Source organism: Eleginops maclovinus, chromosome 11, assembly GCF_036324505.1.
Source record: "Eleginops maclovinus isolate JMC-PN-2008 ecotype Puerto Natales chromosome 11, JC_Emac_rtc_rv5, whole genome shotgun sequence".
In the NCBI taxonomy this organism is placed as follows: Eukaryota; Metazoa; Chordata; class Actinopteri; order Perciformes; family Eleginopidae; genus Eleginops; species Eleginops maclovinus.
Window position 1 is genome coordinate 17,410,451 of NC_086359.1, and position 122,688 is coordinate 17,533,138.

At 38.0% G+C, this 122,688-nt stretch overlaps 1 protein-coding gene across 5 annotated transcripts; it reads left to right on the top strand.

Moving 5' to 3' along the window:
• The first annotated feature begins 2,167 nt into the window (after window positions 1–2,167).
• On the top strand, window positions 2,168–94,364 carry LOC134871657 (seizure protein 6 homolog). 5 transcript variants are annotated; one of them, XM_063894460.1, is made up of 18 exons: window positions 2,168–2,471; window positions 50,431–51,108; window positions 51,857–51,978; window positions 65,749–65,941; window positions 75,366–75,551; window positions 76,849–77,017; window positions 77,525–77,691; window positions 78,269–78,463; window positions 79,792–79,930; window positions 87,835–88,031; window positions 88,740–88,934; window positions 89,734–89,925; window positions 90,615–90,809; window positions 91,047–91,085; window positions 91,186–91,294; window positions 91,384–91,480; window positions 92,010–92,079; window positions 93,241–94,364. In XM_063894460.1, the coding sequence occupies exons 1-17, from the start codon at window positions 2,384–2,386 to the stop codon at window positions 92,034–92,036; spliced, it is 2,988 nt and encodes a 995-aa protein (XP_063750530.1). In that variant the 5' UTR covers window positions 2,168–2,383; the 3' UTR covers window positions 92,037–92,079; window positions 93,241–94,364. The 5 variants fall into 5 exon arrangements, 3 of the variants coding, with proteins under 3 accessions (XP_063750530.1, XP_063750527.1, XP_063750529.1); XR_010166722.1 differs by having other exon boundaries at window positions 91,384–92,695; window positions 93,026–94,364; XR_010166723.1 differs by having other exon boundaries at window positions 91,384–92,079.
• Window positions 94,365–122,688: the final 28,324 nt, after the last annotated feature.

Below are 122,688 nucleotides of genomic sequence, written 5' to 3' on the forward strand. Positions count from 1 at the left end.
GGTGTGAGAGAGAGGTGGGAGATTCATCCTTCCTGAAAAATAACACATTGCAGTTATGGCTTACAGTGCAATAATGCATGTGCAGACCTCAGAGAACAGGTGTACATACAGTCACCGCACACCTTTTATTTTTAGCCCGAATGGTCTTGTTTTGAAATAGCATCTGCTTACATGTACTGTTTTAGTGTTGTCTGACTGTGGGTCTCTTATAGCGCTTTTATTTCCCGCACCAAGCCCGCATCTCTATTCTCGCCTTCTAATTGCTTTTATTTTGATGCTGTTTGGCTCTTTCCTCGCACAACAGCCTGCCTGTGAATGCACGTCAACCTAATGTTTCTTCTTTTGTGCAGGTGACACAAAACCATGCTGAAAAATCACATGTTTTGTTGCTTGTTTCTTCCTGTGAACCATTTCTGAAACTCACCCATTAGTGTTCATGCATCACTAACGTAGAAGTGTACAGAATTCAGGCACATGGAAATTATTTTATGGGCTGTATTGAACATGTTTTCATGTAACAGGCTAATTTGACCTAGATAAGTAGACATGACGTAATTATATGCATAGTAGATCCTATCTGTAAATACTTCAGGCAGATTATATTTCAACATACTTATCATACTATTTAATAATAATACCTGTTTTTGTCATATTTAAACTGGATGTACATATTGGGGGATATCTTTTCCGTTTTTCAAGACAACTTTTTCTCCCTACATTTGGACTTAATAAATATTTGACATTATTCTCATTTATTTTTTAAAGTCTATTGTGAATCTTTTTTCAAAAACCAAAGAAAAAAAATAATGTTCTTCCTCCTTTTTTTTCCTAGCCTGCTCCTACAGTGGCCAACAGGGGCAAAGGCGCAAACACGAGAGCATGGTTCCTAACAACTACTGTGCTGTCTGAGATAATCTATAATGACTTACCTTACTCTGATTAAAACAAGAACAATGAGGTAATACTGTATTGATCTTTCACTTGCTCGGACTCTAAAGGGAGGTCAAAGGTCATCCACTGAGCATGCAGCTGGTATGAGTCAGGTGTCTTGCTTGTTAAGTGACACTCTGCCAACATATGAGACTAAACAAGGTATTTTCTCTTGGATTTGTTTCATTATACATTATGTCCTTGTCACAGCTTTAGCTCTGGCTGCTACAGAAAGCAAATACTGTATATTTTTTACCCGCAGAATCCAATTTAGGCTGCCCACTTTATTCATTAAAGTACCATTCTCCTGCAAGCACTGGACAGACACATCACAGGCAAATAGATACAGCCCTGAGACATAAAGTGAACCCAGGAAAGGGTAAAAAAAGAAAGTGACCTAAGAGACTCAGAGCATGGCATGATTATTTCGAGCACCTAAGGACCGTCTCACCTCAGGGTTCGTCATGCAAAGCAGGGTCTGAGCCTTACTGGGAATGGGTCTAACAGCTAAGAATTCTACTCTACTACAGCTGTCCTGACTCATGAGGGCTAACAACATCAGAATGGTAAATGCCAAATGTAGGATAAGAAATTAAAAGTAATGCACATTAATGAGGGTCAAAGGAGGTTACAGGAAAAGTTTACTGTGTTAATACCACTTGTTCAAACAGAGCTTGAAAAAATGAAATGAGTAATTACTAGTAATTATAGTATTCATAATAATAATAGTATTCATAATAATGATAATAAAGATGTATAGAACAACAGAAGGTAAAGTAAAATGTGCAATAAAAAGTATAATGATAAATAACAGATCACACAATAATATAATACAACTGAATCCATAATAAGTATTTATGTGAATGTACTTTAAGAAGTTAAAGTAAAAGTGTGCACATTGTACAATATATTACACAAATAAATATGTCAACATGTGTTTATTACAATATATGCAATGGTGTGGAGGGAGGAGTTAAAGAGGCAGTTGTTGTGACAGCTATGTTGATCGAAATAATAAATGCTTGGTAGAAAAATATTAAAACATTTAAAAATATTTAAAAGATAACTGTTTTTAGATAAAAACCCAAACAATGTGGAGGTAATCAAAGGAAATCCAGAGAGCTCGTTTTTAGGACTGGACGCTGTTCCCTGAGCTGACGCTAGGAGCTGTCCGCGGTGCTGAAGCCTCACCTCTCCTCTCCATGTGCCGCCTGCTCACACACGCTGGAATCTGCTGGCTGAGCGTCCAAATTAAAAAGGACCTCCGCATTTCACTTGATTATTCTCCGCTGTCTCCAATCCGGTTAGTGTAATAGAAGTGCAAAGGCAACCCGCGCGGCTCTCTTTGTGTCTTGCGCATTTCTCGCTTGCTTTTTTTGGTTAGAGCCCTGGAAGTATTGTTTCCCAGCACAAGGACGTAGGGAAGAGAAGAGCGACCTCGACTTTAGTAGACATGTGCGCGAGACAAGGCTGTCAATTGAAGACCTTTGTCGGGGTTTTGGTTCTCGTTTCGGCGGCCATGGTCAATATACATGGACAAGGTAAGAACTTGTGTCTAACCGTACTTTGTGGAGATCGTTCCTCCTGTCAAACTATACGAGGCAAAGCTGAGTGCAGGGCAATGGCACCGGGTTCACTTCTTCACGTCTCTCAGATCTACAAGTGTGCATGTTGCAGCACGCAAAATCTAAAAATCTTTATCAAGCTAACAAAAATACTGGCAACATTGCTGGTTAAAAAGTTGCAGATACTCCCGTTATTTATCTGTGCACATTCCTAACTGCTACTTTTTTATTCTAAGAGACAATCCTCCATCCAGTCATGATCATTTTGCACATTTTATTTGCAGTGAAAAAAATCGGATTTTTCCAAGAGTTTTGCGGTCTGGATCTTGGTGTTGATAAATGAGCTTCAAGTTTTCACAATTGTCACCTCTTTGTGTGTGTATATAAAAAAAGGTTGAACCATGGAATATTGCCTCAGACACCCTCTGGATAAACTTTTAATATTTAAACATTTTATTGTGTTACTTAACCCTTGAATTATGAAAACATGTTGAATCCTTTGGTAATGTATGGGGTCAATTTGTCTTGGGACATTATTGGGGTTTTAATAGTAGTACATACATAAAATGTATATGCACAAATCCTTAACATATATAATGTATCATCTATGTCAATTTTGAACATTATATATAACAGGTATTTTATAATGTTCTGCTACAACACATTTAACAGACAAGTACATGTTTTACATTGCTTCTTTCACTGCAAAATAACTTCAATATGTATATAAGAAGACCTTCAAGTTGCTTTAATATGAGTTAGTTACATAAGGGTTTACTGTCAATCACAAGTAACACAACCCCTTTTGAGATTGCTTTAACTGCACACACACATTTGGCTCCAGATCCAGCATTAAATTGAATAGCCAAAATAAAACTTTATGAGACAAATTAAACACTCTGAACCATATTCAACTGAATTTATATGAAACACGAACGCCGGAGAAAAACAGTCAGGAGGACTTGACTTGTTTTGGGCACGGAGGTCTGTGTGACAGACGGTGCTCGCTAATAAGACTCTAATCCTCAGGAATTGCTGAAGATTATTGACCAAGCTGTTTGACACAGTTGAGTGCTTGTGGGAAGCAGGCTACGGATTCATGCTCAGCAGCCTTGTCCTAATTATTCCTCTATTGTGCGACCGCCCTCTCTTTATCATTCTAACTATGCATTGTGTTGGTCTACCTATGTTTCCGCTTGTGTGCACAGTTTTACTATGACCCCCCCTCCCTTTCTGTAGGGATCTATATTGCTTTTTTTAAGGCAGTTGGACATAGACTGCCTCCAAACATTCAGAAAAAGTCTGTGCAGTTTGCAGAAATGAAATATAATAGATGTAAACTACTGAAGTAGGAACGCACAATATGGAGTTATTTCATGGATGATAACATAACAGATTATTTTAAAAAAATGTATAAAAGAAGTTCATCACCTGTAGTTTTTGCTTACTGGATGTGAGGAAAGGTTAAGGTGTAGGAAGTAAAGATGGAATATTTCATTTATTCCTTAACACAGAACTTGACATCACTTTTGTTAACATACCAAAGCTCTGTCTCTTCCAATGTTCATTATTTTTCATCAAAAACATTTCACCATCATTCTTTGGCTTTCAGCCTTTTAGAATTTTAACAAGATGCTTTAAAACTAATTGTCAAACAGACATCTCCATTCTAATGTATTAAATAGTAGATCATGTAATTATAAAGGCTTTATTAGAACAGGAAGCCTATTTTGCAGATACAACACAAAGATATGAAAAGGGTCGAGAAAGCTTTGGTACTTTAAGTGCATTTGTGTGAAGTAGGTTATTCTATTCTCTGCCTCTCATAGACTAATAAGCCAATCAGAAGTTTTGCATAGTATAACATAAATAAAATGCACCTATTTTAGACATATCAATATATTAGACATAAGCAATTTGGCGTCAAAATATGATCTCTTCAATATCTCTTTTGTATTAACAAAGGTTTTAAGTGTATAAAACCTCTGTTCTCTTTTGGGATTAATGAATGTTTATGCATGGTCCCTAAATAATAACACTTTAATAACATATCATGCGATTTGCAGCAACGGTAGAGTCTAAAGACTAAGATAATATTTACATCTGCACTTTATTATCTGATCAGTATTACATGTTGAACATGTAGTAAGAATAATAATTTTTACAATTTGGAGCTTTTGCTATGAAGGGTAATAATACACTTAACATCATCAGTTAATCCATGAATCATGTACTATTGTCAAACAGCTGTATAGCATTATTTCCTACATTGACTTTTGATGAAGTCTTTTATTCGAGGCTAGCTGTTTTACTGTTCAAATTAACACATTTATAGAGTGAAAAGTGAATGCTAACCAAAGCAATGAATGTGAGAATGAATTCAGATTACTGGGGCTGTTTCAGTCATCACATCTGAGTCCATCCAAAACCAATTCTGGACCAGTGCCTGATATAATGTTTTACACTATTAACAAACCATCTGCTGATCCATATCTAGTGGAGGAAAGCAGGAGCATCCCTGATAATTTAGATGTTCAACTTATCGTGAGGAAATTGCAAATCCAGTTATTTGTCATATACCCCCCCCCAGAAGACGTTATATATTGCTTAAATGTTTGAAGTGAACACAGACTGTACAGCAGAGCTTATAAAGTATATGGTGTGTGCATTTTCGAGTTTTATAAGAGTCACATTTGCGCATTACCCAATAACACACCTGCACAGCTTAAAACCCCAGGGAGAAGAAAAAGCACAGCGCACTATTTTTAGAGCAAAAACACAATTTAACAGCTTCCATTAGTGAATTCTGTGCCGTTGCTTAGCCAGCAAATGTTCCCTTCTTAGCAAATTCTCCAAGGCTGGCCATTTAAATTTTTGATTCTCGTGGTTTTGATGTTTTGCCATTGTCAGAAGTTTTCATTCTGTTGACTAGACATGCACAGAAACCCTTTGGGGTTTTCTTTAGAAGAGGTCTTAATCCCTCATTTGTGGCACAGCCTGTTGTTGTAGACTCACTTCCCAGTCTGTTACCGAGCAGGGAATACAAACACCCATCCGTTTCACTGTCAAGAGCACAGGAACTAGCGGATATTTTGCAAAACTCTTGGAACTGTGACATTATTTTTTCATCTTTAGTGTGCAAAATAAAAGCAATTTCTGAAGACAGTGCCATTTTCAGTGACAAATTCAGCATCACATTTTTTTTTAGGGGTCATTAAAATAACACAACTGATATTTTTCTAATTCTATCCAAGGTGCTTTGCTTCTTACTCTCTGTATTTGCCCTGCACGTTCAGTACACCTATGCGTCATTTGTGGCTTACTCTCATTTCTATTCTTTTAATTATAAACAGTATGTGAAATGTAACTTTAGTGAAGTGTTCAGGCATTGTCAAGGTATTTAAAAAACAATACCCTGTGTATCTTCACTCTATATCATGTAAACATCCAGACCTTAAACATGACATTGTCAGAATGTCAGAATAATATGCTATAAAAATGGTTTAAATACTTTTTACAGATCTTTTTTGGTAAAGCCTGCCCTGGACTTGGACAATTTTACATTCAGCTATTTCTTTCTTATTATGAGCATCAAACAGAGAGCAAACATTCAAATGACAAGAGCATGCAAGAAGTAATTACCCTCTGATTAGAAAATGGAATCACAGGACTGTAGGCATAAAGTTCATGACAGATGATGTTGCTTTTCAAATCAATTGGTGAAGCCCTCTATGCCTTTAATTTGTTTTCCCATTAATGAGAAGGAGAATAATTATAATAATGAGCATAACCTCTTAGTTATTTCTGAGCACCTTTAAAGGGGCCCTGTTCTGCTCATTTTCAGGTTTCATATTTGTATTTTGTGCCTCTAATGTGACATGTTCCATGCTTTAATGTTCAAAAACCTTTTTATTTTTCTCATACTGCCTGTGCTGCAGCATCTCTTTTCACCCTCTGTTTGAAACCAGAGCCCAGTCTGCTCTGATTGGTTAGCTGCCCAGCTCTGTTTTGATTAGTCAATCGCTTTGCTTAGCGATGTAACGCCCCTTAGCCTAGTGTGCAATGTGTGCTAGTAAATTAGGTGTTTAGGAGTGTTACTTCCAGAAGAGGAACTTTAGCCTTTGCAGACCATTTGCATCCACAAAAAACACAACACACTACAGCTCCTAAATCTTTCCCTTGTTTCAATTTGCATTTTTACTTTGCCTGGGCTCCAGCCTTTACGCATGTTATGTGAAAGTGGAAAAGGGACTCAGTAGCTGTGCAGAGTTTGAAGGATTTCTTAACCTTTAAAAAATGGTTTGTCATTCCAGATTCATGCTGTAGGATTCAGTTATGTGTTCCATCATCCTGTGATACAATCGTTCCAGCATCACAAATAAAATATGTGAAAAATAAAAAAAAGAGATGCTTTCTTTAATATTAAATCAAATTAGAATAGAAAGAGCTCTCTCTCCATGAGAATTCAAATGAAATCATAATGATTTTAATGCGTGAACTGGGATAAACGGGGCTGCCAATGCACAGCAACCAGCAAGTGTTTTAGGGATATGATTACCAAATTGTAACAAGTCACACTTAGCGCAAGAATGCTACAGGCCTTTAATTAACTCAATGCGATTCTCCGAGCGACATAGTGACAGAACTCGTTATGAACATTTAGTTGTACAGACAACCTGAAGGCAACAGCTTAAACTTGTCATAAAACGTATCAATCAAATTTACACTCAATAATGTTATCACACTACTGCTTTTACTTTTAGAGCACTGGGCCAAATTAAACATTTGGTCAAAACTGGTAAAGCAACACACTTCTTCCCAGTTCCTGCACAAAATCATTGTCTTAACAACAATGTTTTTTTGAGCAACTCAATAATAATTGAATTTTGCATCTAAATTAATTCATATGATAAAATCCTGACAGATTAAAAGGTAATCACGCATCCATTCAGTGTGGAGAGTTTTTGTTGGCCTCAGTGTGGCACTGGGAAGTTTTGCACAATTTAATGACATTCAGCGGAGCTTATTATCTTTACACTAACACATTATCTCCGCCTGTTAGCAATGATTTGCAGTGATAGGGGAGTTGGAGAAAGGGATGCTTTATGCATCCTAAAGCTCATTAAAATGAGTTATGATCTCCTCATGGTGACAGGGCGCTCCTTGACACGCCACTATTGGTTTCGGGAAGTTGTATTGTGAATCCTGTAACACTTAGATTTACAACATCTGACAAATGTTGTTCATTATTATGACACATTGCCAGTTGGATTGTAGAAAAACAACTATTTTACAATTTTTTTCTGAAACTCTATGATGCTGCTGTGGTATTGACTTGAGGTTATTATAAGAGGTGGTGCATATTTAATCTAACAGTACAGTTTTTGTTTTAACACCTGAGTGAAAACGTTCATGTTTCGAAAAACATTTTGTGTGTGCTCATTCAACTAAATAGTATTTACTCTTAATACTTTCTTATGATGACCATGACTTTCGACCCCTCAAAGTCTTCTACAGACGCGGTGGTGTCATAGAAAGTGTTACCAATCTCCTGGTTTGTCTTGCTTAAAACACTAGTTAGATTTGGTTGCCCAGCATTAGAGGGATTGCACAGTTTTGCCAGGATCATGGAAACAAGACATAATAATCTGGGCTAGGTTGTTGTGTTGAGTGACGTGCTTGAAAAATATGAACATCCTATAGTTCCAGGGGTGGTTACAGAAATCATTCAACACCTGTTTGTTGGATTGCCAGTGATTAACTTCATCAAGGGCTATTGAGCATCTGTGTGCTGTCATAATTAGTTTAACTTTCCCAAGGCCTGTCAATGGTAAATGAGAGTCATTATGCCAAAATGCCCCTCTTCAAGGCTTGGCGCCTGCCTGCCTCAGCCCCTCTCTGTGCCTGTCTCGCTCTCTTTCACTGCCTCCTAGGTGGAGCTCACAGCTTGGCTGAATGCGACTCATTTTCAACTCTTCATGTGCAAATGCCTCTCTCGCTCTGTGGGAAAATGTTCTATGCATCCTAATTTGAGTCATTGCCTCATAAATTTTCTTTTTCAATAGTGTGGAGCTTTATTTGTCGAAGGAAAAGGAGTTGTTTTTGAAAGGATCTTTTTGGATTTCCTCACTGTTTTTCTTGGAGCATTTCTTCATAAGATGGTGTTATCCTATAGAAAACAGAGCCTGGTGTTCTCTCTAAATCAGGCTGTACTTCAGCATAATCTACAGCTCAGTATTAAAATTCAAATTTGCAGAACATAAAGTGGACACATGATTTAGTTTTCTCCTGACTGTGTGGTCAAAATGCAGCATCAGCTTTAAAAAGTAGGGCAACCAGCTATGTTGTATGAATAAAGTAATATATATATATATATATATATATATATATATATATATATATATATATATATATATATATATATATATTTACCAGCTTCTTGGTCAGGTTCTTTTTCCTCCTCGCTGTTTAATGAAACATTTTGCATTTCATCTGAAGGAAGACTCAGACATGAGTCAGGTTGGCATTCATTTGCCCCCAAAGTAATTGAATATATTACTGCCCTTGTTCTGTTGTAACTAACTAATTAGTGAAACTTATTTTTTCCTCCAGCATAGAGAACATGTAAATAGGTTTTCTAATGTTTCACCTCCACAGTGCCCTTTTTTAGCATTATGTATATTTATGCATACTATTATTTATTTGCAAAGGCAGCAGGATTCTCAGATTTAAAAAAAATCCTCATATTCAGTGTTCATAGACAATGTTTTGTACCACATCGTAGGGCAGCAGAATTAAGCAATTATCAATTTTGATGCTGATTTTTAGCTTTCCACAAATAATCGAACACGATAGCTTTGATAATTATGTTTAAAATGTAGGTTACACTCAAAGAAGAAGGAAGTCCTGAAGGATTTGGTTGCAGTCTAGAGTAGAACAGTAATACACAACAGAGAGCCCAACAGAAATGGAAACTTGTTTATTCATTTTGACAGTTTTCGATGGACATGAAATTGGTTATTGTTTTTGGATAATTATGTGAGAGCTGTTCTCCAACAGCCTGTGATTTATTTCCACACAATCATCTCTTCTGAGATTTAAAGAAATACGTTTAAAATGAAATGTCAACATCTAGAGAAATATCCTTTGGGTCGGAGGAAGGCACCCAGAGCCGCTATGATTAGGAGCTCTTTGGGTCCAGCAGGGAGGGCAATGGACTCAAGAACTTGGGTGTGGGGGGGGTTATAAGCTTTGAATGTATTCCAATCACCCCTCTAGCGAAACCCTAACTGAAGCGACGTCTACTACTTTGTCAAGGCAATGCGTTGCTGCCTTTCTTCTACCTGCTTTGCCTTTGGCCTTGCGCCTTATCGATCCCACAGTCGTCTTCTGGAAAAAGAGTCGGCACGCTTTTCCTTCCCCTAGGCCAAGCCTCCTTTCGGCACCTTTCACGCTCCGCCTGGCCGTGTACACACCTCTCTAATCAGGACTGGCGTGTTTTGCGGCTGCAGTGGGGATGGCTCTCTGGAATGATTAGGCCTAGGGACAGCTCCAGCTCTCTTCCCCTCTTCTCCATGCCACATCCCATCTAGAAAGCATTTCATCTGTGGCCGTGGGAAGGCTTGTGTAGGGTCTGAGAGTGCCGGGTGAAAAGCAGCAGGTAATAGGCTGTGTAATGTGTTTGGGGGAGTAGTTTTAGTATTCACAGTTAGTGCTGACCTCTGGCAGGCTGAGCCACCCCCGCAGTAATTTCCTCTGAAAAGATGTAATTGAATTCATCAGGATGAGTAAACATATTATAAGTAGTGGGGAAAGATAACACTGTTGTGGATAGATCGAGGGAGGGGATAGTAACTCCATGAGTAATTGGAAATAGTCAAAGACAAACATAAGCGAAGAAAGTTTAAAGTATGCGGGGGAAAATATGTTTCATTTCTAGTTGTCTACTTTTCACTCAACATATGTTCTGTTTTAAGGACAAATGCTTTTTATGGCAAGCTGATCACAAATTACTTTGAATTCTTGACGTGGAGGTATCATCTAAAATCTTACAGCTGATGACTTCAGTCCAGACAGTACAGACACAATGTTACCCTGAGCTTCTTGCTCTGTAGCAAGATGTATGGAAATGATGTCCTAGAGGACCTTGTGTATAATTTAGAGGTTTTACATCGACCGCCATCTTCAAAATATCGAACATTGTCAGTGCAGGCGCCTGCTTGGGGCCCGGGCAATTGTCTGTCAGTTATAAGGCAGTCCCCTGCTTCGGCTTCTCTCCGGGTGATGGAGAGTCGGCTCATTGTGGCCGTTCTCATCTGTCAAAGCTGCGAGCAGCCTTTAAAAAGAATATTCGCCCTTAAGAATGGATTACTTAGCAGGGAACAGCTGGAGCACTGCTAGTCCACGTCATTGATTGCTGGACTATATCTTTTAGTGTAAAGACCTGGTCCATGCAATTCTGACATTTCTTCATAGTGGGTAAAAGAGATGGGGGTGTGATGTTTAGAAGTTTCCTATTGATGTAGGAAAAGATTGTTAAGCCTTTGACAGGGACATAATGCAACTCATTATTTTCAATCCTCCTAGTTTTAGGTTCCCCTCTAGATAATAAAAACAGCCTGACATCTGTAATATCTCAAAGATATAAAATATATTTACTAGAACAATTGGCAATTGTATTGAAGTCTATACAACAAATGACAATATTATAAGTACTACTCACATCAGCATTTTCTCGACAACTTTATGGACTTGATCAATAGTTTCCTTCAATACAGTAAGATGTTCGTTTTGTAAGGGGCCCATTAGGATTAAAACAATTGAGTATAAAGCAGTATATGTCTTATGGCGTGGCTACCTTGACAGCTTTAACCCTTTCACAATGTGTTTTTTAAGTTGATGTAAGGTAATCTTAAATATTGAACTCCTAAAAATGTCTTTTTCAGTGTTGTTCAAAAAACAATGTGCAAAGGCAAAAACAGTCTGTGCTACCAACATTCATAGCTGACTGAGGATGAAACCTGCATACTTTACTGCTCCCTTCTTTAGCACCATGAGGTTGATGTCTCATTTTTAGTGCAACTGCTTTGAGAAAATACCGCAGGATTTAATTGAACAAATGTGTCAGTGTTGGGATAATAAGCTGAACTTAGATAGTGACTATGGTCAAACTTGCCCACATTCAGCATATTAGAATCATCATTAAGAAGTATTTGAATCTGGGGAGTTACTATCCTAATAGGATTTGTATTATAGGAGATTTACATGAATGATAAGCATTAGCACAGGTTAAGCTGTAAAACTACATTACATTACATGTTCTGCTTTATTTACTAGAACTGTTATTTTCAGAAATAAATACGTATATAACAATACGGAAAGACTGAAGTCTAGTCGGTGCCCCACCGACCACCCCGTGTTTTAGATGCCCAGCTTGTTGGCGATGGTCATGAGCACTTTGATTGTGCTTGGAAATAGATTCTGCTGTGCGTATTTAGACGTGTTAGTGTGTGTGCTTATATTGTCTACTGTCAGCAGCACATCTCGGATTCCTCCTGGTTGTTCTTGGGTGATTTCCCATTGGCCCAAAAGAGGGCATGATATATATGTTAATTATAAAAGACATCTATAATTATTGAAGCCTCTTAAACAAAAACTAAAAAGGGACAGAGAAATATGATTTTAAATTAAGAATCTTAAACGCAATTCACCAGCTTCGGGAGGAGCTTGTATTCAATCCATGAATTGGCTGGGTGTGCTTTCAAGGATTAAATCTGAATTACGAAGGCAAACCGAGAAAGGGATTTCTCACTGAGGTTGATGATCCTCCCCAAACACTGGACCTTTTACTGGCCTTTCACTTATTTGCATGGTAAACGTATACGGTGGAAGTTGAATGTTTTATTCCTATAGAAAATCCCAGTGATTCTCTCAATAATAAAAGATTAAAGATCATTCCTTTGTCAAACATGAACTGTAAAGTTGGAGTAAATTAACCACAAGCCAACAAACTTAATGTGAATATGTTGATAATAAGTTAGTGTTGTTACAGTGACAGTTGCCCTATTATGCTCATTTTCAGGTATGTGTAGATGCTTTAATGCTCAGATAAGTATTTATTTATCTTATACTGCCTGTGTTGCAGCACCTTTTTTTCCCCCTCTGTCTGAAACTGGAGCCCAGTCTGCTCTGATTGGTTAGCTATTGGACTCTGTTGGGATTGGTCAATCACTTTGAGAGGTCCCGCACCTTAGCCTATCTCTTACAATGTGCTGGAGCATTAGCCAATAGAAGCACAGAGGACATTTGGGATTTTAGCCTTTGTAAACCATTTACATGCACAAAAACATAAATACCACACTACAGGTATACGTGAAAACCCCCAAAAGCATAATTCGGCACCTTTGAACATTCGACTACAACATAATTTCCGAGATTACTATGTGACTACACTTTCCCTGTTTATAGAATTTTTTTAGATCTTCAGGGGTGCTTACCAACCTTTTTGCTGTTATTATAGAGTTCATCGAGTTACCAAGTAATGAACCATGTATCTGCAATGTATTAAAAGTCAGATGTTCACTGTGTAGCTTATCCGATTAAACACCTGCACAAACAGAAGCCACTTTAGATTGTGTCAGTGCGTTACCCTTCATACATGATTCGGTACAAATGATGTTAGTACTGTATCCGTGATATGAAGCCTGGAGAGTAAAATCGTTTCATAGCTTTGAGTAATCACAACTGCATCTTGAAACTTCCACATTTATGACCAAGAAAAAAAAAAGAATAATAACTTCTCCACAAAAGCAAAAGCAGACGCAGTTGACACATTTTTGAACCCAATCTTTCCGACAACAAGCCGTAGGACAAAGGTAGAAAGGTTTTTCATATTGGAGAAACTTAACCATAAACCTGCAATAACATAGGAATTCACATGTAATACAAACTGAAATACAGGAAACAAACATGTAGGATGGCAGGAAAAACAGATAAGGGAAGGGGGAAAAGTAAGGCTATCTGACAAACACAGATCGTAATGAGGCGCAGCTGTTGGTTAGATGAGCCACAGGTGTGCGGGACATGGAAACAACAGGTGTTGGACAGGTGACGCCTTAGACCTTTTTCCGCAGTCACTTTGGTATGTCACAGCAGAAAAAGCACATGGAAATACTTGAACATTAATAATGGCTTGATTCCATTTACATTTCTTCAGTTCCAGGATTTGGTGTCATGTATTCTTGCTCTTTGTAAAGGTTTTCTGGGACACTTGAAAAAAACACCATCTTTCATGTAATTAGTAACACATGTATGAATCAGAATCAGAATCCCATTATGGGTCCCACAGAGGGGAAATTTAAATTTGAATCAGCAGCAACAGAGCCATAGACAGCTTTACAAAACAAAATATGCATGTATGTGAATTTGGATTTTCTTTGCCTCGAAACAAACCACAACCACTATTTGCGAGAAGTTTAAATAAAGAGAATGGTTAAAAAATGATGTCAAGGAGCCACTCCTATCAATGAATCATGTGAACAACTTTCCAATCAAAAAATCAGGAAAAGGGAAATGACTACAAGTTCCCTAAGAATGAAGGACTGCCACAGGTTTAATAGCTAGCCTGGAGGTCATTAAATACAACAAAAATACTTTATGTTACCCGCGTTGATGGTTCCCATAAACATCATGCGGTTCAATTGTTGTGTGTAAGTAGTCAGACAACTGTTTCTGAATAGGCCTTCAGTTTGCAAGTAATCCTAACCCTAAATCTGAGAGGCGTTCCATTGTAGTTTTTCTAAAAGGAGGTTGTACATTCCAACCACCAAGTTGTTTAAATGCTAAATACATTTTAATGGTCCACCAAAATGGTAGATGAGTCCCCGTATTGTAACCGTGAACAGACTTTTGTCTTCTAATAAAAGTACACATAAAGAAATAGAAGCAGAGGAAGAATAGAAAAAGAGGAAAGTGATTACAAGCACTGATGTCCCCACGTTATCAGTTTAACCTTTGATGGAAAAGTGTGCCACTAAACCATCAATTATTCTGTTCGCTGATTATGAATCTTAAAATGTATCAACGTACAAAAGGTGATGGATATTTAATGGGTGGATAAATCACTGTTAACATATACGTGAGGTATGCTTGATGATAATACATGCTTCGTCTGAAACCATCATTTCCTATTATGACAACAATCAACTGACCTAGGATTCAGCTGGAGTGGACATGCCATCATTTTTGTGTCCAACATGGGCCAGTCTTTTTACTGAAGCAGGGCAAGAACATCTTGAACTGTAACAGGTCGATTCTACAACAATAAGATCATTATCTTTTTCTATCACAGCATGTACTCTAGAGCAGAATCTAGAAAGGGAAACTCAGATCCAACTCGCTGTGAGGTACTGCTCCTTGCCGTGCTGCCTTAAAATACGCCTGTTTCAAAGAACTGATGATTTTCTCTCTGGCCTTATTTGTAGAAGAAGAGATTCCACGTGTCTCCCCTTAATAGAGTGTATATTTGTTCATTACTGGTTTTAAGAGGCGGCCTGAATAGAACCAAAGAAAAGCGCCAAATACTTATCCTTTATAGGTGATGCGCTCTATGCTGGCTTCCAGTGTTTTCTTCTTTCCCCCTATAACTCATCTCCGGTTGCGTGTTCTGCTTGAAAAAAACCCCAGATGTTTATCAGGAAGCAGCCTCAGGAAAACCAAAGAATCTTTCGCTTGTAACATCACCAAGGGTCATTTTTCTTTAAGCAAGTGGCCGTGCTGCTATAAACCACTCTCCCGCTTCTTCAGTTTTTCTACATTTCTCTTATTGCGCTGTGAATGAAATGTTCTGCTACATCCTGTGTTTTTTCACAGGGACAGAATTGGTGAATTTGCAACGCATGAGGACAGCTGTTGAAACAATGACTCGGTTAGACTCTTCAGTAGAAGCTGACTGTCTGTCATTATCTCGTGTGACGCAGATTTTCTTGGCGTCAGGATGTTTTAAAAAATGAGTTTCTCATTTCTTTCACACTGAATTCATAGTACAACTAAGGGAACATGTATAGCATTAAAATTGCAGATTTCACATCGAGGGGTGTTCAACATCTTCAATAAGATCACAGCTGTGAGGGTATATCCTGTGTTTTCACGGGAAAGATTATGCCTCGGCTAGACCAAGGGAGCAGGTTATAAACATTTTTCATGGCGGGTGCGAAAGTGAGAGCAGAGTTACAGAGATAGGGGGAGAAAATGAAAGCAAAGTAGCGGGGAATCTTCTCCCTTTCTATTTGTATTAGGGAAAACATTAGATACAGCACTTGGTCGATGCTTTTATCTAGAGTGCCTTAACAAAACCACAAGAGCAAAAAGGATCCAGCAGGGCTCAAAAGCCTGCCTCTGAAGATGTTAATATTCATCAGTTTTCTTTTGGAGCATCTTAAAAGATCCTGAGCGGACAGATGTCATGTCTTTTCATGCATAGGTGTACAAAATAAGGATGTCTATGTCGGTGACCTTTTCTGGTTGAAGGTGACTGACTTGTGTTTACTTATCGTACGTCCTTTTCCAAGTAGTCTCATCTGGTGAGTAAACAAATCTAGACTAGGTTCTAGCAAGGCTGGAAAAAAAATTCTCATCAGAGTAGTGCACCACTTGGCTCCAGTGCAATTACCTTCTGTAAATGAAGCTCAGTCTGTCCTGTGAGTCGCTCACACTGTGCAGGCGCTTTGCACATACACTGTGTCAACAAAGCAGCACGGGCCTCTGTTTGGATGGTGCGAGGCTGTTTACCTTTGTTGCTGTGTGGATTGATGAGGTGGCCCAGGCACAGGCAGGGGCATGATGTGAATAGTTGGAGTATTACTGTGAAAAGAGGTGTTTCCTCCTCGGAGGCGGCTAACTGAGTTTGACAAAGCTGTTTCTGCTGAGATGCTATAGGGACGCTCACTGGCCCCGCTCCAGGAGCTCCGGCTCTGTATGTGGATGCACATTTGAGCTAGTGATGAAAGGTAATGCGGAGGTAGGAGGGAGGAGGCAGCTCCCAGTAACATAGTTTAAGTAGTGCGAGTCAGCCTATGGTGTGTTTAATGTTTCAGCAGCGTGGAGAGAATACAAAAAACAAGATAAAGCATGGTCTGACTTCCAGGGAGCGTTATTGGATTTAAAGGTCTGTGTCTGTGATATGTTATTATAATAGAGATATCTGTTTTGTCTCAGATAGAATAATAGTTTTAGAAAAGATATTGATATTGGTTTGATTTTTTTTTAAACTGCGCAAACAAAAAAGGGGGGATTCAAAACTGCAAGAGATTTCTTTATTATTGCTAAGGTATGTTTTTTAACACCAACAAATCTTCCAATTTTTGAAATGTTCAGATTTTTAGGCTGACAAATCCATTAAAGCAAATTGAAGAAAGTACAATGGAAACAGATTATGCAAATAAATGATGGTGTACTTAATTTAAATTACTTCAATGTCCATTGAAGCTTATGCTCTGTTGAAATATTACAAAAAAGGGGCAGATACAATTGTCACGGCAATGCTCCTCACAGATTTAAGTCAAGTGTATTTCTACAGCACATTTAAAACAACCTCAGTTGACCAAAGTGCTTTCCAGATTTAAAATAAGACAATCAGCAATCAAGAAAAGACAAAAGACATAATTGTATAGGCTACAGGTAAAAACAGATAAAAAGAAAACAAATACAATAAAAGCAGCAATAACTTTCTTCAGAACGATACAGGAAAAAACAACGACAATGTCGTGTTACCAATATACATAGTGTGTTGTCTTATGCACCTTTTTCTGTTTTCCGACTGGATATGTGAAGGAACTCTTTCTAATCTCAGTAGTTGATTGCATTCATTTTAATTTTAGTTTTGCCTATCTATTCAAAATGCGGTTAAAATGTAAACTTGGCCTTCATTTAGATTATAGTTTGGCTATTGTTGACCGTGATTTAACTCTAGCAAGTTGATTTCTTCTTCTTTCCTCTGGCTACAATATATTTTCTTTGAATCTATTATTCTCTTGTTAGAGTTTTGCTCAATCCTGCCTTTGGTGTTTTGGGATAGCCCATTTGGATGGCATATAGCCATTCCTATGGCTTTTATAGGGGACAAACCATTATGTGATTTCTACACAGCTCCAAGCAAATTGGATTAAAGGTCTGCTGTGATTTTAGAGTCACTCTATTCTGCAGCCTTCCCTTTCATTGTCTGTATGTGCACGCTCTTTCTCTACATCCCTTTGCCATTAGCAAGCATGCTCTGTCCTTCATTTTCAACTCTGGACAAACTTAACTGCAGACGCTTCATGTTTACTGCACTTAACTGTAAATGAAAGTACAGATAAGAGAAAGGTTTCACGCCAGCTGGATTCAACCTTTAATCCAATGGGATTTGCAAATCCACATATCCTTTCACAGCACAATCCAGCCTGTCCAAACTGATTATGAAAACAAATGAGAGAACATATTTGAAGATCAAACTGATTCCGACGCCGCTCGTCTGCTGTTACAGCAGCTCCTACTCACATCTGAGTAATTTCCTCTATACTTCTTTATAATTTGCATGCCCTTTCTTATAGGGTTTTAGTTTTTTTTGTATCTTCACTTTTGCTCTAACTGTTTGCTTCACGTTTAATGTACATTTTCCCTCTGTGTGACGAATAAAGGTTTTCTGATTCTGAAAGCTTTTACTTCCAGTAATTTGCCCCTCTGTGCTACAGAGCGCTATATCTACAGAGATAAAATGGCCACAGATTATGAAACAAGTCAAAATGATTATTTTTTAACTATTTTTATTATCTGCCTAATAAGAAATAGTTTATTAATAATGCATTTTTATTTGAAAATGAAGTATCATGACCCTATTACAAGAGTATATTTTGTTCTCATTCACTTCAACTCAATGAAAAATGACGATGGCCGGTGGGCAAACGTTTAACAATATCCCAAAACCCTTCCATTAGGAGATACGTGCTGCAGTTTCAAAAAATGTGCAAATAAAAAAAAGACAAATGTGAAAAAACACAACACAACAAGTTATAATCCCCTAATGTCAACAAGCGCTCCAGTCCCAGCTGTGTGCATAACCTTTTATTGTCCCCGTTTCTGTTGTGTGTTTTACCTTCTCACAGCATTTCGTTTGTGCAGTGTTTTCAGTTAACGCTTCACATGTTTCTTCTCGTTGGGGATGTATTCTAAATGCTGCACGTGTTGTCAAGTTGGTGAAGATTTTTCTTCATTTGCATGTGTTTTGGCACATTTGTGTTTTTAAATTTACTTCATTATTGAATGTGCTGTGCGTTTCTGTGAGTGTAAGTGTTTTGGGCCAATGTAAGGTGTTTGAACGGTTTGTCCACCGCAATAAATAGCCTTACATTTTATTTTACTCTATTGCATGGCAAATTATATGAACAGCTGGTTATTCTCTGTCTTATACAAATGCAATATGCAAGGGAGCAGTAAATCCTGTATTGATTAACTTTCTTGAGAAGCTAAACATGGATGCAGTAGTCTAGCCTGTTATTGATAAATGACCTTAATATTTGATTAACATTTTCCACTGTTAATTAAAACTAAAACTAAAGCAGACAAGGCAAATTGACGATAGCAGCTATCAAAAGTCTTCTTTCTTTAAAAATGGTTTTAGACCAAAAACAGTCTGAGACAATTATTGAACAAGACACACACTTACAGGAGAAGCTCAGAGGTGTCATATTCACCCTATTCATTGACTCGTGAATGGATCCTCAGAATAGAAGTGTTTAATAGATCTTCTGGGAAGAAAAATCTTGTTTCTATGGTAATATGGGTGCGGATTGTTCGCTTGCAGTAAGTAATCCCACAAAGAAATTTTACTTGAAATACGGTGAAAACAGACAATTTAAAAACGAGTACAGTCCCTGAATTGAGACATTTCATCAAGGCTGAAAAACAGAGTGGCATAATAATAATAATAGTAATAACAATAATAACAATAACAACAACAATAATAATAACAATAATCATAATCATAATAATCATAATCATAATACACCTCTAAAAGAAGTCTTGAATGATTGTTGGGAATGGAGTGGCACAACGGGATAGAACAGAAAAGGTTCAATGCGGGAACACGACTGCGCACACGAACAGACAGCTCTGCCATTACGCAAATGGATCTTGAAAGGCACTTCATTGTGTTTGCTCTTTGTCTCGGGCCTTCTGAGGATTTTGTGAGCTCGAAGACAAACCGCCCCTTGATCTGAAAGCCTTGAATCTCGTAGAAGATATATCAAAGCCTGTGCCTTCTCCCAGAGATGCTTCCGTTAGAGTCGGGGAGGAGATTGAGCGAAGGAAGGGAAGATAAAGGAGGGCAAAGTTTGTGCCTGTGTGCCTGTGTACTCAGTGTGTGTAATTAGGGTTGTTTTCTGGTAAATTTGTAGGAGGGGAGATAGATTGGCCGAGAAAAACAGCAGAACAAAAAACAACGTTCTAGCTCGGCTTCGGATACAAAAGCACCACAGTCCAATCTGTTCATGAGGCAAAATAGGGCCAGCCAAATGATGTGTGGACTGGAAAACATAATGTTATCAAAAGTGTTTCTAGTAGGGGGGCTTGTCTTAAGCTAAAGTTATTGTGGATTAAAACACAGACACCTTAAGAGATTGCATTTGAATGTATTTAGCTGTATCAGCGGAAGCACAAAAACATTGCAGTGCATTTTTGTACAACTTTTCAGCGATGAAGAAACCCAGTTGGCACGGGTTGAGACTATTTTCAATAAAGCATTCAGACCCTTGCAGGTTCTTGGCTGTGTTCTGTGTTCAGTTAATGATTAAGCAGAAAAAGCTGTCCTTCTGGCCTTTATTTGAAACACTTCCTGTGAGAAAAGCTTCTTAAATTAATTATGTTTGCCTAATGAATAATTAAGTCAGGGGAAAGATAATTTGGTGTTACGCGGCGAGCCAGACCATTGTGCATGCAGAGGAACCGGTGCTCTGTGTGCCTGGATGATTTCACATTGGGAGTGTGAAATGAGAATTAGCAAACAATTTGCCTCCTGTTACATTCTTCACCATGACTAAAACATCACTGCTGATTATGTCTTGACAAGTGTCAATACTGCACGCCTGTTTGTTAACTGTACCAGAGACAGGTTGCTTATGAGGTTCCATTGTTGTGGTTATTAAATGATGCAGTGTTATTGATTCGCAGTTTGAATGAAAGCAGATAACCAAAGCTATTGTGTTCTGGTGTATTGTCTCAAAAGTTAAAACAAAATTGAAGTACGGCTTTAATGACAGGAGACATAAACGGATGTTAATAACATGTTTTTTATTACGCTGTCAGGATAGAGAATGAGCCACAGGAGAAGACATTTTAATTTTCCAAGTCACGCTAGTAGTTTTCTTTCAAAATTGAAAGTGTTGTTCCCCATTTAACAATCCATTCTATTTGTATTGTATAATTATATAAAACCATTTATGTAGAAAATTGTTTTTTTTTCCCTCTCCTTACTCCACCTAAGCATACTCTTTACCTTTTACTGACTTTTTGTTTAATTGGCGATACATAACCCCAAATGTCACATGTATTTTTTATTAAAGGTAATAAATTCTTTATTAATGTAATTGATATCTCAGTGAAGGACGGCTTTCGCCCATTTATATAAGGCATTTTCAACATGCTTTAAATACGTTCTAATCTGCTTATAACACTGTATACCTGTTATACCTATATAATTTATGGTCATTTATTTCTCTGAGGATCATTGTGTATCTTAATTTGTATTTCATATTAATATACGTTTACGCACAAAAACGGTCAAATTATAGGTCAATTTAAATGGCAATGGTTTGCTTTAATTAAAATAAAAAACAACAATTATTTTATTTAAAATGTCAGTGAGTTAATGAACATTATGAATATTTATGATATAACTTATTCAATATTAAAGCTATATGATATGTTATAGCTACTGTTTAAAGCATAACACCAGTCTATGAGTGCTCATAACCCGAGCACTATACGAACATTATATGGCATTTGGTATGTTTATAATGGTTTAAATGCATTGCATAGCGTTGATACATTGCCTTATTGGATCCAACTGTGTTTGTGTGTCTGCTGACAAATAAACACACCTAGCTTAAATACATTGAAACAGGACAAACACCAGAGACAGTTTGAGTTTAGATGCCCCTAGTGATTTATAGGCTCTATGAGTCACTCACGGAGAAAGACAGACAGACAGACAGACAGACAGACAGACAGACAGACACACACACACACACACACACACACACACACACACACACACACACACACACACACACACACACACACACACACACACGCACACACACACAAACGCACACACACAACCCCCCTTTCTATCTCCTTGTCTCTTCCTCTCCCCCTCTTTGTCCCTCCCTGGTTACAAACACTTGCCAAGAAATCATTGGCTCAACAGGGAAAGGGCAAATCCTCTTCAGCCAATTTAAATTCTCCTGAGCACATGGTGCCGACTATTCCAAACTAATTAATAGACATGTCATGAATAAAAAACACTTTGATTATGAAAAGAGGTTGCCCTCTGCCTCCTTTTAGGCTTGTCATTAGTATGAGGACACATGTGGTGAATAGCTGGAGTGCAGGTACCGGCAGCCCGAGACAGCCGCAGATGCCCCCTCTTGATTAAATTTCTTTCTCTGCATGTTTTATTCAGGGCTGGCTGCATGGACCCAATGCCACCGTCTCTGATTAGCTATACCTGTGTACCGACAGGAGAGCCAGGGCCAGTGGGAGCAAGAGGGCAAGGCCTATTCAAAGGGCAGGACACAAGACATGTGACCCTTTAGCCCTCACTCTCACTCCCAGTGCCCTCCATCAGCCAGGACCCTGCTGCTCTCTTTATCAAAGTGACATACAGGACAGATATTCCTATAGCACTTGCTTAGTTTTATTTATGTAGCAGCCCTGCACTGTGAGCATGTGGCACATTCAGTAGTTCTCCTGAGGTTGGACATACAGTCGTTCTTAGGAAGCAGTGGGAGATTGTCAGCCTATCATGACCAAATTATGTATGGTTTTGATTATTGTATAGTATTTGCAAACACACTCACACCAGGTGCTTCTCTCATTTATGAGTAACACATTAATTTAATGGTTTACAAATTAGTTGAATATCAAATTATTTGTAAATGAGACAGGAATAATTGACCAATGCACCACCATATTAGTTTTAAAACAATTGCAACTTGGGATAAAACAAGTACATACTATTATGCGTTAAAATCCTTTTATAGCACTGTTTTAAATCTATTAAAAAAACACTTCCAATATATATAAACCTTTAAAACAGTAAACCAAAGACATTATAAAGTATTTGGAAGTTGTATCTAGTCACAATCGACATTTTAGAATTAGTGATATATTAAATACTGCTTTATTCACTTCACTTAGCAAACATTGACCACTGATAGAGACTTTATAACCTGCTTATAATGTTTTATATCAGACTGTGCCTTAGTCGATAATGCATTATTTGAAAAATGTATCATTTATTACAACTTTGGGAGTTATTATTACATCATAACACACAAAAGATGATGAATCCAGGACTATAAGCAGATTGTAATGTATTATATCTCTAATGATTATGCATTATAGACTTAAACGTCACAGAAAGTAATACCCTTTTGAGTTAAAATGTTAACATCCCAAATAATACATACTTTTTCTTTTTTATTTCATACTGCTGAAATGCTGTAAGAGTACTTTTACTTAAACCTACTTTATAAATATGTATCAGTAATTCTGGCACAGTAGAGAACGTTTGGTTGGGATGATAGTTTCCACCGGGGACCTCACATCATACATGACTATGCTTAGTTAAGATTGACTGACATGTGTTGAGCTGTTAGTGTTACACTCCACTGCTTTATTGATTTTGTGGTACTACAGCAGCATCTTAGAGATGTACATGGTCTCCAGGCAGTTATAGATGGCTCTGTGGTGCCTTATGTTACACTGCAAAGAGGTTCTGGCTGTCAACATGTGGTCCTATCAGCCCAACTGATTCGTCCCAAAGGGGAGCCGGACCTCCTGCAGGAACCATCTGTAGCCCCGACAAGGCTATCCATCATCCTCACTGCAGTGCTCAATTTAGGGTTCTTGCACAGACAGCTTCAGGCAGCAGTGAACAGCTTTACATGTACGCGTCGGTAATGAGAGCCCTAGAAACCTGGCTAGTGGCTCTCAAAGCCAGCCTAAGGGCTGTAGAGAATCAATGAGTCAATCCCTGAGGCTAAACCCACACCCATCTTTCACGGTTGTTCCAAATGTTAGTTTCTTGACTGTGTGTCTCATTGTGGAGGCTGCAACTCGAAATTAAGTGAAGAAAAACACGATTGGTGTGTCTGGTAACATACAGCTGCCACTTCTAGGTCAGTGATTCTCAAACAGGGAGTGCTATAGGGTCTCTTAAAGGGATATATTCCACTGTTCCTCCATACAGTAAATGTTCTCTACTGATGAATCATATAGCAAAAGTGTAAGTGAAAATTCTGGCTTAAAACAACCCTGAATATGAATGTGTGTTTTGCTCTGGGGCCTTGAGTGTATCAAATTTAACAACACTGGTCCAAACATCCATTAGTGCTCTTGAGTATTTTGATCATAGTATACTTCTCCTCCAGACACCCCAGCATCATATTTATTACGCAAATGGTTGATGTTGCTGTAGACTCCAGAGGAAGTTTACATTTTATTTTACCAGGTGTGTTGACTTAAAGCTCATGTTTATTTACACCCTTGGGGCAAAAGTTGTAAGGAAATGGGGGGGTTATGAGCAATTCATGAAAGGAGGTTCACTCATGCTTGAGGGCTTGCCTGCTGCAAATAGAGGAAAGAGCTTTTAATTAATTTCCACTGCTCAGGCTTTCCAATCAACCTCCAGTCGTAAGCCTGCTTTCTTAACCCTACAGGCTTCCACTGCCCCATTGCTAGGAAACATTTAGGTCAAACAACCAGCCCTGCCTTTAATGCCAAATAGAAACAAGAAACCTTCTCTGAGTATTCATGCCATGGTTGAGGGTTGTTATCTTTTACAGTTGCCCCAGTTGTGTTTGGTGTCGCACTGAGAATGTGTTTATCCTAATGGTTGTCTGGGCCACTGCATCCTTATATCCTAGTGAAAGCTTGTATTAGACAGATTCCCGCATTGCCTGGTTTCAAAGCCTTTTGGTGATGCGTTCAGGATCAGTCCGGCAGGTTGTGTAAGTAGAATCCATTTTGTGTCAGTTAATTCCATCAGGCTCAGCTGACTGCTGCATGCTGACGCTGCTCTCAGAGGCCACAGGGCTTTGGAGGGAGAAGATAGAAGAAGGATCCTCTTGGCGAGAGGGGGGGGTTGAAAATGTCATGGCCCGTTACCCTGGCCAGATGAGGCCGTGTCACGCAACAACTTGGCGGCTCAAGACACGACAGTTGTGGCTTATCATATGTAAGCTTGGGGAAGGAGGCCAGTGGGCATTCACAAATGTCTTGCTGTCATTTTGAGTCCTCATCTCTACATTACAAATCTCATATATCATGCTGGTGTGCTGAGCTCTCACGCAGTTTGCAATAATCACATAGCTCGGTTGGCGACATCTAAATACCTCTCCTACAGGTTCCCAATTCCTCATGAAACTTTTTTCTAGACCACATACAAAAAGTGTAAGCAGTACATAACCTACAGTGTACTGTTTGAAGGCCAAGCCAGCAAGGCGAATACCTTATCATCTTTCCATGCCAAACATCATTCCTTCCCTGTTGCACATTACTGCAACAAACTCAAAAACCTTAAGTTGTAAGATGTAGGATTGGGAGAATAAGCCAAACCTAGTATCTTGAAACATTACAGGTAAATAGCATCGGCTTATTCTGCACATATTCTAGCTCCCACTTCATAACTTCGAGGTTGTGTCAGGAGAAGTAAAACAATCCTCTTGAGCCTACAGTTAGTGCATGAACATGGACAAACTTGTACAACTTTGGATAATACATAGGAAGAGTTATCTTCCCTTTGAGTGTGAAAACAAATCATATTAAGTCAGGATTATTTCTATATCTAGTCAATTCTGCAGTAGCTCAAGTCATGTATTAGTGTGTTGTTCTGCTTTTAATTCAACCACATTGATTATATCGCTCCATTACAGTTTGAGGTACATACGCTTTTTTCAAGATAACTCAGAACTATATTATGTGGCAACCTCCTCATAAAAGAATTGGATGTCACCCAAAGTCAAAGTTCCCACAACATCAATTCAATTTATAAAAAATACAGAAACCTATCTCAAAGAAAAACCTGTTCATCAAGCAAATTGATGATGTCACTAATGGAAGTCATCCTCTTTGTACAAAAGTTATAAGTGAAACGTTAAACATGAACACTAACCCTATAATGGTGGAGGCTGTAGTGCTGAGAGATCAGTTGGTTATGGTTTTTGGTTTAAATTTGGCGTCAGGGTTTGGGTTAGTGTCGGGGTTAATGTTGGGGTGTGCAATAAAACACTTGGATGTCTGAGGGTGGGAATTTAAACTGGGAAGATTGCAAACTCGTACATTTCTGGGAGGCAAAATGCAAAGTGGCACAATACAATAACCTGGAGTAACATGAAAGCAATTAAATAGATTTTAGAGAAAATAACCCAAGGGTTTGTTTGTGCAAAACAAGACTTTGCCCTAATATATTCTACTGTTTCAGGTTTTCTGTAGGTACCACAGTGGTAGATATATTAGGATGGTTGTGTATGGAGTGTTTTGAAACCAGTTCTAATCGTTTTCTCTCACCGTGTTTATTTCACAAGAATTACTCTGTTGATGTTTTTGTTTCTATTCTTAGACAGACATGCCTCCAGAGGGGCCCTTGGTTTTATTTTGATCACGCGAGAACGTATCCTGAGTTTTGCAGTAATGATCCCCATCCTCCATATCTGCAAGATTGGCAGCAAGACTCCCTGCAGACAAACGGCTTGTCAAAGTTTTGGAAATTAAAGGGAACACCTCAACAATGCAGATATATGGAAAGCTTTACTCAAAGCAATAATAATACCTTCAGAGTTCTCCTACAACATATCAGTTCAGACAAAGGTGTTATGTGTTCAGCTTGATGAGTTCTGCAGTTACACAATCCCACATATTTGCTCAAAGCAGCCGCAGTATATTTTTGCCATGCAGAGAATCATTTGGAAATTGACTGTCAATCCAAAGTTTTGAGCGCCTCATTTTTGAAAACAGGATTTCATTCACCAGCTAAATAAATACATTCTGAATTTCTCACACTTAAATGTCGTGGGTGTATGTGTTCATTCTGGGTATATCTGAGTCTTGGAATGGTGCGTGGTTGAGCATGTGGCCGAAGGACTGTCACTAATAACAGAAATTATCATTCTGTAGATTAACATATGGAGATGGCGGGCTGTGAAATTGTCTTGAGGCTGTGAAATCAAAGGCTCTGCCCACTGAGGTGATAGCTCCGGTTGTCTGGGGGGTGAGGCATTCAGCACTGTATGTGTGTTTACTGCAATTCAATTAGTGCCCTTGATCATCTTCTTTAGCAAGTCTGATGTGGTGTGACTTTGCCATCCAGGCGATGAGACACCGGCTCAATCTTAGAGAGATGTTTGATTTATTTGTTCATTAGGAACTCTCTCTGCAGACTCAGACCTTTCATCAATCCCTGTTCACCCTCAACAAGCACAATCAACTGACGTTCCATTTCATAGCCGAAGGGAAATAAGATAAACATCGCCATGCATCATAACCATTAATAAGGCTGTCCCCCCGCCAAAATGTTCAACTAACCCGTAGCTTGGTAATCCCATCTAAAGTGGATTAAATATTAAATAGTTTGGCGTGTGTGAGGAAGGAGAGCAGGCTAGTGAATGCCAGGAGGATTAAGTTGGAGCAGATATAGTGCGGCAAGAGTAGCATGCTACCCCAAAGTTGCTGTTTCTTAATAATAGAAATGTCAGGAAGGGGAAAGAGGGATGGAGAAGAGGGGGTGAGGGGGATGTCCTAACCGCAGGCGTAAGAAATCACAGCTTGTGTAGAATTCATCATTACTACATCACACTCACGTCAGCCTTAAAATGGCATTAACCTTGCTGCAGAGGAAAGTCACACTGAAAGTCAAGTTTGTTTGAAACAAAAGAGCTTGATTATTAAATGTCAGTGTAGTGCAGTTTTCCCAATGTAATCAAATGTATTCATTAAGCTCTACAACTACAAACAAACTCACGCTTGTTCTTACTAATGTGAAAATCCATAGCGATTTGTTAATAGGCAATTGAGTTCAATGAGACAAACAGTCAAACAACCTTGTTTGAGGATGAAGTGTTATTCATATCCATTTTCATACTTTATTTTGTAATGTTTTATCTCTCCCTGAGCGATCACTTTGTCAGCATCAGTAATGCCTATAAATCCTACTGTGGAGGAGATTAGTCTGTGAGAAGTGCTGCTGCCTGCAGTAATTAAAATTCTGCTGGATGGCCAGGGTTTCTCTTGCCATCATCTCCTCCAAACATCGCTCACTGTCTGTCTTACTAACTCCCTTTGTCCTTTTGTCCCTCTCAATAGTTTTAATCAATTACAATACACAGGCCTGATAACAGTACTGCTCCGCGCTTAAGTGGATGATAAGTGTGAAGAACAAAAGGGCTTTCTGAGAAAAAACTAAACTACAGATTGCCGATGACATCCATATCTTTCTGTGGCATAACTCAGAGATCATCAATAGATCCAAATAAAAAAAAAATTGTGACAGAATACTGATGCGTTATTAAGGTTGTGTTAAGGATTTGTATACATTCTCAGTCCAGATGCAGAAATTCTACTGGCTCTTTATTTACCACCATTATTAGGCTTTTATACCAATTTTAAGGCATTTAAAAGTTCTGATTGTGGCAAGATGTGTTTATCTAGTTATAAAGAGAATATTTTGTAACCTATTCCAGATTTGTTGTGAATTGCTCTCTTTTGAATGAGTCACATAACCATCTGCTGTTGCTGTCTACATTATAACTGATCCCCCAATCTATACGCCTGTCTGACACTGGCTGCCTGGCTCAATAAACATGTATTTTATGACACTCCAGCTCATAGCCTGACAATTGCACTCAATCACAAACAGAACAAAATGCATTGTGCATCTCTTTGCAGCATCAGCAGTATACAAAGTCAATTCAAATTTCTGTTCTCAATGTCTCACAAACAGTTTAAACATTCATCATTTTCACAACCAAACATGTGACTCCTTCCATTTGGACTTCACCTCACTGGACTAGGATGATCTATGGATGGTCTCCATCAATCCATCATCATTACGGTCATCTCAGGGTAAAACGTGTCCTCATGTGATAAAGACACTTAACACAACGTTCAACACTCATACTTGTAACAAAGACCATGACTTGTATTGTCACTGTAATGTCTATCTCTACAAACACACGGTAAAGTACAACATGGTGTTATCTGCAAACAATTGTACTCATGGGGGACATGGATAAAAGAATTCCATCTGTTGTTTCCTACCTCAATGTTTGCCAAGATAAATCCACACAATGTTGCCCTCCATAACTGAATGGGGAATAAAATCTTTCTGGACCTTCAGTTTTATTTCCATTAGTTACACATTGATATCTAAAGTGAAGATGTGACCCACATTGGTTTCCCCCTTGTCGTCCAAATGACAACATTCACAGAAATAACAGACATAAAAGTACTGTAAAGCAATCAGTTCCTTATCTAAATCTGTCAGATGGCAATGCTGCCAACTCAGTGAAGCTCAGCAGTCTGCACTTTGAAATATCTTTGATGATGCTAATCTACCCTGTTCACAAGCTGTGGCACCGACTGTATTTCAGACGGTATGAAATAGAGCTTTCCTTCCTGTCTTTTTTTTTCTTGCTGTATTTTCGCCACTTGTTGCCGCAAATGTCACCTGTTTATCTGCTTTATCACTTTATTGAACCACCCTGTGTGTCTGAGTTATATGATGACTCGATTGGTCGATGAGTTTTTTTTAAAGGTATCCACGGGAAGTTATGAGCAAAACTTTGGAGTTTTAATCAACAGCCTTGCCTGCTCGCTGGGCACCTGATGTTGTTTATGGCTACAGTGACCTTTTCTGGGCCATAAAACTCTGTCAGTGCCAATCCCTGTGACGTCGTAGGGTCATCGCTCCATCAGTTATCTCTTAACTACAACAGCAACATGACCTAAACTCTCTGTCCTCAGCCATCAGGCACAGAGAGATAAATGGTTTTATCTGTAAATGTAGCTGTTGCGCTACACATGCTGACATAAATTTGAAGCTGATAAACACTAGGAACACTTTTACAGGCCAGGTCTGCAGGTCATGGCTACCGCTGTATACCAACGCAGCATGTAAAAGAGTATAGAAGAGACAACCTAGCTACCCAGTTTTTTTTTAGGGTGGAGAGCAGTATTTAAATGTTTACATTTCTAAATGTTAGGCAAGTGTTGTATTTATTGTATATTAAATATCCCAATCCAAGCTGGTGCTCTGTGGGTGATCTTTCTCACAAGTACTTTATTGCCAGTCTGGCACTTTCCGACACGTCCCTCATCCACAGACCTCGATTTAGGGAGTTGGCCATCAGCACCATTGACGCTAAGCTTGATAGATACGGAATGGCAGAGAGCATCGATTGTGCAGTGCAGTGGCTTTTTCTCTGGTTTAGAAAATCGTACAATGGTCAAGCAGATGCCCTGAAGACAGTAGGTTTAATTAATCCCACTGGGAAAAAAACAACTTTTAATGGGAACGATTTAAGAGAAAATATCTCAAGTGTTTTGGTGCAAATAAATAAATTGTTATTTTATTATTCAACTCAACACGGGATTGATTAATACATGGGAACCCAGTAGACTTTAGGTTTAGTTAACTTTACTGTGGATTCATTATGCTTTAAGTCAATGTGGCAGATTTGCATGCATGTTTTCAAAAACATCTACCTCAAAAATTGCCTGAGGGGCAGAGGAATGTGTGTTTGTGTTTTGAGTCCAGAATACTAAAATAAGGTTGGCAAGGTGCACTAATCTCTGAATTAGTATTTTCCTCAGGAGAAGCAATGAAAGTATGATGATATGTTGGTTCAAAATGAAAATAACAACCCTTTCAGGTTCAGTTAAGATCAGGATTATCATAACCTCTTTGTGAACATCCGCACATAAAGGTTGCCGTCTTTTAACCTTGTGGTTGGCACGGCTCGCAGCACTGACACACTGATGTGTCGGACTGCTTGCTTATTCACCTGCCTCCAGGATAGAGGTAGCTCGAGCAATGTGAGGCTGCTGGCCGACTTTGCAGATATGACAAGTGATGCTGTAACAATCTCTAAATAGTGATTCTCTCTAATTTCTGTATTTAAGCCACAGCTTGCTGGTGCCACTAAACCCTCAGGCGTTATTGAAGACTGGCTGCATTGTATTTTTTCAAAACATGCAATGCAATTTTGCAAATTTCAATTGAAATATGTGAAAATATACACTAAAAATGTTTTCTTATATCCAAAATATTAAATATATGTTATAATTATCTGATAATTAAAGCACAAAGCTGATTTACTGGTTCAATGTTGTATTTGTTGTTTCTATTAGAACATATTTACATGAAAAACACTCTGTTTTTCTTTTTAGTTCTGTCTGAAAATACATGCCATCCCTCTTTGGACATAGTGAGATATATTTTATGTGTCCAGTCGAAATGCTAGCTGCAATTATGTGTCTTTTTTATTTCTTTAAAGAAGGGACAAATATCAGGTGACCGAATGGAAAATCTCTTTTCACAGGTAGCAGAGCTAATCAAACATGTAACAATGGGACAATGTGTATCACATAGTATCTGTTTCCAGTAATGCTGGCTGGAATGTTTTTCCCCTGTGCTGGTAGATCTGCCAGGATTGAAGGGATTAGACTAGGGTTGTATTTTCCATGGTGCTACTACAGACCGCTTAACCTTGCACCACTGTGAGAACCGCTCAGATTTAGCAGCAAATGTACACATTCACCAGATCTACTTTAGTACAGTAAGCATTTACTCCCCAACTCTGTACATGCAGGACTGATACTGGGAAATACATTGTCTTTTGTTCCAGGTTTTGGTATCATAAATTTGAAGCCTCTAAATGACCATATCACACGCATGCAGCCGGTGATCCAGTTCTTAAGAGCATAAAAGTGATTGTCACAAGATTAATATATTTGTCATTTTAAGAGCAATTTATTCTACTGATATACCGATAATAACCCTTTAAAACAGCAATTAACTTCTCTTTGTCAAGAATTGTCAAAACATTTATTTTGGCTCTCAAGACAATCTGACAATGCCCTTAATAAAATGAAAGAACACAACTGAAATAATTCATAAATTGTAATACAGCTAGGTTAAAAAAACATGTCAACAATACATCAATAAGGTAATGACAGGCATGAGAGTCCTACTTTATACATTATGGTATCACTGCTAATTGTCGGGGTTGGTTGCAAAAATGCTTTAGATCTTTAATGAAAAGTGCAGCCACAAGTAATTGGCACCATGCGTACTAATGGGCTTCATTTCATGCCAGAGATCATTTAGATTTTTGTTACATGTACTGTATTTTTTCCCACTTGGCTTTCAGTGCACTCTTTAAGAAAGGCTGCATGTTTTGGACATGGAATATCTCATAACAGAAATATCCAATTTAATCTGTTTATGGATTAACAAAAAACATCTAAATCCAATATGGAAAAAGTGATTTTCTTTGCCCTTTTAAATCTTAAGGTCAGGGAGTAACATATGGCTTGGGTCGGACAGTGAGGGAATGTGCAGGCAGTTAAAGAAAAGTTAAGCTGCTTCTGAAGTTCAAGTAATTGATAGAAAACCACAAGTGTAGTGACGGCGGAAAAGCACTCTTATGCGTCACACATTTGTACTTTTATTGAGCCATAGACACAGCAGCACAGATTCACAAATTGGCCCTTGTTTGAACATTGAAATACAAATAAAAACGTACATGTTGGGGGTGTTTATCTTTTCCTATTGTGTGGTATGGTCTGCAAGTTTGTACGTTTATTTCAAAGGGAGTTTCTCTCCCACACAATCCCCCTCTGCCTCAAACGCGGCTATAGAACCCCTTTTACTTCAGTAACATAGTGACATCAATATGTAACTCTTTTGCTGGGAATGGCTAGCTTTCCAACACATTGAAAGTAGGATGCTAACGGTATGGACATTTTCGACACATCTCTTAGAGGTTAACCAATCACACCAGAGCCGGCTAGTGAACCAATCAGAGCAGACTGGGCTCTGGCTTCAGAAAGGCGTTGAAAAGACAAAAATAAAAGCACTTTTGAACAATAAAGCCTGTAAACATGTCACAGTATAGGCACAAAATATAAATTTGAACCTGAAAAGGAACACAATATGTCCTCTTTAAAACTTTCTTTGACAACATGTGGTAGCTTAATCCCGAACAAATATCCTTTAAATTATACAATGACATTTGTATAATAGGGTTTTGAAGATGATATTTTAGGTTACACGGATTACATAGCAACATTTTTACTACAATAAGAAAAAACTGTTCATATTATAGTACTTGTGTAACTATTATATGTAAAGGCACTTGTTTTCATCACTGGCTGATACAGTACATTGCATTTTGACAAAATAAAATAGTGTCAAAAACGTATACCATCTCACTGGTGCCAGTACTCGTACCTTTTCTATACAATTGCATAATGTGGGATATGTGGTACAACTCAGCAGTGATGAAAGATGACATTTGTGATAAATGCACTGACCATAAACTGTCAAATCAGACCAGAACCTGCCTCTTGGCCGCTCCCTTAGTTACGCTCTGCACCCTTTTCCTCCTGTGTTGTCCGTGTGATTCCCCTTCAGCCCTCTTCAGCATGGCTGTCGTGTTGGACACACTTGGTCAGAGTGCTCTTTGAGGGGAGCTAAAGTCAGTCACATAGTGGCCAAAGGCATAAGCAGCCAATGTTAGTTACCATTAAATAGCTCTTCACCTCTTTCCCAATGCCCCCTTTTGAACTCAGCTTTAGCTTCTATGTGACGTGTAGGAAGTGGAAAAAATCTGTGTGTTCCTTTTTGAAACGAAAAAGTAAAAGGAGAAAAAATAAGGAAGGTAAATGGATAAACACAAATAAAAGGACGCTTTAGGAAAGTAGATAGCAGTGGTTTACCGCTGGCACGCTTTTATTTTCTCCGTCTGTCATCCATCCACCTAGTTTATCTCCCGCTGACAAGTTGTCACTCTCCCCTACTCTTTTTGTCCTTTTAAAAAATACACTGAATTATTCTCCCTGCTTCATGGTTGATACTGCTACTGTCAGTCCACATCTTTTTGAAAACAGATAAGAGAGAAGTTTTTGGGTCATGTTTGCGTTGCCTGCCAGAGGATACAGATCAGGGCTGATAAGCTTTTTCATTGTTAAATGTGGACATGAAGTAATTTCAAGAATTTTTTTATTATTTGCTACTGTCTAAACTTTTCTGTTTAACTTTAAATGGGAACAGAAAGGCTGAAAATGTATTGCATATTCTTGTTATATGGCTGCAAGCTTCTGTGGGATGCATCAGTCAAATCTATCAGAGCTTAAACTCTGTTTAAAATCAATTTAATTACTGTTGATAAACCCTAAGCACAATCACTACCAGCAAAGAATAGAAAAACAGGTAAAACATTAGACATTAGAATATCTTATTATCGTCATTATGTCACTGTTATGCTGATGATATATAATTATATACAGTATTTCGGTTTTACCAGGCAGCCCCAGTTCTTAAAATGCTAATTACAATTGTCTAACATTTGAAACAGTAAAACCTTTAACAATAGCAATTTGAATTGTACTTGTATTATGATAGCAAAAAGGCTGAAACAACACTAAGTGTTTCTATTAAGTGTAAGAAAACTTAACCACATGGTATCAAACTACAAAGCGTTTTCCACTCTGATCATGATAATGTAATAAGCAATTTTAATAGAGTTGCAAGAAGATGATACAATACTGACAAATTGTATTATAGCTGCTTAGATAATTGAGTCCTCTTAGTCCTGCATTCTCTAGCAGGGTCATATAATTCCCTTGAAATTAAACATTATAAAACAATTTAAACAAATCATTTATATTTGGGTTATAATTTAGGATAACTTTACTTGTATCCATGTTTCAGTTGTTTTTTTTAAGTGTTTTTTTCCTGACCCATTGCCAGTTAACACATTTATCTCGAAAATAACCAAACAAGTATGAACTGATGGAGCATATGAAATCCATAAAAGGCTAGCTGACAAAAAGAGATTACATTGGCAAATCCTACCCTCTTGTTACGCACTGCATTGCTGTTTGATTTTGCAGCACAACAAAAAGACAGCACAGATGATCATGGTGCCGGAGTTGAAAGTAGGACTTGTGCGTGTTTATAGCTGCAGTGAACGTCTGCTTCTAGCAAGCTTAAAATCAAGGTCTGTTCAATGCCTGTCTTGCTGCTACAGAATAAACAAACACCTGCAGATTTGAGTATCAGCTTTTGATTGATGTCTGCGACGACACACGGGTTAGTGCTGGTGTGGGTGTTGTGACCACCTGCTGTCTATAAAGACCTTGAGGAGCCACGCTATGATACTCAACAGGGTTGAAAGGGAGCATACAAAGGAGAGATGAAAGAGGAAAAATGAGAGAAGCATTCCCCCACTCTCAGCTCAGTATGTGTCACTGCTCACCTATCAATTAATTCGCCTCCTAGCTTTCTTTCAGATCACGTCAGATTGCATCTGGTCAATAATAGTGCCTCACATGGAAATAAGATACAGCAGATTTATATCAAAAGACAAGTTTCGTATTGAAATAGTTATTGCTATTTTGTAAAAAAGGGGGATTGCACATCCTGCATTAGTCTATACGATACATTAGTAGTACTGGATACACTGCATAAGCAATTAGACAAAGCGATAAAAGTATTAAAGGCTTTAATCATTATATTTTCCTAGTGAATCTGAAATAAATGTTGCTAGAGGTTGTGTACTTGGGTATAGACTATAGTTTTGTAAAGCAAGCTACAGTTTTAAGCTATGGTAAGGAGTTAAATATGAAAAATAGGTCTATGCCATATTTGGTTAGGAAAACACTTATTTTCCGCGGGGCTCGCTGCAGTGCTGATTATGTTAGTGATTTACACTGCTTAAGTTTTGCAGGTATTTTTCAGTAATAACCATTCAATTGAAATGATGTGGATTTGTGAAAGAAAAAAAAAAGCATGATTCATCAGTGTACGCAATATATACTCTATGCCTAATGTTGTTGTTTTTGACAAAGTATAGCACCAACGATCTGTTCTGCGCTCATGAAGGTCAATACCATTTTTTTCCAACAGAACTCCAAGACCACGGACTTGCCATTGCCACTTGTAATCACAGTTCAACCAAATAGATACTGTACGTCTTAAAGGCCTCTAAAAATGCATTATTTAATAGCTCCTGTGTTTTTACATAATATTTCTGTAGTTGTTTTTTGTCTTGGTGCTTTGTTTGCTCAGATACAAAAAGGTGATGTCACGTACCTGTGAGCACCAATCGGGCTGAAGTCAAACTTAAAATGTTGTTAATTTAGTCCTTTACTATTTTATAACATGTAAAAATGTCAGAGTAAATCTCAAGATGTTAAACGTAATAATACAAATGTAAAGAGTTATATACATAGGCTTACTTTCTCTCAGATAATTAATGGATGAATGATTCATATAATTATATAATTGCCTCAGTATTGTCTCTATGGACTGTACTGTTTTAAATAGTTCAGTCATTGCTTGCAAGGATCTATAATTAATAGAAGTGGATGAATGATCCGACAATGTAATGCTACCCACAACACAGATTAGCTGCATATAACTGAATAAAAGTGAAACACTTACTGATGAATACCTCACAATTTCCACTGACTTGAAACAGACAAACCATTAAAAATGAATATTAACAGAATGTGAGAAGTATGAATGACTGGGCACTAACATTTATTTTCCAGGCCCTTAAATCCATTCAGGCTAAACCACTTTAATTTTCACTCTTATATATTTTTTGCACTTCCACACAGATTTGCCCTTGCACCACATGTGTTTGTAGATCCTCTTAGGGTAGCCAGGCTTGAAATCCAATTTTGGTGAAGCTATAAAGCACAAAAATAAATAAATAAATACAAAAGTTTAAAAACTGTGATGATTATTTTCATTACACAGGCGCCAATGAAAAACAACTTTGCAACTTCAGTGTATAGTTAGGGGTTTTGGGGGGATTTTAGGACTCAGCAATGCTAATGTAAAGTTTCTTTTTCAAAGAATAACAGCTGCCTGCCAAGAGACTTGTTCATCATCTGGGTTTTGTTTTTACCATCTGCCAGTGCTTCCACTTTATTGGTTCTACTGATGTTCTCCAATTACCTGCTGTGGTAATTTACAGCCCCTCATAATAACCTGCTCCCACACCACCAGGAAGAAGGCCCTCCTTTTCTGTGAGAAGTTTAAATAAGATCAAGGCAGAATATTTGCAGTCTCTCAATCATGCGCGAGTGCACTGCTCTCAGTGACAGTTTATGAAAGCAATAAGCTGCAAGAGCCTGCGTTTTGCGCTTATTTAAGCACCGACTGGAAGAACTATTCTGAGAAAGAAAATGTGGATGATTGGCAGAATAAAACAGAATATATATCATAAATCCATATGACAAATAAATCTGTTTCTCGTTTCGACCAAGGTTGTCATAAGTTTGCTTTAATGATAGAGCAATTTGCTCATTTAAATTTAAACCAGAATTATTTTCATGAACGTTGCTGTGTCGAATAAGCTCCTTTCTTAAGCAATTGTATATATTACAATTATAAAGGGCCATTCTTTTTTTATTGAACCCCCCAGATTGGACAACATGCGACTTCACAGGGTAGCCATGCCCTAAAGCTTTCCCAGCTTTACCATCTATTTTACTCTGAATGGGACCATCATTTTTTTTAAAATCAACATCATGATGTTTTAAAGATGACTTGAAATAAGAAATAAAGAACATAAACTTGTCAGCAAATATGTTTACTCTCGAGTCGCTCCCTGCAGGATATTTAAAATAATGGCGTTGAATGGTGTACCCAATATTGACTTTTGGAAGACCACTTGTTCCAATTGTTATATGTTTTCTGGCAATCATAAAACATTGCTGTTTCTAGATCACAGCTCAAATGCTGCAAATATCACATGTTTAGGATTTGTTTTGTTTTGTTATGAGTTCTACTGTTTGAAAATGATAAATAATAGAAAAAATAACACAAGCAGATTTGTTTGTTCAAGCGTTTGGTATAATTCAAACATAATCATCAGGAGGAGGTAGGTGTTAGGAAACAGCAGCTCATATATACTGTACCAGATGTGCAAACTGATTGCTTGTGACTAAAGCAATGAGGCTGATTATGGCAACAGTTCTGATCATACTTTTAATACAAACATATAAACTGTTCATATGCTATGCAAGTGGTGCTCTGCGGTAAAAGTATAGCTGGCAAATATACAAAAAAAGACAGCCTGTCTATCTTTATGTACATTTGCATTGTGCACTTTTTCCTTACAAATGCAGGTTTACCTTTTGTATGTGAAACTCATATGGAAAGCACCTTTTACTAGAACATGGTGCTTCGCAGCTCGAAAGGGCCCTGTATCTATCAGACCTCTACAGGAAAGAGCTTCATCCATCACTGTCAGTGTTAATATTGTTTCCCCTCACCTCCCAATAGGCAGCTTGTGTTTTGGTTTACAGCATTTGTGTTTTCAGACTTGTGTACTCACAGGCCCTCACCTGCTTTGCTCTCTGGCATCCCCCTGCCAAAACGAATAAAACTAATTTCAACATTAGATGCAGCCAGCATATTAAATTGCCTCTGCTCCAAGACATATTTCTATCGCTCTCTCTCGTCAATCCCTCCAGGATTTAGCTTATTATGGTGTGTGTTTTATATTATGTTCAGGATTTTTTTTCAAAACGCCTTGTCAATTTTTTTAGATTTTATGCATTTGGAATATGACAAACATGCTGAAATCTATACATGTGATTATAATGCGTGCAAAATTGCTAAAGCTTTTCTTTGAATGACACACCTTAATTTTCAACTCGTACATTTTGAGAGTTTTGAGAGGCTATTTTGCTTCCATAACATGATGTCATTAAGACTAATGGAAAGAAAATATAGACAAAGACATATTTGGGTAGTTAGTTCTTTTTGCATCTGTAAATGTGTCCTTTATTAACCAGGTGTTAGATAAAGCTATATATTTGTCATACTTATAGCCAGAAATATCTCCTTCAGTATAATTTACAGTATATTATCATTCACTGCAGGATTTTTGTAACATTACAATTCATAAAAACGTGTTAATTTTGCTCATTTTCTGTTACATTTTTGTATTTGGTGCCTCTACTGTGACATGTTTACAGGCTGCAGCACCTCTTTTCACCCTCTGTCTGAAACCAGAGCCCAGTCTGCTCTGATTGGTTAGCCGACCAGCTCTGTTCTGATTGGTCAACCGCTTAGAAATGTGTCGAAAAACCTCCCGCTCAGCATATCACATACAATGTGTTACATAGTGATGCCATTATGTTACAGAAGTAAACACAGGAATCCAAAGAAGGCTTTTCAGGCAGGGGGGAGTGTGTGGGAGAGAAACTCCCTCTTGCTGGATTCGAGTCTTTGTAGACCATTTACTGTACATACTGCGTGTCTGTCTGTCCTTACTGGAGATTCAAGCCTAACTTGTCATGTTCATACAGCAGTTTCAAACGCGGGGTCTCTTGGTTCTTCCTGACTTTTCTCTTCTTTTTGAGTCAGAATGCACATAAAATACTTTAGATTCTGGGAGGTGTAAGTGCCGCAGTGATTTTTGTCTGAGAGTGTTCTACACCACCCCCTTTGAACCAATTCTGTAAATACTTAAAGGTCAAAGCTCACACTTGAATATGATCGCTTCTGCTCTGCTGTACAGCGCTATTGCCGTAATCACCTTCTCCCTCCCATCCATAGAAATTAACATCCACGTTTTAGAGCATGTTAAAGTGAAGGAAAAACCTTTTGTAGATGGAATTCAAAAGGTAATTTCCTGCAAACTATTGATTTTTGCTTTTGTCTGATGATCCACATCAGAAATCATTGATGAAATACAATATTTATCTTACGTCTTATACTACTGGCTCTTCTTTGCAGCAAATGACCAGCACTGGCAAGAAGCAAAATCACAATTTGAGGAATTACAGCAAATTTTCAGGCTGATTTTTACAGAGAAGAAGCCAACCATAATCCCAAAACAGACACAGCATGACCATTTTAATGTTTGCTTTGTCCACTTTTTTTCCCCTGACAAAATTATATGCTGTTAAGCAACGTTTAGATGTCTAATGTTAGTACAGGTTTGATGTATAAGGGAACTACAGTGTTAAAACAGGGCTTGATACATGTGCCTGTGTATCAGTGTGCTATCCAGCTGTGTGTGTGAATGCATCAGGCTACAACAAATCAAAGCAGTGCTACTGTACTGTATGTCATACAATAAAGGAGAAAGCAAATGGAACAGCGGGTTAGGTGAGAAAGCACAAAGTAAACGGTACTGAGTCTGGACTTAAATAGACACAGAGACTGTCTTGCTGTGAATGCCAGGAGGCCCGTTTCAAAGGAAGGTGACTCTGCAGGAGAAAACTCCCACAGTGTAAGACTGAGAAAATAGATTTCAGTTGGGATGTTTGTTTGGGAATTGGAAGCTATTTGGATACTTGGCCTAAGGTAAAGTGAACTGCCTTATTACTTGATTTATTTTATCTACCTTGAAGTCATTGTTTAAAAACTATCAAAAACTAGTTTGGCCAAGGTGAATACTGCATTCACATGGCCCTATTTCTCGAGTTGTGAAGTTGTGTTCTTGTGCTTTAAGTCGTTATGTGGAACCAACATGGATGCAAACAAAGAATATGTGTTTCATCATATAGCTCAGAGTTTTAATATTGTGTTTTTACATGAATTGTTCCAGTTTTTGGGTCATTCCAGAATTGAAGGAGAATTAAGACAAGAAAACTATTGAATTTAAATATTATTTTATAACTTTCTGTTATGTTATGTTATTTGAAAAAAAACAAACAAAACAGTATTAAACCACAACAATATACATTTATCTGGCCAGATAAGGAATCGAAGGTACACTTTTCATTAGATGTTTCATTTGTTTCTTTTTAACATGCTTAAGCAATCTGGTTGCAGTAAACAAGGAAAATACAGTATAACATTTAAAACACATATGCAAATATATAAAATAACTTTTAATTGTACTAAAGATAATACATTGTACTGCAGGAAATGCCACCCTGTAACTGCAGTTCAATCATCTTATTCTAATTATAGTAACAGGGTTGTAAATCAATGCTAATGTCAGCTTTGACCTCAGAAATGAATGCTAGCTGCAGAATGTAATGTTACTTTCAAGACAGCTGTGTCAAAGACCAAGTATATTTAGCATAAAAAGTGCATGTTTGAGCATTTTGAGCATGAATTATTGGAAATTCCATTGGAATGACCATGTTACCTAAATTTCCATGCCACATGAAGTGAATTTAGTTTCTGTATCTGCCCTTTGATTTTAGACCATTCCAAAATGTGCTTGAATTGCAAATATTCACTTTCCACCAGGTTTCAAGAAAATAAGGGCAGTCAACACAAACAAACCGTGGCGAAAACATAACCCTTCTTGGCGCAGATAAATAATAAGGGCCTCTTTGTATTCTTATTCAATGAGCTTTTCTTCTGTCTCCTTTTTCTTCCATTCTGCTGCAACAAAAGCAAACTAAAACAGCAGTGAAAATAGCAGGGTGCCAAACAAAGCCCACCTAACCCACTTTAACCTCATCTCTGTGGCCAAATACTGCCATGTTTACACAAACCATTAACAGTACTCATTTCCTTTCAAGTCAGCTTTATCAACAGAAAAAAAAGAGCACCGCACTTGTTGTTTTCAAAACATGAACAAAAGACAAGAGTCCTCGATGCATCTTGTTGGCACTTCAATTTTTGTAGTTTCAGTTTCTCTAGTGATTCTGTCTGTGAAAGAAAATGAGGGGGCTCTTGAGTCTACAATGAATTGTTCTTGCTTCTGCGTTTGGGCTGTGACTGATTCGGTGTTATAACAGGAGCCTCCCTACGAGATAGAGTATTGACAAGTGTAATGGTGCACATAGGCATGTCAGTCTATGACAAGTACACAGATAAGGTTGAAATTCACCTGTGTGGTCCTTTAGTAGTATTTCCCTTGAGCTGATGGTGTTGTTATGGGGCTTGGGAATGATTTGAAGAGGAATGGAAAGTGTGACATCAATCAAGTTGTATTTAAATTCATCACTTATGTCTGTGTTGTCGGGCGGAGAGACCTAACCTACAGCCTCTGAGAACACTCCTTAATATATATAGCATAACTGTGTAGACAAACATATTTTTTCCTCTAGAAGCTGTTGTTAAGGTTCATTGTCTCCCGTGGGAGATGATGTGTGTATATGTATTGGCAAAAACGAAATTGCTTAATTAAAGATCAGACATCACAATAACAATATACAAGTTATTCATATAATTTACCTCAAAATAACATAGCAATAATGGCAATGATTCATGATTCATTTTATTTTCCCAGATTTTCTATGGTAACTGTTCTTTAATTTGCATTCTAGAGATCACAACTTATTCATTTCATTATCATGAAAAAAACATTATATTCTAAGTAACAAGACTATTTTGTTCATTTCATGAGACGTTGATTTGATCTGAAATGTCTCAAATTCTGTATGTCAAAAATATATATTTTTTTATTCAAGATCGGGAGAAATATATGTCTGCAACCTGATTTTTCTGGAGAAAATGGCATAAATGGTGTTTTTGATTTAATTGAAATGTGATTTTGAGGAAACAAATTAAATGAACGTGTTAAAAAGTTTTTTAAAAAAGGGGGATATAAAGTGTGTGAACATTGACAGTTTCAGGCTACCAAATAAATAACTAACTTGTATACACTAGCTGATAATACATTGTGTTATATAACTGCAATGACACAATAACATCCCTGAGATCTGATAATACCAAGTAATACAGGCTGCTGCCATGGTTGACAATTGTATGTTTATCTACTGTAGAACTTCTACTTCCTCACATACTGTTAAATCAAATTTTGCTCACAGTATAGTAATCCACTACAGATTTGAAAGTTGAATGTCTTATTTCACCCACAGCTCTATTCTTAATTGACTACACCATGGAGTAAATGAGAAGAAATGAAAAGATAAATGACTCTAATGGGAGGAAATGAAGTGTGAAAAGAGACATTTCTGCTGGTGTTTCCTAGGATGCAGCACATTGGTAAATTGAAATAAAACAAGGATCCGGCTTCTATGTAAGACAGAGTCTGCCATGATTACAGAATATGATGTGATTTTAATACCAGGCATTCCTACAACAAGACATTCACATTGCACTCATTCATTCCTTAGTTCTCTTGTGGCAAAAACAAACAAAACAACTAAACCCTAAAGAGTGAAAAGCAAAAAATGCAAAGACGAAGGCAGAATAATCAGAACTGTGGCACTGCAAATTGATTCAGCTAACAAAATGATAGATTTTGAAAGAAATGATTGCCAATTATACCGCATTCAACCCTTCACCATGGAGTTCAGATTTGTTTAAGGTTGGCCCATTTACCCCCTGCAGCTTAAGTGCTTTACAGTAGATTTCATGCAAATGGCAGGGCTGGGTATAGCTGTTTTTGTTCTGCTCCAGCTTAAAGGTCAGGTCTTACGAGCTTCCTTGCACCATTAAGACACAGTTTGTTTAAAGTCTGTCTGAAGGACAATGCTCAATGAACCGGAACACAGACAGGGCGTAATAAATGAAAGGGGAAAGTTATGGTTCCGCTCAATGAAGTCAAAGGGCAGATGGAGGATAAGATTGTGTCTCATTTCAATATGCTAGTATCCTCATGACTCGGAAATTGGAAAGCTCGTCACCGTCATGGATGCACCATTCTGGTTTTCTGGTTTTAACCCGTGTGATTTGTGACCTTGTCTTTTCTTGAAAGATGTTTTTTCTTTTTCTCTCAGCCAGCCTCTCTTTATTTAATTTTCTTTATTTTTCTTCCTGCTATCTATTTATTCTATCATTATTCATTTCGCCATCCATGTGCTTGTCCCACCCACAAACTAAATTAAATCATCAATTCATTAAGCTAACTAATGGAATCATTTATCAGTTTCACCTCATTATTTCCCATAGTCTTTCCGTATGGCTTCATGCAAACATGTGTAGAATCTGCACATGCTGCAGAAAACGCAGCAAATGCTCCAAGAGTTAATGTTGCCTTTTAATTCAGAATTAATGTATGATGAGGGATAGGGTAGAAAAAATAAGCTCACTTATGTGTTATAGAGGTGATGGAAAATACCCCCAGAAAATAAAATATTGATATTATCTACGAAACATACAATGTTGTTGTGAAATTGTTCTTATTGCATGTTTTTGTATGGTTAGATACTGTCTGTGTATAGTTATTTGCCAAAAACAAAGTGAAACCACAATAAACAAAGTTATATTTACATTTTTATATAAAGTATTAATCTTTTTGAAGTGTATTATAGACACTGAATAATTACACAATCCTTGTCAATTAATTATGTAGTGAAAATGTTATTAATTAATGTCAAAGCCTTAGTCTGTCATATGTTAAAACATTTTACAAAATCAAATTCAAATTTGCAATAGCGTAACCTCGTTCATGTAGTCAACTGATTATGCATTCACACACACAACCTTAGAAAAAGACATTACCTTTTCTACCATTTAGGGCTAAAACTGTGGCTGCCAATGGTTATGGAAATGTATGCGGATTGACCAGCCCTCCAAGCTAAAGAGCTAGTGGTCGCAACAAAAAATAAATAAATATAAGTTCCACTAAGGACCCTCAAAGGAGTCTTACAGAGTGATCTGAAGGCTTGGTATCCGAGCCCAGCGGAAGCGGCTTATTGATTTGCTTGTCTAGTGGCTCTCGGTAATAATAAGGAAATAAAGCCCCTGGATATAAGGAGATTGATGTCAATCAGCATCCGGCCTCAAGTGTGGCTTGTCCCATCTTATTAGTGCTCTCTCCATGTACTGGGCATTCACTGATGACTCCATTGATATGCAAAGCAAGAGAGAGGCTATGTTGCTCTCTTGAGAAGGATCCCCTTATGATTGCTCACTCTGTCATCTTTGTCCATGTAGGCTGAGCGGTTGATATGGATCATTGGAATATAAGGGTGAATCATGTGTTTGAACCTGCACTTTCACATACTCAGGATGACCGGACACTGTTCATCATATTCTAAACATAGATAAGACATAGGAGTGCAAACATGTCTTCTATAAACCACTTTGCTTGTTGTAATGCTTTTAATCAGACAGAAATCAAATGAGCTGCCCAGTAGAGACTTTCAGTACAGCTCATTTGTATTGGACCACAAGAGGAAAATAATGTCTCCCTCAGAGAGCATAAAAGCACAAGAACATGAAACAAACAAAATGAATCACAAGACATAATAAACAATAAAAGCTGCATGACAGAAACAAGGGAAAAATTGTGTGATGGAAGCATATCTTGTATTAGTAGCCTTACATCCTTCTTATGTTCATACTTTATCCAGCAAAATGTATTTAAAACATTTTGAGTATATCAATCAAGCGGCAACATTTACATCTGAAACGTGAAGTTATTTAAACGAGCCTTCTGTCGATGCACGTGGCAAATCTACTACTTGCAATGCAGTGTTCACTACATCTCAACATGCCTGAGCTCAGGACACTCAGACCAGTTCTACTGAACCACTTGTGCATGTTTTTTTTTTTATACTGCCAGGAATCATTTTTCTGCACCATTAACTAGATGTCTCGTAATAATGGCTCCACATTAAGCCTGCATTTTAAAACAGAGTTGATGCTACAATACATATATTTATTTGATGAGGCATAAGGACAAAATTGGTTTCTTTAGAGCAGCTTAACTTCTCTGAAACATTCAAAAGTCCTACATTTGCTTTATTAAATGTGCACTCAGAAGAAACATTTCACTTAGTACATTTCCCCGAAGACGATAGAAAGTATTTTATTGTATTTGTGACACTGCTCTGAATAAGATAACTGTAATCTCATTCTGTCACGATAATTACCACCTTTAATTTATGAATTTGCTCTCAGTAATTAACACCCTACGGTGTGGAGTGATGTACTGTAATGCACTTAACGCAAAACCTCTTGGCGTGGCATCTTGTTTTAGCTGTTGGATCTACTGCAATAAAGTTTGCTAAATGATAAGCTTATGTATAATTCACCTATGAATGCTGTCATTGCCATAGCAAAACAATTACAAATTGTGACTTATGTAAAATATGACAACATAACACCCATTCTGCCCATCAGGACCAATTGTTGTAGCCTGGTTACAAACATACAGCATGTCTATACTGTACCTGATTGGAGTCCTTCAAGCACAATGGATTTAAATTGGCTGGCAGTAAGTTTTGATTTTCTGACTATGGATGGAAAAAGGTCAGAAACCTGCCTGTGTTTTTATAAAGAGAATCACAGTCTGGTAAAGGCTGTTATAAAAAAGCTTTTTTTTCTTGATACTGCAGTGATCCGCCTGTTTGTCGCCAGTGAAATGTACATAAATTATAGGCTGTCAAACACTTAACACGGGCTGAAATTACTATTTTATTTATTTAGCAAAAACATAATGAGGGCCTGAGTTCACTTTCCTGCAAATTACTTTCTTTTGAATTCACAAAATCTGACGTTACGGCAGTTTTTTAGGCCAGTTTTGCTAATGTATGCAGATCATTGTTGGTGAATATATTCACTAGGTATTTTGCTGATTTGATTTCTCAATTGATAATGACTATTTATGGCCTGCCTCTTGCAAAACTTTGTTTGTTATCTTTTTATTTTTTATTTTAATTTGATATCGCATGCTGTTTACATTCTTACTTGTTGCAGCACTGAACTAACCCTAAGCTCTACAAGTAGGAGCTTTACAAATAATAGTTCCTACAATAATTGATCGTCAAGAAATGAAATTTGTATTTTTTTATTTTCAAAAATTCCCCACTTTCTTCACAAATAATCTTATTTCTCCAATGAGTAACACAACTTTTCCCGAATTCATTGCATTTTAAAGATGCCATGCTTATGTTACTACAAAATGCAATTTCACAATTTAACAACACTTTAATAGATATAATTTACAGAAAGGATAAGTAATCAGTGACTGCCATATGTCTATAAAAATGACACATTTCCTTTTGAATTTGTAACTAATGAATGCATGATTATTTAATTCATTGTACTTGCCAATTTCCATAATCACATTTGAAATTCAAATTTTTGCTCCATTTTGTGAAACCTCAACTGCGAACACCCAATTAAGGATGAGCAATGAGAAAGGGTTTGGTAGAAGCACTAGCTCGTCTTTAATCACCGCAGTGAGGTCTCCAACCTGTACACATTGATCCCGTATTGATCGGTGTATGAGAAACTCTGGTTTAACCCACTTCTCCATTCTCATTCTCTCCACTTCCACTCGATATTCTGACTGAAGGGCAGGAACTGGATAGTCAACAGCTGACCAACACAGATAGAGAAATAGACAGAGACACACAGATAAGAAACAAAAGCAAGCTCCAGTTACCAGCGGTGCAGCAATTCCCCAGCTTTACCATACAGTATGTTTGAACTTCCCGTATACTTTGCAATAATGAGGAGGGGGAGCCAGCCTTATAAACCTCAATCACTCACGAAGACCTCTCTTTACACTCTTTATTCTCGCTGGTTGTGAGAGATGTCAAATATGCGTAGCTTGCCTTTATAGTGCAGCTTTCAGAGATCTTGTTGTGACAGAATAAGGCTACAAGGAAATGTTCCTCCTCCATCTTAGTACATCAAAACGTCTTTGAATTGCTTCTGTCGCCAGGAAAGATAAATGTGGTGATGTCGCGTCTGCCCGGATAATGTAAAACCATGTGTCAATTCTGTCAGCAGGGAAGAGGCTTTGTAATAAAATTGTTTACACTTCCTCTTGAATAGCCTGATCAAACTTTTATTAGTGTGCTGGATGGTGTTCAAACTACTCTGCGTCAGCGAAATGGTACGGAGGCTTACAACTACTTTGGAATTCTTAGGAGCTAAGCATAACTCCTTCTGCGGCACAGTTCATTTTGCACATTAATTCAGACACTGTTTCGCAATTAAATCTTAAATATACGTTTCCTAAACCTTTATAAAATCAATAACAAACTTTCAGGGTCAACGTTTGCCCCGTGGCAAGCAGATCTGTTTCACATGCAAGAAAAACAACTGCCGCTTGTAATCAATACACACAAAATGAGGCAGTCAATTGTAGACAATGCAACCTATATAATTAAATTCTGGAAATACCAATCAAGTCTCAAATGACTCTGAAACTCACCATAAAAAGAATATGGTATATGTGGTTGCACCCAACTATGGGTCAAAAGACTACTTTAGATTTAATCATTCATCTGTTTTGACTAATAGAAAAACCCTCCCTTATGAAGATAGCTCACTCTTTTCCAGCCTGACAACAACATCCTTTCATCTATAAGCAGGCAAAGTGTGCTGGCATCTTTTCTGCCTCATTAACACAAACCGATTCAAGCTAATTACAGTCAGGTGTCAAAGCAGACGTCATTGTTTCATGTAGACATAAGAGGATTATATGAACTCCCTCTGTGTTTTTGATACTTATCTCAGCTACCTTTTTTACGTCACACAAAAGAAAAGGCCATATTTTTCTATGTTTAGATGAAATACATGGTAAAAGAGAAAGATGGAGATTGCATTGAATAAAAGCATCCACAGTCAGATATAGATCATTTTTAGTGAGATTATGTCACCATCATGAAATAGTTGAAATTGCAATAGATGTTTTCTTTTTTTTATATCCTACTTTTATCCTAACAAGCTAGAAACTAATCCGGCCAACACGTTTTAAAACAGCAACTCAGCACTATATTGAAAACCCAGAGAAAAACTCTTCTCTCATATAGGCTTATAAATGAGGGAAAAAGTCTTTGTTGTCATCTGAGTATGTGTATCATCCAGCCGGAAAAACATTTGATCATTTTATGGTAGCTGTCGCGTAAAAGCCACTAAGAACGTACAAAAAGATTCATCTTTGCTAATGTTTATGCTGTCTCGAGGTTTTCAGTGTTGGGAATTAAACATCCATTCATTTTTTCCCCTAAAACAACTATAAGTCAAGAGAATATATAATGGATCATGGGGTAAATATGGCACTTTGGACTCACTGAGTAATTATGTTTGTTTGTGGAAAGACTAAGACTGCATGAAGCTATTGGCCATTTATTTTCTTCTTGAGCTCTCGAGTGTCTCTTTGAACCAAGATGAAAATAGCCTTGTTGACTAGAGACACCCGGGTACAAAAACCATCTGCCTAAAATATATGCTGATGTTTAAACTGACATAGAGGTGAGTGGATAATGAGAATTATATTGGGTTGTACTCTTCCTCTATATCCGGTTTGTCACTTTCTTTTAAAAATACTTTCTCTCATAGAGACATCTGTTAATACACAGATGGTGTATTTTATATTTAAATGAAACTGCAGTTATGATAACTTAAATAGTCCTGATTTAGCCCATTTGCTCTTAAAAATGGTAAAATCCTTGAAAAGCCAAATCCAGAGGTTTTTTTTCATGTGAATGAACATGTGCAACTTTCATTTTTAATTTTTTACTTAACAACCAATTTTGAGTTGATTTATTCCCACTGGTGGTTATACTTTACTTATTTTGGAAATGATTGTTTATCTGATTTTTACTCAGTCGTATTCAAAATGCCAAATTCCCTGCAGAGAATTTATTTTACATGACATTAACAGTGTAATGCCAACACACATTTTGAAACTTTGTAACCACTTTGAAACTTTTGTCAGAATGTCCTTTATGACTTTATAACAATGATGTATGTACATTTTTTTACTTACCTTTCCCTGGTAAAGTGCCTTTCTAACAATGCCTGCACTGTTTGAGTGCTATGAGGTCAGGTAAAAAGAGAGAATACTAGTCTACTGAAGAATGCCTTAGTAAAATATGTGTTCTTAAATCTTTTTTATCTTACAAGTATCAAGACTATTTCTACACAGCATTTCTCTGCTCAGATTTCATTGCCTGCGGGTGTGATTGTGGAATTTGTCTTTGATAACAAACTGGCTTTCTGCAAGCTGCTACTCACCACTGTCAGCATTAATCAGCAGCATCTTAAAATCTTAAAGGAATGTTCTTTATGCTAGTTCAGTGACATGGAGTGTGGCATTGAAATAGAATTAAATGTTAACACTGAAGACTGAAAGTACACCACGTAAAACAATCATACTGACGGTTACTTGAAGTGACCTACATATGTCAAACCACTGGACTACATTTATATTATTTAAGCTTTAGTAATGCATAGAATACAGGATTACACTTACTATGCCAGCGTCCCCTTCCCCCCCTAAAGCTGCACAGACAGACACACACTAGATAATGAACTGATTTAAATAGCAACAAAAATGTATGGAGGAATTAAGAAAAAGAGGACAGCCTCTAACCTCATTAAGCATCATTTTGTTAGATGATAGCCAGGCCTTCTTGATGATTCTATAATGAAACTGTCAAAACGTACTGCTTTGTGTATTGTGTGTTGCTTTTACAGCCTACTGAACTGTAATATTTCTGGCTTAACACATTATATCTCTTTTCTTCCCCTCTCCAGCTCCAATGGAAATCAATGGCATCAGTAAGAGGACATTGGAACTAGACAGGGACTCGCCAACGCAGGACACAGAAAGCGAAGTCCACTCTGTCACCACCGCCTCACCCATGAACATACCCAACCACCAGCCAGTCCTCAAGGGCATGCTGCTTCATGAACAACTCCTTACGAGGGATTTCCAGGGGGACCAGCGCTTTTTTAGGAGTGATGGCTCTGTGGCTGCATATTCCACCATGCCAGGCTCAGATTTAGACCCCGTCACTCATGTGGTGCCGCACGAGGATGCCCCAGCCTTCTCAGACATTGCCACTACTGCCACTGTGGCTGCCACCACCCCACTGACCACTTTTTCTCCCCTGCCTCAAAAGAAGTCCTCTAAGACAACCTGGGCTGAAAAGATGGAGCCAACAACAGACTCCCTCACAACTTACGTGACACCAAATAATAGAGGTTCAGTCACAGACAACCCAGGGGCTTCCTCATCACGGCAGAGGCCTCAAAGTTCTTCCGTAGAGGCCACCATTGCACCCTCTTCGATAAGGATAGAGAAAGGGGAGGCTAGGGTGACAGCCCTGAAAGACAAATTGAGGACTGATCATCCGCCGCCCAATCTAACTACACGAGAACAAGGTCCCGCCACCACCATCATCACAACCATCACCACCATGCAGACAGCAGGTAGTGATTTTTAATACATTATGTCTACCAATACTCAAAATCAACTGTATAGTATGCTTAAATCGTCCATGCAGTAACATAAATGACCACTGTATGTGTCAAATAAAGTGAACTATTTAAAATAATATACTGTATATGCAGCGTCATAAATGCATTTCATGTAAACTGCCACAAACAGATTAATCATTTGTGATGCAGCATAGGTTATTTTAAATGCATGAAAATGCATTACACTTTCATCATCATTTTCATTCACCAAAAAGGAAACATTATGTTGTATTATGTATTATTATAAATGCAAAATAAGCTTCATCATTCAATCAATTTCAATATGATTTTTTTTTCAGTGAAAGACTTGGGAAATTAATATCAGCAGCTGCCAAATAACTTTTGTCATGATGGAAATTAGAATTGCAATTTAACACGTCCTTCCCAGAGGACCGGAAAATTAAGTATCAGGTCCACAACATGGCTGCCGTTCATTTTGCATGCTGCACACCGCTATTCATCTTTCCACCAGGGATAACGGAGTCGCTCAAGTGTCAGAAACAATCAGATTTTCCCTGATGTGTCCTGCCTGTCCTCTCCCCTGGCCACAGAGGGCTGACGGCGCAGATGAGCAGTGTCTGAGAGGAAATCTGCAGAGATAGTTAGAGGGTTACGGGGGCAATGGTGACACAGGTGGGCTGTCAGATGGAGCAGTGGTCCGGGAAAAAGGGAATCACTTGTCTTATACTGTCTCCCACAGAGCCATGCAGCCTGAATTTCACTGACCCAGAGGGTAACATCGAAATCCTGCAGCAACTTGACTCTGGAGTGGAGTGTAACTACCTAGTGACAGTCTACCTTGGATATGGCATCGAGGTTCAGGTGAGTGGTAACTATGAGGTTTTCTCTTGAAACTAAAATATGCAACCTCTGATGAAGTGATTCTGTTGAAACGGCACACTTATACACCACAGTAAAGTATTTGTGGATACTATATTATCATATGATAAGAACACTTTCTAAGTTGACATGACAAGTTAACACTTGCATTTTAAACCCATGCCATTACTCCTCTCATCCACAAGTTGCATTCGGAGATTCTACAGTGACAATACACTAGGTACGGAAGACGATAACAGCCACATTTCTTTTACAAATCTGACAAAAAATAACATTTTTTTAGTTCAGAGATTCAAAATCAATCAGTGCATTAAAAAAAAATCGGGCCCTAACCCGATTCAGTAACTAACAGATGTTGAGGGGATACAATGGAGTCGGGAGATTGTGAGAAGAGCAGATGAAAAATAAAAAGTCACAATACAACAAAGATTAAAATGTAAAGGTTCTGATAATCCTTATGGCCCACATCGAAAACTTACCATAAGGATACTACGGCTCCTATATGTTCACTAGCTGTTTGATGCTGGGCAGGTAGCGTTCAATTTGTTTTAGAGGTTTTTCCCTGAAAATGATGAGAGCCATGAGACGACCAACACTAAAATGCAGGCCATAAAACCAAATGATCTGAAATATTCTGTAAAGCTCCATGTAGCTTTATAGCACAGAACTGCAGAGTCGGTTGACAAATGTCTGAAAGTAAAATAATGTTGCACATATTTTTTCCAATGTATGCCAGTTTGGAGCTGTGACATATTTTGGTTTAGGTCTTACAATATTCACTGGTCTTGTGTGGGCTGATGAAGATAGACAGGCAGCAAATTGCTGTGAGTGGGCGGATGGGGGCAAAAGAGATGGGGTCCGTCTCAAGTTGAAATGTTTGCTCGCTAAGTCTGCTCACAAAAGGTTAGAAAAATGAACTGTCAGTGAGTGAGTGTGTGTGTGTGTGTGTGTGTGTGTGTGTGTGTGTGTGTGTGTGTGTGTGTGTGTGTGTGTGTGTGTGTGTGTGTGTGTGTGTGTGTGTGTGTGTGTGTGTGTGTGTGTTCCTGGGCTTTTGCAATTTCTCAAACACCTCATTTACCACACGAGACTTTAAAATGTGTGAGCTTTGTCTTGCTGCCTCTGGAGGGCTAAGATAAGTCTTGACAGAGTATATGCTTGAGAGTGTGTTTTTCTTTCGAAAGCTTCCTCTGGGTAATGTAAGTGAAGAACATAAACGCAGGCACATTTACCTGCACACACACACACACACGCACACACATTTTACATTTTAACTTTCTCATACATTTCCCTGTACATTTGGACTCAATGAAAAAACCAAGGCTAGCAGGGAACTTATGGAAACGTTATCCTCACACATCTAACACCCATGATAGACAAAAAGGAGGATGTGTTTCAGCACCACCATGTGAACAGATGGGGCCACACTCTCACTCCCTCCTACAGCTAGACTGATAGTGATCTGATGGAAAACAATACAGACAAGCGCTTGGCACGGCTGAAGAGGATGTGGAGCCATGGTGTCTGTTTCTGGAGACTGAAGACGCAAAGATAGAATTTTAAGTCAAGTATGTGTCATACCCTCTCATCAGGATTGTGTGAAGCTCCTCTGCCTGGAGGCTATCCAGGTCCCAAAGGTTATGGTGAAATAAACAAGATAAAAAATTAAATGAAACAGACTTGCATAGGAGCAGTGCGCACTGAACATATAATGCAAGCAGTACAGTATACCTCACATTTCAAACAATTTACCACCTCCTTATTCATTGTCAGGAGGAAATGTACCCTCATTTAGATGTTGTCACATTGGATTCACCTTATCTAAGACATGTGAGCGTACATACACGTGATAAACAGAAAAGGTAGAAATTATAATCTTAAAGTTGCAAGTCTCGACTATTTTTTTTTGACTCGATTACTGCACTCGTGAGTGAAACAGACAAGTTTTCTTTGTGTTTTTCTTTAGTTTTTTTTTGTGACTTCAGTTTCTGTATAAAAAATGTTGCTTACAACAGATTGTTAACTGAAGAATATTCAATGAATTAATTTCTTAACATAAACAGCAGAAAACTTTCGTAAGGTAAAGAATTTAAGGTAAAAAAAACACATTTAAGTGCAATTAGTCATGGTTCAATTTGATATCATTTCATTTACACATTTTTAACTCATTTATTTTTATAAATGTGTGATTCAATTGATTGAAATAGAAGTAAAACATTCCCTCGGATAATAATAAAAAGTTCTCTAGGTGATGCAGGTAATATATTTAACAGATTTTTTTTAGCTTGCTTGTTTGTTTAAAAGGTTTTTTTGTTGTGATGGATAGCTAGTTTATATAAATGTGTTCTGTAAATTATTGCTTCTAATAGCTGCTATTTATTTAAAAAAAAACATAAAACATGGAAAATATTTCAATTATAGCTTTTCACAGTCCTGCTTTTAATCATGTTTCACGCATGTCCCCTAATTGAATATACTAATCCTTAAATTAAAGTATCCAATAAGAAAAGATAGATGAAATTAAGTCACTAGCAATACATTTATTAATTCCACTTTTTGGAGTTTATTTTTGATTGTCACATAACAGTCCTCTGAGGGATTACAGACCGTCCCTTGACAATTCCTAGATCGGATCATCAATTACCACAAAAAATCTATTACCACAAATCAGCACTTTGATCAGTTAGGTTTTGACACCATTTACTGTGCCGACTTTAACACAGGGAAAATGCGCATGCTCCACACTTTGGAGGAGCTGTAAGAGGGACATTATGACTGAAGTGAATGTTCATGTTTTGGCAGCTTGCCTCTTTTATGGAATGTATTCATCATCATAGCAGACAGACCAGCAGTTTGCAAGGGCATAGAACGGGAAATTAAGGGAAAGAAAAAGTCTGAAGGACAGATGAGGTCGGTGCATAAAAAATGTTTATGTTGATTTGGTGTACCTGTTTCAGTCAGACACAGAGCACTCCTTCTTGAGCAAACATTCAAAAACATCAGATATATTGGTGTTGGATAATAAGCAAGATCAGACCTTTACTGTGCTTAGTCAATAGTCCTTTCAGCAGCCTGGCAGTTTGCAGGAGAGGAAGGATAAAACACGTATCAGGAGAATTTACTGCCCTCGGCCTGACTGATCAACCCCTCTGACACAGCTAACAGCAGATAATGCATTGCCCCATCTGCTGATTCTGTCTGCATTGCGATTTATTTGCAAAATAATTGCACAAATATAAGAAGGCCAATGTGACGCCAACCCTAAGCCCATAAACTAATAGTGTGTGCTGAATATGTATTGAAAAAGGTGTTACACTTTAGTGCAGGTTGCAAATAAGTTTAAATCTCTTAAAAAATAATCATGATGGAGTTAATTCATTGAGTTACATAAAATTCATTTATATTGAATTATTATTGTCTTCAATATTATTATCTTAAGATTAAACATTATTAGTTTAACTTTTTCGTCTAAAATGTGTATCTTTTACATTAAGTTGAATAACTTTAAAGCCTGTATTATAAAGTATGGCTTTTCTTTACTCAGTTTTGCCATTTAAATATGGTTTAAGCTGGTTTAAATATGACATATAGAGGACCAAGCATACCCTTTCTTAAGTTATTGTATGTGAGGAACTATTATTAATGCATGTTTACTGTAATTTATTGCAGGTTTGACATGATCTTTAAACAAAGATGTTGTAACAGGGACAAATTATTAAATACATCTTATTTCTGTCCTCTTAATCACTCTCCTCCTCCTCTCTGAAGTCTCTTCTGCAATAAGGTTTTAGTAGAGGACAGATGGAGGTTTTCCAGAACTGGGCTGTGGCATTAAAGTGCTTAAAATCCTTTTTTTATTTCATCAAATAAATCCTTTGGGTTAGCTAGCTATCAGCTCTCTCCAGGCCATCTGTCCTATTCGGAGTTCACCATCTCCTCAGCTCACTGATCTACCTGCCTGGGTCTCAAGTAGTTTCCATGTGAGGCTCAGCACAGGTTGTTCCACTTCTGTTTCATGGTGGCCACATCCCTGCATCAATGCTAAAATAGAATGTATTGTGTGTGGAGGACTGAGAGGGGTTGATACATTTCAGGGGTTGTGAGCGCAGACATGTCCAATTTCTCCCACTGCCACAAAGGCTGATTGGGGGAGAGTTCCATTTTCTGACAGCTTTAAAGCAGCATCATTCAAAAACATGGTTGGAGAGATTTTTGAGGTCAGTATTGTATGTGTCTTTTTTTTCCGCTCTTTTCAATTCATCTCCCAACTCATGCAACCTCATTTTTTCTATTTCTATCTTGCATCCTCATTTTTCTATTTCCATTTGGCTTATTTATCAGTTTTTCTATTTGTCTAGTGTCTCGGTCTAAGTCAGATTCAGTTCTTTGGAGAGAAACTGTGAACAAATGAAAAGGAAAAACACTTCCCAACTGATCAAATACTGACGGCTTTGTCACTGGCCATATACGCTTGAAATATGACGATGAGGTAGCCAGTTTGAGTTGTAACAGTGCTGTGTTAATTTTATCTTGTTACATGCGTAGCGTCTTTTCAAAACAAACGTTAGTATCCACAGGAAAGGTATTTTTTCAATTGATTTCATGCAAAATACTTGTTTTTAAATAATGTTCAGTATTAAGGTGTCGCTTGTTTAAAATATGTGTTAAAATACATTGTATCTTTCTTGTGAATCTGGAAGTTTATTTAAAAAGACATTGTTTCTTCTTATCCATAGTGTCTTTTCAAGGTAAACTTCTAACAGGAATGGTGTGCTTCTGCTTATTAAATCCATGCTGTCTTTTCAAATAACCTTTTGTGTTCATAATAAACAAACAGATAAGTACACAAGTCATGTGAAAAAAACAAAGGTCAAATTTGTAAACGTTGAATTTTGGTTCTTAAGAGACGAGAACAACAGTCTTCTTGATGAAAGCCCTGTTAGTTTGACCTGTCCTCCCTCCCTACCCCCCCTCTCTCCTTCCCTCCATCCTCCTCCGTTTTGGTTTATCTCATACAGATGCTGAAGGGTGTGAGACGGGTTGAAGGGACAGACGAATGTACTTTACCCTCTTGTATCTAAATTATTTTTCTCATTGATGTAAGTGAGGATCAAGTGAAAAGAAAACCATATTTTGCTTTGATATTCATAAACTTTAAATAAATACAGAAACTAATGCCTTGCATCTCATTTGGGGAATTAATGGCCTCCGAGTTCTTTATTCTCAAATGAGTGAATATTGTTTTAAACACACACAAAAAAATAAAACTTAACAACCAAAAACTGTAATGGGCTCAAGGCTGCATGCGCTAATGAGCTGCTTCTAGGCGGGGGGATGAAGTAAAGTCGAGGTGGCTGGCCAGTGGAATGCCCCTTTAAGGATTGAGATGTTACAGAGCATGCCAAGTGTTAATGGCCTGCCCTGACTTGAAGGTTAACGATCGGTATTTGATGCTGCCTCCGTGACCACGCTCCTCTGACTCCAATCAATAGTCATGTTAATAAGCAGCAGAAATACTTGACACTCAGCCTCCTTTCTGTACTGGGTGAATTGCTGTATTGATCCTTGCCCGCTCATTTTAATTCTGGTATTTCTTATAAAAGAAGCAAAATGCACATGGCATTGATCCATGCTGAGTGCAACTGATTGGGGAAGGAATTACATTGCTTTTGTTGGTGTTCCCTGACTGCTAGTGTTCTCATCAAAAGTGTTATGACATTTCTGACCGACACTTTCATGGCCAACATTTCCCAGTTGAAAATACAATGGATCCTTTAATCCTCCATCCGTCTCCTCTGATATACAAAAAGGATTTCTACCAAGGTGATGCATGTTTTGTAGTCGTTTCCTAGCAGCAAAAAATGCGGCACCACGTGACAGATATGTCGCAGAGAAACTGAGCCTGACTGAATAATGGAGGCCAAGACGAGCCTTCTGCCTTTAATCAACTTGAGATGAGGCAGAGGGAAGCCTTCATCACGTTGTGCCTTGGGGGAGTCAGGCAGGACATAAAGAAGGCCAGTTTGATCTTGATGAGCTTTTTAGGGTGTCAGGGCTTTTCGGAGATGAGTTTTCATGGGGCCTAGTCATCCTGGGAGGAATGCTTTCAGGTGACACTAATTGCTCCTCCACCCAGCTAGCTGTCACGAAGAGAGAAAACTCTGTCTGCCAGAAAACTCTCCGACTCTTTCAGTGTCACGATGAGGTTTGGAGAGTTAAGATGCATGCCAGAGGAGTAACATGAAGAATGAAGAGTAATTAGCAATGCATGTATTTAAATCTATGCACACTGCAGCAAATAAACGGGGATGTCAAGGCCCAGGAGGCGCCTCAGAGGCTGATTGATCAGAGAGCAAGAGACTGTTTCAAATGCTAAGGGTGTTAAGGCTACTTTACTAGAGGGTTACACAATGTTCCTGGAGAAGATGGTCACTATATGATGGAGGCTTGAGGATCTCAGGAGCATAAATGTTACATAAAAATGTGACAAATGTGACAAGCGATCAAAGAATAAATGATCTTTTAACGTTGTTCGTAACCACACACTTTTTTTATTTTGTCTGTACTGTAAAATGTTGTAATCACAGATCCTTGTCCATGAATTGTAAACATAAGATTTAAACATAGGGATCTTTAAAAATGTACGATCATTCATGAATTTTTATGGTCTGTCATGATAAGGTAATTTAAATTTGGCCGAACAAAAACCTACAGGTGTTTGTCAACTCTCATATATGTATATACTCAGTGCCGGCGCTAAGGGGGGGCATTCGAGGGCCGTGCCCCCCCTAGCGGTCATTGATGCCCCTCCTACCAGCTGTGAAGCATATTCTCGATCTGTCACAATCGACTATAATTGACGCTGAGTTCGAAGTTGCTAAAGAGTTTTTAATGTCACAAAAGCAAGCAAGCCCCCCCCCCCCCCCCCCCCGCCAATGACCCAATGCCCCTCCAGTAGATCTGCTCTGGCGCCGACTCTGTCTACTATACTGTCTATAAAAAACATTGCATAATATTGCCACTGCAAAATATAAGTTTCATTTTCTCCAGTTTTTCAAAGAGTAACTCAACATAACTACTGCTGATGATCTTCACATTGCTTTCTTTGGTGGCATTTCTCAATTGTTTGCCATGTGCTTTTGCCCTTACAGTACAGGGTGTTAGCTATGCAAAACCTAAATGATCTAAGAGCAGTTATGAATTGTTTATACAGTTTGTTGCAGCTGGAGTTGACTTCTCTTATTTTTTGGTTTAGAAAATCTAAGAGAAAGGTAAGATAACTTACTGTAGCTCCTGGAGGCCCAATGAGTTGAAGCAAGTACCGGTATTGTATTGAGCCACCAGCTTCGGCACATTCTAATTAACATTCTGCTTTTGCTGATTAGTAACGATCCATTGTTTTAGAGCGCAGGGCAAACAAAAATGGCGTTGGCTGTTTTATATAGAGGTGAATGTTCAATTACGATAACATTTTCCATATAATGAGACTGGAGGGATTCTCTTTTTGCATGAATTTATCAGGAGATACACAAAAACACCAACTGTGTGAGGTGTACCAAGATTATTCAAATGTGAGCCTTAGACCCTGCGGTGAATTAAAGTCGGTACTCAACCAGTGTTCTCCTCTGCATCAGCCATAGTAAAGATGACACTGCAGCAGAGGTTGTTGATTTATTGCCCCCAGCAGCAGGGGCATTTAATTTCCATGTATAGTGGAATCATTTTGATTACATACTGCTCATTTCTGCATCAGCAATGACGCCTGTGAGTCAATATAAATGTCTATGGCAGAGCACCACCAGATGTTTCCAACAGTAAATTATCAGCGAGAGCCAGCCTCTATGGACAGTTAACTTGTTCTGTGTGCTTATGGAAAAAAATAATAAGTGAGTGAATAAAGATTACATGCCAAGTATAAAAAGACTAATTAGTTTGACAGATTGTTTACCTCAAAGCACCAGGAGAAATATTTTCCTTGCACACTCTATTCTTATTTGTTTTTAAGAAGACAGAAAGACCCTTACTGCATGTTACAGGCCAGAGCTGGAAACAAAAACTCCCTGAGGGTGTTGCCGTTTCCCCGTTGGCTGTTCGTCTTTCAAATCAATATGGACAGATAGTGTTTACGCTGTTTACGCTCCGTGGCTTCTACATACGTTTAAAATTGTCATTGGATGTAACATATGTCTGGTGAATTTACCAAAGTGACTCAAACCCTTGCAAATACGCGGTGCGTTGGCAACTGAAAAGTTCTTTAGATGACCCGAGAACAATACAGAAAAAAATAGCATGATCATATTGTTGAATTGATGAAAGTAGCCCTATTATTATTATTATTATTATTATTATTATTATTGTTGTTGTTATTGTTGTTATTATTATTATTATTATTATTATTATTATTATTATTATTATTATTATTCTGGCCACTGCTTTTAAAGAGGACATAATATGCTCACTGCCTGTGCTGCAGCACCACTTTTCACCCTCTGTCTGAAACCACAGCCAAGTCTGCTCTGATTGGTTAGCTTGCTGGCTCTGATGTGATTGGTCAACCACTTAGAGATGTGTTGGAGCAAAAGGACACAATGGAGGCTGTTTGGAAAATATTGAATGTGCTTATGGGTAAGTGAACTTTGGAAATGCAGCCTTTGCAGACCATTTACATGCACAAAGACCTAGAAAAAACTAAAGGGAAGGGAAACCCAGAAAAAATGTAATTGACCAAACATGGACAATGCACATGCCCTCTGCTCTTGTTAATGTATCTCTTATATGGGTTTTCCGATATACCAGCAGTGATTCAATAGTAACAGATTAAAGCTTTACTTTTACAAACAGATTACTTTCTGCTTGGATGAGATAAGATGAAACTTCACCTCTGCTCACTGGTCACTCATACACTGCAGCACCCTGGAAGCTCCCTGCTTTAAAACATTTCACGGTAAAAACAACAAGATCAAGGTTCACTCCTGCAAATATTAATATCCTTAAAACCTTTATTTTTGAGATTTTTCCCAGCCTTTTGTATTTCGAGTGCTGCTGTTGCCTATCAGCTGTATTCTTGGCCTTGCAGCTTGGTTTGTTCATTAAAGTGGTTTGATTGGAGCGACAGTGACTACAGGAGAGAGATGACCCTCCCCTTTAGTCTTCTCAGGTTGAAGGTGCTCAGGAACATTTTATTGGACTGAAAAATGAATGCTTAAACACAGCACCTAAACGGCATATTTCAAATTATTGTGTTACTCAGTTTCTTTTAATAACCTGAATAAAGATAAAAAATAAAACACCAGATAGATACCTCGTCTCTCAACACATTTCTCGAAAATGGAAAAGCACAATGTTTAGATGGCATCCTCTGATAATGTTGTGGTTGGTGCAGAAGTGTGCTTGGTCAGCCAAATCCCCCAGCAAATATGTCTGCTGAGGCGAGGTTCCAGCAGGAGTTACATTAAGCCTGCTCTCATTACAGTCCAGAGAAAAACGTGTGTGTGTGTGTGTGTGTGTGTGTGTGTGTGTGTGTGTGTGTGTGTGTGTGTGTGTGTGTGTGTGTGTGTGTGTGTGTGTGTGTGTGTGTGTTTGTGAGTGAGTGAGTGAGTGAGTGAGTGAGTGAGTGAGTGAGTGAGTGAGTGAGTGAGTGAGTGAGTGAGTGAGAGACTGTAAGAAAGAAACCCCTCAGGGGATTTGGCTCCAGCACTGGTGAAGATAAGGTAGTGTGATTTCTCCTGACATGGCCAATGATTCATAATTGAGGCAGGACAGCTGTTGCTGGCTGCACTGACAGGTCCCAGGGTGGATGACAGATGATAGGGCCCTTTGGGGCCAAACTATCTATCACTCCGAGTGCTCACTGTCCACCATCTGCTCACCTGTCCTTCATGAGCATCCCTGGTGTATGTAAACCCAGAAGTTAAAGACCAACTATCTGTCTAGCCTCACTGGATATGATTATATCTGTTGTTGCAATATCAAAGTGCGTACCATGTATTAGATAGAACACAATGCCATACACACCTGAGCAATGTGATGTTTACTTATTCATTTTTTTCCCTTTAATTGTGGTTATTTTAACATGAATTCTAACCGAGGTTTAAAAATGAAATATAGGAACTTTTCCCCTGAACAAAAATCAATTAAGAATGATATAATTATTTTTGAGGAGATTTGCCTTAGTCACAATCTCCTCTTCTTCCTACCACAGCTTCAAACAGAACATTTTACATAAAACTATATTTTCGATGAATATAAATAGGTTATGTAACAGAAACATTTATGTGGAGCAAAGTGATTTAATATTTCAGCAGTGGATTTTTTAATGAATGCATAACAGAAAGCATACAGGTGGCTAGTACAGTGTGTACAGTATGTTTACATCTGTTGGGGACAGTTAGTGTACAATGTCAAATGAAATCAGGATACAATAATTACTTTGTTTAGTTGACACAAGCAAAAGATTAATGGCTACAATGGCTGATTAATTGTCCTTACTTTTTATGTATGTTGAGATATCTAGTATGTGATTATTAGAACAGGCAAAAAGATTGACTCGGATTGTATAGGGTATAGGGGAGAATGGATTGAGCAGGAAAGATAAACCTTCCATCAGTTCCGCAAAGGGCTCAAGCAATGAGGTAATTTCGATTTTTAGCCTGCTATTTTTTGATACATTTTTTAACCATGGCAGAGATTCTCATCAACTAGCCATTTTCCCTCTACCACCCAGCTTAACATAACGGCGGAGGAAAAGAAAACACATCTTTGAATAATAATTCAAGAAAACATTTTAGAGATGAAGGAAGATATGGGCTCCATTTGTTTGTTTTTTTACTTCATTTGGGTCCCCAATCAAAATAATCTGCTTTGGAAAAATCAAAATATTCAACCTTACAAGCGTAAATTTGTTTGGGTAAAAAATAATAATAAATTGATAGGATATATTTCAACATTTAAGCCACTTCATGCAAGAGTGCAATTCAAACAATCAATCACAATGAGTTTGTGTCTCCATGGATGTCTACATTTTTCAGACAATGAAGTTACCTCCGTGGTTAGCAAAATTGCAATTCCACATTGTCAATGCTATCATCTCATACCTTGAATATATGAGAATGGATGTTAAATTGAAGGAGAATTACTGTGCTGAGCTGTGGGAGTGAGAATTAAGTTAAGATTCGCAAGTAGCTGAAGTAACCTGATTTGCAAAACATCCAAGCCCTCCATAATAACTCAGAGACCGAGAGGCAGTAACGGAAAAAAAGAAAAAGACAACTGAGCCTAAGGCTTTGTCATTGGCGATGCCCTTGAGAAAGAGAGAAACGGGGATTTTTAAATCCTGTGGCATGCCTTTAAGTTGTTAAAGGTTACTGCAACAATTTACCACTTTAAGCTAAGATGCACAGCTTTTGCATTTAAAACATGCACAGGTGATTTTGTAACACAAGTAAATGTTTGCCTTTTATCTAGTTTTTGCTTTGTCTGAAACCTCCTAGACTTGTGTTCAATTCTGCTTGTGATAAAAATCAAATCAATCAAAGTGGCTGACCTCATGGATGATTCAGGATGAAGTCACCTCTAAGCTCAGTCTCAGAGTGTCCATTAGCCTCTGCACTCATTGCCAGCTCTCCTTTGACTGTGAGTGACAGCCAACCCGGCCAAATTCATTTTACTGCTGCCGTCGTGCATCCTACCCACTGTCTCAGCTTTCCAGGCTGTTACACTAAAACTCCTGCACACCTATTACCTCAGGGACAGCAGCCTATGGAGGGCCGGCAACACTTTTTCTGCCTCATGGCATACCTAAGACCTAAGCCCACTACCTGTGACAGAATTAGCTTTTAGAACACGTTATTTATTTCACTGAGAGCTTGAGATGTGGTTGATTTGACTTTGATGGTGCACTTGTCATTCAAGACAGGAGCTGCCTCCATTCCAAATCATCAGATTGGGCAGCTGTTGTCCCTTTTATCTTTAGTAGCAAAGACCCAAAACATTTGTTGATATTTGATTTATTTCGCTAATCTCAATATTAACTTTTTTGATTGCCATTTGTTTTGAGGTTGAGTTATCTTTAACCATAAACTGTTTATCAGTAGTGGAGGTATGAGTTTCACTTTTTGGGCATTCACCATCTTGGTTTTTGGTTGTTGCAGTCTTTTATTTTTTGCAACCAGAAGTGACATGAAAGGGTGGTGTAAGTACAACTGAAGCTGCGGAAAAAAATAAGAGACCACTTCAGCATTATCGTACTCTCTTGTTTAATTATTTATAGATGTGTCTTTGAGTTAAATACATTTGAATTTTATTTTATTGTATTCTCTAAACTACTGACAATTTCTCTCTGTGTGTTGGAATTCAACACACACTGGACTGGCTGCCATGCATATATAGATAACGATTTAAGAAACATTTGGAGTGGTCTCTTAATTTTTTCCGCAGCTGTAAATGCAAAACATGACATTTTTAGGTGACAAAAATATGAAAATATTACTTTCACCAATTAAAAACACAATTTAAAAGGGTTAAAGTTCTCAGACAAAAAACAAAATGGACCAATAATTTACTAAATGAAAATTATACTCTTTTGAAGTGGACTTTAAACTATTGTTTAAGCTCAATATTGTATTAAAAATTATGTTTAATTAAGTAATACATCACATAAGAAGCAGTATTAATATCTTATAGACTTCAATACATTCAGATTTCTTCCAGCAACCAGTGTAGATGCCTCCTGCTGGTCATGAGGAATAATGCAAGTTTAAAAAACTTTGCATTGCTTTTAGAACAGAAAGGCTGCTTGTCTTTATCATAGTGTGTTTGGACACTTGAGTTCAACAAAAACAGGCTTTCAATTATACTGAATACAGTGTTAAAAGATTCCAAATGTTTTGAACTCAGTAAAAAGATTAGAACCTTGGTTAACTCCAAACAAAAAAAAGTGTTTTAAGTGCCAGGCAAACACAAGGGAACATATTTTTCATGCACCTTGAAAGTAGCGAATCAGAACAAACTATTGTGCAAACTCAAGTGAAGGTGAAAGTTTTTTTTAATATTTATCATGCACATAATGACCATGACCTTCTGCTGGATTACTATGCCTCTTATCGTTCTGTTGGGGAGAGAATCAAATGCTGCTCCAAAATATGTCAGTGCTCCATTATCCAGACAGTTTAACAACGTAAAATCCTCCCGAGGTTTCTTCACCAGATTTAGCTGCAGATGCTGTTCAAACATGTTGAAGACATAAAACACTGCTGTCAGAGTGGCTTACAGGCACAAGGCGAACACCGAAAGAGGATGAATCAATCATGAGTGGAATGACCCAGACAGATTCTACAATACTAAGAATGTGTATATAATCCCGGAGCAGGTTAACAAAGAAATGACGAAACCAAACAGATCCCTGTGCTATTGCTTCGGTAGAAAACTGAGCAAAGTAACACAGCAGGTGACCCATTTTTCAGAGCAACATCATCATTAGACTAAACCTGGCTTTAAATGGAAACACAACAGTGGGGGTGCTAAATTAAGATCCCATCTGGTGTGAACTGAAACCTCGTAAGTCAACAGTTAGTCACCAGGTGTGTGTGCAATGGGATTTTTTGTGTTCAGTGATGGAGTTTAAAGTGTATGTGTGACTCTTCAAAGACCCTTTGCAATAAGTCAGCCATTGAACCATTTTCTTGCATGATAGCATGTTTGATGCACAAAGGTGCGGCGATAAAGAGAAGAGTGTAATTTGATGTCTCTTTTTTTCAGGTGTTAAATGTCAGTGTGTTGGAGGGGGAGCAGGTGACAGTGGAGGACACTGGTGGCCGAGAACCCTTCATCCTTGCCAATGAATCCGTCTTGATGAGGGGCCTCGTGCTACGCAGCTGGAGCAACCAAATCTCCATCAGATTTCGTGGTGACCAACAGCGAAACTCTGGGTTACTCCTGCTCCATTACCAAGGTGAGTCAGTATCATCTTCGATAGCCTTTCTCTGGCTGGACCTATTATCATTTTGGTGTAGGAGAAAAAGGCTCTTGCTTTTGTATTATTTTAAATAGATTACAATTGTCCCGATAAGTCCAGTTTACAGCAATGATGTCTTTTTAAAATAGATGCAATATGGCAATGTGGCCACAATAAAAACTACCAGGAACAAATACAGAACCAACACCCTAAATGCATATCGTACATTACCTCTATTTTACTCTAAATAGGACCACCATTTAAAGGAAAGAAAATCATGTTAGATTGACTAAGACTTGAAACTAGAGATTCAGACCACAAACTTAATAGGAAAATATAGGCAATAAATTAAGTGAGAAGTAGGGTGATTTTCTCATAGACTTCTATATAATTTATCTTATAACAAACATTGGAATTGCCTCATTTTTCAGACTAGGAGATCGCTGCTTAGTCTGAAGCCTATGACTCAAGAGAAGATAACCATTTAATTGGAAATACACCATGCAAAAGTTTTGTAAATGCTTATTTCAACTGGCCTTTGCAAAGATTAAAACTACACTTAAATAAGATGGAATCACATGAGATCACATACTGACTACAAGAGAAGATTTTGCGCCAAAATCGACAGCAGTTATGTTTACTGTATGTTGTCTGTGAATATTATGGCCCATAAATCCCTCCCCTGTCTTTTGTTTCGTGACACTGATCTCCCATGTCCTCAACAATGTCTGTTTATCTTAGCAATCACACAAAGTGGCCAGCAATTACATGCTCCATCGATTTGAGTTCATGGTGGGTACTAGTGGACAAAACATTCATTCCACCACATTACTGTAGCACTTTCATCAGCCCGAAAATGAAAGCGACTATCAAAACCGTGCCGCTGACATGAGATAAATCAGCCTGTCGCTGTTGGACGTGTGAATATTGCTGTGTGGTCAGGCTGAAATGATGACAGTGAGAGGTCAGTGCTGATCATACAGGGTGGTGCATAGATGGGGACACATGGTTACAAATAGAGGAAATATATTACGCTGTCAGTTCCAATGCTTTTCTCCTTCTCTTGACATACTCAGCAGAATTTTGCATGCAATGTTTACCAGTTGTTACAAATACCCTGTGCCTTTCTTTGGAATTGTCAGGAGTAGCAAAACCAGCAAAATAATTGTTTTGGGCGATTATGTTTCCATAACATGTCCTCTTACAAGTGGAAAGGAAACATCCGGGTGTTAATATCACTATACTTAATTTCTCCAACGCATTAGACAATAGATAATGTTTTAAATAAGCACAATGGTCACAAGGTAGTATGCATCCAATAACAGAAAGGGTCTCCAGGAAGACATTGTGACACTATACAGAGTGCCAAAGCCCTTCATTTTGAAAAACTGGTTGCTGCTTATTTTGAGACCCATGATGCTGAATTTGCACACACCACTTCATAAGGTACATGAGTTATTGAGTGGTTCCATATGTTCGATGCAAACATCATATCTGGAATAAGCAAGAGAGAAACTAGAATATTGTGCGTGCATGTTCGCACACTCACTCGAGATAATGATACAAGTTGTAGTTATATACACCCTGAAATAGGCTGAAACTTAAAATGCTAAATGTTTGCTCCTGAAATGTCAGTTGTCAGTACATTAAAACACAGCTTTCCAAACAGGTGAAATGCAGAGCTGCAAAATAATTCCCAACAACTTCGCCATAACTGCTTTAGTTAAACTAAAGCTTGTCTATTGTTTAACTAATAATATATTTTGTGGTTTTGAAGCCACATGTTTTGTGTTTTTGGCTGTCCCCATCTTGACTTTTGCAGAGTTTGTGTTTGAAGGCTAAATTCTAAACAGGACATTTAAAGGTAACTAAAATGCTATTATTACCTTCAATGAACCGGAAAAACATTATGAGGTAGAGTTCTAAGTCAAAAAACAGGGAACACTCCCAAACCAGACATCACCATGGTCGCTACCTGTCAATCACAAGGCAACATGACACTCAAACAAACCCTACTTTTATCATGTTATTTACTTTAAATGTTACCATAATTTACAGAATGAACATTGTGCGGTATTAAAACAGATTTGAAACTAGTAAGTAAGGCGTGTTTTCGACTTGGAAATTGCTCATACTCTTTTCGATACTTGTAATTAATTAGTTTCAAAATAAATATCTGTACTTTATAAAAATAATAGTATATTTCACTTTAACTTAACATGCAAAATTTAAATAATTGTGGCTACTGTATATTCCTCTGCACTTTTTTGCTTTGCATAATTATGAACCTACAGTACAACTACAGTAGGCCTATGTGTTGTTAGCTATGGTGGCCTGCAGGCAAATGTGTAATGTTCCACCAATCAATTGCTTTCAAAGTTGATACGAAATTAGATACAGTAATGAGAAAATATGCAACGAGCAGATTTTCTGGAAGAGTAGACATATTGGAGATATTTCAATTTGTGCTCCTCTCCCCTTGGTAAGCAGAGTATCACCTTGTCCTTTATAATAGGCTGTGAGAAATGTGATTGGACAAGCGTGGAGAGGGGGACAGAACTGCGCAGAGATGGATCTCAGCTCAGAGTAATTAATATCTGTTCCAGGGCTGGCTCGGCCTGCGATGGCAGATTGATGGATGCCTCTATAACATCAGCAGTGAGCCTGACACTCGGAACATGATTATAGGGGTGTTTTACTGTTTATATGCACCGAGTCCGAAGTAGGACTGTTGGACAGGAGAGGAGCATACCACTTTCCTAGTACATCCTTATTCATTACCTTATCTTATCTTTAGATTCTCATCTACATGAAGTATACTTTGTATTCAACAACAATGTCCACAGAGACATATTCTGCGGTTACAGCATTTGAACAAGAAAAACAACCAACGGTGCATTAATCCAACAACAAACCATGCATGCAACATAAATTATGTATTAGTATGTTGATTTTTTTACAGAAATACCACATGAACTCATAAAAACCTTATGATGTTAGGAAGCAAAACATTACCATATAAAATACATGTAGTATCAAACAAGGACATGCAGGAGTTTTTGCTGTATTATGATCAACAGTGTCTTAGAGCTTTCAATTAATTTCCTAAATAATATGTTTTTCTGTCAAACAAACATACACATTCTTGGCCTTGTTGCGTGCTTGTGGAATTCTAATTTGTTATATAATTACCTTAAAAAAAGGTAAAATTACAAACAATTGAATTTGATTTCCTTGGGGAAACAAAAAAGTGATTTATTAATGAGATCAACAATTGTTAATGGCATTCAGGCTTGGCTTCACTATATGACAGTTTTTGTGAGATAAGTAATACTGGTTTCAAGCAATATATCTTTTTCTGTTTTGTAATGATGCCTTTATAAGGAGAATGTATTGCAATTATTGGTGCAAGCATGTTGACAGACTACGTAAAGTGTTTGCACCCAAATCATCCAACTAATAAAAGCTATATTCAGACTTTCTTAACAGAGGAGTAAAATTTGCTTTCATTTAAATAAAAACAAAATTCATTTCTATTCATGAGCATTGTTGGTACTTGCATGCAAATGTGGACAACCCAAGGCAGATTGTACTCCCAATTGGTCCTTCATTTTAAATGGAATTAAAATATCATGGAATTCATCTTCTTTGTCATTTAATTGCTATCATATCAGAAGCTGAGCTTTAATTGTCACTCCAGAATTGTGTGAAGTACATCATAAATCGATGGCATTGCCAATGGCTGTGATGCTTTACAGGAGTTATTGATTGACTGGAACTAATAAGCTGGGTTGGCCAGTGGAGCTCTGCCACTGGCAGCAGTCCACCGATTTGCCACAACTTCTTAGTAGCAATAATGAGATGCAGCCTTTGGTCCAAAGTTATTTCACTTTAATAGCCTTTATTGAGTAAATGACCATTAAAATCAAGTTTTTAACCCAACCACATAAATAGCAATAGGCCATAGCATGGCAGGACTATGGTCTGGCTTTCTACAACTGAATCACTTTCCCAGAGACAACTCTATTGATCTTTCTGTTAAAGGTAATGCTTTGATGCACAGCAAGAACATGGGGCTTGGATACAGTGAAAACAGGTCATCTGATAACTGTGTCTCCAGTAAAACAGCTGACTGGAGATGAAACCCATTTTACTCCCAAATTGTGTACTTTATGTGTGGTGTAACACATGGCGGATAATATTCTCCAAATACACTGGCATTGAATATAATAAAAATCGACATTACATTCATTAGTCATGCTCTGTTTTCTTTCACACTATTTCATTATCTCCTGCCCTCTCATTGCCAAGTTTGATCTCATTCCAGCTCTTTACCTGGAGGGAATCAGGCTTGGAATACAACAGTGCAGCAGTGTATTAGCACTCAATTGACTTGCATTTATTTGTTTGTCCAAACGCTGTGGATTACTTAGTTTAACTGCCTTCTTTACCTCATCTATTGTGCCCTAGTCAACAATGGTTGTCCATTATTGGTTGAGGAGCAGCATTCTCAATTTGGCAAATGAAAACCGTGCAAACAACAGCATAAGGCTCATTATTGGGAGGAGGGTGCAAGTGTTTACCTTCTATGTAAATGATTTTTGGAAGTTGAGTAACTTTAGACTGAGGGTTAGAGAAACAATAAATAATTATTGGATCCGAAATACATATTCAGGAATCAAAACTTGCATTCCAGATAGGTAAGAAAGGGTAGAAAGCCACATAAACAGAAATGGGTTATATTTAAAAAAACAGGAAAATTCCAATGCCTTTGCACAGATAAGAGAGGGAAAAATAAAGAAAGCACACTGGGGACTTGCACTTTTTGAACAAGAAATGACAAAAATAGAGTGAAAAAAATAATTTACCCATTTTATGATGCCTGATGAATATGTATTGATTATGACAAGCTACACATAAAACCCAATTTGAACCATTCTCACTTCAAACCGTGCCATTTAAATCCCAAACGCTTGCATCTATTTTTGCCCGTCTTCTTCTTTTCTTGGATACGTGTTTTAAAATAACTTATAAATTATGTTTGTGAGTCATAATCATCATAACTTTAATGTCACTATTGTCTCCTTATTTTGACCCATAATGCCTTTCTTCATCTCAAGAATGATGTCTATGGTCCATGCCAGTCACGCTATAAAACGGAAGGTTTACCTGTATATTTCCAATGTGACTTTATCTTCTCCTCTAAACGGAAACAATAACCAAAGACGCATGTGTTTCCTGTGGCCCCACAGTACCAGCTAATCTTCCTGGCTGTCTGCACCGTGAATCTATTATTTGTAATGGCAAAACAATCAGACTTTATGGCCCAGCACCACATCTACGGGAATGGGGACCGCACGTAATTTAATACTTCAGGAATTGGCTCTACAATTTTTGCCTCAGGCTCTCCCGCTGCATGCTCAATAGGGATGTAAATGCTGCTATGATAATGGCAATAACTAGGTTCATTGGAGCTAGTGATAAACTGTGAATTGAATGGATGACCCAGGGGCAGCATTCCTCGTCCCTGTGGCTCACTGATTTGGCGCAAAAAGAAAGACCTGTTTCATTATGGTTGAACCCAGTGACTTTTGTAAGAGAAAAAAAAAAGTTAGTTTAAAAAAACGTAGATAAGGGGCAGCTTTACAAGCTTTTTTGGCCATTATGTGTTAAGAAACATCATGAAAAGCTTGTTTTTTTTCATCCTTAATGGCCAGAAAAAATGAAAGCACTCCAAATCTTAACTGCTGCAAACGTTTTAATCTTTTCTTGGTGATGTTTAACCTCCACTAGCACTGTATCAGTGCATGTTAAGACCTCAGAAAACATGAAAGTATTCATGTGGCTGCTGATCAAGCCCTAAATGTTTGATGTTTAACCGTTTTAACATGGAAGTTCCATCAAAATTGTTGAACAGTTGGTGTTTACTTTATCATGGTAATTCAGAATTGGTCAATCATTTTCTAAACCACCAAGTCAAAAATCATGTTTGATGTGATTTTGGAAATCTTCGGTAAAAACATTGTTTAGGCCATGCATCCCCACTGACATGGATTTCTTCAGTGTCTAGTTGTTGATGTACTTTAAATTGTACTTTCTTTTCTACTGGTCAATGTTATGATTTTATTTGAATCTTTTTTTTTGTTGTTGCTATGTTTGTGTTATGCACCAAAGCAAATACCTGGTGATAAACCCGCTTAAAATTAGTTTACTGATGTTGCAAACTTTAGGTCTGTCGTTCATGCCAATAGAGGCGCAGTAATAGATAGTGTGTGGGAGACGAACTCCATCTGAAAGGAACTTTGTGATTTTAGCCTTTGTAGACCTGACGTGCACAAAAACATATGAAACACACTACAGGAAAGGGTGAACCCCAAAATGCACAATAGGGCCGCTTTAAAGATTGCGTTGCCCGGTTTTCAATTCCTACAATCCACAAAGACCGCCATTTAAAAACAAAGCTAGAATGGACCAAGCAGAAGTAGGTCTGGTGAACGTCTGGTAGACAAATATAACGAGCGACGACGATAGAAGTCAAAAGAATCTTGGTCAGTCTTTACAAAAAACATTGCGCCCCCTACCGTTGTGGCGATGAATTGCATTGCCTCACGTAAACCCGACGCAGAACTATAAATGTTCACGACTGCGTCTGCGTGGTCGTTGTGTTATGTGGACGTTGAACCATAAATAAAGCCTTAAAACAGCACAGCGTCTGGTTTCTTTGAAATCCTGCTGAAACTGGTGGCCAAAAATACAGAGGTGTGGTGGGCGGGCATTCAGATAAGAGGGTGGGCGGGGGCTTACCTAGTTGGCTTGTTGTTAATGCCGTACAACCCACAAATGACCTCAAAAACACATTTTACGTCACGTAAGAACCAGGGGTTCCGCTAGGATTATTCTTGCGGATCTAGTGTCCGGAAATAATGTATTTTACCGGACAAATTCGAAATTTACCAGTCATGTTTCAATAACACATGTTACAAATGCAACTATAATGTATCTTTTCCTACCGCCCCCCGAATGCTAGAGGCTGATTAAACTGTGGTTCTTCGCTGGTAAAATATGCCTGTAGAAAACGGTTTCACAATAAAATAGCACCAAGTAGTCAAGATAGTCAGATTAGCTTTGACTGCCATGCTAACATCACCTTTTTTTATACCAGAGAAACTTTCATAACAGCGTTGAGATGCCAAACAGCGTCAATTCGGGGGACAGTCAGACAATGAATACTTTCCAGCGGCCGCTGGCCCGCCCGCTGCCATGAGCTAACGGCAGACTAAACGCTGGTGGACGAGCAGCACTGCAGCAGGCGGTAAATGCCGCTGAACCACAGTAATAAACAATGAACCGCGGCGCTCTGGATAAAAGGACAAGGTTTGAGAAGTAGTTCTTCAATTCAATCTGGCTTCGTATGACTAAAAGCAACACGATCATCGACCCGACGCAGCCCCCGACTGTTGTTGTGAGCGGCGTTGGGGAGAAAATCAGCGACGTAAACGCCGATGTCATGAAGCAGCACCAGTAATTTGGCTGTCAAAACACAAATGTCTAGGAATAGCCTGCGTTATATAAGTATTGTATGAGCATTATTACCGGACATTTTGACCGGCAGGTTTTAAATTTACCGGTTCATTATACATTTTACCAGCTAAAAACCGGTAATTACCAGTTAACGGAAACACTGGTATGAACCCCTGTCAGCCATTTCTTGAGCGACTTTCACGTACTTTGAGTGGAGGGAAAGAGAGACAAGCTTAGATAAGATAAGATAAGCTTTTTTGCTGAAACTCTTTCTCTTTATACACAGGGGAGACATACATGTATTAAACACATTAAACAATCATCATCGTAGGTGTTTTTAAGACTGCAAGTGCAATTTTAGAGCATACCGGTTTTTCAGCTTGCCCTTTTCATGTTTTTTTTTCTTCCTATAAATACTCTTATGATGGCTTGCATACACTTTGTTCAGCTGGAACATGGAACTCGCAAAGTTAGACAACGTTGCAGCTTTTCCCAACGCACACTAACACTGTGATGTAACACAAGCTTTAGTGGGTCCAATTATGGTGTTTGTTTTGTTGTTCACACAGTTTCCACGAGTTTAAAAGTTTGAGTCTGGTCATTAAAGTGCCTTTACTAATGAGGTAGAACAGTGTGGCTGTTAAGACAAGAGGAGAAGGCTGTTTAATAGCTTCCATTACAGACTTGGTTAGCTTACTCCATTATCCAAGTGAACTCCATTTCATCCTACACCATTTATTTAAAAAGGAGGACAGGATCACAATGCATAGCAAGTCCAGGAACATTGATCTTACCCTGCTGGATTTGCGACTCTTTGACAACCACTACAGAGGCAATCCTTCTTCCAGCTATCAGATTACAGGCTTATGATGTTCCACTGATCAGCAGCTTTTCCATTTGTCCAAAGTTTTTGCAGTGGCTCTACACGGTGGTGTTGATTGCTGCAAACATGTCTGTGTACATTTGCATACTGCATGAACTGGTAAACTGCAATTAATTATGAGCTGGGGGTGATAATAAACAAAGTTGAATGTTGGTTATAAAGCATATCTTATGTGTGTGTGTGTGTGTGTGTGTGTGTGTGTGTGTGTGTGTGTGTGTGTTGATGGTAAAAGCATATAAGAATGGGAAAACAATTAGTTTTTTCTCAGAAATATATCAAAATGTGGATGGGTGCTCAGTGGTGGTTGGGAGGAGAGACACCACAGACAACAGTGCAACACAACAGCAGCGGTAACACACAATGTACGACAGAGGATTATTTGATGGAGCCTGTAAATGTTGTTGGCTGTTTATTTTGGCTAGAACTGGATTTTTGTTGAGAATAAAATATTTAACCCTAGGAATATATACACATTAGAAATCTTAGTTTTATCATTTTTAATTGAAAACCTCCCTCATATATCATGATGGCCATTTTTTATTTTCATAAATGTTAGGTGGGACTCTTGATGTGTGTTTCATCATCAAAACATACATTAGGTCATTTCAGTTTTATGGCAGAGCTAAACATAATTAAAAATAATTAAAGTTTGATATATATTTTTTAATTGCATTTGAGCGATAACGTGTGAGTGTAACTCTGTTGACTGTTCAATCAGCAGCGTATTACCCCCAAGATATATGAAAACAGTTATATAATTAATACAATTTACTGACATGTCATTTGCAAAACAAAACTAGCAAACGTTCCCTCTTCCAAAGTTCCAAATTATTGATTTATAAAGTGCCTTTTAAAATTTAACTGGTTTGTTTGAGAGGCTTTTTAGGTCCATTATGGGCCCCAAGATGCAATATACGTATATATCACATGAAAACATTTTCTCATTGTATTTTATTAATTGACTGTCTTCTTTGCCTTTTCTCTTCTTCTCCACTTTTCTGACTCTTTCCTCTGCAGCCTTTGTGCTGAGCTGTGCCTTCCCCAAAGAGCCTGCCGGTGGAGAAGTTTCTGTGACGCACCTCCACGCTGGCGGAGAAGCCTACTTCCGCTGTTTCACCGGCTACAAGCTGCTAGGCTCCAAAATGCTCACCTGTCGTAATGCAACCACGCCTTACTGGAGTGGAAAGGAGCCCCGATGTGTGGGTAAGACAAACCAGTTATTTGCCAGACACACGTTTGGGGCAGTGTGGTATGAATATACATAACTACATTTCTAGAAATGTTGGTCACTTTTTTTTTTTAAATGCTGACTGCTCAGAGATTCTTGGAGCACTATTTCTGAAACCATTTACACTTGCCAAACTGAATGAATGCATTTTTGCTTTGCACTCAGTTTGTACACACTTCTAGAAAAACTAGAAACATCGGTCTCCACATTGCTGTACTTCTTTTTCATTCGCATTTCCACAAACCCAAATCATTACCTGTGGGATGTGGATGAAGTCTATGATGGCTGTGCCAACAAAGAATGCACGATAATTGACTTTAGGAGAGTTCAAACATTTCTGAGAATAAAAAAAGAATACAAAAATAGTATATATAGTGAGTTATAGTCATACAGCTTTACATGTGTAACACAAATGTTCAAATGTTCATACCCTGCACACAAAAAAGCATTAGTGCTCTTATGTGTGGTTAAATTAATAATAATGATTATGGATAATGGTATGTGGGTATTGATGCAAAAAATATATATATATTTTGCAATCATGTTTTGCTTTTTCAAGTGTATAGTGTTTTGCTGGTTTTGTGTAAATGTGTGTGGATAGTGAAATAATTTTGCATAAATACCCTCTAGTTTCAAAGAAAGTATCAAAGCTATAAAACCTCCAAACAGTCCAAATGCTTTAAATTAAAGTTTTCTTTACAGTTTTGACAATATAAATATGCAAATGACCAAACTTAAACATTGGAGCTTCATTGTGAGCCCTCTCCAGCTTTCCTCCAGAGTACAGGTGATTTTGATTAACAAAGCCTTTCACTTGGTTGTCTCCTACTGCGTTGATTAGTTACACTGTGAGGCCAAATGAGTGTGTTTGCATGTGATTAGCAGCGCACAGAGCTAGTCTTTGGAAATGGGTGCAAAAACAAGGCCATTGGACCTGGCTGCCGTAATTAGAACTGGGCTGCATGACTATCCTTCTCCTGCTGCTAAAGACTCATCTGCCAGTTCCAGCCTTTCTCCTTCTGCCTGCCTGCAGCTGCTCCCAACAGATAGTGTTTCTGCTGCTGTTCTGCTGCTCTCTTTACAAGTACATCACACACAGGCACACACTCTGAGACCCAGGTGAGCCGCCTAGTGTAGTCCAGCCACAGTCCACTGGATATTGATGCAATCAATGCTCAGACTTTTCTCCAAACCCCGTCCATCGATGGTGTCATTACTTTTCTCATCTCATCCCTACAACTCTTTGTCTTCTCCCTGTTTCTTCTCATATAGCATCCTGTGGGGGCATGATAAAAAATGCCACCTATGGTCGTATCGTCTCTCCCGGTTTCCCTGGCAACTACAGCAACAATCTGACATGCCACTGGGTCCTTGAGGCCCCTGAAGGCCAGCGGCTACACATCCACTTTGAGAAGGTGGCACTGGCAGAGGATGATGACAGGTGGTGATGCACGTTGCATTAAAAAAAAAATCAATCTATTACCTTGTGAACAGTTTGAATGTTTGTGTCCTCAGCGTATAGATGGCGCTGAGCTTTAAACTCAATTTCTGTATGCCTGTGGTTAGACCAATAGCTATAAATAACCAAAATCTTTAGGGGCGACAGATGAATTTGAAAGGACTTTCTATCATTATAATCCTTTAACAGTGTTCTATCAAGCAGATGAATTGAAGGGACTACACGGGTAGTGAGAGGTAGGAAACAGCAATCGCATTACATTTGTCTCCAGTAACTACTGATCCACATGGCTATGGTCACACATGGCCATTCTCCTCATTACCGAGTGGGGGAGAAAGTTATCACAAAGTTATTACAGCCACAACTGGAACAGTGAGCAGCTCTCGGATAGCTTGTAACTTCTCTTTTTTTTGTGTGCTTCTCTTACCTTTCAAGGCTCAGTAAAATCCATTTCAAACTATTTCCCTTCTCTGTGTGTGTGTTTCTCAGGCTGCTGATTAAGAATGGCAACAACATAGACTCTCCCCCGGTGTACGACTCCTACGAGGTTGAGTATTTGCCCAATGAGGGTGTGCTCAGTACCGGACGTTACCTGTTTATTGAGTTCACCACGGATGGGACATTGACCTCCACTGGTGCAGCCGTCAGATATGAAGGCAGGTTGATCATGCTGTTTGGTAGTAGTAACCAATTTTTTTTTTTTTTTATATCTTTATTGATTCTCAGTTTTTTTGTCAAAAAAAGCAATTGATACAAAGCATTTATATTCAATAACAATTCACAAAGTAATGAGATAGATAGATAGATAGATAGATAGATAGATAGATAGATAGATAGATAGATAGATAGATAGATAGATAGATAGATAGATAGATAGATAGATAGATAGATAGATAGATAGATAGATAGATAGATAGATAGATAGATAGATAGATAGATAGATAGATAGATAGATAGATAGACAGACAGACAGACAGACACTTTATTTATCCTAATTTTGGAAATGATTTTGTTCCAGAAGCAGTGTTGTCAAGTATTACACAAGTTAACGATATTTAAAAGAGCTACAGGAATATCTAGAAATATACTACAGACACATAATCGGATTATAATTGTAAAAGTAGGTGTTGTGCCAATTGTTCTGGTTTATTGAAATATATATATAGTAGATGCTGACAAATCAAAACCTTGTTTGGGATGTTTGTTGCCATGTATTTGTATTTTTGTCGACAGCTTTTGCGAAAGGCATGTGCTATGAGCCCTTTGTGAAGTACGGGAACTTCAGCGGCAGCGATTCCACCTACGGTCTGGGAGCAGTGGTGGAATTCTCGTGCGACCCCGGCTACACGCTGGAGCAAGGCTCTGTAGTGATCGAGTGTGTGGACGCACAAAACCCACAGTGGAATGAGACAGAGCCTGCATGTCGAGGTTGGTCAACAGATTTCATCCGCTTGAGTAATTGTGTGATAAAAGAAATATTTTCAAAAATGTGCTTCCACTGGAGTGAAATTCAGAGGCAGATATGACTGACCTGAGGACCCCAGCTTTCATTGTCGGATTGATCAATGCAGCAGCTAGTGAAGTCTTTTTTGTTCAAATAATAAAGACCAATGGAAGTTAACTGTATCTGTATAAGCTGCTTTTCTCTGATCCATGATAAATTTCCCCTTAAAATTATAACAGTGATTAACTTTGATATGTGCGCTTCCAGGGCAGACTTTAAAAGTGCTTAAGATTAAAAAGGAATACAATAGATGGCCTAAAATGAAAATTCCCTCACTGCATATACTGTATGCACCACACTTAACAGCTACCCCTGAGCACTTTCCCTTCTCTTGTTTCCCTCTCACACGCACACACACACACACTCACACACAAGTCCACATGCTGACCTCACTCTTGGCCTTTGTTCACTTCATAGCCCTTCTGCAACACAGGGAAATTGAAAAGCTCTCCTGTAAAGCTAGATATGAGTAAATTTAATTTCTGCTCCTGTGGGTCACGGTCATCAAGCACTTTGTTGCTGGTATGCAGTTTTACAAGGTTCACGTCAAGGTGCCTGCACACTCGATTTCAGCTGCCATTTATCAAGCATTAAGAGCATGGTTCAATTCTATGAAATCACATTCATTTATCAACATATTTTAAACATGCTATGTTCTAGCCATGCCTATAGTGCATTATAAACATACTTAGAATGCATTATAATCTACTTATCTGTATATTTATAGTTATAAGCACTTATAAACAGACATTTCCCATAACATGCGTTACATTCACTGTAATAATGTAATAAAATGTGATTATAGGTCATTATAAATGGTCACAGAAAAGTGAGTAAAATATCCCACACATAAATGTATTAAATTAAAAGCAACACCACTTATTCTTCAATATGATGCATTATGAAAAGTGTATAATGTATAACAATTATGGAATCATATTACACAGTACAAAATCTGCAGTGAATGACCAGCAACCAGTGTTGTGATTGTTGAAGTTATACGTAATTCTAAAATGCTTTGAAATGGTTATCATTAAGCATTAAGTCTTTTTATGTGCTTATATTTAAAGTTATACAGTGCTTTAAACACATTTTAATGTATTAACAAATATGTTTTGTGCATGGTCTCATAGAAAGTGTTAGTTTCTAACCTAACAATTTTATATTTACTTTCCAACTCAAGTTAAATTTGATGTGATGAAATCCTTTACCATGTGTGTCTCAGTGTGAACAGTGGGTTTGTGTTTTGCAGCTGTGTGCAGCGGGGAGATCACAGATTCTGCTGGTGTGGTGCTGTCTCCTAATTGGCCTGAGGCCTACGACAAGGGTCAGGACTGCATCTGGGGCATCCACGTGGAAGAGGACAAGAGGATCATGCTTGACATCCAAGTGTAAGAAACCGCACTCAGGTGTAAGACTACAAATCACACAGGGAGGTCAGAGAGGGGACCGGATCGACCTGGAGTTGTTAAACAATGTGGACACAAACTCACTTCTTTCTCACCTTTTATTTCACTCGCAGAAGCACATATTACAACACGCACATGGGGAAGTGTTTCTGTGTCTGCAGTCACTAATTAGATTTCTTTTTTTTCCTCTGCTACATTAAGAATTCTGTGTAGCTTCCAGCCCGCTCTCTGACCAGATTAGCCAGTAAGCCTCCCTGCTCCCACTTCCCTGGTGTGTGTCTCAGAGTTGGCTTTGAAATGAATATGCTCTGGCACTGAACTACTCTGAGCCACTTATACAGCCCTCCCAACTGCAATTCAACACACATTCAACACGCATGTGCACAGATGTCAGAATATAGGCACAGGAAAACTTGTTTCTCCTTCATCCATCACTCTTACTTTACATAAATGTCCCTTCCTATACTTTCTCATCTGAGTTTTTGTTCTTAGGTGAACAAATTCTATTGTAAATGTTTCTTTAAAAGCAAAACACATTTGAGCATGTTAATCTGCACCTTTATCTTCTGTGGATTAATCCATTTGCAATTCCCCAAAATTCCCCACAATTTTTCCTCTAGCATGCTTACTGAATAGCACAGTTTAAGTGATTCGTGTTTTTGCCTGAAGCACTTAAACACAAGAGCAGAGAGGTTACAATTAAACCAGCGGGAATACTGCCTGAGGTCAGAGAAAAAAAGAGCCACTGATAAATCTCAAACAGAGGCTGTTATTAGCTACTGGTCATGATGGTCATCATTGCAAGCACACAAAGGTTATTTGTACAATTTCTTAATTCCTCTATTGATTTTTTAAATATGTTATGATGTATTTCCAAGGTTAAATCTTGACATGGAGTTTCAATGCTGATCATAAATATGGATTACAGTGGCAGAGCAAGTAGAAAACAAAATCATATATTTTATTATTTCAAATTTCTTAGTTTCTTTTGGCAGGAAAATAAAACAGTTAATATAGGTTTCTAAATTAAGTGAACTAAAACAAAATGAACATGTGTTTGTGGACAAGAGCCAAAAGGATTTTCTTTTAAACATGAATGAATAAATAAACATGAATTAGGTCATGATCATGTTACAACAAGTCAAAATAAGGCTATTCAATCGTTTTATAATTGGACCAGATGGACATTCTCATCTGTAGTGGTGCAACAACGGGTAAGGCAATGTACTGTATCAGCTTGTTGTGGTATTATACAAACCATTGCCTAATTGCAAAAAAACAAGAAAAGTAGAATAATTTCTGTTCACTTTGAACGGGACACAATCTGGACAGAGATCAGAGTGAAGTGCCAACAGTTCACAACAATTATTGTGCATTACCAGTATCAGTGGGAGGCAACTCCTCTGCATACGTGGCTGCATTTAACTTTAAAAAAAAAATTGTATTTAGAAAAATACTAATTAGAACAACATTAGAATTTAGAACAGATTAAAGGCACAAAACATTAACCTTTTCATTCTTCTAGATGCGGCCAAATTAAGTCTCATGAACACTCAAGCTCAATAGACTCCAAGGTGAAAGTGAGGATGTTTTTTGTACATACTCAGGTTGTATTCCACTGCACAACGCGCATGATGCATTTCATTCAACATTCAGGCTTACAGGAAGTGAGATATGAGCCATCACTCAAAAAAGATCCTTAGGTCACAGGGTATAATAGCATCAGAGGATACCAATAGTTCACATCAAAATACCACACAGGGCTTTGTGTGTGACCCTGCTTGCCTCCCTGTTCTTTACTCTGAGATTAAGTCTCAATGATTAAAAAGTCAACCAGTGCACCTACAGGGTAAAAAAGATCAGAGGATTTTTAAAAATTATTCCCTCATGCAGAAGCAAACAAGTTTGATTCGAGGTAAACTAATTTTCACTCAGGGATCTCTTTTAAAATTGCACTAGCCTAATATTTGTTTTAATCCTGAGCCGCATGAGGCTGCTGGCTGCAAATTAATGACGCTGTGGCCAGCTCTGGTTTATCTCAAGGTTGGTCATGCATGGCCTTCATGGCAGTAGAAACACACAGCTTGTGTGGTCCCAAATGACCCTCCCACTACCCTCATGTCTGGTCTCCTCGTCTTGAGATTTGCATTCATAAAGGCTAGGTCAACACAGAGTTTGTGTGTTTGTGTGTACACATGTGACAAAAGGCTCTTGTAGATGAGAGCTGTCTCATTATAAGGTTGGGCACACACTTTTACACATTAATGAGAATGTTTTCTGTATTATCATTCATCACTGTGCCTGTGCTGGCAATTACAGTGGAGCACTGTGCATAATGAGGACTGATTAATTAATTTAGGCCAAACAGGAGGGCTGGCTCTGTGCTAATTAGCATGGAGCAGGAGACGAGAGGTTACAGCTGATATCCCCCACCTGTGGAATACAACAAGGTAAACCATTCACATGTGGATTTCTAGCATTCAGAGTATTGTATCTAGAATTGTGTAACATATTTCAGCACAGTGGGGAAAAGTCTGTTTTACCGTGGTAATGTTATTTTGAGTTTACTAAGCAAGAAACAATTTAAATTGGACATACTGGGTTTATAGTGCCCTCTTGTTGAGACTATGAGCATTGCACCCCATCACAATCTCTACTTGTGCTGGATAAGGTGCCTTGGAAAGAAATGGTCATTTTCATTTTAAGAAAGAACTATTTTTTGCAGAGCAGGACAAATTAAATGTCAAATCCATGTAGGAATGGATTTAGAAAGTTGTCTTTTGAAAGTGTGACATTAAAAGCAATTTTCTTTCTGTTAGAGTTACTATATTGTTTCGGGTTCTTCAGACTTGACTTGACTTGACTTGACAGGTCAGTGAAGGTGACAAAACGCCTAGAGGCTTGTACAAAAAACAGCTGTCATCCCCTCATCTACAGAATGGAGCCAGTGCCATTGGTATGCAGAGGAGCTTTCGGGAATTCTTTAAAAGTCCTCTTTCAAAAACCCACCCCTGGAACTTTGCAAACACCCAAGTCACGTCGATGAAGGAGACATTTAATAGTATAGGACAACTCTAAAGTATTGCCTTGAAAGTGTTTTGAAATGGGCCCAGTGAATCCTTTCCTGCAAGCATTGACCATGTTAAAAGCAAGTTGTACTTTCTCACACCATGTTGTCATCACTTTGGCTTCAAGTAGTTCATGGCTTACATAAGTCTCAGTCAATCAGCCTCAGTAAACAAGACTCAAATTAGTTCAACTGGGGGTATAACAAAGGTTGTGGGTTAGGGTTAAGGTTTTGCCAATACAGAATTAAATTGCCTAATGGGTTAATTCTTTCATTTTTAGCAACCTTCATAAGAAGAGTGACTGTCACCATAGACACACTACTACTTATTTCTCTTCAAAAGCAAACCAATAAACCATAGAAATATATTACTTGTTATCACCCTGACAGTAGAGTGGTAAACATTTCTGGAAACACATTATTGGTACTGCAAAATGGAAAAGAAATGAGGGGTGAACATTTTTCTTTGGACGACTATCAGTTTGAAACAGAGGACAGGAAGTGTCTGCTTTCCTGTTTGGAGGAGGAAAGCATTAAGAAGCCAGGTGGGATGACATTTGGGTTTCAGAGTGCTGTCTCAGACTGGACTGAAGGCACTTTGGCATTCTTTTGTGTTGTCACCGTTTCAAGTGCACTTCAAGCAGTCAGTGGAGCGGATGGATGGGGTCAGTGGGAAAATGTAAAACCAAGGTTGACTGCAGCACTGTCGATAAGTCAGTGCAATTGGGGAGGCGGTTTAGGAACCCAGACAGGATGAAAGATCACAGTTTGTGAAGATGGCAAGCGATATGCCAATACCGCCGACTATTATCAGATATTTTTAGAAATGGCTGCGTTGGCATCGCATCTTGTCCGACATCAGATCAAACGTTCTTATCGTTGATGTTTAGATATGACTGAACTGCAACATAGTCCGTTTTTTCCAAACGGCAACCTCTGGGTTTGAAATGTGAATCCAATGCAGATGTGCCTTAAACCTGCGTTCTCTATAAAATCCAACAGGGGGCAACAAGAAGTCCAATTGAACAGACGTCTGTAAGAAAATGATCCTACTTCTGACTTGATTTATTACCTAAGTAAGCAAGTTTAAGATATTAAAACAACATCCAGTTTGGGTGTTATCTGTGTTTTTCTCCTACAACATTAACCTCTTCAAAGTATGTTGTCGTTCTTGAAGTTTCTGTGACATTTGTTTGGCTTATATTTGTGCAAACACCCCTGTTGGTAAATAGTTGTTGTTTTTCTGAAATGCTATTGAGCTCTCATGACCACACCAGAGAAATCCAACAAGTAACACAATATGGATTGTGTCATTGAAAAAATATACCCAATTTGAATAAAAACAGAATAAATTAAATGAGGAGTGAAGAAATAGATCCACTCCAAGAGAACATGTACAGTATCTAACAAAAAAAGGAAGTTAAATGCAGAGATTTTAGTTAATCAAACAGAATAAGACTGCCTGTTGGTGCCTACTTCTAGGGTAGTCTAAATGCAGGAGAGCCTTTGGAGAGAAAGGAAAATATATAAATAAAAGCCTTGTTGACATGAGCAGTGGGTGGAGGATAAAGCTTGAATAGAATTAAGGTGTAAAATATCAAAAGATGCAAACAATTTGGCCTTCCTTTCGACTTCCGATGCTTTATTATGACAATTTGTATACTACCACAGCTTCTGCTATTGTCTCCCATTCAATTCAGTCTAGGGTGCATCTCATCCATAGAGTGTGCCGTAAAGAAACTGTATAAGAATACATTATATTATGCTTTTTGGAGTTTTGGCATCCCTGTATTGTGTAGTTGTTGTGCATGTAAATGAACTGCAAAGGCTAAGATTCAAAAAGTTCACGCCACAAGGAGTTTCTCTCCCACACTCTCCCCATAATAGGGCCACCTTGATTCAAAACTGCTATAATGGCTTCTTCCTTGGCCCATGCTACAACTTTTCACAAAGTTTCATTAAAATCCATCAAGTGGGTTTCAGTAATCCTGCTGACAGACAGACAGACAGACAGACAGACAGACAGACAGACAGACAGACAGACAGACAGACAGACAGACAGACAGACAGACAGACAGACAGACAGACAGACAGACAGACAGACAGACAGACAGACAAAACTGAAAAGAAAATGCAGGCTTTGCTGAGGTTACGATGTATGAGTTAAAGGATGCATCATTTATTAATTTATGCTTTTGATTTTTTTTGTCCTTTTGCACACTTTAACAAATGATTTTTGCATACAAGCATAAAGTGTTTTCATGGCCATTTGGAAATGGCAACTGGCATTTTATACCTGTCATTTATAAACACAGTTGGTGATTGTTTGGAGAACATGGAGGTGCAATTGTGCCCATGGCTGTCCAACTAACCAGTGGGAGTATTGTCACTCAGCACCTCATTTCACTGCCATTCATTCAGCTGGCATCGCCTATGTGTTTCTGTCAGGAGCTGAAATTCAGTTTTGGCTTTGACTTTTTGTTTCAGTACCAGCACATAGCAGGCAGTGGATCAGCCAGTCTCGTTATGTTTTTCTGTCTTAAATATTTGCCTGTCTAGCCTCATCTAGTGGGTCATGAATTTACATGTTATTGGTCCAATTATATAAATTGTTGGTTGGTTTCGACAGTAAACATTAGTAGGTAGGATTTGTTCCCAGTGTGGGTGATTAAAGATGAAGTGGATGCATTTTATTTGCATGCTTGTTTGACACAGCAGTAATGTTGAAATAATGTGGGGGAGTTTTTTTTAAATAAGATATTAAGGAGAGGTAAACAGACCCAGGTCATTTGTTTTCTCCCATCATCATAAAACTGTTTCAATCACAGCCCTGTCAAAGGTTCCTACTACTGTGTTAGTTCCAATGTTTACTGGTTTAATCTCAGGGGTTCTAATAGTCATTCTGCCAGAAAAGAAAGTATCCTCAATCTGTAGGCTCTTTATTTCCAGTCTGTCCAGTGATTCAGCACAAAATGAAAGAAAGAATAAGAAACCTTACCCCTCTCAGTGACATATACATATAGTGTGTCAGACAGGTGCTTCAAATCAGTGCGCTCTCACTACAATCAACATGAACATAGACATAGAGTTTTTAGACAGGTTACTCATTAGGCAAGAAATACAACAAATCCAAGAGTTTTTAGAACCGACACACTCAACACAAAAATCAGAGGGTAGTTTCACAAAGAATAAATGCATAGAGAGTAACATTTGATATCAAAAGAAAGTGTTTTTGTTTCTCTTTGTGTTCAATACCAAGCAATACATTGTGCTCACTTTAACTGAGAGGACAACAGACACAGACATTTAAGTTTGTTTTCAATTGACCTGAAAAACATTGTGCATGTGCTATATGCTTTTGACATAGTATACAGTGATAGGAATACATTATTGTATTTTGAAGTCTTTATGCAAATGCACAAATGTTCATATTGTTTTTTCATTGAATCTTGCATAGTGCACTGTATTATTGCATACGTTGCACTTGTTCTTCTTCTGACTAAGTGCTTCAGTTTTAATGCATGCATTGGATCCATGTTTTTGCACATAAGGATTTGTACTCATTTGTTTCTTGTTTTTAGTTTGTTTTGAAGGCTTTCTTGACAAGGTTTGACCTCTCTATGAACTCTGTTTCTATGATCCTGATGATTGCCCTGTGACATCTCTGATTAGAATCACCTGTTGGCTCTCTCTCAGGTGTTGTGTGATTTATTCTTTTCCTAAAATAAATGGAATCTGGGCCCATATCTTATCTAATTATTTAAACACAAATTGTTCATGTTTTCTTCCTTTGATTTTAAACAGAACTATCTGCAAATGCATACAAACATTTTATCAAAACGGATTCACAATGAAATATTTATTGATGAGACAGCATAACAGTTTTTTGCTTGGGGGTTGGTTACCATTTAAAAGAAATAACTGCTTTACTGAAAATAGTTTGATTTGTGACTTGATCACATACAGCAAATAGAGTTGGAGAGTTTGTGTAGGTGGCAGCTGATTCATAAATTCGAAATCAGTCCTGGCATTGTGCCATTATTCAAATATGATATCATATAATGCTCAAATATTTGCAGATATACACTTTAGCACATATTCATGAGACCTATGTGGGGGGGCGAAGAGTAATACATGATGAATTATTTAGTGTTTACTTCACATCAGATTCATCCAATATAAACAGAATTAATATTTCCCAAGTCCTGCTGACAACGCTGTGTCAGCTTTTGCTTTCAACAGCTGAGATGGTTACCAGCCACTTAACTGTTAAAGCTCTTTGCAAAAGTCTCGTTTTTATTCAATACCTTCAATGTGATGTGACTTAGTGGCTCCAAATCAACACAGCATTATAGTACTATGCTGGACATGTAGGATACACCTCATTTATTCAGATTAATGTTTATTATGAGTATCATTAGAACATTCTGCATTTTCTGTTGAGAAGTCTTGTTTTTTCCATTAGCTTCATTCATATTATTGGCACAAGTCAGAACAGATCACATGGAATTGGAACTGTTCACTTCTTGATTAGACCACTTTCATATATAATCTTTAATCAGATACACATCAAAACAGTCTAAACAGTCACTAGGACAACTATCACGGTAAATTAAAATGTGTCCCTATTCTGGGGTCAAAGTGAAATCCACATGTATTAACTTAGAAATTACACAGTAAAGGCAGAAGTAAGTATCCTTCTTGCTAACATCTGTACCAGCACATGCACCTAGTTAGGTTTTATAGAGGTTTTGTTCTGAAGCGCTGTCTAGCTTAGTAAAAAAAAAATCTAACATATTTTTTTGTATGTCTTTTGCAGTCTCCATATTGGTAAGAATGACCTTCTGACCTTCTACGATGGAGACGACCTGACAGCTAACATCCTGGGCCAATACAGCGGCACACGGCCACACTTCAAGCTCTATACCTCCATGGCTGATGTCACCATTCAGTTTCAGTCCGACCCTGCCACCAACATCTATGGCTACAACAACGGCTTTGTGGTCCACTTCTTTGGTAAGACCAGTTCTTCTTAATGTTTGATCAAATTGATAATTATTTCAAACAAAATAAATAGATTTTTTTTAATGAATTCAATTCAATGTAGGACAAACGTTAGGTGTAAAATTCCCAATAGAAGGGACACTAGAAATCAACAAAAATGGTACCAAGTGTGAAATGTGAATTACTCATAACCCAGCAGGTAAAATTACAACATTTTCTTTATTTGTTCCTTTGTCTTGACTGTGTTTCTTTTGATTTGCCAATGTCTACTGGCTTATCCAAGGTGCAGAAGATGAGAAAACAACAAACACACAAAGAAAATAATAGGGCACACTTCAACATACGCTGGTTTTGCTATGCCTTGTTTTCTTAGCCCAGCATGCTGCAGTTAGGGAGGCGCAGATTGACTGCTGCCAAACCACATGCTGTGTTCCTCCAAGCACACATCACAAGCGCCTATTTACATTGTCCTCCCCATCTGCTGCTTTAAAGTGCACACAGACAGTCTTGCATTTATATTCCCTTTCCCTGCAGAGGACATTGTTGTATATCAATGCTAGGATTTCCTCAAAGGAACCTCTGTATACTTACTATACAGAAATAAGAAAAAAAATACTGTTCCCAGTTCTATTATCTTTTTCTCATTGTGTCTACATAAAGATATCTGTAATCATCTATTTTGCAACTTTTCTACCAACACAACAACCGCAATATCCACAGAGGTGGCGAGGAACGACACCTGCTCTGAGCTGCCGGAGATCACCAACGGCTGGAAGAGCACGTCCCACCCTGACCTCATCCACGGCACCGTCATAACCTACCAGTGCTACCCTGGGTATGAGTTGCTAGGCTCCGAGATCCTCATGTGCCAGTGGGATCTGACTTGGAGCGGAGATGTGCCGAAATGTCAGGAAGGTAAACTGTTCCCCATTTGTTCACAATGGGAGAGTGAACAAACATGACCAGAATCCTTTGGTTTGGTGATCATCATCAAGTCTTTTTCTCAGATGAATTTGGATAATAATGTCCTGATAATCTGATCCGAACACATTGTCCGGGGTATCTCTTTCACACCAGCAGACGTGTTTCTATTTACTTTACCAGTCTCTTTGGTTTAGGCTAATGTTGGCACCTGGAAACCACCTGGAAACCACTTTAAACCCCTTTAATCGGTCTATTGGCAGATATAATTGGAGCTTAATAGGAACATGTGTACTGATGTTATAAATCAAGTAAAAAATAGCATTTATTCTCTCATAGACCTTGATACAATCAGACTTCTTTCCAACCAGCGATGCGCCCCCTGCGGATCATTAGAAAGAATTCAGGTTTTTCCATCCCTAAGTTTGCTGCTTGCCTACTCCCCCTTTCTCATTGTACCCAATGCTTGGATGCTATATTAGCTGATATTAATTCTACATACATATCTCCAGGCACATGGTCTGTTGTGTTGTTGACTTGTGGGTAATGTAGGTTTTGACAAGGAATGTTTAAAATAAAATAAAACAATGCCTGCTTTTAGTTTATTTATTAAACTGTCAATCTTGAGAAAAACAATCCAACCACAGAGTGCAAAAGAAAAGTGTACTTATTTGAAATCATCAGCAGTTGTTTATTATCTTGTGAGGCATTAAGTTTGGTCGATTAAAAACAACTTGTTCTTCTTTATTTCGACTGGTAACTAATAATATTTGGGTTTTTTGTGATTCACCAGTGATGACATGTCAGGACCCAGGGAATGTGGAGCACAGTCATAAGGTGATCTCAGGCAACCGTTTCATCATTGGATCGACAGTGCAGTTCATCTGTAATAAAGGCTACATCTTGTCCGGCAGCAGCCTGCTCACCTGTTACAACCGAGAGTCAGCCGCACCCAAGTGGAACGAGAGGCTGCCCAAGTGCACCCGTAAGTCACAAACACACACATGGACAAAATATAACTCAACACAGTTCTATTGGAAAAGTGACATTAATTTAAGTACCGTACTTGCAACTTTGAAGTACTTTTACTTTACTTTAGTATTTCCATTTAACGCTACTTTATACTTCATTACAAAGACAAACAATGTATTATAACTCCACTCAATATGTATTTAGAGCTTTAATTTTATTTATTTTATTGAGATTCTACATTAAAAACACATGATTCACTTTCAATATAATACATCTCTTAAAGATTAAGCAATAAAAAAACTGCTTGAGGTACAAAGAGATACAATGAGGAAAGAAAGGGCCAAATATGAATTATTATGAACTTTGTTTTTCCCCTCGGTGAATTGCTTCTTCATGCAACAAATGTACAATATAATTATGCAATTAATATTATTATATCACATATGGACATAACATTTGGAATACAAACAATTCATCTGATTATATTGATTAATGTTTCTTTGTCTGAGACTTTTTAAAGTCAACAAGGGTCCTTAAATTCTTGTGCAATTCTCCAATATTAAAACAAAAAAGTACAAAAGTATTCTCACACTAAAATGTATCTTGCACTTGTATGTCTCGGTTGCTTTTCTCAGTGCTTGTACTGTTGAAAAGATGCATTAAAATGATTTTTATAACGTGAACTTTTGTCCCGCCTCTCAGCTGAGAAATACGAGCCGTGCAGGAACCCTGGCGCGGCCTCCACCAGTGTGCAGAGCTCTGAAAAGGCCTTTTACCAAGCAGGAGAGATGCTGAGCTTCTCCTGCCACTCTGGCTACGAGCTGCAAGGCCATGGCACCATCTACTGCATCCCCGGACACCCGTCACAGTGGAACAGCACTCCCCCTGCCTGCAGAGGTAAACCCTGCACCCATGTATTGAAGATAACTGCGATGATCACATCATCAATAATACATGAATGGAAAAATTATGTACATAACACAACACCAGTAACTTTCATATGTTTCTGTTTGTCTTCCACCATCAACGCCACACATGCACTTGGCAGATTGATTCATTTGGCAAAAAATATGCACTGTGATTTAGTGTTTTTCTTGTGCAAATCCTGACAAAACTGCATTTGTGTCTTTGTAGCAGCCTCAACCCAATATGTGAACGAACGCAGGCTGGATGGTGAGTCATGCATAAACAATTTGAAGTTTAATTATACTGATATTTATTTTTGGTGTATTTCACAGAAATAATCCCTTTTATTTTCATCCCTCCATGTTAGTTGTAAATATGGATTACAGCATGGATGGGACCAATATTGCACTTGCAGTTTTTATCCCAACTGCAATCATCCTGGTGGTTGTTCTCGGGATTTATGTCTACTTTGCAAAGTAGGTTGTGTCTTTTAAATACATTTATTTCATTTTCAATCCTAACGTGCCCTAACAGGATCTTTCCTGCTTCTCTACTCTTTACTCAGACTCCAAGGGAAGACTATCAGAATGCCGACATCCCTGCCACCATACAACAACATGACCGAAGAGTCAGCTTTCGAGAACCCTGTGTATGAGAGCGGAGTAAGTACAGAAGACATGAGCATGCAAGACGTGGATTCACAGAACACCAGTGTGCTGTCCTGATCCTGTCTCATCTGGCTTTCATCGTGTCTTCATCTCATGGTTCACCAGCAGAGGGCACCCTCCACCTTGTCCTTCATCATCATCATTAAAAACTTCACCCTATTTTGTTGTTTTGCATCTTGGATTTCCATATATCATCCACTTACACACACAGCAAACCTGGAGTGCATCATTCACATGGTATTTCATATCCTACCCATCATATAAAGTGTTCTATGTGTTATTATGTAAAGGTGTGTACATTTGCTAGTCTGAACACATGATGTATTTAATATTTCTCATAAAAACAACAATGTGTTACTTTTATCATATGTTTAATGAACTATTGTTGCCCGTTTTGATGGTTATTATAAGTATTAAATTGTGGGATAATTGGATATATGAATGAAAGTTATCTTTCGTTTTGTTATTTTTTTTTACGTGTGGTCTCAATTGCATCCTCTTGTCTTTTTCCCACGATCTTCAGCACTGGCAGTCTCATGCTAGATACTAAACCCAGTTTGTTCACTTTGGCCGCACTTCTGAAGAACTTTGAGGTGAGATCACCCTCTGATGTTAACACCTCATCTCATTCAATGTCATCTTACCCTTCCATCATGTAGTTTGTAATACCTTTAATAACCTGCCACACATTCCTATGTGGTTTCACTGCAGAGCTTCAAATGGCATTTGTACACATAGTTTTCTTCAAAATCAACCAATCACCCTGCTATAAACACATTATTTTGGTAAGAATGTAATGCAGTCGGATGGATGGATGGATAAAAGATTTGAAAGAGTTTTAAAAATGGATAAAAACTCTTAACATTATGTGTCTGACCTTTTTTTTTATTTCAGTTGAATTTACCCTACCTTTTCCCCCCATTGCATCTCTGTCACTCTACATTGCAATAAAGATAAGGTTGTGTTATCCTGACACGATAACAATTATGTATGATTGTGATTTTTTCAACATTATAAATTGTGCACTATTCGAATTTCTTGAATTCTTTGGCCTGAAGAACTAGGTTACCACCCATCAAAACATTGGCTTTCTACATATATATTTGGAATTGTCATCTATTGTATGTATAACATTTATCCTGGGATCCATCTAAATTGAGACCTTTGTCAAAGGTTATTCCTATACAGTATAAAGGTTAAATGAATGTTGTTACTGTACCTAGAATTAAATTGAATGTCACAGACAGTATTGATTAGGTGCATCCTGCTTTAAAGTATAAAAGAGCACTTTACTTTAGGGTATATAATATTATATTTTTAATAAGCTTATTGCTTAAAACAGGACTGATTAAATAAAATTGCAACAAACAATTATTTTTAGGAAAAACAGTGGCAAAAAGTGTAGTCAAAACAGGACCAGATACATACTTCTGTGCACCATAACATATCGCACAATTTATCTTGTCACAATATCAGAATTTCTTCAAGTTCATTCTTCTTTTTTTCTTCTTTAAGTTCATTCTTGTTCAAGTGTGCAAGAAAATTCTGAAACAGTATTTAATTTATTGTAAATTGCCAGCGCTTCAGAGTTGTGTTTTTATCTGAACATGTTGAATGGCATGTATGTCAAATAAGAAGGAGATGATTGAAAGTAGAGAAGTAAGTTGGTGTTCTTATTTATTTCTGAATCACAATGTGTAAAACTGTATCATGCTGTCTCCTTTTTTAACTGATGAATGTGTCTGGTCTTACAGGGCAAATTAAAAAAGAACAAAAAGGTGTCCATTTAGAGACCTTGAAGAAAGAATTGCTCAAGCTTTGCCTTTTGGGACCCTCTCTGCACTGCTCATCTTTTTTCCGCCTACCTTTTTGTTCCAAAATGATTTATTTCCATTTTTCCCTTTTGTGTGTACTACTGTAAATATGTCTCTATGTCCACGGTCTAATCTGTGAATCTGTGAAACACCATGGTGATATTTTTATAAAGTAAAAAGGTGACGACCGTTGGTGATTGTATGTTTTTTGAGAACTTTTTTGACGCCCTAATGCAGTAACAATTAGAGACTGAGGGGAAACAATGCGTTGATTGTTGAGATCTGTTGGATTCCAATTCCCAATTATCCAAATTCTTTGAAAATTTGACATCATTACTTTATTTTCTTCGTGTGTATGGGTCTGCTATTTGTAAATAAACTGCCTGTCCAATACGAGTGCCTCACGACTGACTATAACCTGAAAATCACGTGTGAAAATGTTTGTAAAAAAATTGATATTTTTTGTTTAACTGTTATTTTGTATTTGTAGGCCTGACCTTCTTAGCACACCATGCTATACTCAGTCTTTTCCATAATGCAGTGTCACTTCTACAAAACAACAAGAAATGATGCCGGATATTATCCTATATGAGCTGATGTGTTGTTCCAACTGCAGTCATCCTCAGAGGATTTCTCATCAGCTATGCATTACTTGTTTTATGTAGAACTGTAGAGTCTGCCTCAAAAGATAAGTAGCAATTTGTCCATTTGTGTGTGTTCCAAAATGTGGTTGCATCTCAGCGTTTATGGAGATGAATGCAAATGTTGGGATAACATAAAGAAACGGAAGGCTTACTGATGCAGGCAACATCAGATTGAATCCTGCGTTGTAACCTAACAATTAAAGTTCAGTGCACAAAATAGATCTCCATGTAACAGGGTTTTTACTGTGGTTCACATTGCGGTGATGCATCGGTTTGGGTTCAACTCGTAGATAAACCTCACAACAAAATCTTATCTTTCAGCATCACAGTTTGTGCAACCACACCCAGGAAACCAAATGACCTACAAATAAATATCTATAATCCTCTGATTAATAATAAAATAAATTGTTGTTTAAAGTATTGTCATTGATTCATTGAGTGAATTATGATAGTATGTATTGGTTAACACTTTATGCAGATTTGAACAAGCCTTACCTCAGTCATTAATACGCCTGAATGTAAAAAGTGATTCATGTAGCATGAAATAATGATTAATCATCAGCCAGATATTTGTTTGACTTGTCATAAGATCAAATATTTACATCCATTTTTACTATACATCTGGCTTTAGATGCAGGGTCATGAGCACAATTATGAATTACTGCCATGTTATTGAAGAATGCATGTTAATATGGTAGGCACTACACAAAGATTGCAATACAGCTGTTTACCCCTAGATGGCAGCATGATAACAAGAAGGACACAAGGTAAGGGAGAAGGTACAGTTTATTTCTCAAGTCTTTGTTATGCTTGTACTGTCTTACTCATTCAATTTACAATGTAGAAAAATACTAATTCTCTTTTTTTTTTAGTCCTGGCATGTTTTAATAATTCATCCCCGCTCCTTATACTTTGAGTTTTTTATGTCTGACCTTAACCTCTTTTTTTTTACCGAATGCACACCAACCAAACATTTAAAGTTAAATGAGACAGGGAAAAGAAAAGAAAGGAACATACACACAAACACATATAGACTGTACTGAAGTTAATCTATTTGAGACTTTTTACACAGACACTGTGAGACAAAACAACGGGTCCCATAGGAGAAAAATGTGCTCCCTATTTTCTTTTAAATGTGGAAGAATAACGAAGAATTAGTATAATTTGACAAAGAATAATTGATTAGTGCACCAAGTTGTCAGAGTTTAATGTAAACATAGATCCAGCCGGAAATGAAAGATGCCTAAAACATCAAACTCTGTAAAAAGGGTTTACATTAGGCTGATCACAAAATATCATTTGAGTATTTTGAGTAACACAATGTATCTTATTTTTGGCAGTACAGGTAAAAAATAAACCAGCCAGAATATCTTCATTACAGACTTCCTGGTTGGGTTAGGGTAAGAAATGCATTATGTTATTTTATATCTGATACAACGATTGATTATGAAGTGCATTCATTAGCTTTACAACCAAGTCAAGCTTTTTGTTTCTGCAGCTTTTGTGATTGCGAAGGAGCTGGAGCTGGTTTGTCTCTGGGAGCAGTCACCCGCGCTTTCAGCTGAGCTTTCAGTCTGAGGCAGGGGGCACCGAGCAGCCTGGGCCATTAAAATGTAAATTTCTCGTGCAGTCAGTGAAGGTTGAGGAAAGGGGACCACAAGTGAGGATCTGCTTATGTGTCAGCCTGTTCTCTTTGTTCACATGTTAATCACCGGCACACTGATGTTTGCTATCACAGAAAGGAAGAATGCAAAGGAAGAGGTATGATAATAACTAAAACAATGATTGCATCAAGGTTTTACTGATGAAGTTCACACCCTTTTTACGTGTTGTTTGAGAATCAAAATACAAACCTTTTAATGAAGGCTGGATCTGATTCCATTCTATTAGTTATAAACAATTGGAACTCTTTACTTAAAATGTGTCAATAAAAGAACAGATATCACATCACTTTACTTTTGAAATGGGTAAATCCAGGTAACAATGATGTATATAATCTTAAATGTTGATGTTGAGGGATTATATAAATACCGATACTTGCTGTAAACTTAATAGTTTGACATCATACATTTAATTAAAGTCAACGTTTCAATTTTATCAGTGTAGTTTAGGGTTAGGGTGTGCGTTGGTATTGGTCAAAAAGCCATTGCTCTGCTCTTATAATTAAGGGGTTAGTTTTATTACTGTGACAGTAGGTGGCAGTCTATTACCGACGTCCTTGTCCAAAGGGGGTCAGCTTCCTCAAGTGCATCAAGAAGACCATCTCCAACACTAAATACTCCCACCATGCACTTCTGGTGGGCTGGGCAGCTTGGTGTGTATGGGGGCGGGTGGGGCGGGGGTTACAGGACAGGATGGTTCACAATTAAACTAAAACCCCCTGCTCACAATCCAATGGAGACCGGGATATGGCAATTAAGCCACTAATACTGCAGACCATTAGACCTCCCTTTCTGTGTCGGCGGCCCCAGGGCGTACAGTACGCTCACCACGGAGCTTTGGGATGCGTATTATGAGACATAGTTTAATGTAATGAGCCATTTAAACAGGGCTGGTGTTGCATTCATCAGTTTTAGGAGTTAGGGAGCATTATATATTCCCAGAAACACTGAAAAAACTGAAATGCTGACTTTTATTAAATGTATTATGTTAACACATTTTACAGAACTGGATTAGGTTAGTTAAAAGCAATAATATTAAGGTGAACCTAATATTTGTTCTTAATATTATGGCTTTCAACTAACCTAATAGTTATGTGAAATCTGTTGACTTAATACATTTAATAAAAGTAAATGTTTCCATTTTTTTAAAGTGAAAAAACATGGGTAAGAAGATACATTAATTTATAGTTAAATATTAGCAATTAATTCTTTCCACTTCCACCAGCATCAACACGTTACCCATTCTTTCATCTTTTTTATATTGTGATATAAATGTTTCCTTTCGATCTGTTCTCTTGCATTTGGGGTTCAATCCGATTTCTCAGTGCTTTGATGGTTCACCCCGAGGCTTCTTTTTACTCTTCTGTGTTCTTAGAGAGATTGACAGGAAAGCTCCCCCTCCTTACTATTAATCTGATTAATGTGCCATTAAAACAGTACAGCAGCAGAAATATTAACTCAGTAATGGAGCCTGGACACTTTCAAGCTGCCTCTTATTTAAGGAGGGAGAAGGAGGGAAGATGGTTGCATGGCTGCTCCATTGAGGTTACGACCCTTACAATTCTGAACTTTTGTCACATAGACCTACAGAATAATGGCCATCATATTTTTATTTTTTATAGCTGCTATATAAAGCTTGTCTGTGCTGCCAGTAAGAAGTGAAGTATGTGTGCTTTATATTTTACACTTCTGTTCTCTTATTAGTACACCTGCAAACCCTGAGTGGCTTTTTCATGACGGTTAATTGAACAATTTTCATGCAATTAGTTTTTTCCTGCTGCACTTCATATTTTTAATACGTATAATCATAAATACAGACGGTTATAGAAATTACATTATAAACTTCAATTAGTTTTGCTTGACAATTGCATAAAATTGACTGAGGCCTAATGTGTAGGTAGAAATACAACATAAAATCCTAAACATAATTCTTAAATGGGTAATTCCACCGTTTCAACATTGGAATTATGTCTAACATTTTCTCCATGGATGAAAGTCAGCTGAAAAAGAATTTCTCTCTTCAATCCCTCAATATGAAATAATGCATTTCTTCCTTTTTCATCCCTTCATTGCTCTTGTAAGAAAATTCTCCAGTATGCCACTCTACTGTATTTGTTACGGCCCCCGGGGAGGGGGTGGCTGATGAGGCAGGCAGCCGTGTCATATCGCACAGACAGGGCTCACTGTCTTTGTTATTACAAACTGCAGCCTCAGGAAGCCATTTTGCACAAAACAAAGGGTAAGCCCCTCCGCACGCCCCTGGTGTTGCTTGATGTGGCAAGATGCCAAATCTCCCTCTCCAGAATTTGTAGGGGGTCAGGGCTTCCCCAATGCCCTCAGATCACTGAGACTCATGAAAACAAAGAAGTGCAGGAATTATCTCCATCTCCAACCTCTGGATCCACGCCTGGATCAGCTGGTCTCAGACAAAAAGGAAAAACATTTCCTCACAAGGGAAGAGACTAGTAAATATTTTTAACTGAAGTACTGTGAAAATGGGATGTTATTGAAATGTGTCCTTATGAAAGAATGACTTTGTACACTATATTTATATACTGTATTTTCTTGACATAGGGCAAGACCATTATGAATGTTTTTGAATTTATTTATTTTTGGGTGTTTTTTTGGGTCTTATCATTTCCAAATATCCCCACTATCATGTTCAAAAGGTTCATAGATTATAAGGCATTTCTGACTTAATCCTTTGTAACTGTATGTATTTCAAACATCTATTTAATTTACATGTTTTTACAGATTTTCTGCAAAACTCAAACCAGCCCGTCTGCCACTTACCACCATGACACATTGAAAGGCATGTAAACCAAATGGCTTCACCATTGCTTGGGTCTGTATATGTGTGCTTTAACCTTTAAAGCACATATATGTATAAACAGTGTATATAAAATGTAAGTTGTCCTATGAACATGAAAGATTAAATTACATTATAACTCAGTGGTTGGAGCTTTTGTGTGAAAAGTGCCTGCAGCTTCTATAGTACGGTTAAGAGTTTTGGGGTGTTGATATGATGTGATTGTTTTACATACTTCTTTTTAGTCAGAAATAGTTACTATAACACAGTTTTAAAATATATGTAACAATTTCACAGCGTTAGGTCGCAGAGGTTTTAACAAGCTCTGTTTGGATGTTCTGTAAAGATTTTGAAGCCTTCTTACAAAATGCCATTCACTGCTTCTCGTAAGAAAGGTTTTTGAGGAGGCTGTACTGTTTCTGCAGCATGTGAAACATTTACTATTTTTGTGAGCATTATTATCCTATTTGGCACAACATGGCTTCTATCACAGTTCATCTCTACCTCCTCCTGCACAACAGATGTTTTGGCTGGTCAGATGCCGCACACTTCTGGTACTTTTACAAGATAGTGTAAGTGATTATTGGCAAAAAGAAATAACCATGATGAGTATAAGATTAGACGGTGTAAAGCTAGCATTGAGAGTTGAGGATGAATGGATGTAAAGGGAGGATAAATGATTGTGACGATGAATGAAACGGAAGGTTGTTGGACTGGGCCTCAGTAGAAAATTCACAGAGTGGAATTCTGAATCTGAGCATGTTTGTAGCCCCAGAACATAAGCATGGAGGAGAGATGTGAGAGGCACGAACAACATTAAGTGTATAGGATATGAGTATGTGCAACAAAGCACCTATTACAATGTTATCAAGCTATTAGCATTCAACACTGAAAAAACTGAAACGGTGACTTAATTGAAATGTATTATGTCAACAAATTTCACATAACTATATTAGGTTAGTTGAAAGAAATAGTATCAAGTTGATATAGATTAAACTTAATAATATTCCTCAGTGAAATTGGCTGCGGGATGCCCCTCTTAAAGATACAAAATATTGTTTAGTTTGCTGTTGTAGCTGCATAAATACAAGTAGCCCATAATAAATCCTATAAAATCCCCTTATCATCCAAACGTGTTTTATGCATGCCTTTGTGTGACACAGAGATGACCAGAGCTGTGATGTAAAGAGATGCTCTATGCCGAAGGACATTTCTACCAATAACGCTGCAATATAAATGTAGTCCATGTAATAGAGATTTTTATAACTATGTATAACTTTATAGAATCAAAATGTAATAGAAAAATGATTTAAATGTGGTGGTTTTAATAACACATAAAACATACTGTATGTTTAATATATATGTTAGATATGTGCAGCTGCTCACACAATTGTGTTTTTTTTAAAGAAATAACTATCACTCTGTATGCATGTGAGGCTGCAAGTGACTGCGTTTCTGTGTGTGTGTGTGTGTGTGTGTGTGTGTGTGTGTGTGTGTGTGTGTGTGTGTGTGTGTGTGTGTGTGTGTGTGTGTGTGTGTGTGTGTGTGTGTGTGTGTGTGTGTGTGTGTGTGTCAGTGTGTAAGGCAGAGAGATCACATTGGTGTATTATCTGAGCTCGAGCAAGATAGGAGATGTTTTCCTTCCAGGATGCTGGGCAGGTTTGAGATTGAAGGGTCTGAACAGAGGGGGGACAAAAGCGAGCGAGCCAGAGGGCGGAGGGGAGTGGATGAGCCGGTGAGATGATAATGCAGCATGACACCTCTGAAATGAATCCCTGGTTACCATGGCGAAGGAGCGGGATGGGACAGTCTCAGGAGCGTCAAATAAAGCCAGCTGTAAATGATGTTTGATTAGTATTTAGATCATGTTCCCCGCCCAGCAGAGACACTCTGTCAGCTGTTTGTGCACCACTGCATCTGCTTTTGTTCAGCCTACACCAGCACACATGAGACTTACAGCGCTCATTTATTACAGTATATTACCTCCATTTACCTGTATTCTAAAAATATATATTGTTTAACTTTATCCTAAAACTGAAGCTGGATATATTGTGATCTGAAAAAACTGAAACGTTGACTTCAACACAATACATTAAATCACGTAACTGTATGAGATTAGTTGAAAGCAAAAATATTAAGTTTGAATAAAAAAGATAACCATATTAATTATATTATTACACAGTGCCTTTATTGGATAGGCGTGGAAAGGGGAAGGCAGAATGAATGATACCTGAAATGGTTCCGAATGGGATTGAAACCCCAGTTCTCCACTGCTGGGGGTTAGGTCCAGTACACGGAAAAAACTGAAACGTAGACTCAGATAAATGTATTATGTTTAAATAAATAAAAATGTATGTTAAATGTAATATTATTGCTTTTAACTAACTTAATACAGTAATGGGAAATGTGTTGCCATAATACAATTGATTACATTCAACGTTTCAGTTTTTTCCGTTCAGGCTGCTGAGTTAGCTATACAGCGGGTTTTTTCTACTGCTGTTGTTTCAGAATATTTTACATTTTGCTTAAAGAGAAAATTTGAGAAAATAAAAATTGAGAAAATAAAATTTGAGAAAATAAAATTGAGAAAATAAAATTTGAGAAAATAAAATTTGAGAAAATAAACTGTCATTCTCATTTTAAAGGTAATTCATCTATGGCCTTATATTTTTAACACATGTGCATTTGAAAATCACAGTTGATCCATCCTACATGTAAATCTGCAGCAGACAATCCTGTTTGCCAGGAGCTTAAGCGCAGGGAGGTTTCTGTCTGTGTGCAGCTCATAGCAAATATTGAGAGGGAGCGGGTGGTTGGGGCCATCATATTTACTCATGCACCTCGGCATGTTAAATAGATTTTATTGCCACTGCTTGCCAATCAACTGCAGCATTTTTTATATGTAAATTCATAGTTGGGAAAACTCACATTTGGTTATCTAAATATGGGAAAAGATGATTTGCATATTCAAGAAGGTGTTGTGGGAGGTCAAACTGCTAAAGTCAATACAAATCATACAGCTTGTATTTACCGTACTGAAATGTACAGCGCATGAATGAGATTTTACACTTCCCGTTGGAGCCTAGCGTCTCAGTCAATGGATTTCTCCGTAGCATTTGGACAAAATGCTCGAAAATAGGTCTGTGGTTGCACAAATTTAAGAGAGGTCACATTGTGGAATTAATACTCAACAGTGACCCCCCCCCCACGTCATTCTGCGAACACGGTAACATCCTTAATGTTCAGATCGTATTAACCCCTTACTTAGTTAAACTCAGTGTGCAGCGCGCGAAGTCAGTTGAATAGAGATGGGTCTTGGAACGAATCAGTCGAACGAATTGACTCTTTGAAGACGAACACACTGGTACTGATTCAAGATTCACCTTCTTCGGTGTTACGTTCGTACGTCTCCACGGACTGTTCGCTGTGCCAATCGTATGCTGTTGTTGTTGAGTCAGGAAGCCTCGTTAATTTAGACCAATGAGAGACAGGATTCTCGTTTATTCTCTTTGTCATTTCGTCAGTCACTCTGTATCAGTCATCGAGCGCTAGCCAGAAGCATAAATGGATGTCACTTTCATCAATAAAGCTTTCTGCAAAGCTTTAACATGTTTGTCGGCATATGAGCATTTTTCCTTTTAGTAGCCCTGTAGAGAGACAAAGAATTAATATAAAAATGAATATCGGATCAAGCGTTGTCTACTTATTGTATTCACCTTCAAGTAAATGCTTCAAGGAATATAACACATTAAACCACTGATGTGTTTTAAAAAGTTAACTTAATCATGAAGATGCCAGCTATGTGTGTTGCCTTAATAGGCTACAGTGTTAAGGACTGTTCCACGATCGTTTGCGAACGAGGAGTGAGACCTGCATTCCATGATTCCGTGAACGAAGTTAGAAAGTGACTGATCGACACGAGCAATATCTGACGATCTTCTTGGCGAACTGACTGCTGCGGAAGAATCGGAAAAGAACATAATTCAGTCCAGTTGAAAGCAATTGTACACGGCATGTGTACGTCATCGTTTAAAAAACCTAATTTTAGTCAAAATCAAGCGAATATAAAATACTAGCTATGTGTCGTTTGTGAGGATTATCCATTCCATGTTTAAAAAACTATAGCAGTGATTTAAAAAAAAATTATATCCAAAGAAATGTAGGAATCTATGGGTGGGGCTCCATAGGACCACATTCATTCTGCACTGGCCCACCAGCGCCCCCCAGGTGCAGTACCATACCGGAACGGTTTTGAGAGTGAACGTTCTCGTCAATATTAAAAGTTCTCTGGTACAGCGCATAAGGTAAAGTAAAAAAAAATAGTAGATGTTGGGTCAAAAGGATCTCCTATTATTGCATGTAGTCTGAGGTGCAGAAGCCATTGAAAGTATAGAGTGGTGCAGGAGCGAGTCCTAAAACCCGGAAGTGAATGAGCATTTTACCACTTCCGGTTCCCTCGTCTCAGTCAATGGGATTTCTCCGTAGGATTTTGGAAAATACCTCGAAATAAGGTCTGTGGTTGACACAAATTTAAGAGACGGATCACATTTTGTTCTACGACATTAAATACATCAGCAGTGACCCCCCCCCCCCCCCCACGTCATTACTGCGAACACGTAAACACTCCTTTAAAATGATATCAGACTCGTAATTGAAACCACCATCACTTCTAGTTAAACTCAGTGTGGCAAGCGCGCGAAAGTCAGTTGAAAGTAGAGATGGGTCGTTCGCGAACGAATCAGTTCGAACGAATGACTCTTTGAAACGAACAAACTGACCTGATTCATCGATTCACCTTCCTCTCGGTCGTTCGTTCGTTCGTTCTCCCACGGACTAGTCGCTGTGCCAATCGTATGCTGTTGTCTGTTGAGTCTAGGAAGCCCTCGTTGAATTTTAGCCAATGAGAGACAGGAATGCTTCTCGTTTATTCCTCTCTAGTCGTTCTCGTTCAGTCACTCTGTCACTCAGTCAGTCAGTAGCGCTAGCCTAGTAGGCTAAATGGGGACTTCAAACCTTTTCATCAATAAAGTCTTTCTGCCAAGCTTTTAAACATGTTTGTCGGCATATTGAGTCATTATTTCCTTATTTAGTAGCCCTTGCTTAGAGAGAACAAATGAATTAAATAAATAAAAAATGAAAAATATCACGGATCAAGCCGTAGTCTACTCTATTAGTATTCACCTTCAATAAATGTCAAGGTGAATATACACATTAGCCACTGATGTGTTTTCTAAAAGTACACATAATCATGAAGTTGCAGCTATGTGTTTGCCTTGAACTAGGCTACGGTGTTGTGTTGACTGTTTCCACGATCGTTTGCGAACGAGGAGCTGAGAACCGTGCATTCCATGATTCCCCGCTGAACAAAGTTGTACCGGAAAGTGACTGAACGAACGAACAATTCTGAACGATTCTTCTTGGCGAACTGACTGACGCGAACTGAATCCCGGAAAAGAATCATGAATTCCATCTCTAGTTGAAAGGATCTTAAATTGGCGTGACGTTGAAGTCGTGCGACCCTGCTGTACTAGTCTGATCGTTTATAGCATAACGTTATCATTTTGCTTCTAGCGATTAGATTTATGATTCGAAAATGATAAAAGTAGGTTAGACATGTGGATATTATCCGGCTGAACAAACGTGCTTGTATCAAAGAGGTTAGTTTTCCACACATCTTATTTTTTTTTAAACAATATTACAAAATCCTATGGAGAAATTGCATTGCATTTTTGTCGAGGGAACCCATGCGCAGCTTACTTCCGGGTTGGCCTACGAACATCCCTGCACCACTCTATTGTGGTAGTAATGTAGTAACAGAGCTCATTACTACTAATACATATTATGTAATGGGCAGTATGTAAAAAATACCAGGATGCACAACATCGTCCAGTCACATTCTGCAGAATGCAGGACTGTCTGCTTTTCTAGGCATTCCGACCCATAATCCTTTGCATAAGGTATATACAGTATATGTCCTAATTGTGTGCATACAATTCAGTGCAGTTTTTACTAAAAGTGAAAAGAAAAATAGAACAGTGTGCAAAAGTGTCGGATGGTTTGCGAATTGGGAGCAAACATTTGTTTAGAGTTTTGGAGACTTGGAGAGGTTTGCATCTGGAGTTTCAATAATTGTGCTTTGTGCATAATTTGAGTATGTTAGCGGTTGAAAAAACGGGAACAAGAGATTAAATACAGTAGTTATAGATGCTGTATGCATTATCAGTCTGCGCTGTGTCTAAACAGCTACCACTGCTGCTTGTCTGTTTTCTTCTGTGAGCCGGGCCACCGATGGACTGCTTGCCTAGCCGGAACTAATCACATCTGACTGCTATCTGTCTCCGTCAATTACACACTAGGTGCTTCTTGGACTCGTGTTACCACACAGTGAGAAATATCCCATCACACACCCACAACAGAGACTCGCCAATTGTGTGCTAGATAAGTTATTTCTCTGAAGCACAAGCGTGGCTTTAAGATACAACAATGCTTTTGTTCCTTCATTGACTTTATCTGCTTATTTGGAAATTGGTAAGAAGGGGCTAGGTCTATGGAAGTCTGGTTGATCACAGTGCTAACACAGACAGACAATCACTCACACACACTTACACTCAGTCCTACTGATCACTGACCTGTCCTGCTTTGGAATTTAGTAGGAAAATCAACCTGAAGGAACATTCGTACAACATATCTGCACATATGCACACAGTGGTGGAAAGTAAATAAGTACATTAACTCGAGTACTGAACTGAAGTGCAATTTTGATGAACTTATGAAGTGTGTACATATTTCCAATTCATGCTTAATATTCTACAACACTACATATCAGAGGCAAACATTTTAATTATTTACTCCATAACATTTGATCTGCTTTAGTTACCTTTCAGGTTGAAATAATTAATAAGAAATATACAAACCAACTAATTCATGATGGTGAATTATAATCATTTAAGATACCTCGTAGTATAAAAGTCATTACATGAACCACATCTTCACCAGCTGCAACATTTTAATTACGTTTTTACAATAAAAAAACACTTCTGATCCAGTAAAATAATATATAATTCTTAAAATGGCCATTTTGGTTGAAGAATTTGTTTTAGTTTTGGTACTTTGGTATCTTTAGGTGCTAATACTTATACTTACTTCTGATTCTGTTCACTGGGCAGCATTTTCAAAACATATTAAATACCTCATACATAAGAAAATCATTCAAAGGTAACACACTATTGATAATATGTGTTAATAAATGATAACATCATCCTAATAATGCTAATTCCTACTGATGGCCAATTCTGTGTGCTTGAGTCATGAATGAAGTTGTCATTTGTGTCAGATTCTATTGATGCAGAACTCAATACTAATTAAACTAAAATGAAATCATTACCAACTTATAAATGTCAAGCTTCATTTATGCAATCAAAAATGTTTGCTGTGATCCCCTCAAATTTGTAATAGCATCTTTACACAATATGTATATTGCAGTCAGATAATCAGAGCACTAAAAATATTACAACGGATGCCTTGTAGCATAAAAATACAAGTGAAATTAAATTGTTCATGTAAATTAATCTCGTTGTATTATTTCATACCCCTCAGTACAAATATTTGGTTTCAAATTAAACAGTATTTTAAGCACACAACTTCTTTTTCAGTAATGTAGTGAAATCACTATGTATCCATTGCGTTTCTATTGGCTAAGGGGCTGGAAGTCTCTAAGCATTTGACCAATCACAACAGAACCAGCCAGGTAACCAATCAGAGCAGACTGGGATCTGGTTTCAGACAGAGGGTGAAACGAGGTGCTGCTGCATAGGCAGTAGGAGAAAAAAATAAAACACTTATTAAATATTAGGCAAGGCAAGGCACAAATTACAAATATTAACCTGGAAATTCACATAATATGTTCCCTTTATTTAAACTTTGAGTTTATCAAACATCAGGCCAGTTTCCAGCTTACTTGTTTCGCAGCACTCATTGAATTTCATCAAATCAAAAAAATCTACAAAAAGTAGATTTTAATTATAACACACGTTATATTTGTATTGACATTTGCAGGATATGTGTTTGTTACTTAAGTAGATGTTACATCTACTTAAGTAACGTATCGAATACTTCTTCCCCCACTGCTATGTTCTTTCTCCTCCTTTACACTATCCTAGCCATTTCTCTTCTTCATCCCCTCCTCTTCCTCTTGTTCACTGTCTGGCCCATGTTGCATGTATGGGGGGTGTCTGACAGAGACAGATGGCTTCGCCACAGCTTAAAGGTGACTGCCTCGCTCCTTGTTCCCTAAAGCGCTGGATCATTGGAATCCATCATGAGCAGAAGCACTGGTCTCCATATAGACAGATCCCACGGAACAGACAACAACAGACAGGTTAAACAGAGAAGAACAGGGGACTATATCTAAAAGGCATGGATAACAAGAGAAGCTGGATGATGGTGTGTGCAAATGCCGAAGAGAACCAGTGGAGGGGTGGAGAAAAAGGCGAAGGCTGAAGAGCTTCACCTCTGGTTACATAGAAGTGTACTGGGGGGCTCGGTGGGCACGTGAATGGGGGGCATTTATCATTATTGGCTCGTACCTCCATCCCTTGCTCAACCTGACATCCCTCCTGCCTTTGACATAAATCATGATTTCTCCATAATAGATCCCCTTTCCGCCACCGAGGGGAAGAATGCGTTGTTTATATCGATCTCAGTCTCCCCGTCGCTCCTCCTTCCCACATTTCTGCTCAGCACAGTGATGCATAATCATTATCAAACATTACTGATTTGGAATTTGCGGGATGCCAGGTAAAGTTTGTTTTCACATGGCTTAATTTAGATGCATGAGATACAACGAGGGGTAAACAAGACTCCGTTTGCAAAGCTTGTGCCCTGCTATTTTCCTTGAAACTGCTGTTGGAGCCACAGAGAGACTCGTCAAAAAAAGAAATATAAAGAAAACAACAATTATCTTGAGCAAACGCTCTTGATTTCATTTTGTCTGGTGGCTACCATATATAAATGTCTGCGCTTCATATGAGGCTTGAGATGTACCCCAGAATCGAGACCCAGAATGAAATGGCTAAATATTATAAAAATAGATCTTTCAAATCAAATCAATCTTTTAAATTCTATGGTGGCCAACAGGGGTAAATGTCCAAAACACTTCAATTAGCAAAAACATAGGACAGTTAAAAAAACTACTAACATTTTTTTTTTTTATTTGAAGCGTTTTGTTTAGTCAAGTTTTGAAGTTGGTGAAGATGTTTTTTTCATCTGCATGTGTTTTTTCACATTTGTATTTTTTCACATTTCATGGTTTTTGAAAGTGCAGCACGTTTCTCCTCCTGTTGTAGCGCATTAGCCCTTATCGGCCACCATAAACCTCTCGCCAAAACCATTTCACAACCCCAAGGTTGATAAGCATGGCTTTACAGAAGGTAATGAGGAACAAAGATGATCAGATCAGTTTAACTCTGACTTAGCTGAGCAGGTATTTAAAAATGAATCACTGCATTGTTAGTTTGAAGGTCAAGTTCATTTATCAAGTGCATTTAAAGCATTAGCATACTGTGAACACCTGGACTCTGGCCAATTCGAGGCAAGAATCATGTGACAACAACAAGGAAAAAATGTGTTTTTAGCGTGGTTGGAAAAATGTATTATTATTTAAGAAATTCCTAGCAGGAAAAAAAAGAGTTTCCCTGTAATCGTCAACCAAAATCTTTGCTATGAAAGCAGCACAAATAGGAATACAATCACTACTTGAATCATTAAAAGTCATCAATATTTAATTTGAGATCTTTTTATAATTAAACATTAAAATTTAATATGTTCTTTAATATGTTAACCAGGGGGCACCACGGTACTACATTTTACAAGTGTCTTGATTAATCACTTACCAGCAAATGCATTTTCAAATTATTCTATAATTAGTCATTTTATGTTTCAATTGGGGCTGAAGATATATGAGCGAAAGCCAAAGGAAAATTGCGTTGAGAGAATGTGATTTTTTTTCACAAATCTGCAGTGTGCTGTCAAAGAAGTGCTGATATTTCCTTAGCTGTACCTTTTCAATAAAGATGTCTTATCTATATGATCATACATACCAGACATTGCGTAGTGTAAATCCTAACAGGGGCATTGTATTTTATATTTATCCTATACTACTGACTTTTGTAGTTGTATTTAAGATCCTTATTTAATGAGTTTATTTTGCAATTTGTCTCATAGCTTTTAATGTTATAGGTAAAGTGTTTTGAAATGCCTAGTTGCTGAAATTTGCTAGATAAATAAACTTCCCTCAAATATACAGTATGACAAGATTCTCACAGCGTCCATTTGGCAAACAATGTCTGAATACTTCACTTATTGATTCCCCTATACTTCCTTAATGACTGTATTATATTAATGCGGGCTGGAAAAGTTATTTCCTTTTAAAGTTTTTTTTTTTTTTTACTTCACTGCAATTTACACACACACACACACACACACACACACACACACACACACACACACACACACACACACACACACACACACACACACACACACACACACACACACACACACACACACACACACTGCTATAATATTGGTGCTAAAATGCATGCACGAATGATGAGATATATGGACATGAAATACTTCCTGAAATTATACTTGTGTTTGCCTCTCATACAGTAGTGTGTATTATAGAACCATTTAATTCTAAGAAACCAATAATGTTAAAGGAGCTTATCCTGTTGGGAAATATTGTTTTCTATAAAACACACTTTTTATCTTACCTAATCTTCTATTTCTACAATTTCATGGTGAATGTCTCTTGTCTAATGAGCAAGGCTAAACCCCAGCCCCCCCAACTACACTGTGCAGGATAAACTGCTATGGACAACGGATGAATGGTTTCATTGAGACTTGGATAGATTGTTGGTTCATGATCACACTGGTACAACTATTTGAATCGAAGATTATTAATTTTACTTATGGTGATATAAGGACTGTGAAGAAATGGAGGCCTAGAGACGATGAGCTACATTAGACTCCTGACAAGCCTGGTTAATGATGCCCAGGCTTAACTACATATATGGGGGTTAAGTACTGTATGAGGCCTATACAGATAGAGCCTAAATAAATGATTGGAGGGTTAATTGCTGTGTTCTCGGCTTTTAATAATGGACTCTATTTTTCCTAATGATAAAACATGAGCCCCAAAGATCCTTCACTCAAAGTGCCTTTTAGGCCTTTGGTTTAACAGCCTAGATCTCCACACAGCTCTTTTCACGATAGGCTAATTAGGCTCTTTTGCTTTATAATTAGCAGAGTTATTAGATTACTTGCTTTAAATATTGTTATATTACAGGAGAGTGAATTATTTTGAGGAGTGCAGGAGACTAGCATGATATTCATAAACAAGCTTGCAATTGTACTAATTGTGCACTGATTACAAACGTGGTCAACAATTGTCCTCTTCAAGCTAAACCATCTAATAAAGGTAATTAAAGGAGACATCTACAATTTTTTAGGCACCTGTTTGTGTTCGGGGTTACTACATGAACATGTTTACATGATTAAATGTTTTTTAAAAAACACTATTTTTCACATACTCTCCGTCTGAATATACCTTTATTCACCCCATGTGTGAAACACTCCATTTTGGCACCTGTCTCTTTAAGAAACCCTTGGAAAGAAATCCCAGTCTGCTCCGATTGACAAATTTATCTCGCTTTTAAGACACCATAAGGCAATGAGGCTTAAATAGAGAGATATTTTATTTCAGTTATAATGTGTAAAGTACTGTATATAGTGCATGACTAAAAGTGTAACCTTAACTCTGCTACAATCAGACTGAGCTAATATTAAGCAGGAGTCCTTTAAACCCATGTTTCAATGCCAGCTGTCACACTCTCTCACTAAGCTGCTGAGGAGCATGCTGCTTAAGTGCATGAGCACGGAGTTTTGTCAGCTGCCTTTTGTCTAATATTTAAATGATAGTGAATAGAAGTCACTGAGTAGAGTGGGGTCATAGGGAAATAAAATCAGTGCTTTTATCTCACTGAAATGTTGTGTGCATGTGGTTGGTAGATGCTTTGTAAGGTATTTTTAGAAGGAAAGGGTTAGTACTCTGATAATCATTAAAATATCTAACAGTAAAATGTTTACTATATTATGAAATGAAGTATGTTGAGCTTAAGGACAATAAGATAGTGGGTAGCCTTACACTGCAACCCTGTCTGCTAAAAATGAAATTACCATTTAACAGAAGTATATTCTCAATTACGTGTTGTTAATGTTGTGAATTGAGACATAGCAAATACTTGGTGAGGTTTGGCAAAAAATGATGGTTAGAATTAAGAATATGCTTTAGTTAGGTATGCAAGATGAAATAAGTCAACGTTGGCTTTCATTTTTACATCAGACAAACAGAAGCCTCCATAGCTGACCTCCATTTTTAAAAACGTATTTGTGAACCATCAAAAGCTAACGTAATCCAGGGGAAAAAAATATGTTTTCTTTCTCAAAACACAATTGACTATCCAGTTTTGGTTGCACTGGAGCATCATTAACAGGCTACAATCACTTGTGAGTTATTTTTTTTTCTCAAAACAAATCGAAATCTTTTTCTGAGCATAGATTGTGTTGGGGAAAAATCAACACACACACACACACACCCGGCTCTGTCACAACATACTGGGTAAATAGCTGTTACAAGCCAGATATGTGCTGATTGTGAATCACCAACTCTGTCTGAGAAACCGGAAGCGAAAGAGTTGAAGTCAAGGCTTGAAATGAATGATGTTGGAATACTAAAACTGGAAATCTGCTGCATGGCTTAAAATGCCAGACAGGCATATACAGTGACTATAGAAATGCATTAAAGTCTTAATTAAGTAAAATCTGAGAGTTGTTTCTACACATATTACATATACATATACAAATATTGATGACAATGACTGAGAACTGATCTAATGTACTGAATTGTAAAGTTATACAGTCAAACTTTTCTAACCATTTTTGTGTTCAAGATGTTTTTTCTTCAAATTCCAAACACAAATTTGGAAAGGCCAACCAATATGTTTACATAATACAAATGTGGCTGCATGGTTAATGTTTAAATGGTTCTATGGTCTGACAAACGCTGAAAACATTTATTTTTACCAGGACTTTAAATGCTGTAAATTCACAATTTAGACAGCATTGCAATATGATTTGATCAAAACATGCAATGTAACAAACACTGAAATTAAGTTCTATGTGTCAAAATAATTTCTATTGATTCTCCTTATAGCATTTGCTAGTGAAAGGAGAAGTAGCATTGCTTTGAAAATGTTTCTGAATATTTACATTCACACATTCATTTAGTGTGATGATAAAGAAGAGGGGTGTCTGTGTCAGGCATAAGTGGATCATTATCACATCGAATACCAGGGCATCAGAAGTCCAGCGAGAGTTCATAACCTTAACGAGCCAGGCACTCCAGTCTAATTACGGATGTATAAGTGTAGATGGCAATCTGCCAGAGGGTCATATGACATACTCTTTCCCACTGAGGACGGAGTGGCACTTTACTTGTGTAATTGTCCTAATTGTACCATATCTGAGAGGAGTGACCACGAAAATGGAAGACTCTTTAAATGAAGAGCCCTTCAACAGCACGAGGATCCACCCAGAACATATCCCTTATTGGATTGTAAAAAGGAAATATTAACATTTTAGAAAACACTCTCTTGCCTTGTGTTGGATGAGAGGATCGATTCTTCTTCTCTCAGGTCTCTATGTTAAATTTGAATCGATAGCATCCAGTTCATTTACCTTAGCACAAACATTGCTACTGCTACCTCAAAGCTAGCATCACAAAGCTAGCAGAAGCACAGTGCCTGGTGTTAAGTACAAAGTAAAGGTTCTAAGACTAAAAAAAACGACAACATGCCGACAAATCTGTGCTGGCAACCTTTCAGTCAATAAGGCCCTCAAGCATACCTGTGCTATTGTATTTCTTACTCTGAATGGGACCATATTTTACAATATTAAAATCTAACGGTGTTGCAGAAGACTTGAAACTAGCAATTGAGACGATAAACTCATTAAGAAAAGGTTTCCTGAGGTAATAGATCAAGCGAGAATTAGTGTTATTTTTCTCATAGACTTATAAGACCTATTTTGCAAACAATATGGTCAACCACTTTTGGATATTAGAGAGAATGCAAGTTTAAGGTGCTGTCGCAAAAGCTCAGATACAATATGTGTAATAATGAGTTTAATTTGAAAGGTGAATTTTCTTATTGTTGGACAGACAGACCACCTGTTTCCAGTCTTTGTGTTAAGAAAAGTTTCTTGGCGGCTGAGGGTAGCTTCATATTAAACATATTTTAAATAAATAATAGATGTATTAACCCTCCTAATAGTCTTCCCAACATGTCTGACTCTTCCTTCAATTGCTGCTAGGTGTACTTCTATTTTAAAGAAGTACACCAAGTGGAATCAAGTGGCCATCGAAGGAAGAATTCAGTTACTGACAGAAATGACAAAATGTAGTGCAAAGTAAACTTTTATGGTTACCTTAAAGTTACCTTAAAAGGCTAAATATGAGCTTGGTTATTTATGAGTAGAAATAAAATAACATGTTTATTACTGTATGACAAAGCTTAAACACAAACAATGTGCCTAAAAGAGATAAAAAGATAAGTGGACCATCTTAGTTCTGAAATTGTCCTTCAATCATACAGGAGAATGGGAGATGGGAGGAGGGGGGGGGGGTTATTATGACAGATTGTGGTGGCTGAAGCCTGTTGCCTCTCCACCTGCTCTCTGTGCTCTTTTACAGCGCACAGAAAGCCTCCTAACCTCTAATGGGAGTTTACTGAACGTTTACCCACAAGTGTCATAATTTGCTCTAACAACCACAATTATGCCATTTATTTTTTGTGACATACAGTATATTAAATGGGAACCACAACATCTCTCATTTAAACTTTTTTCAGCTGTTGGGAGAAAGGACGTGGCTGAATTGTCACTCGACGACGAATATTAAATTGAACCCTCAAAGCATAACATGTCTCCAATTTTGTGAGGGTAAACGGAAATAAGGGCGAGTGCTTCGCTGTGGACAAAGGCAGTACACAAGCAAGTGAACAAAAGCCAGCAACAGGAAAATGGATTGTTGTTTGTCTCTTGTTCAGAGTGGGTCAGTTTGTTATTTCCATGTATCTTAACAAAACAATCTTTTCTTGAGTGCTTATGTAATGATATAAGCTGAGGAAAGAACTTGCTGTTTCATTTACTGGGTGGATATTCTTGTAAAATGTTTTTAAAATTCACACAATTTGTCACTCATGGCTGGCTGAGGTTACCAGATACACAACCTGCTTTGTGAGAAAAACACACATGCACTTAACTTCTTATTATTGGGGCATTTCCATTCACACCAGTTCATAAAACCAGCCTTTTAAAAATAATTTGTCTACCCTTGTGAGGAACATGCAGCACTCGAGTCAGCCCTGTTTCTTATTCACAGGATGGAGGCTCTCTGCCTCTAATAATGGATAAACAAACAAGCGTGACGGGCCCGATGTGTATCACTTCATAATTTAATTACGTTTTGATGGGGAGCTCTGCAGGCGTAAGAATAACCGAGAGGGTGCGTTGCTGTCAATGTCATGCACTGTTTGGTATATTAGGGCAGTGCAGATATTAAACTGGATTCAAATCCATAAATAATATAGTGTTGATTTGTTTTCCTAATCAATTAGTTTTTCTTCAAATGCTACATATATGAACTGTAAATGATTTCCCAACACTTGTCGCATTTCTATATTTGGTATTGTGGTAGAGACATGTCAAATGTGAACATAAGGGTACACTGAAAAAATGGAGACGTTGACTTTGATTACATTTAGTGTAACTGTATTAGGTTAGTTGAAAGCAATTATGTTATTTTTTAATATAAAATATTATGTTTAACTTAATATTATTGCTTTCAACTAACCTAATACAGCAATGTGAGTTTTGTTGGCATAATACATTTAATTAAAGTTAACGTTGCAGTTTTTTGAGTGATCACAATTGACATGCAGTATCAAATACTGCATGTTTAGGACATATATTGTATTCTTGTCAATATGTGGAGAATTAGAAAGAAGACCTTTCTAAGCATGACAGCCACAATATGTAGCAACAGCCTGAATTCAGTCCTTTTTTGTGTGCAGGGGCTCCGTTTGCATCAGTATTGATGTTGACCTTTGGACTGTGACTATGACTCCAACACTCTCTGTGCACTGATGTGAATGGACAATACTCAGCTGCTCTGGCAGGCATGTTTCTGATAAACCAGTGATCTCCCAAAGGCACTTTAAAAAGAGCCTGACTTCATTTACATGATAGTGTTGCCTCTGTGTCTCTGTGAGCATGCTGGGGTCAGAGCAGTGCACTGTGGCATTAGATGGAAGCATGTTGGTGTTTGGGAGAGTGGGGGTGATGAATACAAATAACATTACCCAGTTTTTCTTATCTGAGAAGACAATACATGATACACAAAGACAGGGCTAGCTTGGGAAAATGCTGTTTTACATTAACACACAGGGGGGCAGAGAGATATATAGATCTGTGTCTGATGCATTGTTGTACATATGTGTACATCCACAACACAAATAAGTCCTTTGAGCATTTGATTTATTTCTGTGGTGAAAATGTCCTGACATATGTCTGTAAATGTTACTGCACATCATGCTATTTTACAGTACATACCATTGAATATCAGATATGCATAATGTTGATAGTGTTGTACACAACTGTCATCCACCTGAAATTTCACATGTTGGATGACGGAGTATAAACCAAAATGATGTGCTATGTTAAAAAGGAAACAAGAACAAAGGCAAAACAAAGATGTCTTATAGTTAAAGGGATTGATACATCTATATACTGTAAGTATATAGTAGTATACACTTATAGAAATGCTGTTATGTACCCTTCTCTGAAGCCTATGGGAATCTTTGTTAAGGACTTTTTGACTATATCAAATTAAATGAGAAAGTTTAACTCTGATCTTTTGCCCTCTTATAGTGATGGAATTTCTGGTCATTTCATGCTCCAAAAATGTATATTCTCAGCAGCTTCTGGTGCCTTGTCACTGGATCTTCAAGGTTTTCTATACAGCCTTGTGTTAGTGTTCTTTGACACAATCAAAGATGACAAAGTCGAATCTACCACTGAAATTTAAATTAGGTTTCCATCAATTATTTTGGAGCTTAGTCGAAAGTTGAAACTTAAGGCTATGTTACACCCATGGTTGTAATCCGCCAGTAAATGGAATATAAGATGTAGAGGTTGGAAACCCTAACCCTAAGTCGGAAACAAAAGAAATTGCATTCCAAAAATCGACTAAATTGAAAGGGAGAAAGGTGTTCAGGAATTTATTTTGTTTTGTTAAGTTTTAGTTGTTCTATCGTGTCATCTAGAGGCCATGTTTCATGCTGGAGACGGAGACAAAGCAATTGAAATATACAGGAACAAGGTGCCTCTTATTGAATTTGGCAGTTTCTAAACTGTTTTTTTTCTTATGCAAGGCATCAAATATGGCAATATCTGAAGGAAAAAATTGGTATAGTAGCAGTGAGTCCAAGTGTGGGCATCCCACTCAGGGTTCATTGACTGGAGCGGAAAAAGAATCACCCCTTACATCTACGTTTTCTCCAAATGTAATGATCTGTGTAAGTGAAATAAAGCTTACTCTCATCTGAGATACTGATAGGTCTGAGGAGGATTGGGGCCAGGCAGAGGGCACAAAAGGATTCAGTAATTATGTCAAAACTCACAACACATTAACTCATATGAGCTGTGTTATCATTTGGCTGAGAGAAATTCTTCTGTGAACATCAATGAAACAATAGCAACAGTGTCTTAAAACATTTAGGATTCGACTGCCATACTGTGTTTCCATGGTGATGATCCTTTCTGAGAGGCCAAAGAAACAGGTCAGGGAAATCAGCAGGGGAGCAGGAGGCTTTTCTTAGGAATGAAGGCAAACACGCAAAAACAAGCCCCTTTTACACATGCACTGCCACCCTGAAATTATCTAGACATTACTAGTTGTAGATGAGAACGCAAGTGCCTAAATCATTTCAGACCTGAAATCAAATGGACTCAACCCTGTCAGCTCCTTTGTACATATGAGATCAGAAATCCTTTATTAGTCCCACAGGGGGGACATTTGTTACAGCAAAAGTAGCATAGACGCAAAAGTGGCATAGCATGTAAAAAAAGGTGCCGAAAGATGAATAAAGCCGGTCATTGAGAGTTTGAGGCAAGCAAGTGTGCCTGTCAATGACATTTATGTCATTCGTCATTCACGTAAACAAAAAAGTGTTAATGGAGAGGCGACCAGATTAAGGATTTTTTGTCAGCCCAGACACAAGAAATGGACATAAAAGAACAAGTAACAACAGAGCAGACTGTACACGTCTCCTCCACCAATAAGTTGCATTTAAACTCACCGCAAAAACAATGAAGACAAGGGCCAACTAAAATGGTTCTGCACCTGCTTAACAGGAAGCAACTCTCTTGACAGCAGGCGGTGGTATTCAAAAACGGAAAATATACCGCAAATATAAGCCCTTGTTGTGATACAAACATTGAAACAAAGCAGGACACAATGCATCCCAAAGGCTTCGTTTTGATCGACGGAAGATCGACAGCTAGGGGTTTAGGAGCCTGAGAAGAGGAAGTGGAAATCGTTAGACAAATACAAGGAATGGCAAGATTGCGTTGTATGCCATCTTATGCGTCCTGCATACTTTACCGAGGCGCTACCCCTCACCTAAACCAGTATTTCTAGTTAGAAAGAACGTTTCCAACCAGGACAATCTCCTGTTGTGTGCTTATGTCAACGGGAAACTCCAGACCTTAACCCCTGGATATTGACCGGAGTTCAGATGAGAAAACAGCTACATAAAAACCCATTCACACAAGCAAGCACAATTGTAAAAAAAACTTTGAAAAAAGTGAGAAATGTAAAAAATGATACTAACAGAAAGATTGCGAAAATGTTTAATAACATTATTAATCAGAAGTCTAACCTCTGACAGGGCCTGAAATCAAAATGTTGATGGTTCTGGTGAATGCATGTGTTTTACAAATCCAATAGTGCTCATTTTCTAAAACCACTTGCTGTTTTTCCAGAATAGACCTGCATGCAATTTGCAGGTTTCTATGTGTGATATACCTCATATGCACATGCTGCGCTGCGTACTTAAGGACATAGAGGAGGATCAGAGCTCAGCCAGACTGGGTAACACCCATAAAAAGCAGGGGGCCTTTATGCACTTTCTTGATCCCTCACTCTTTTCCCATTTACAATCCCCTCCCCCTGCCATGACAGCATGATTAACCATCAGACACACAATAGGGGCACATGTCCCCATAGCCACGACCAGCACCCTCAGACCTGTACATCCTAATAAGGATTAGGCAAGAAGTTAACAATGAATGAAGAAGTCCTCCAGGAGCCGTTAATTCTATTCCGCTCTGTGTCACTTTTCATCCTAGGCTATTCACAACCCTGTGTTGGAACATAAGGTATAATCCTCTTAAATATCAAAGGTGGACAAATCATATTCATTTAGACATCGCTTCCTCTGGCCCAAGGGCACATTATGCACTCGACACAGAGCTCCGACCTCACCATCTGCTCTGCTCTCTCACCTGCCCCTGTCTATGTTTTATTTTCTCTCCCTGTATTTAATCCTTCTCTCTTTATCATTGAAAATGGGAAATTTAGAAATTAAAAATGAAAAAGTACAGGATTTTAACAAACCATGTATTGATCACTGGCACGTGAAATGAATATATCTCTATTTTACTACATGCTACATTAAATAAATATCACAAACGACTGCATTGCTCATCTATATGTTTTGTTATATTATCTGTAAAAAGAGGATGAAAAAAAAAAAGTATAATATTGAAGAAAAAGGAAACCAAGATTTTATTCCATGCATTCTTCTTCCTTGTTAAAACCTGGCAAATGTATTACCCACAATACAACTCAGCTGCCACACTTTAGTCAGAACTTCAGGTGTGTTATGCTTGGAGCAGCTACAGAGGTTTGCTAATCTCAATTTACTCCATATTCTCATTTATTTTTTAATTATTAACTACAGATGCAGACTCAAAGGATGTCTCTTTAGACAATACTCAAACACAAAAAATGCCTGAGACAATTTCAACATACAAGCAGTATTATCAAAGACCTTTAGACAGACTCGTAATGTGTAAATTGTTCAGTTACCCTCTTCAGTTCCTAGGTACATCCTTTTTTTTGCATTTTAAAATTGGAAGGAGAATGTTTAAGAGTGCTCTTTGAAACATAAAAAGAAATTGGAGTGAAGGCAAGAATTTTGTCCAAGGGCGGAGAGATATCACTGAAAGAAAGAACATCATCATCATTGTCACCGGTCTTTTATCTATCCACTTGTGCAGCCAACTTCATTTCCACTTGAATTTTATCAACCTTCTGCTGGCCTCTGAAGGAGCTAGCATACACACTCTGACATGAATTAGCCCCAAGATTGACTGATACTGCTTCACCCCGGGGAATACACCAGTCTCTGGCTTTTCTCATCCTTCACTCTTTTCTACTCTCCTCATTTCTTTCGCAACACCGCCTCTGGTTGGTTTTCTCCCTCATGCCCGTCCTTGTCACTCACCTGTCCGTGAGACATCAGGTTTTCCCCTTTTGTCTGACGGACAGGTGCTAGCAATGTCTGATGGAGTAATTTGCCACAAATGTGCAAAACATGACTGATAAGAGAAATGTCATCCAAGGTGGTGGAGAATACTGGAGCACAGAGGAAGGAAAAGAGAGGTCCATTTTCCATTCATCACAAGTACTGACAGATGATCCCAATTCTAATTTTACATCTTTCCATACAACATACCTCAGCTCATTAAGGCTGTACATCCACTACAGGTTGATTTGTGCTCACTGCTGGAAAAGAACAACCAGTGTATTTAGTATCCAATCATAAAAAAGCATTAAATAACAAAAGGATGTAAACAATTATACGTGTAGAAAATCAAATGTTCACCAATTGAAAATGGAGACGTCTTATTACCTATACTTTTATGTAAAACAAGTACGGTACCCGAGGAATCCATATTCCCATAATCACCCCAAAAGCATTGTGGACAGTTTGGGTTCTGATCCACGAAACCACCTTCTGTAGGTGGCATTGGTGCCTCCGTAGGTTGTCATGGACTCATTGCAATCTACATTCAACGTGTACATGGCGCAAATATGGCCATGAAAAAGTGCCTGTCTTTTCTGGAAACATCAAAGGAAGTTTTCAGTAACTAAAGGATAACAGACATAAAGTAAGTAGGTTTAACTACCATTCTTTTCCCTGTCACTTATCCTATCCCCACATTATTGACTGCGTTCCCACATCCTGATTGTCTTCTGTGGTGGCCGAATCATAGGCAACTTCATAAAACTCAATTATTCTCTGGTTTCCGCACAAAGTATAGGAGGATATGACGTTCTGCTATTAGAATTGTACACTGCGATCGGTTCTCAAGCCGATCTGAATGTAGAAACTGAAGACACATACCAGTATACCAAGTGTAAATGTAATAAGGTTCAACCATCTAAAAACGAGACACATTTAAATGCAAGGTGTAAAGGGGGTCAATGCGTCTGCCACAAGTAGAAAATTGATTTTCCCCTTCAAATTACTTTTCAACTGTGGTGAAGACAATGGTTGTATCTAATCCTGGACAAGTAGTCATCCTGTGTCTCAGAGTGGAGATGATGTTGAAGCAAAGGTCACAAGACAGCAAACTTGTCTGATGCAAAGCCCCGCTGTGTGATATGATGCATTGCCTGACAATGTATTTGCATCGCCCAGGGAAATGCGAACCACGGCCTACATCAATAGACAGAGACCAAGTGTATTAGTGAATGCACTGCAACAAAGAAGCGATTTACATGAAGAATACGACTAATCTATACAAAGACAATGACTTTAAGGCTTTGCTCACATGATGTAACACAATAAAGGATGATACCATGCCAATCATGGATTATCTGGGGTTCAAAAAGAAAGAAAATGTATGACGGGTAGAGTTTTTAGTTGCAGGCAAACAAAGGTGTATCAAATCACTGGAGGTACACAACAGATGCAATGAACTAAAGCAGCCTAATCCCCTGGGTGGGAATAGATTAAAATATTATTTTAGGGGATTATTAGAAATCAGAATGATAATCTCATAGTAAACAAAGTCAACCCAGGTGAATATTTTGTTTGTGTGTGTTAGTATGGAGGGGTTTATACTTATAATAGTTTCATTCAGTATTTTTTATTTTATTTTAATCATCTTTTATCCTGCCTCATTTTTGTATAAGTGGTTCTTTACTGACTGATCCTTCCCTGATTTTGATTGTACTAATATATTTTATTTTCTGGAACAAAATTATGCTCTGTGCATTTTTGATATATTCAAAAATGTAGCCTAATGTAGCCTCCAGCCTATTGTAGTACATGTATCGTCCTTTTGAATTGGAAACAAATGTATTCATTCATTTAAATGTTTCATTTTTTTGCCACAGGATGGCTTTGCATCCAGCTTAATATACCTATTGTTAAGGCTGTACTTTGCTTGAGACTTTGGTTTTTGTCAGTTGTTTTCCTGCTCTGGCTTACCCTCTTTTGCTCATCTACACACCTGCTTTGAATCAGCCTCGTTAATCCTTCCCAGCCAATCACCAACTCTCATTTTCAAATTTCAGCCAATCCCTTCCTGTTTTCCTGAGTAATGACCTCATTCCCCTCACCTGGGGTTAATCCTTGTTAGGTCATTTGGTATGTAAGTCATGAGTTCATTCTGTATTAGATTTTTGGTTTTGATACCTCAGTTTGTCATAAATGTCAAAACTGCATCAAAACAGATCTATATCAAACACTTTGCTTGCTTGTTCATAGTATTGGTTAGAATAAGTTCACAGATAGTCTTTTTGGATGTATAATGAATTGAAACACTTCATAATGTGTAACATGAATGTATGTAGCAGATTCAGAGTTTTTAGGAAAGTAAAATCATGTCAACAAATTGATTCATTGTGACGTTGTGTGTCTGTATTTCCAGTGGAGTAATATTTTTCAACGTCATAAGTATAGCGTTGTGCCATTTGTGAAGACGGATAAATGGTTTCCTTAAAAGTTAAAAGGAAGGGTAAAGCATAGTGCAGTGACCCAGGATTTGTAAGATGACAGTGATTATGTTGTTCCAGAAGATTTGGATTGGTGTTCAAAGCCATACCAAGTGAACATAGTTGTGTGTTTTGTTGAGGGGGCATTGGGGTCAGCAAAAAGCATTACTCCTTTCAGATGTATGACCTCTTCAAAATGGAAAAGCCGAAGAAAATATAATTTCTCTTGTGTTTTGGAACATTATTAGGCCCTGGTTGAGATAAAATGTACAATAAAGCGTGCTGCGGTCTCCTCACAGTACCTATAGAGACTGAAAATTGAGCAGCCATGAAGGGGTGATTTGCCTCCTCCCTGTGTGAAGGAGGCCAGGTTCGAGCAGACAACAGAGGATGAAAGAAATCAATACACAACACAGAACACTCAGGATCCAACACAAACACCTCGACCAGAAGCCATCTCCCAAAGTCTGCAGTGACCCTGAAATGACCATATTCTGTTATTGTTCCCTCATCTCCATTGAGAGGATAAGACCCACACAGAATTGATTGTGTCTCCACAAACTGGAGATAACCATTGATTTTCCCTCTTCTTTAAAAAAAAAAACCCCACCACAAACGCTTTGTTCAATTGACAGATACGTCTTCCTTCTTTTCCAAGGTGGGAATGACCCAAAAGCATTCTAGGTAAGCATGAATGCAGGGATTGCCAGCCTGGAGCAAAAAAAGGGCAGAGTCCAAAGTCCTACTGTTGTTGGGGGAAAGGCCAAAGAGAGAATCCACCCTGCAATATCCAGACAACAGGTTTCTCCATGGAGGCCCTTCTTTCTCCCCAGGGGCTTGATACTGATCTCTGACAACTCCTGATGGGAGAGTACAGTGGCATGGCTTCTTTTATCTCTCACTATCTCCAGAGAGAGGAGCCAATAGGTGTGTAGTAGCAAGGCCATGCACTGACAAGAGCTCACGCAGGTCCTGTGATATTATCTGGGGTCAGTGGTGACGAATTAGTCATTCCCTCCTCAATTCTGACTCAACCCCTTGTGGGATCAGGGACGTCACAACTGATCAATTGCTTGCAAATAGCTT

Excerpts from the sequence above, each read along its gene's own strand:
- LOC134871657 (XM_063894457.1), top strand. The coding sequence starts at position 2,384 with ATGTGCGCGAGACAAGGCTGTCAATTGAAGACCTTTGTCGGGGTTTTG. Across the intron at positions 77,692-78,268 it reads TGCAGCCGTCAGATATGAAG|CTTTTGCGAAAGGCATGTGC; the intron begins GCAGGTTGATCA and ends TTTTGTCGACAG. Across the intron at positions 91,295-91,383 it reads ATTTATGTCTACTTTGCAAA|ACTCCAAGGGAAGACTATCA; the intron begins GTAGGTTGTGTC and ends CTCTTTACTCAG.